The 144,179-nt window shown below is 39.8% G+C and overlaps 3 protein-coding genes and 1 long non-coding RNA gene across 10 annotated transcripts; all 4 read left to right on the top strand.

The window, feature by feature from the left end:
- The first annotated feature begins 32,640 nt into the window (after positions 1-32,640).
- aktip (akt interacting protein) lies at positions 32,641-39,127 on the top strand. 3 transcript variants are annotated; one of them, XM_085427438.1, is made up of 10 exons: positions 32,641-32,814; positions 33,454-33,575; positions 34,933-35,144; positions 35,331-35,395; positions 35,504-35,604; positions 35,805-35,893; positions 36,988-37,086; positions 37,321-37,428; positions 37,560-37,620; positions 37,734-39,127. In XM_085427438.1, exons 2-10 carry the CDS (start codon positions 33,528-33,530, stop codon positions 37,839-37,841), a joined length of 891 nt encoding a protein of 296 aa, XP_085283564.1. In that variant the 5' UTR covers positions 32,641-32,814; positions 33,454-33,527; the 3' UTR covers positions 37,842-39,127. The 3 variants fall into 3 exon arrangements, with proteins under 3 accessions (XP_085283564.1, XP_085283644.1, XP_085283476.1); XM_085427518.1 differs by having other exon boundaries at positions 32,641-32,915; positions 33,450-33,575; XM_085427350.1 differs by having other exon boundaries at positions 32,642-32,814; positions 33,450-33,575.
- Positions 39,128-39,635: 508 nt separating this feature from the next.
- chd9 (chromodomain helicase DNA binding protein 9) lies at positions 39,636-115,442 on the top strand. Of its 5 annotated transcripts, none has more exons than XM_085427132.1 (39): positions 39,636-39,786; positions 42,603-44,250; positions 68,698-69,110; positions 79,863-79,968; positions 85,511-85,657; positions 86,865-86,933; positions 87,139-87,194; positions 87,863-87,980; positions 88,333-88,419; positions 88,659-88,796; positions 89,738-89,859; positions 92,072-92,315; positions 94,105-94,281; positions 94,392-94,535; positions 95,906-96,161; positions 96,427-96,637; positions 97,651-97,846; positions 98,171-98,353; positions 99,293-99,478; positions 99,682-99,792; positions 99,924-100,123; positions 100,435-100,634; positions 100,732-100,891; positions 103,439-103,528; positions 104,553-104,656; positions 104,969-105,086; positions 105,224-105,281; positions 105,513-105,561; positions 105,712-105,961; positions 106,363-106,568; positions 106,991-107,863; positions 108,016-108,185; positions 108,324-108,503; positions 109,485-109,659; positions 110,240-110,388; positions 110,605-110,835; positions 111,034-111,183; positions 111,324-111,428; positions 111,795-115,442. In XM_085427132.1, exons 2-39 carry the CDS (start codon positions 42,712-42,714, stop codon positions 112,794-112,796), a joined length of 8,973 nt encoding a protein of 2,990 aa, XP_085283258.1. In that variant the 5' UTR covers positions 39,636-39,786; positions 42,603-42,711; the 3' UTR covers positions 112,797-115,442. The 5 variants fall into 5 exon arrangements, with proteins under 5 accessions (XP_085283258.1, XP_085283210.1, XP_085283249.1 ...); XM_085427084.1 differs by having other exon boundaries at positions 108,324-108,554; XM_085427123.1 differs by lacking the exon at positions 39,636-39,786 and adding an exon at positions 40,352-40,564 and having other exon boundaries at positions 108,324-108,554.
- Positions 115,443-116,414: 972 nt separating this feature from the next.
- LOC146678275 (retinoblastoma-like protein 2) lies at positions 116,415-125,673 on the top strand. The gene is made up of 16 exons (XM_085426974.1): positions 116,415-116,564; positions 117,154-117,322; positions 118,525-118,732; positions 119,366-119,493; positions 119,959-120,065; positions 120,237-120,340; positions 120,527-120,664; positions 120,762-120,926; positions 121,066-121,123; positions 121,224-121,333; positions 121,413-121,589; positions 122,175-122,246; positions 122,559-122,619; positions 123,107-123,267; positions 123,380-123,544; positions 123,717-125,673. The coding sequence occupies exons 4-16, from the start codon at positions 119,420-119,422 to the stop codon at positions 123,915-123,917; spliced, it is 1,593 nt and encodes a 530-aa protein (XP_085283100.1). The 5' UTR covers positions 116,415-116,564; positions 117,154-117,322; positions 118,525-118,732; positions 119,366-119,419; the 3' UTR covers positions 123,918-125,673.
- Positions 125,674-127,214: 1,541 nt separating this feature from the next.
- Positions 127,215-127,918, top strand: LOC146678274 (uncharacterized). Its single transcript, XR_014912239.1, has 3 exons — positions 127,215-127,511; positions 127,602-127,639; positions 127,792-127,918. It is a non-coding gene; the product is annotated as an uncharacterized LOC146678274 (long non-coding RNA).
- The last annotated feature ends 16,261 nt before the right edge of the window (positions 127,919-144,179 follow it).

Genomic DNA, 144,179 nt, shown 5'->3' with positions numbered 1-144,179 from the left:
TCCTTAGGATATATGAGGATATATTTTTGCTGTGTTTAAGTGCAGATGTCAAAAATGTTTAAAATGCTAGCATCCAGTCTTCACACTGTTATCAGGTATCTATTCCTCCTAGTAGAAACACTGCAATGTAAACTACTCTCACATTACTACAACATAAGACAAAGCACAATATGCTTAATTTAGAGCTACATACACAGTCATGTCTGGAGTTTTGATCTCCTCCACACCTGCTTCACGCCCTGGAGGACGGGGCTGTGGCCCCCCCACACCCTCTAGCAGATTATTACATGAAGGAACCTTTTAAAAAAACAAAAAACAAGCGCGTCCATGCTCACAGGTGTACACACGGGTGATCACACCCACAAACTACACCCTTTTTGGCTCCTACCTCAAAGCACACTGTGTTCTGTTGATCTTATGTGCTGCACAATAATGTTTAACATTTAGTATTTACTGTCATATTCCCATATATCATTGTGATGTTGTTTATTCTATTACTCTTGTTCTCTTCTGCTTGTTTTCTTTTTTCTTTCTCAGCAGGTGAACCAGGTGATCGATATATGCATTTTTTCTCTTTTTTTTTCTGCCCGTTCTGTTGGTTTATGTTTTTTGCCCTTCTCCCCCGTCCTTCTTCTCAGCTGTTTCTCTTTCCCTCTTTCTTTCTCCCCTTCTTTCCCCCAGTCAAGTCTGTCCCGTATTCAGTAAGTGAAAATAAAATAAACAATAAAAGGTGAATCAAATGGACCATTACGGCAAAGCTGGGATGGTCAGTTTGGTAAAGTAAATCCGTTGGGCATCTTTCTTTGCCTTTAGACAACAATTCTGATGGCAAAAGAGCCAAACGGGACAGGCCAAAAAAAAAAAAAAAAAAAAAGAGCTACATACACAGTTGATAATATTCTTTCGGGCTAGTTTCATTTAGGGGATAGAAAAGTACAAATAAATCCCCATTTCACTTGATGTAAAAGGACAAAGAAGGATTTCCCAGTGGAAATTAATGTGGCTTAGAGCATTAAAGGGACATCTGGTGATTTTTTTTTCTCCAAATCAGTCCTGGCAACAAAAAAGTAAACTGAGATTGCCTGCATCTGCAGAAGTCAATAAGATCACATAAAAACTGTTTGCTGGATGAGGACAGAAAATATGAGCTTATTTTCAAGTTGTCCTCCATACGTGTTAGACACAATTAAAAAAAAAAGTCTGCAAGCCAAGTGCTAATCAATATCCTTTCCCTTTCTTTTTAATCAGACGGTGATATTTTTAATTTGTTTGTTTGTTTGTTGCTCAGATACGAGGCTGTATCTAGAATATTTATTTGGCCCCGAGGTTCCTCTCGCTTTGGTTTAAGTAAGCATTTTGCATCGTTAGCAGTCCCTGTGGAATTCTCTAATGACAGTCCCAATTTGGAGTTTTAATTCAGTGCTAAACAGAAAACACTCTTCTCTGCAGCTGGCTGGTATGAAAAACTGCCTCTATCACAGGCCAAAGCCATTGTTTTACAAGTGGAAACCCCAACGACAATTATGCCTTACTGGTTATGGTTTGGCCGAGGGAGATGGCAGAAGCTCTCGCTTCAGTGGTACTCCCAAAATGTGGCTTTCCACAGTTAAGGCGAAACAAACAAACAAAAACAAACAGACAAAGAGCCTGAAAATTACACTGACATGAGGGGATAACACCAGCGAAGACACAATGACATAAGTGAGAGTTTCCAGAGCTGTCACTCCAGTAAATTCTAGAGACTGAATAACGCACATAAATGGAGGATTAGTGGTCAACCTTGAAAACACATGTGCTGAAAGCAAAGCTGGTGGAGCAGAGAAGGAAGTTTGGCACGTGCAGCAGCTGTGTGGTTGTAGGCACTGCAGGGCTCTTTGATCTTCTGTACTCAGGTGTGACAGGGCCTTGGCAAACAGTGAGCCTGTTGCAGGCTGAGGCTGAGGCTGGACGGGCCCATATGGTCTCAGTGAGAGCGTGAGAAAGGGCACCTGCCGTGAAGCAAAGAACAACTCAACAAAGTGAAACTTTCTGAGGCAGTACTGGTGCTCAGGATGTGTTAGCTAGGATTTAAAAATAATGTTTAGCGTTTTATTGAAGTGTCTCGGTTCTCCAGATGGATGGATTTGATTAAAACTAGACAGCACAAAGACAGCTTTAAAGCAATTTTAGGGAACTGTATGAGATTAAGGACACATCTGACATGATCCATACTATTCTGGTATTGTGAGTTCCACCCATGTCTTGTTAGAGTTGAGTGCATTCAAAATAATCCTTTTTCACCGTCTGCTGGCAATGCTGTGTTCATCTTTTATAAACTGGTACCACTATAAAGGATGATTACCTCAGCATTAATGGCCCCAAGGCTGATTGCATCTCATATTGCAACTGTCATTGTGTTGACCCTTTCATCAGCAGTGATCAGCTAAGCTCCAAAGGAGCCTAATAGGCTGGGGTATATAAAACACAGTGCCATCATCAACTCAGCAAATTCACAGTTCGTCTGGTAACCCGTCTTAAGGTCTTTCAATAAATCAGTCCAAGCAAGGATTTATGAAAACGACTGAGTGAACCCAGAGGTCACAGGCGGTTTAATTTGATACTTGGCAGTAAATCCTCTAATTGTTTTCCAATGCGCCTTTACAGTTGTACAATAATACCACAAGAATACTAGCTTGCATATCTGGATACATAAAAGGAAACAAAATATCATTTTTATGTGCTGTCTGCTGGACACACCTATGTTTAATAACATTTTGCATTTGATTTTGCCCTATAAAACCTTGTCTGCAAAATAGGAAATTAGCCTGTTACCCTAATGCTTAATGAGTTGCATGTTTTTTAGGAATCCAAGTGAACCATTACTGCCATTTTGTCATGATTTGGCGGGCTGCGTTTTAGTCCTGGGCTCTATTATTTCTTATGGGCTAATTAAGACATTAGCTGTTATAGAAATTCCTGCACACTCGTTGTGGAATCAAACTGTCGTCTTTTGACTTGTTCCAACTCCCCCGGTGCCTGGGCAGAGCTCAGGCCTGAGGGGTTTTTTTTTTCTTTTTGTTGTTTTTTTCTTTCCCCTCTGCAGCTGTGATTTCTGGAGCAGACACATGAGTTAGCAACCACTGTGACCTTTCTGACCCCATCATCGTCCATCCAACACGATAACCTGACGATTCAGACAGATTAAATGTTGAATTCTTTCAGTATATCCTGAGCAGCAAGGCCATCTCCTTCTGCTTCTAGTTTTCACTGCTCCCTGACTGGAGTTTGTTAACTCTGTCATTTGCAGGGAGACTTTACAAAGGTCACTGTCTGTGTATTTTTCATTAACAACTCAGCGGTGCTCACTCCTCAGCTGGATAATGAGAACCATCGCCTCTGCAGATCTGGAGAAACATTTTTGGTGTCAGCAAATGTCGCAGCTTGATGGCATATAAATGTAATTTATCAGCATGTTTATGTTGCTGGTTTAGTAGGACATTTTTATGCCCCACTAGAGCAGGGATGCTGTGTCAGTGCATAATGACAATGTCACTTGCAATAACAGACAGATTTGGTATTTGTGGCGTCATCTCATAAAGAAGCTCTGCACAGTTTGTGAACTGTGACAACTTTATGATTGTCTTTTTACTCTCTTTAGGATAACTTTTTGATATGAGTACACTACACTATTACACGAGCAAGACATGAGAACAGACTTATCTTTGAACAAGATTTTTATCCAGATTCGTTCCTTAACTATTTGTATTGTAATATTTTATTTAAAAGCAATGCATTCAAGTCCTAATCGAGACAGTACGTCTAAAGGTACTGGACCAATGGAAAGGGGGTCAAATGCCATTGACTATTTCATGTGCAGCTCACATTTGGTTCATGCACATAATGATGCTGTGGTCTTCAAACGTGCTTCTCCAGCGCTCACATCATCCCCTCACATGTCTTTGTGGGAATGGACACTTTTATGGCAGCACTAAAAGAAACTGGCTGAACGTCTATGTTTGATCCTTCCAGGGAGTAGAAAAAAGGGTAATACTTTAATCAGTTGAGTACCTTTTGTTTTTGTGCGTGGGCTTAACAGCACTGTAACACAAAGTAATTGTCAGACTAATTTTGGCTTTTAACCCAGCCCCTTGCAGTTTCAGAATTTTCCAATGTGTTGTCTTCATCGCATTTTGAAGACATGTCCCAAGTGTTGTGGGCCAAACTGTGCTGTCAATGATAATTAAACAGACTGACAGCTACAAAGAGGGAAGAGGCTCCTCGGTATCTTGTAAACAAGTTGCAAAATGGAAAAGAATGGTACAAACCTCAGTTTGGCCCGTGATGCTGCCACAGTATTGGTTATAACTGATCAAAGGCTTTGCGCTATTGGATAATGGCCATGCTAGCAGTACAGCCAGTGGCAAGTCACCATGGAGAAGCTTGATAACAGAGCTCATTTGAATTTAGCCTTCTTGCAACAGAGGTTTTGCATGCCAACTTATCCACGAAATGTGCATTCTACATTGGTGATGTCATTTACACTATATCAGAACCAGACCAATCTGATTATCATCACTCTATCAAATCGATCTTACTTTTTTTTTTTTTAATGTAAGGCAGAGACAGATATAAACAAATAAAACAAAAAAGTAGAAAAGAATCATCAAAAAAAAAGAGAAAGAAAAACCATGAACTCTTTAAACATACTGTGCAATGGCAGGCAGTAAAATCATAAATCCTTTCTTGGATTTGAGACTCAACAAGCCTTTCTTCATTTACTCGCTGTTGCCAGATTTGATTAATAGGTCAGCCATTTTTTAATGGATCACTTCTCTTATGTGCACAATCACACTCTCTGCCGCTCTGAAATGAGAAAAAGAAACACAATTCCTTTTTGTTTTCAGTCTTGTAAACCACAACATTTGTACGTTGTCCAGTAATGACAGTGTCAGATACAACGAGCCCCAGAGGGCCTTCTGGGCTTGACTTCTGAAGGCCACAAGCTGACAGATACATGTAGGAGAACAAGGCAGAGAGGAAGCCTCATCATGACTTTCTGCAACCACCACCCCTGCCCCTCATCGCCAAGACTTCTTCAGTGACCGGGACAGCAGAACCTCAAGTGGATGACATATTCTTATGGCAGATGCTCACAGAAGAACAATGTTTTTGTACAAGGGTGTAACTGCTATTTTTTATCACCAGCAACTCCACAGTGACTGCAGTCTATTAATCTGTAAATCTTTTGCAGAGAGTTCAAACTGATGAAGTATGGTGAAATGTGTAATCATGTGTCAGCTGTTTGAATTGGATTTAAGAACTAATGTTCTCCCTTTAATGGCCATTTTAGTCATGCTACCAATACTTCAGAACAGCCCCTTACATATACATATCAAGGTCACTCCAAATTTGTATTATAAAGACATGTTTGATTTACCCCAGTTCAGAGTGTAACTCTTGAATGCAGTATCTTTGTCAGTCACTGTTCTTTTTGTTGAATTTATTAGTCTAAAATATATACAGTGCACAAAGTTTTTTGGCACTTTCATTTTTTTTTTTTTTTAAATTTCCTTATCCATTGATTCCAGATTATATTAGAACCACGGCAGACCGAATGACGTTTCCAACATCTTTATTCTTTTATTTACCGGTTCCTGTCACGTTACACGCACAGCTGCAGCTTTCCAGCTGGCAGCTGAACACTTCTACAACAACAACAAGAGCTCAGGAGCTAGCTCACACTATAAGCTGGCAAGGCGTCATTGCGGATGCTGCTCAGGTGCGCCTCCCCTGCAGCGGCACCATAGACCACGCCCCACCACACAGATATACAGTCACACAAGTAGAGTTACAAAGAAGCAGCTTGAGCAACAAGATAAAAAAGTATTATAGCAGATGGTATGGCCTCCAAAGAGCCCTGACAACATCATACTCTTAAGCTTGATTTAGGCCTGGTGCTAAATCTCTGCAGAGCTTATGGCATAGCCTATGCCAGGTGTAGACAACTCCAGGCCTCAAGTGCCAGCATCCTGCAGCTTTTAGATCTCACCCTGGGTTACACACCTGAATCAAATGATTACTTTATTACCAGGCCTCTGGAGAACTTCAAGAAATGCAGAGGAGGTCATTTAGCCATTTAAATCAGCTGTGATTGATCAAGGACAAATCTGAAACCTGCAGGACACCGGCACTCGAGATATGGAGTCGCCTATCCCTGGCCTATGCCATTGTCTACACCAGGGGTCCCCAATCCCAGTCCACGAGGGCCAGTGTCCCTGCAGGTTTTAGATCTCACCCTGAATTAACACACCTGAATCCCATGATTAGTTCATTACCAGGCCTCTGGAGAACTTCAAGACATATTGAGAAGGTAATTTATCCATTTAAATCAGCTGTGGTGGATCAAGGACACATCTAAATCCTGCAAGGACACCGGCCCTCGTGGACTGGGATTGGGGACCCCTGGTCTACACTCATACTCGTGCCCTGGTGTGTCTGCATTACTCTGTCAACATGCCACTTGTTGACAGCGGAGTTTGTTTGTCACTTTGTTCGTTTAAAGAGGAGCAGCCAGAGAACCAGCAACCTTGGTGTTCCTCCTGAGCTACAGCCACCATGGGCTTTATGCCACTGAGCATTCAAGTTAAAGGTAGTTATTTGTCAGTTGCAGCTCGCCCTTGTTCAAATTCAAAGTTGTTGGTATTGCAAAACAGTAATAATTCATTTCCATTATTCAATATGTTTAAAAAAAGATACCTGTGAAATTATTGTTGCTTTACTAAGAAAGACATTTGCATGGAGTTGATCCTATGTTGAGCCTATACGCAGTGTTGCAGACCATCATCTAAATGTTGTAGCTGTTTACTGTTACCAGGGAAAATTAAAAAAAAAAAATGTAGAACAGCTGATCTTTACGCTACTTGCTTGTACAGCTGTTAAAACTGAGTGTTTGTAACAATGAAAACCTTTGTCACCGTTGATGATTTTGCACACTGCTCCCTTTCTCGATCAGCCCCACTTCTCACCCAGTTGGCATTTGGTCTATGCATACCATCGTGGAATGCACATTAGCACGTCTGCTAAAAATGAATCCCACTACACAGCTAAAGGGCTAATCAAATAGACACAAACGCACAGTAATTGAATTTGACTATCTGAGCACTGTAATTTAAGCATCTATGTGGATATGTTTCTTGAAATAAATGAATGCATTTAGTATCTTGTGGAGGAAAAACTGACAAAGTTTCCTCTGAGACTCTGACAAAATACACCAATCCACTCTGGCCCAGTGCGGATTATACCTGTGTCAAAATGCCTGACACATCTTCACAAGTCCTTCACAAGTGCAAGTTCTGCATAAGATTGAGATTTCAAAGAGTTACACCACGAGCTGTGATAGTACACACAACTGCCTGTGTAAGTGATGAATCTTTACAAAGAGGCCTTCAGCATCCCAGGAGATGTCCTCATCTTTTCTGAGAAGGAGAGGTAACACAGAGGACAAACCAAACCAGACACTGGAACTATCTTTTCTAATGTATATTTATAGCACTTCACTTGGATTTAAAAAGTTTAAAAACGTATCTAAGAATGCCAAATATCTTTGATCCCCCCTCTCAGTATAATGCAAACAGATAATTATGTTTACTTTTTTCTGGCTATTGATATATACATGGTTTACCTTATGAATATAACAGACAGTATCAAAGATAAGTGTGTTCCTACAAGGATGCTTTGTGGCTGCTCTCTAGTCTGCAATTTGTCAGTGTGATATTTTTATTCGCTTTCATATCTCCACTGGCACTAATGGCTTGTGGTCTGACAAATAAGAAAAACATCTTAAGAAACCTTCAATATGGCTCTATTAGTAATGCTTTATTTTTCTTTTGATTTGATTTTTTTTATAGTTTTTCCTTTAATGTCATCTGCATTTGTGGGTGGTTTACAGGTGAGTTCACATAAAGGTTAGTCAAACCTTTTCTATTGGACAAGCCAGCGGTGGTGAGGTTTAACCAGCCAGCAGTGATGCTGCCGCTCATGTCTCTCCCCCTGTTTGAAGATAACATCAACTTGAGCTTATTTCAGATACATTCTGAGTCATAATACATTTTCCGCAGACATTAATAAATGATGAAAAAAAGAAAGCAAAGAGTTTAAAGTAAGCGCAGCCATTAAAATATAATAGGGGAAAGTATAGAGTCGGCTTACCTCTGACTGCTGATCAGTCATGCTCCTTCTCTTAAGTTTGATCCCCTCTTCGCTCCATGCTAGTCAATCATCAGGAACAATAAACCAAGTTGCTGCAGGCGTGACAGTGCGGAGAGCGGAGAGGAGCACGGTGGCTACTCGTCAGACTAATTAACCATACAGACAGGGCCCGGCGCCATAACCCAAGACAATTCCAATCTGAAGGGCTGTAATTGAACTGACAAGTTAATTACAGGCTGATATTATCATGCGTTCCTTGTAACACCCCTCTACAACCCCCTCCCCTTTTCCTCCTTTCCTCTTGTCTCATTCTCTTTCCCGTTCTCTCAAAACTACCCTACCTCCCATCCTCAGATGTGTTAATTAACAACAGTAGCCCAACAGGTTTCGAGCTTACACACATGCCCCCCTGTACTCCTGACCTTTTCACCTGTGCTGGATCTATAATTAAACAGAAATAAGTCCACTTTGTCTCATTTTCATTTACAACATTTATGAGCTGCACTTTGTAGACGGAAAACTCCCACCAGCCCCGGCAGCAGCACCACAGCCACAAGCCCCTCGGCTCAGCCTTCTCCACCCGATCCCACCCTGCACCTCTGTGCACCTCTGTAATTAGCGTTAGCATCTTCTTTAAACAAGCTACATAAAGTTTAGTGGCAGGATTAAATCAGATCATTACCATAATATGGCTGTGCAATTTGCCCCTATCTCTCTGCTTTTCCGCCACATCAAAGCCCTGCGGAGCACTGGTGTAATTGGGCCATGCCGCCTTGTCAAGATGATTCAGCCTGATGGCTGCTCCTCTCACTGAAAAACCTCCTGGGCATGATAATTAATGGAGAAGAAAGTCAAGTCAACATGAAGAGAAGAAGAAGGAGGAGGAGGAGAGAAAAGGAACTTAAAAAAAACTTTGGACAGCTCCACATGAATATTTCACACCTCTGACTTATTCAAAATTAACATTATCAATTTGATGCATAATGGATATTAACTTTGTCAACGCTGTTTCCTTTTAACATGGCTGTGTTTTTCATGATGTCTCCCAATCTGATACCTTATGTTGTGACCTTACGAGTGGTTCCAGTGATGTAAGCGGAATGAAATCAAAGTTTGTTTGGCTCGTTGTATCCATCTTAGATCAGTGTTGTCATTCCTGATTAGGTGTCGACGTGAGGACAGCTGCCATTCATTGAGTTCACGTTGATTTTGAAGCTGATTTCCCTTTGGAGTTAAGATAACAAACTGTGTCTTGTGTATCTATTATAATTTTCTTTTCAAATCGTCTCGTGAGACCAGTGCCAATGGAATTACGACAGCCTCGGCGTGTTACACAAAATCAGTTTTCTTTGATAATTTACATCATGATGTCACCTTGTGGGAAGAATACATATTATAGGCCTGCTGTGCCTTTGTTGACACTCTTTGCCAACACACTTTGGTAATGAATAAGGCAAAGCTTCAAACACAGACAGGTGCTGGGCGTCTAGTAACTCTCACTGAATATCCGGAGTAGAGAGTCAGCCTGGGTCACTGTTGATTTGTTGCAAATTAGCACCATATGTTTTATCTCCGAGTTTACATATGAATGACTCAAAACACAGAAAGGGAGGCTGAGAGTGGGCGAGGGGATGAATATCGATGATTCCTCTGTATGCTGGGTTTGGGGAAGATGTGAGGGGGAGCAGAATGGTGCCTGCCATTCAAATGTCCGTCATCTGTTCAGCCAGTAAGGAAGGACAGACAATGCCAGTGACAGTTGGTGACAGAGACAGCTGGTTGTCTCACTCGCCCCTGCCTGTGATCCACTGCGAGGTGACACCTCGCCCAAAAAAAGAGAAGGAAAGTGGGAAAAAAAAGAAAATCTCAGACTAATCAAAACAGCAGGCCAGACACCCTGCCTGCACCAACAGGAGACCAATGCCACAATGACGCCCGGCTGGCACATCAGACAATACTTTCTCTGTCACAGTGCCCCGCAACTCCGTCTTCCTCCTTCCATCTGCCCTTCTTCAAGTCTTCACCCACCAGCATCAGGGGCACTGGGGGTTGTCAGCTAAAGCCAAGTAACCTTTCTGCTCTTTCATTTCTTCCACCCCAAATTTGAATATGAAAAGGGACTCACTCCTACCCAGTCAAAGACCATCACTTTAATGACATTTGGCAGTCATTTGATTTATTAGGTTTTAGAGGGAGGGGAGAAGAAATCCACTAAATATTTCATATGCCATGCTAATCCTTGTAATATTGCCAGCTGAAGCCATGTACCTGCACCGCTAAGACGTGAGGCACATGGATTTCTCACAGTCAGATGGCTGGAAATGCCTGTGAGTCTCCTGAATAATAAAATAGCTGTATTGAAATATTTAGACTTTGATTCCCATTAAAGGAATCTTTAAAACATGAGATTTACATTTCAGGAAGAAAAGAATAGTGATAGTAGAGACAGCAATCACAACACACTTGCGCAGAAAAACCTTCAGCCAGTCTGAATAACAGCGTCTCCCTCTGTACTCCCTCTGAAAAGTAAATTTTGAGAGAAACAGACGGTATAGGTTCAAACAAAGAGCACACTGCCACGGCAGAACAAATGGCTCACAAGGAGCCGTTCGCGTGATAGCATGTGTTGTGTTTCTATGGTTGATGTCGGGTGAAAAGCACAAGTGACGAGAGATAGGGCCTACACATATATAAAACATTCTGTGACAAAAGTAGCTTCAGAACTGGGAATGAAAGGAAATGAGGTGTCAGCAGTTTCATCCCACTCGCAACACTTCTCTCATCTCAGCCCTGTTTGACATTTCCACAGCTGCTCCGAGCAGTAAGCGTCGTACTGAGGATACCAATGCTCTCTTTGTTCGCAGCGCGCTTTGTCCATTTGACTGCGTTCCAGATAGACCGAGAGAAGAGACAAAGAGTGACAGAGACATAAACGGAAGCATGTGGTTGACTATCTGCATCCCCAGACCTTGAGGCCTACGGTTGGCTGACAGTATGCAGGCCTGATGTGGAGGCGCATAGGCAAATGTGCCACATGGTGCCTGGTTCCCTCCAATCTCAGGACACTTCTGGTTAAATTTGTCTCTTCCCACAAGTCCTTGGCAGCCGTGACTACCTCTTTCATATTTGACATTGACCTTGTGGTGACATCACCCCCTCCAGGCACTGTGGCATCACTGAGAGATATGATGAAAGCATCTAACCATGGCCACCATGACTACACACAAAACAGACACCACTTTGAACCCTCCGTCTCCTTTTGTTTTCAGCGCAGTTTAAGAGCAGGGGTGGTCAGAGGCCAGCGTAGCTTGTCGTAATGTGCGGCTCACATGTGGCCAGAGCCTGAGTAATGCTGCTTCTTTGGTCGGACCATGTCGAGGGATGTGCCGCAAATATCTACAGACTGAAATAACAACAACTGTACGACAGTAAACGCTACAGAGCTCACGTTTCATTTTTAACCAACCAAAACCAGCATGCTTTTCTATTCTGTTCCACATAACTGCACTGCTGTAGGCTATTTGCAATATGCAATACCCAAAGGCTTTGGAGAAGGTAAGATGAGAATTCACTCTGTTGACTAGAGAAGAAACTGTGATCTTTATGTTCCCAGCAGATTCCCTTACTTTGGGAATATGTGTCAAAGTGGCATGTGTCACATAATAGTATTGTTTGTAAGTGTGACATCTGTGCTCATCTGCATTGCCTTTAAGATAAGCAAATGTGCATGACAAGGTATGTAAAATGTATTTTATCTATATAGCTTTTCACTTATGAGTGGATAGCTTCTCTCAGCTTTGTGGTGCACATCATGAGGGCCCCTAGGAAGCTTAAGGAAGATGAAAACCCAGAGGAGACACTACACCATACTTGCTGTGAGCGGGATCGTGGGTAATGAAGCAGATGCGAATGAGGCTGTGTATCTTTTGCGTGTCAGTTTGTGCCATACGCGTACGTTTCCTTTATGAGTGCGTGTGCATGGGTGCTCAAGCTGGTGCTGCTAGTTAAATGCGCTAATCATGGCTACCGAGTGTGTAATTGGACATAACAGGCATCACTCGGGCAGAGTGGGCGGGATGAGGCAGCGTGGCTCCTTGAAGGCCCAGCTAGCTAATTTGCACACAGTGATATTCCCACGTTGACAACTGGAGGCAAATAAATGAGCTGGGGAACAGCAGCCAGACAATATGCCACTACGCACCCGCTGCTTGATTTGCCACCAGGGCTTCAGCACCCAGGTAGCACAATTACTGCCCATTCTCTCTCCTTAAATTGTGAAGCGGAAGAGAAGTGACACCCATAAGGCGTGCATCACTGTAATCGAATCTAAATGAAGACTGTGCATAACCAGAGCTCCCACCTGAGACAGTGGGAGAGATGTGACCGTGCCAGCCTGTCAACACCGTGTCAACACACCCGTTCACAGCCCCGTCTGCATGCATAATCACACCAATCATTACAATGTCAGTGACGATAATGTAAATATAAAGAGTGGAGGCAGGAAAGATGAGGAAACGGAGAATAGCAGGGAACGACAAGGAAAGGCTCGATTTAAAGAGCTGAAGTAGTGATGGTAAGTGTGAACAATGTAGCAACAGAGAGGGAAAATGTTCAGTTTAATTTTGATCATTTACACTCTGGTTACTTTGCATCAGCAGGTAGGATGAGCTCACACATCACCTGTGCCAGAGTGTTTCAGGCTGGGTGATACTTTTAGAGGTAAATATGTCATCATTGCATGATGTCACGTTCATAGAAATACTATTTATGTTTTCTTGAGTGTGCTTTCTCTGGGAGTGTTTTGGGAGTGGCCATTAGGATCGACACCACTGAGAGTTCAAAATATCATGCTTAATGAATGACAGTACCTTTAGCTAATGTTAGCATAACAGTGCCAGGCAATGTTCAATAATTGACAGAAAAGTCCCTTAATAAGTCAAATTTTACTTTATATTGACATGCAATGTGACAACCTAAAGATGACTTGTAATTAGCCTTTTTTTTTAAACACCACCGAATTGCATGTAACTATCCAAAAATAATGAGCTATATGCATAGAATATGTCTGGTTCCTGGTTTGACAAGCTTAGATTGTGACATGTGTAGCACAGGTCATTGCACATGGTTGTATCTGATAGCTGGTTAGCAATGTAGCTTGTTACCACCAAAAGGCTGCACAAAAATTGAAGACTGCTGTCACAAAGCCAGTTACTCCTATTAAATCTATACAAAAGAGCCGTCACAATAGAATCTGGGATATTGTTGCTGTTGGTTCTCTACAGTGCCAGTGTGTACAATCTAGTTTTATGTTGCAGAACCATTCAATAAGGCATTCGTACAGATAGTATGTTTAAAGAACATGGTGCATAAGAAAGAAAAGAGTACGTGATCTTACACAGTTAATATATTTTGTTACAGGTTTCACCCAACTGACCAAAGTTCCAAGACCTGACTAATTCAGACCTGATTAATTAATCAGTTGTCAAGGATTTTCTTTCTAATGATAAAAAATGACAATAGGTTAGGTGGGGCATAGTTTGGACAGAATAACTGGAAGTCCTTCTGTTTCTATGAGTGTGTATGTGTGAATACGAACTTGCTCACAACTGCAGAAGTTTAAATCATTGCTGGTGTCAGAAGGGACACGCTCCATGCCACCCACCATCATTATCAGCACTTCCTGGTGCCAAAGGGGAAGCATTAAATCTTCTCCACCAGCCCGGCGATTGAGACTGTCACCGTCATTAACCTGAGGTGGCGTCAGTGCAGGCCTCTCAGCCTGTTAGCCACGATCCCCATTGACATCCACACGCCGCTAACCTGCCAGCAACAGAGACGTGTGTCTGTGTAATACTGGAGCCTGCAACCAGCCTGTTTCTGTCACTGCCACCTCTCTCTCAAAAAAAAAAAGAAAAAAGAAAAAACTTTTCTCAGTTCATAAGTCAAAACCAATATAAGCATGACCCTTTCAGAGTCACTGATGCAGCTCTCAGTGAAGAATGGGAATAAGAAAGTTACAAGTCTTATCTCTTTTATTTTGGTTTCACTAAATGGCTTTAAAATTATTGTTAGGGTGCTTTGACCTTACCTTGCCTGGCAGCTAGATTCTTGCAAGATTTATGGTATTATTATCAGAAGGTGATCGATCTTGACAGGCTCAAACTGTCCTTGTAGCCAAGCCATAACTGGTTTAGACCAATCAGCAGACTACTGACTGCAAATGTGAGGCATTAAAAAGGCTTCATCCAATCACCTGCCAAAGTTCTTTTTAAAAGGCCTGTAAGTGCCTGAAGTTTTATTTCATTGGTAGGAAACAGTTTGTCAAATATGCTAATTAGCTACACTTACTGACTACAGAGACTAAGTCCTACCAGGTGGCAACCTCAAGGGCTGATTAGGCTAACGTAGAAATGCCTAAAAAGTTGCAGTCCCTCCAAAGGAGACTGGCTCCAAAATTCCCAGTGTTACCCAGAATTCCACACGCTGTTACAAAGGATTTTTAAGCAGCTAACTAAGAAATAATAAAGTTGGAAAAGCGATTTAGCAGGTCACTTAACACTAATTAGCAGCCATCTCTGCCTGCCTGATGCGCTTTTCTAGCCGAGCTTGCCAGTGCTAGCCAATAACTACACATTCTTGTCTTAAAATGGTGCCAAAAAACAAAATTCGCACAAAGAATTAAAAGTATATTAGTCTAAACAGGATTTGGTTTCTTAATAAAAACATAGCATGATGTAAAAAAAAAAAACTCAATCTGACTTTGATGTTTTAGAAAAATCTGCTTGGTTTTCTCCTCAATGTTGCCTCTGCATCTCAGCAGTAAGGTGCTAAATTTGATTTCCTATGTTTTCCTTCTATAAACCCATCATTCCCATTTTTTAGTCATCATCCTGGCCTGAGCAGTATCCTCAGTGAGCAATTTCCTTCTCTGTCTTGAACACCAGTGTGACAAAAAAAACGAAAAAGCAATCGACAGCGGGGCTGTGGTCAAAGTGAGGATGGCGACACCCTGTTTAACAACGACAGTGTACTTTGTGCTGTAAGCATAACACATGATTTACAGTACAGTGGATTTTATTTTAAGGGATCCAACTGCCATCTTGGGTAATGATGAAGTGGCAGTGCGGGGATATAGGATGTCGGCCAGTCTCCGGAGGCTTTGACCAGACATGTTTTCGTCTTTCTTTAGCTCACAATTAGAAGCAATAGTCTCCCACTCACACGATGGCTCCCTCTCCTCAGCAGAGATATATTTATCTGAGGATAATTGGCCATTAAATCCTCACTTGACAACTGTGAAAATGCCACCCCAAGAGTAATCTGCCTGCCAGAAAATGACAACGGTTGGCAGAGCTGTCGACTGCTGAGAGCCACATCAGGAATGAATGGATCTATTCCGTGCACTCACAGCCATACACGTGAACACGTACACATCGAACAGAGCGGATGTCCTAAACAAATTCTGTCCTGTTCCTGGTCTTTTTTTTCCTTCTTTTTTTTGAGATAGGGAACCCCTCATTATGATCCTTATTAAAAAGCAGGTCTCAGCATTACGGATGAAACAGCATCATCTTTAAACCCTTTCTGTCAGTAAAGAGAACTGCACTTTAAGCTTTATTTATTTTTATTAACTTTGCAAGCGCTCCGCTTTGATCACTTTATCAGGGTACTCTATTTTCAATTACAGATGTCGCACTTCTTTGAAAGTCCTTATGTAAAATTGGATTCTTCTTAGTCTAACGTCTGTCTCGCTTGAGCTGATCCTTATCACGCTGTTCAAAGTATCCAAGCTTACCAGCTTTTTGAGGCTGTCGAAAGCCTGGCCAAGGCAAATGAAAAGACAAGCATTGTGCAATAAATTTCTGTCCTTTTCATCCAAGTGCCTTGGCTGTCTCTCAAACTGCTAACACGAATCAGACTGAGCAGCAGATACAGTAAGTGTAATTATTCTCAAAGGACAGAGAGAAGAAGATTTCTCTGATTGCGTTTCAAACGCAGCCTGTATTTTGCCCCTGGGTGACCATTTTGCTGTATATTTATGAGTTTTCTTTCTCTCAGCGATCAAATCCATGTAGGCCTCTTCCTATGTGAAACATTTCCATTTTGAGGTTTAAATGTTATTGGGGTTACATAACAGGAGTCCTTGATGAGTGCTTGGAAAAGGTGATAACAAAAATAGCTTAATGTGAGTGAGGTTAAAAGGTTATCGAAGTTTATGGTGTTGTTGACATGTTGGATACAATATTTGTGTGTTTTATTGTCTGGCAAGAAACTGCCAACTGTGACAGAGTGGTAGCCACAGGAATGTGCGCATTATCTTTCACAGAGGAGGTCAAAGGGGTCTCTGCTAAACATGTGGGGGAAATGAAAGTTGGATGAAAGTAAGTGTATTTGGGAAACTGGGAAATTATGGATAAAAGCTCTATAGAACTGCCATACACTTATGGGATTCTGTATGTGTTCATTGCATGTAAATGATTTCTCACTAGATGAGAGTGCCATCTATCTTCTCTGGTCCCAGTATGGGCCAGAGTGCAATTCAAACATTCATAGGACAGCACTTGTGCCTGCAGACTTTTGCACAAAAGTAGCTGAGAGAAGGGGGAAGACATTGCCTTGGGTGAGGGTAGTCTGTCTTTTCCGTGTTATCTGTGTTGCGGACTCAGGGGTTACTCAAATCACAGCATCCTGTCAGGGCATGTTTTAGGAAACACCCATCCCTGATTCCCGTCCAGGAAGCTGAGAGCTTTCTCTAATAGTACTCAGATGGTACTGGATAACAGGCAGGGAATGAAAAAGTTATTTTATTAATAACATAGCAAAAAGGCAGGAAAAGGGTAGATTCCTCTCTAAAAGCTCCAGACTGTGTTGTTTATTAATTCAGAACAGTGTTTCAGTTTCACTATTCATGTTATCAAAAATTCCAACATTGTGTTGAGTGCAATCTCATGTTAGAGTGATAATGGGACGGAAAGTACAGGAGAGGTGAATAGAAGGTGCGTAGCATAAACTATTCACCAGAGAGCACGAGACAGGTGGAAAGCGAATGAGAGAAAGCAGTGTTCCTGCATTTCCATACCTCTATCCACTAGTGACAACACCCAAAACAGATGCACTCTACATTTTAACAGTTTGTCGAAGAAGCTTTTGTTTGCTTCATTGTATTTTTCTCTTTTGGCTTGTTTTTTTTTTTTTTTTTTTACACCCTTCCTTTCACATCAGTTCTTTACTCTGGAGGCTTCCTCACTGCTCACAAACAACAACTGTCTCCCACTCGGCTCTGTTTGATGACCTACATTACATTCTCTTTGCATGAAGGTACAGCGGGCTTACATGTTCTGTGTGCATAAACTGCGGTGTAAATGACTTGAACAAAAGGGTGGAGCGGCCGTATGGGGATGGAAATGAAAGCACGTAGCACTGTAGAGGACACACTGCATCAAGAGAGTTTGGTGTAGTCTAAACACCACCACGGAAGATTTGTGCCACTGATCATGGCTTGTGTTGGTGCAACGTGTGTGTCAACATGTTTCATATTCATGTGTGTGAAGGAAAAGCTTGGGACATGTGCACTCGTCATCCTTTACAAGTTTGTCCCCTCGCACGTGAAACCTAGCCAGCACTCCTTTGGGGCCAGCTAGCAGCCAAATGGTTTGACAAGCTGCATGTCAAAAACAATCCGTAGCTGTAAAGTACAGCTTCTACCTTTGGGGTCGGGTGTGGGAACTTCCAATCATTGCACATCTGTAGATATTATTCACAGAAAATCATCCCAAATATGTTTCATATGGCTGGATGGTGCACACATTGTACATCGTTTGATCATAAAACAAGACCACATAGTGGCGAAATCATATACTTACTTCTATTGTACGTATAGTTGTTGTGCTAAACAATCCAGTGTGCCTCCCTGACCAAAACCACATATGTTCAGCATGAATGAAAAGTCAACTCCATGATGTTCATCCAACAGCAAGTCCTTTGATGACTGCTTTTTAGGCACGGGCAATTTCCCCATCTAAAACGCACGTCTCTCGTCTCCCCTCGCACAACGAGAGTGCACCCATGGCACTGTTGCAACTTGTGTAATGTGTCATGCGGACGTCTGTTCGCTTAGAAGTAAAAGCTCACTTCTGAAAGATCCGTCACACAAATTAAGCCCCTTCAGTTCCCCCTTCTCCAAAAACTAAAAGTTTTGGTGTTATCCCTAAGAGCAGCACTAAAGCAAAAAGCCAGTTAAGCCCCATTAGGAGCCTGTGTGCTGTGACGATCTCATTGGAAGTGCTGGATGAAAATTGCCCGGATTAATGTGTTAATCCATCTCTTTAAAATGCTAATGTCCATTTTATGCCCATTAAATCTCAGTGTGCGTTTTCTTTGATGCATGCAATTTCTATCAATTAAACACAGAGAAGTGAAACAGGCAGGAGGGAGATTAGTTCTCTTGCTCCAAGCATGAATTTCTCCTTTTGGTTTCATATTTATCTTGAATGGGAAGTGGGGGAGTGTTTGGAATGGGTTTGAGAAATACAGAAGCAGCAATGTGGTGATATGACGAATTCTGGAAGCCCTGCGTTTCACAGAGCTTATGACAAAACCCAAACATCCACTAGCAAGAATGTGTAAATATATTACTAGCGAGCGAGTTTTAATTTAAGAAATGAAACTTGTTTGATGTCATTTTCACATCTATAATTCATCATGTCTGCAATTCATATTATGTTTCTACAATTTTGAATTAAATGTGTAAAATTCTTCTTACAGCGCTATGATATCTTTGCTATTTTCCTCATGTCCTTTTGCTGTACTTGTTTTAGTATATTACACTAAGCCTTACTCCAATATGTTAACAAACGTTTAAGCATATACCTTTACCCCAACGACATCCCTGGACACTGGAATACTGTTTAATTAATATATTTTATATATCATTATGTTAACAAGGACAACATGGTGGGGCAATGGTTAGCACCGTTGGATACATGCAGATTATGAAGAGTTTTCTTTCTCTCCGTGTTAGCACTTTGATAGATTTGACCTGTCTACTCCACCTTTTACTGGATGGATGGATGGATGGAATGATTTATGGATGGATCATAAGCAATGTAAAAAGGTATTTCTTACAAAGAAACTGCGTTATTGTTTTGGTCCAAAACTTTCATTTCATGCCCTCACATAAGAAACAGGAAAGTCATATTGTCAACAATAGCCAAATACAATTAGCAACAAGCTAATTTGTCTTGTAAGAGCCAGACATTGGTTTGCTGATCTTGAATTCATCAAATAGCAACACATATGTCAACACATATTACGTGTATTCAAGATACATAGTCAAATAAATGTTAATGTTGCCCCATGAATTAACTGTGAAGTTGGCCATTTAAGTTGCTAATTTATATATATCAAAATTACGTTTTTCTTGAGGAGACAAAAGAAGCAAATACCATAAGCACAACCCATGAGTCATCCTAGATGAGTAGAAGAGAGAGCAAAAGGGAAAGCACTGACCTGAAAAGTGTAGATAAATGGCCACTAGAGGTAAAATCAAAGTCTTTACAAAACATAATGAATAAATGCACTAGTGAAAGCACAAAATATGCCACAAGAAAATATTCTATCCTGTTCAGTTCATTCAGACAGCAAAATGAGGAGGTTCACCGTTGAGAAGCTGTAGTTCCCTGAGTGCCTGGCTCACAATAACATACACACATTAGAGAGTTAGTGATGTGATTCAGAGCTACAATATCTTCCAGTAACAATGACAAATCCATTTTAAGATTAGTCAGTATGAAGCTTCAGAAATCCAAGGATATTGATTATGTACCACATTCACAAATTACTGAGCTGAATCGTGTGCCTGTAAGGGCCTGCGGATAGAATAAGCAGTTTGGATAGAAATGAACTGTGTGGTGAATCCGTGGAATTTCTCATCCCACAAATGTCGGGATGACTCGCGGATGCCCTCGCAGTTGTGCAAAGCCTTTTACGACCAGGAGTGACATATCTTGTCCAATCACAGAGGCCTCTGCGGCTGACCATAAAATGCTTCCAGATTTGTCACACACAGACGCACAGACGCACACACACAGACTCATTGTTCAAAGTTAAAATGCTTCCAGTAAACTCGCATTCATCATGTGAGCACTATTTTTGAGGTAGAACGCAAGGAATGATTTATAGAGGCATTTCGGCTTCTCTCGCGCTCACCCTCCATCATGAGCAAAATATGCTGCCATAAAAGTAAAATACACCCTGTGCTACATGGTGAAAATGTACTAAGTCATATTTTATTTACTCGGGCATTGTGTGACAAGTTGCTGTTTGCCAATGGAAGGGCCAGTGGCTTTTTGGGAGGTCCAGGAAGCTATAAATATAGATCGTTTAGATGTGGAGGTTGATGGAGTCCAATGAGAAGCCTGAAGATAAAACCAGAAGCTTTAATTGGCCTTGTTTACAAGAACTCCAAAGTCATGAAGCAACTAAGTGCTAACATCTCTTATTTAGGTATGGGACACCCCATAGCTGACCCACCCATCTCCTCCTCTGCTATTCTTTAATACATGTTAACTGTTAAAACAACTGGCTCTGGCACCAGAGAACCGCCACCCTCCCTTCACCTCTCCACCTCTCTGCTGGGAGCATATGTTGCTATTCTGTGGGATGGTTAATTTATTAAAATCAACCTAATTTTCTGTGATATAGTAAATCTCTGCCTGGGTAATCACTAGCCCCATTTCATTGAGGGAATTAAGTGCCCACTACTTGGTGCGATCAGAGGCCTGGAAAATGAGGCCTAGACTGGTATTAGAGAGTGTTCACAGCCTGCTAATGGTCAGGGGATGAAATAGATTACCACAACATTTATTACAGTTCAGTGACACTGTGAGCAGCCAAACATAAGCACACGGTCAGCATTACAGATCCTCATTTAAACAATTGCAGCTTCTAAAGATGGCCATTTGGTGATATGAAGGACTTTGTGCTGTGAGCTAAGGAAATGTTTATAGTGTTGTATTGCTGCTATATAAGAATGAAGGAAGTAATTCAACAAAGAGTGATAAAAATGAAAAGGGCTGTTGATGAGGTAATACTACCTCTCATATGTGATGAGGTGGTATAAGGAGTAGCACTAAAGTTCTCTTCTACAAAACAAGATGATTATTGAGTGTGCATCATTGTTAACAAGCCAGCAAGCAAGACAAAATACAACATATGATCAATCTGAAAATCATCTTCACTCTGATTAGTTAACAATTAATGACAATGTCCTCTAAAAACAGGGAAACAAGACTCAATACTCAATCTCAATACTCAACAACCTAGCAAGACAGCACTTAAGTGAAAAGGTTATCAGTTATTACTGTGAAAAGTTACAAAGTGATACATTAAAACCCAACGCTAATTAAGTTGGAAGCAGGAGGCATTAACTCTTTGTATCTCAGCAACATAACCAGAGTTTTAGTTCTACTTTGTGCATGAAATAAGATCAGGTGATTATTGCATAAAGATACCTTTTGTAAAGCTTTTCCCCAACACTTACTAGAGCTTTATTTCCCCCATTCTTACATTTTTAAGAGGCAGGATAACCAGACACAAGGAGGTGAAAGACACCAGCATATCCTAAATCACAGGCGGGACTATATAGTTTAATAAGTGTGGACGTAAAGATGACTCTATAACTTTTGGATTCTTTCAGTTTTAACATCTGATAGAGGATGACAGTAATCTAATCCAGGGTCTCGATCAGCAGCCTAAACACTGAAATCCAGTTAGAAGGAAAGTCTCTCAAGCGCATCGTGGTACTAAACTGAACACTCGTCCTCCAACTTGGGTAAAATGAGCTACATGTAAAAAGACAGAAGAAAATGCACTTTTTCGTGTGTAATGTTGAACACACTTATTCAAAAAACTTTTCACAGTCCAGCTGAAAGCGGATAAGTCTAAGTATAGCTCTCTTCACTTCAAGCCAAACCTCACAGACCATTTTTGCATAGAAACAGACAAAGCCTGATCATTGTCATGTTGTTCTGCTTGTTTTGGGGTTGAGGCAAAATTAGTTGCAACTGAGTTTGAGGTCCCGAGACGACATGCTCCCACGACGTTTGGGCCACCATTTGTCATTATACAATTTGTCGGTACCGTTTTCAGCAAACAGGAAGTTGCTTAAAACTAGCAGAGAACCTGGCAAGGACTTGTCTTCTCTGACAGTCTCATAGAAAAGAACTGATGGGATTGGACACGTTCAAGATGGTGTGGTTATATCTGAAGGCTCAGACCATTTCCTTAGTTTTTCGGAGGAAGGAGCCAGTATATTTGGACAGCCCTCTAGCCACTCTAGCGCGTGAGAGCTCAATCCCACAAAAAACATTGTCATTCTTGTACTCTTTTTGCCTCTGGTTTTTATCCTGAAACACAAGCACCCATGTGTTCCAATAACTGAAGCAGCATTTCGGTTTGCACTCCCAGATTTCCATTACTTCCCCTCCCTGTCTTCCAGTGGTTCCAGCTGGTGTTGTTGGACTGCATATTGCAGCATGATCCTTGGGGAAGGCATTGTTATGGAAGTTGGGTCTAGTACACTAGAATCTATTCTAACTCCATTCAACAGCCTCCCTGTCTTAACACCACAGCTGTCAGCAATGTCACTACATGATGAGCTGTAACACCACCGAATCTAGCAACGCTTTGTCACCCTGATACACTTAAGCATTGGTTACAGAGCTCCAGCTCGGCAAAGACATGCTGTCAAGTAAGGAAAGACCATTATCTGCAATAGACACAAAAGTACAGGGAATCCCTGCAGACACAGAGATGATTAAGGGCTAAGTGTCATTCTTCCTGTCTTGGTGTATTTTTCTAAAGAGCTCTATCTCTTACTGTCCTTTTTACCGTACACCTCAGACTTATAGCCCTATCTCTCATGCTTGCTCTGGAAGGACACACACCATGACAGCCGTGTTGTGGAATTATCCCGAGGTACAAGCCTTGGTCATACACCACAAAACAACAGAAAAAGGACAATATATGAAAGTAAATCAAAGAGAATTTATAAGTATATATATATATATATATATATATATATATATATATATATATATATATATATATATATATATATATATATATATATATATATATATATATACATATATATATATATATACATATATATATATATATGTATATGTAAGTGGGACACTATTAGTGATGAGCACAGTAACAGATAGTGTAGCTAAGTGTCATTTGCCGTGATGGGAAAGTATTTCAGGAATGCATGCACAAGACTCTTGGTTCTGGAGGTCAAAATAGTGATGCTATGCCTCATTGGTGTCTGATTTCCCAATAATGACACTCCCAGTGTCCGAATGAAATTTCTGATTTCGAAGTGAGATTCTCGCTGGGGTCAGGCACGCTCAATGCTGATACCCTCGGGGCATTTTGGAGCATTTTTTAAAAAGCTGTCTAATTATTTTTTTTTAGTCACACTGCATTATTTATTCAAAGAAAAACTGTTATCTGCAAACATTAATTCCTTTTTTGAGGAAACTTCAGTGGTGGCAAAAGTTATTTATTTATTCGTTCATTATTCTGTTGTGTGTGCCTTACTAAAATGTGTGAAAATTTGAAAACGGAGGTATTTTGTGAACTTATTAAATTTAGTAATTCTACTAAAAAATCTAATAATTACAGAGTATTTTGTTTGTATATATGGAGTGCTTTCACTTTTATGCTGCAAATACATTTGTTATGGTTTTCTTCCTTTTGTATGTATTTTTTATCTTTGGCACTTTACATTTATGAGTTAAAAACTATGAGTTACAGGCGCCAGCAACTACTTCACAGAGCCAGTTCAACTCATTCCCCTTGTGTTTCCAGTCCTTGTGTTAATCTTAATTAAATGGCTGCTGCAGTCATCTTATATTTTCTTACAGACATGAGTCATAATTTTTTTTGCAGAAAAGCAAAGCTTATTTCCCCAAAATGTTAAAACCTCCCTTAAAATGAGAGCTATCATTTCTGTAGCAGTTTACCCTTTATGACATCTCACTTGAATGAGAGCTGTCCAGTAACACGCCAGCTTCACCACCCTCTAGGCTACTATCAGTCTGCCCGAAGAGTGTCATTAGTATTCACAAAGACAGACAGACAATCAGGCTCCAGTTTTATCACTCAGCATTTGTAAGAATCAGATCTGAGACACAGCGGTATCAATAAAAGATCTAATTTCCAGCCTTACTCCAACAACTGTGCCTCTTTCAACCTACGCTGTGGGTATCAATTGTGCATTCAATAATGAAAAGCAATTATGCAGCTAAACAAAGCTGTGGTGGTAATAGGCTGTTGTTTTATTTTTATCCACAAAATTAAAATAGATTCTGCGGCTGTGTGTGGCTTTCTTTTTCAAGAATGGGTCATGCTCAGGACAAGATACTCCTGACACCAGTCTGCCTACAGCATGATTATGATGGAGGTTTCGATCCAGATGAATTAGACAGCAAGTCAGTACGAATGCAGAGACAGTGGCAGACAATCTGGCTGAAACTAGGAAGAAACAGAAGTCGGCTGCTTAGACTATGTCTCAATTAATTATTCAAGAGCCAGATTCTCTATCCAATGACCCCGGTAAAGAAGCACAAATTATTTAGCAAGCTGCCACATCAGTGCTTGGTGTGAGGACACAAAGCATGGGCTCTCACTAAGATAGCCTATCATAGGAGGTATGTGAACCTTTGTTCAGGCAGCTTGCTGCATGACACACGGCCTCATGGGTATTGATGGCTGTATCAGGGTACAGGGCCACAGTTTCTCTCTCTGTCACCCATCCACCCTGTCCACATCCGCCAGGTCTGATAAGAAGGGTAAATGTATGCCCTTGTAATCAACAGTGACAAAACAATATCAGATATCAGTCCTGTTTGAGGAAAATGTGACACAGACCCAACAGAAATAGTACAAAGGAGAAATGTGGTGCATTTAAAAAACCAAAAAAGACAAACGAAAACTTCTACGGGAGCAAACATATCTAAAATTAAGGTCTACTGTGTATACATGACTTTGGTTGACTATTTCTGGTTTTAGTTAACCATTTGAGTCTTAATATATTGCAAATGTTTCATGCACTGGATATGTGTAGTGGAGCATGTCGATGTATTTATGCTACACTGACACCAAGACAAAGTCTTGAACTTGGTGACATACAGTAAAATGAGACAGCCACGTCTGACACAGTGATTGTCACCCTGTTATTTCTGTTGCTCTTAAAAAAAAGCTATATACTTTCCACAGCCACTCAAAATGTGTTATAATTTCAGACCATGCCAAAGAGAGAGGAAGAGAATGAGGGAGAGGCTGGGTTAGGCGAAGGCGTCAGAGTGTTTGCACACACATGTGCAGGTGTATGTGTTTGCAGTGTATGTGATGTGATAGAGAGTTAGCCTTGATCTTGTTAGTGGTGATTGGGGTCTCTGTGAGACCTCACACACTGGGCTGTGGGTGTAATTGGCCCTGGCAGGCCGGCCTGTAACCATGTGGAGACTTAGGGAAGAGGAATAGGGAGGAGAGCAAGGGCCTTTGTTTGTGGCAGCCGCCACATGTCTGCCTGTGTGGCAGTGCCGTGCTCCCGGGTGTGGAGGCTTGGCTTTGGGGAGATGATTGTTATAGCACTGGCGTTGGCTTTAGAAATGCCTTTTTAATGGGAATGCATTTCACAGGCAAGAGCAGTGAGGTCTGGGAAACCAACAGCGGGGTACACTAGTTCAGCATGTGCTCGCGTCAGGATCTAGTCCATCAGTGGAAACAGCCTGCCATCTGCTGCTGAACACAAGTATGACAGGAGGCTTCTTGAACGCCTCTCCAGACTCTTCAGCTTTTAGATATTTGCCTTTCTGAGGTAATAAAAATGACATTTTTGCACACAAAAAAGCTTTTAAAAAATTAAACGATAGCTTGTGAAATTGATTTAGACGCACATGCACCTTATACTGTCCATATGCACAGATCAATACTCTTTTAAAGTAAACATGTGTATTTACCTATTCAGCCCATCTAACTCTTTTCCATTGTTTTAAAGTTATTGTCTGTTTCCCTACTAATTCTGCTTGTAAACAAGTATGATGCATATGTCGTCCGTTGTGTAGCTGTCATTGTAGAGTACCTTAATTAAAGATCCATTCAATACTAGACCATTTCCACTTACCTCAAGCACTTTCAACACTTTTGCTTAATGAACAAATGAATTATGCAGTAACATAAGCTAAGCCAACAAAAGGTATTTGCTGCCTAATGTGTTTGCCTAAATAGCAGTGAAGAGCAGGCCTACCTTTTAAGTGGATAAGGTACCACTGTTTGGCTTGGGGTAAGTGTCTCGTTTAATTTAATTCAATAATCCTGATAAATGAAATAAATCCCTTTTGGGACATCCATTCCTTGAGTAGTGAGATAATATAAAATGAGGTTCACAGAGAAAAAATGAGGACATTATGGTTGATTGAGCTTTTACAAAAAGCAGAAATATTAATACAGAGATATTCTTTATGTTTATAATTTTGCAATAATGAATGAAGCCATCCATGTGGAAAACAATCAGAGCTCAAAGTGGATGACAGTGATTGTGAGGCTTAGTGAAAGAATGCATTAGCATTTTCACACACTCCCAATGCAAATTGTTTCACTTAAACTTTTTAAATACCATTTTGTGTTCCGACTTAATTTTAATAAGTTTGCAGATAAGGAAGCATAAGCATGGACTTGAAAGGCAGATCGTGAGTCTCTGCAACACATTTATTCACCATTTGATTCATGAGAGGAAACGGGAAAATTGAAAAGAATGAAAGAACGCGATCTTCTCTGAGAAATAATCAATTTTGTGCCGAACTGAGATTATTTAAATATAATAAGAAATATCCATATCAAACATTCATTTGAATTCGGTATAGATGCTCGTATAATTATATGCAATATTCCACACAAATTAAAACTTCCTGGAGGCTGGTGCTCCTTATATTGAAAATGTTTTACTTATTTATAGTTTTGTTTGGGCTCATATTTAATTAATACATATATTTTGTACTTTACATATTTCTTATAATAAATGACAGCAATAATAAGGTTTTTTAGCATAAAGCCAAACACATTATTGTCTTAAACATTTACTTACTTTAATAGAAATTAGGAATTTATATTTATTTGTGTTTACCTATATCTATAAATAACAGCATGCAGTCAAAGAAGACAGAACTCGTTTAAGAAATAACCTTTTGTAAGATTTTTAGCGAGGTATTCATTTTGGTAAGTTTGTGCTGTAATCTTAGAAAACCTGTCAATGATCTCACTCTCAAAAATGGGCGTACTGCACCTGCTCATTACCGCAGTGAACTGTTTTTGCTCACCCCAAGTTCCCCCCAACACACACACACATACAAAATCCTATCACTTGTTTCCGGCAACTGCGGCCTCTTGTAAGTCAAATTGATTGAGTTATCCTTGAACATCTGTTGTTCAGCCAAGCCTCAAAGGTAATCCCACTAATGGCCCTCTAAGCTATCCACATAAACACACACATAAATAAAAATGTTTTCTAAGAGATTTGGTCATTGACTCGCTGCTAATCAATTCTGCAGCTGCATCTGTTGATGAAGTTTTGGAAGTAGCCTACAGAGCAAGATATATGTAGCGATCAATGCCTGGCACTAGGCTGACAAAAGTGACAGTCACAGCTCCGCTGGGAGTCAACATTTACACACAGATGGGCCGGCCTTGTCGGATGTCTTGGCAAAACGCTGCGGGATATATGCACATGCACACATACGCAGCACTAAAACACTGACCAACAGAATGTTGCCCATAAATGACAGAAGAGGGAAAAATTATGGGCTCATTTGAAGCGCAGTCTTTAAAGTGAAGAACTGACATTTTATAATTTGAGCTACCAGGCTCTGGCACAGACTGATATGACTGCTCTTGGAAGAAAGACAGTTTTTCAACATTTTAGAGAAAAAAGGGAAAAAGGCTTTTGTACTTGCTGGCCATGTCCTTTTTTTATACATTTTGTCACTGGCTTAAAAGAATCCTCTTTAACCATAAGATGCTCACACAATTTAACAAGGGTAAAAATAATGATAACCAAAACTTAGGAGACTTAATGCTACACAAGATCACGTGTAACACACCATCCTGCAAAATTTGTCCAAACTTCTTCCATCCAGTTAGGTCAAGGTAGCCTGTAGTTCTACTTTTAAACAAAGACAAAAACTGAAGAACAGAAAACATGTTCATATACAATGGCTGCTGGCTTCTCAACATGTTACTCATGGGTTGTGGGGAGGGGGGTCTCAGAAAATTTCCAATACCTGTGCTTACAGCTAAAGAAATATCTGCATATGACAGACCAACTTGGCTTTTTTTTTTATCTCTCCTGCTGCCAAGCAATATTCATAAATTTAATTTCCAATCTGTTCTCCTTTTATTAGTTGTGTGTTATTAAATGAGATTGCTTCATCTTAATATAATATATTTCCAAGGCCTGTGAATGTGGCTAGGAGCTGATATTCAAATTCAATAACATGGCCTGTACTTAGAGCATGGCACTAATAAATGCCAATGTATGATGCATATGAAGACAGGCTCAGCGAGGAAGTGGTAGCGGGTGATAATAATCTTGTGAATGTCCTTCACAGGAGAGACATGCTTGTCTTCCACCCCTGTGCTCCACTGCTCATATACCTGTAGGAGCTCAGATGACCTACATATGGAGGATGAGTGTGCTGCAGAGAGGAAAGGTGGCTGTTAATATTTCCCTGTGTTTTATTAACTAGACAGACAAATCCGCAGTGTGTATACACTAGCTGTCAAACTTCACTCCAGAGAGAGAACAATGTAAATCAGAACTGTGCATCTGACTTTTAACCTTGCCACTGGACACTGAAGAAACAGGCCTGTTAGTTCAATCCGAAGACATCAACAGTGTTGTTTTGGAGAGAGAGATAAACACATGGTACAGTAGTGGTACAGTTCGCAGCAGATTGGATTGGTCACAGGGTTTCACATATTGGCTTCTGTATGGTTAAAACTTGACGTCTCTCCATTTTCTTTCCTATTCTATCACTGGAACCTAACAACTGCTCTTGCAAAGGTTGCAGCTTAGGAAGCTTAGCCACAGCAGTGAGTGACCTTTACTTTTATTATGAATATTTCTATTTCATCATTATTATAGAATGAAATCTATGCATATGATCAGCACAATGGATTTCTTTTTCATTAGTTGTGTAAAATGCCAGTCAGTGAATAGAGGGGCAGCCAGGGCTGCCAGCCAGACTAGAACCCCCCCCCCCCGCACATACTGGAGGGATCTGACAATTGGAATTAATATGCGTGGAGCTTTCCCTCCCCGTATGTTGGCTGAGGTCTTCCAGGCAACTTTATCAGGGGTAACATTATCAAGAGCTTTGCCGAGAGCTTCTTCATCATGCTCACATCCGAGCCTGCCCAACACTTGTCACTGTCAATCACAAGGTGATAATACACAGATGATTCTCTCATTTGGTTTAATAAAATCTCCAGGCTTATTTCAACTGCAGTCATTACAGCAAATAATTGCTGCATTGAGGTTTTAGCCAGGCCATAGCCTCAGGGATAAGGAAAGACTATTGCTATATGAAGGATTTGGTTGATGTTGTCTTTTTTTTTCTTTTTTTAACCTTTACTCCCCAGTCGTTCATATTTCTAAAATGAATATTACATTTGAATCTAGATTTGGCTTTCTTTATTCAAACTAACATTGTTATTACATATTATCTGGATGTGGAGTCATCTGTTTTCACTTTTTTTTATCTATGTGCTGTCAAGTCAGGTTTCACCAGGGACTGCCAATTGTAATTTTTAACTGTCATTTAAACTAAATTGTAGATCTGAATCAGCGGGCCTAAAATTCTCTAAAGATATGGACTGACAGAAGGGAACATATTTCATCTTAAATTTAAATTCTGGCTCCATCTAAAAGTGCACAGCTGGAAAATTCTGCTGAAACCACTATATACTATATAAATCTTTTAGACAGGAACAATCAGACAGAGAAATATCCCATTACATCACTGATCTACTTGGCAAATGTATATAAAGGGATCTGATGCCAATATGATGCTTCCTATTCAAATGCACACTCCAGATTTGCTGTATATCTCCTGGCAAACTTAGAATCTGTTTAAGCGCCTGCTCAAATAGATCTTAAGGAAAAAAAGTGAATGCTGCTGAGGGTATGCTATTTGACTCTGGCCATTTCAGCTAAACAAAAAATTTCAATATAAAAGCAAATCCAGCTCCAACAGGTCACATATTTAATTAGGTAATCCAATCTCCTCGTTTTAATTACATTCATTAGTATATTTGTTTGACCAAACAAGGTCACAATAATTGATTAGATAAAGAATCAATGGCAAAGACAAAAAACTCATTACAGGAGCAGTGGTGTGGATATTTGCACCCTTGTTGGGGTCACACAGTTTATCCCAATGTCAAAGAAGGCAAAGCAGGCATAAACTTATTTGTTTTGAGGTGGTCTTTGATTTGTACATGCCAAAGTAGTGATTGTGACCTTGCCTTGTTGGCTGCCCCATAAAAAAGCAGTACACTAATTACTTTTGACAGTGACGTGTACTTGGGACAATATACAATCAGATAACAATAACAGAGTCAATAATTTGTATTTACTCTGAAACTTGGACAATGTCATTTCTTCCAATTAGTGCAATCACCCATGCATTAAATTAGTTTTTTCCCCCCTCTCACCCAGAAAAATAATTAGCGGTAATTATTAAGAAATCAATCAATCAAGAGAGTAAACTGTCAATGAAGCATGGTCAAAAGTTTAAAAAATGTGTGACACATGGCTTGGATCCATCTTGCCTCCAGGGGAATTTGTTATGCAGTACACCGAAAGGTTAAAGTAATGCAACAGCGCAGTGTGTATTTTGATGTTTATTTAAAATGCTAGATCCATGGATCCACTAATATTTATTTAATCTAAAAGTTAGCTTATTCAAAGTGAAAAATATGTTAAAACTTTAAATATCATACACAAAAAACAAATAGGTAGGGAGAAAATAGTCATTAGGCTATTAGGCGCACACACAAACATGTTTTTTAAAAGAGCTGAAACTCTATCAGAGGTTCATTTAACCTCTTTAATATGGAAAATTATATATAAAGTAAAAATCTTGGGGATTTGTTCTTAAAAATTTAAAATGGGAGTTGGAACATATACTCTTAAATAATAAAAGAAAAATAATCATACATAGTTTATTGCAGGACAAATTCATATTAAAAAAAAGGTAAATCATTTCAAAATTCTGCAACATGTAACCCCTGAATAATCACTGCTTTACTGTTTCCACTGTATATGATTCAAAAAGTGTTTAACGTCTAATAACCTGATTCCATCAGCATCTACTTTTTCTCACATAACAATAATATTAACAGTATATGAACAGACTTACAGTAAAAAGGTAAAATGTGGGCGGAATATGTAAAACATAACACTGAAGAAAAAGATAAATTGAAACATGGGGTGATAGAGGTTGACATTAGTCAGTAATTGTATATGTATTAGATAATGTTAGGCTATTTGCTGCTTCTTATTTTTCAACTGAATGAGAAAACTCATTGATGTCAGTTGAAAATATAACAGAGTTTGGCTTCCAATTGGTCCATTTTACCTTATTTATATGACACTTACCAAAAATGACGAGAAGACGGGTTGGAAAACAAATGTTTTCATCCACCGAGTTATTCACAAAATAAATTACAATGTCTCTCTATCATAAAAGTGCCTGTTTTACATGCTTTTTTTCCTAAATAAAACATATCTATCTATCTATCTATCTATCTATCTATCTATCTATCTATCTATCTATCTATCTATCTATCTATCTATCTATCTATCTATCTATCTATCTATCTATCTATCTATCTATCTATATATATGAATGATTATTATTTTATTTTTTTACTTAGAGTACAGAAATTATCACATAAATTATCATCCACATTACAGACAATGACTTTTAAGGTGTATTATTCGCAAATGTTTAAATTAAACTTTAAACATTAAACATCAAACATTTTCTTCACATTGCAGTATTTGTCTTTTTTGAATTCAAGTCACCATAAATAGAAGACTGTAATATTTGTGCTGGTGGAACTGCTCTCTTCTGGGGTTTTTCGGATGTCATTATTCTCTAGATTTTTTATTTTTTTAGATTTATTTATTTGTGGATTTATTTATTATTATTATTATTTCAAACATCCAAGTCCCCATTGAATTCGAGGCCTGTGTGTTAAAGGGCACGCTGTCTATCACGTGACGAAGTCACCAGCAAATCACCTGCTAAGATTTGTTTCCTTATGAACCAATAAGGACGCGTTGTACAGCAGCAAAACGCCCTTCATTTGTTAGATTGATCTCCGGTTTCTCTGTTTGTCAAATTATTTAGCTAACCTACGTTAGCCAGCTAGCTGGAATGGTAACCAAAGGCATGGTGAGCAGCTGTGCACTTTCCTTCGAAAATTAAGGTGGAACACGCCTTAACATTTATTAATATTTAAAGGGGCGTTTATACAGTTCAAGCAAATACGGTGAGTTTAATTAATAAGCTCTCTTAAGTGCAAGATCCACAGTTAAAGACTGGTTTTGTTAGCAACGTCAAATGTAACCTTAAACCTGAAGCTGACGTTAGGTAAGTCAAGTAAAACAAATGAGACTGTGTAAATCTGGTAAAATTAACTCGTCGTATGCTTTGACCGCTTATGTTGCCAAAATTCCAGCTGTCAAGTAGAAATATGTTACGTTCAGCTGCAACACCCTGGTCCATAACATTTGCTAACGTAGCACTGTAATCTCAGATTGTGGTGAATGACACTATCGCTCATGCTTGTACTAGAAATAACGAGACTTTAACAATACATTTGGTTAAAATCAGAACATTAGTTTAAAATTTGTTACGGCTCCGACAAACAACGTTAGACACACAAGCTTTAAAACTTCTTCAATGAAACAGCTAGGTTAGCACGAAGCTAAGCTAGCCGAAACAACCCGTCCTAGTGTTAACTTTGTGGTGGCAAGTAGCTATGCTAGCTAAATTTGCATGGGATGCTTGATTAGTATTATTGTTGTTATTGTTATTATTATTATTATTTTTTTTTTCGAGATGCGTGTTTAGGTTGTGTGTGTTTGACTTCAACTATAGCATTTATTTCCTGTTTCCACCAAGGCAGCGAATGGCCCGGAGACTACTTGTCGTGGGACCTTCATAAAAAGAGGGACATCAGTCTGAACCTCTGAACGAGTGATGAACTTAAACCCCTTCTGGAGCATGTCTACCAATACAAGTCGTAAGGTAAACGTTGTGGAGGTTTTTTGTTTGTTTGTTTTAAGCTGTAAACATACTGTAAACATTGCCATTCCCATTCGGTATTTTTTGTGGAAAAAATGGCAAACTTGATATTGATACAACACTTTAGTGTCCAGAAGCTTGCCCTTAGGTGCCTTTCAGATATGTACAAGCCTGTGGAAACCTCTCTCTAAAATGTGCTGCACATGATAGTCATGAGCTTTGCAAAGGAGATTTTTGATGACTTAACAGTGCAGTAAGTTTTGTTTGTTTTAACTAAAATCTTCACATATAAAATGTTTTGACTGCCTATTAAACCTGGAGTATAGTAGAGCTTACTATGGGTTACAAAGGTTGTATTTCTGCTGATTGCACTTCCTAAGATTAAAATAAATAAATAAAACCTGTACTTGTCTGCCAAAACTTGATTTCGATAGTCCTAATAATTTAACATTTGAGGGGACAAACATCAAACTGAGAAAATGTATAGCTTTGTCTTTTCTCAGCCTTGATTCCCGCACCTGTTCCCACTTGGATTCATATTGTTAAGCTTGTTAACAAATCTTGGTAAACTGGAAAACTTTCATACTCGACCTAAGGGTGTGGTTTTTCCACTCATTTTGGGGGAAATATGCTTATATTGTGTGAAGTTTAACTATAACCATATGATTTAAAACTACATTATAACAAAGTCTCCACTCTTTCTGTGTTGTGGTGTTTGGTGAAGTTTGCTACTGCTTGACTAAATTTCCACCAGCACCCACAGTGGTGGGGAGGGGATTTAGGAGGGACGAAAACGGTGTGAGTGACCTTGTTTGTCTCATTGAAGGTACATTTTAACACATTCTACAGTCAAGGGTTGTTTTTTTGTTGTTGTCATTGTTGTTGTTGGGTTTTTTTTTGTTTGTTTTTTTTAAAGTGATTTTTTTTAAGTGCAATATTTATTGCAAGCATTTCTTGCACTGTTTCTTATGGCTTCCTGATGTATCCTGCCATTCAAAACAGCATTCTTCTGTTTTGTGTTCAGAGTGCACTGTGACACTTTACCGCAACTCCTCCTATCATCCTTGCGTCATCAGTAAGATGGCGTTACAGCTAGGCATGAAAACGCTTGCTCTTGTCTAGACATGGCTCCCTGACGAGCTACAAACCAGATGGGCAGTGTAACTTGAGAGGTCACTCACAGCACATGGTCACTACCCTGTGCCATCGGATTACTCCTTAGGTCTACCGTTTGAGCATTTATATACACTATCTAAATTTGACTGAGGGGGTTCCTTCTGATTTTTTTTCCCCTCCCACATAGCATGGGCTTTAATGTTTGATGTGTTAAGATCCCTGTCATGTTTTCAATCCTGAACAGCCGAGATCTGACAACGAGGAACAAAGCGGGCATGGGGAGCAGAGGGCCAGTCCAGCCCGGATGCCCTTCGGCAGAAAGCAGCTTCCGCCGATTCCTAAGAATGCAGCCCCTATTACCAAGCCTTCCCCAATGGGTACCCCAATCCAGTCTGCCAATGGCACGCATGCCTCTTATGGCCCTTTTTACTTGGAGTACTCTCTGCTGGCTGAGTTGTACGTATTGGTCCAGTATCAGAATTTAAATTTCAGTTTGTTGTTAATTTCTTGGCATGCTCCAATATGCTGGTAGCCCTTGTTTTTAAAATACCCACTGTATACATTTTGTATTAAACTAGTTTCACAGTATCATTTAAATTGTTTTTATTTGGTTTCCCTTCTGATTTTTCTTGTGACCTGCAGCACATTAGTGATAAAGCAGAAGCTCCCTGGAATTTATGTCCAGCCATCCTACAAGTCTGCACTAAGTAAGGATTCCACTTTTAAAAGTTCATGCAATTAATCACTTTTTATATATCAGGGGAAAGACAAAAAAAGTGATAAGTGATTCTAAAATGGCATCTCTCACTGTCTAGTGTGGTTTGGTGTCATATTCATCAGACATGGCTTGTACCAGGATGGTGTCTTCAAGTTCACTGTGTATATTCCAGACAATTATCCAGATGGGGAGTGTCCTGTAAGTATTAAAAAAATGTTCTTGTTTGATATTTTGCCCCTTACCAAAAAGTGAGATTGCATGATTTAGCTAAAAAGAGTAAACATTGGAAAATGCAAGATGTATGTCATTATAAATAAGAAGTAGCAGCATAAATGATGTATACATAAACTGTCATAAAATATGGTTTAAGAAAAAATGGTGCAAACAATTTGTTTCAGAAATTAGTATTTGACATACCAGTCTTCCATCCACTTGTTGACCCTGTGTCTGGAGAGCTTGATGTCAGAAGAGCTTTTACCAAATGGAGGTAGGTTTATCATTTTTCTGCTTATGTACTTTGCTTTGTTACTTTTCTCGAATTATATTTTGAAGTGGAAGGAATTGGGGGGGAGGTTGGAAAAACTTGAGCAACTAAATGAATCACCAAGCTCAGTGTGGGCTGCTGCTGTAGGCTTCAAGGTTCAACAGAGGTGCTCTTTTGCATACCTTGGTTGTAACAAATGCTTATTTGAGTAACTGTTACTTTTCTATCACCTGGAAGGAAACTGGCCGCCGCTGGCTTCTGGTGCCTACAAGGCATTTTCAGCAGAGAACTGCCACTTGCTGATGTTTTCTATTTTTAGACTGTGTTTTAAACCCAGTAGATCAGCATTTTCTTAAACAAACAGACTAGTTTGTCTGGTGCCCACACCCATGCTACCACCCAGTCATTCAAAGTCATTTAAATCACTTTTCTTTCCCATTCTTATGTTTGGTTTGAAATTCAGCACGTCACCAGGTTTACATGCCTGACTGATTTACTGTCATGCGATTGCCTGAGATATTTGCTGTAACATACAGTTGAACAGGTGTAAAATATGAGAGAGAGAGAGATATGCACCAGGAAACGTGATTCTGAAAAGTAACACAAATCCAAAAACTGTATGCCATGACTAGCTGTGCTTCTCGACGTTATCAAAAACTGAACTACGCACAAGGCAGTAAAAACAAGTTTATTATGCTATTCAGCAAGGACTGACAGTGGCATGGACTGTAGTACAAGTTTTGCATTTAAAGGCATCTTGGCACTCCTCCATGATGCAGATGTAGCTAACAGCTCTGTTTGTTAACAGAGGAAAACCCATCTGTTCCTGAAGCAGAGTTAACTTACAAATTACCTGCTTGCTAGCAAGTTTTCTTCAACAAACTTAGTATTTCTCTCTGCTGCACTGGAATCATCTTAGTGACACCAACTAATTCATAAAGTAATATTATATGTGCTTTATGCTGCAATATAAAGCACCTTGGGGCGACAGTAATTTTTTATTTTATTTTTTATTTTTTTGGCTCTCTATATACGATATGTAACTGAATTAAAATAAATCAAACATTTACTGACTTCATCCACCTGTGTGTGTGTAGACGGAATCACAACCACATCTGGCAAGTCCTGATGTATGCACGTACAGTTTTTTACAAGATTAACACCACAGACCCACTCAACCCAGAGGCTGCTGTACTGTGAGTTTAACATTCTTGGTTTTTGCCTTTTTTTTTTTCCCTTAATGGAACTTGTTGTGTGTGTATATTTTATTTTTCCTCTGAAAATGTTAAAAAAAAAAATCTTGTTAGTCATTTATAGAAAAACATAATTAAAATCTCGACTAAGAAACTGGTCTTTTAGCACTCGGTGCAAAGTGATGTTTCTAGCTAAATAAGTTTGACACTTGCTTTTTTTTTTTTTTTTTTCCCCAGCTACGAGAAGGATGTGCAGTTGTTCAAAAGCAAAGTGGTAGATAGTGTGAAACTATGCAACAGTCATCTTTTTGATCAGCCAAAGATCGATGATCCCTACGCAATAAGGTTGGTCAACTGTCCATTTCACATTCTAGTGCTGACCACAATAAGGAAAAAAGTGTGTGTGTTTGTTAAAACTCTAAAGAGGGAAAAAATTATCTTGTGTTCGGTTCTCCACTTTGATCCATTGGTTTCAGTTTTTCCCCATGGAACCCAGCTGTACATGAAGAAGCAAAAGACAGAATGTTCACATACAAGGTAAGTTTTGCTAAATTAAAACTTTGCACTTTCGAAGCAGGAGAGAGTTTAATCTGCATATTTTATCTGGTGATTCTTATTATGCAGCTTTTAATTTGTTGTTGTTGCCCTAGAGACGACCTGAGGATCACCACAAGGCATCTCAGGCATCGGGTTTGTCTTGGGTAAAGCCTGGCTCGACACAGCCCTTCAGCAAAGAAGACAATCCTCCCCAGAGCTGAATCTGCAATGTCAAGATAGTGGCCACTAGAGGGAGTCAGAAGCATCAGATTCCATGCCACAGGCTTGCATCAGCCATCTGTGTGAAAGTAGAACCTTGGTAGTTGGCAACTTTATATTAGCTCTTCACATTTATTGCTTGGCTTTAAAAGCTTTTTTTTAGGCCTCAAAGAGTTTTAGAAAAAGGAAACCAAGTTTGTATCATATTTAAATCAACAATGACAAATGGATGCGTCAACATCCTTTAGGGTAAGATGCAATCAAAGTACATTCTCATTTTCGTTTTCTTATCCATTCACATATTTAGTTACGTTATGACATACAGCTGCAAAAGGCTGTGGATGATGTGAGTGAAATTATTTTCATTCTTATTGTAAGTACAGTGGATTGCATATCAATACCACTTGTTCAATTTGGCTCAGGACTGTTTATTTGTAAGACTCGGAATGTTTAATCACAGCTGTGTTGGTGGGGAAAAAAACCCCCTGTCACATCCTCCTCTATTACCAAGTTAGGTTGACATTTGCTTTATATTTGTGTTTTATTGGACAATGAGTTATTTTTTTATTTCCACTGTGTAAACGGTTGTCTTACTTTGCAGCAGAGTTGGCAAATATGGTTTTAAATAAGATTCTAAGTAAGTAAGCTTATGTATTTTGCCAGATTTGAAATAATTTTGAATGTTTTATATATATATCATTGGTTATTAAAGGTTTGATGTGTAAATAATGGATTCTATGCTGAGGTTTAAGAGACATCTGCATTGGTGCTCTGTAAGAGAATGTCTTTTTTTTTTTTCTTTTTTTTTTTTGTAGATAATTGTAAATTACTCCCAAATAAATGACGTTACTCTAGAATTACAGAAGTCTGGAAGACAAACGCCTTTATTTTGATAAAGTTTAGTTATTTAGGACACTCTGAACAGCAAAATAGGATGGTAATAAACTGGGGTGCTTCATATTCTTTAGTTACAGGCCAGTGTCAGTTCAAACTTGAAGTCTTCAAGCAGAGGAATTTGGCTTGATTGCTGTATTTGGAAATACTGTAGGAAAATAGATTTAAAATCAGTATAAATTCAATAAAGAAATGAGCACAGCAGGTATGTTGGCCAAAGTTGTTTGAGCTGCTGTAAGAGGGAAAGTTGTAACAATAATTGTAATTTACATGATGCCATTTGGGCTCTTCAGAAGTTCAGATGTGTTGATGCGTGAACCATTTGTTCTTGACTGCTTAGGTTTGAAATTGAAACGGTATTCTTTGAAATCAATAAAAGGATTTTTAAAAGCTATGTATGTTTATGTATTTTTTTTCAAGTGTTTGTTTTGAACTAATGAAAACCTGATTACAAGAAACGTATTTCAAACATAATTACTCAATACAGTTACTGATACAAAGTGGCGATTTCTGTTATACTAGAAATGATTCTATCAAAGAAAACTACGTTCAAATTTGAAGTTACTTATTTTAGCGAAGTATTTCCCTCTGGCAACAGATGGCGTTATGTACCCACAGCTGAAAGCATCTCCGGCTCCTGTCACGTTCGCACTGAGGACAGACTAGGGTACATGTGCGAATATAAAACCTCTCCGGATTGGCTCCGGTTTAGACGCGGCCATCTTATGCACTCTGTCAACACAGCAACTTTACAAACGATGACATGATTTAATCAGCAACGCCCTGGCGCCACCGTCCTCAAAGTAGTCACAGTTGGTGAACCGGTTTTTAATTTAACATGGAAATTAGTGATTTTGGCAAATTGTCAGCGGTCCAATCACAGAGAGGGTTACTAATATGCAAATGCCGCGTTATCACAGTCACGTCAGCAGCAGCAGCAGAGCCGCTGTGCCGTGGTCGCCAGCAGGAGTACAACTAACAACACAGTAACAACTTCGCTAATACCACTCTGTCTTCATTGGCGTCTGGAGCTGCGCTTTGTGGTTCTTTCAGGTAAGAAACTGCGCTAATTACGTTGACTTTTCTGAGACGCGTTTGGACTTGTGGGCTTCTGTTTCATACAGTCAAGTAGCTGTCAAATTTCGGACAGTGAGTCAATGAGGGTCGCCTCAGCTGTCTGATGACACACCGCCTAGCTGGCTGTGTATCTTCCCTGTAGAAGCAAGGGTGTTCAGGAGCCAAAAACTTGTTTGTTTTCTTTGAATTCGCATCGAAAGCAGCAAATATCATCGTACTTTTTCAGAGTTTGACGCCTACATGTAAATGCGCGTGTCTCCAAAGTACTCCTTGGTGGGTTCTTCTTGGTCATGGTGGTCCTGAACTGACAGCGACCAGCCGGGCTCAAAGCAGCATGGCACTTGAATGTGGACGCCGATGTACTTAACAGTGCCAATACTTCGACAGGTTATTTGAAATGAAAACGAAAGTCAGGCGAGGATAAAGTAGTTGGCTGTTATCACGGTCACAATCATTGACGACCTCTCCATCCATCTCCGGCCCCCTCCCCCTCCCTATCTTCTTCTGTGAGCAGCGTCACGACACCTTTTGAATCCTTAGGTTATACGGTTCGAGTGCACGTGCGCACCTCGACAAACAGTTTTATATCTAAAACTCAAATGTTCCACGTGCGTTCATTTTCTTTCCGCTCGCCGAGCAGTTGCGCTTAAAGTAGCGCAACACATTGCCGCCTCGTCGGCTTATCAACCACCGCGCTCGCAGAGGCTGTAGCCATTTCTGAGGGAAGATGAAGAGGATGATATTAACTCAAGAGGTGAGCTCGGTGTCTTGCTTAAACATGGTCGCTTAAGGGCTTTGAAAACACCACAGAGGTATAGCCATGTCGCCAACTGAGACACTTTACCAATAACAACCTTGGAAGTTTCCTAAAAGTGGACTGAAAAGCGTTCGTATACGCGCTTAGCTTTTGCTTCAACTTTCAGTTAAATTGATATTGTTTCAATTTTGTTAGTTTTACACGGACATCTCCCCAAATTTCAGGAGCAGTTTATAAACACAGTTCATGTTGATATTAGGCATGAGTTGCACGTGCCTGGATGGTGCTCACAACGTCACAATTATGAAGGAAACAGCTGGAAAGCATCAGAGGGGAGAGGGGACTGGTCTATGCCTCGGAGCCAGATGGGTGGCGTTTGAAGGTTAGCAGTTGCTTGGTTTAGCTATAGGGAACCTGCATATAGATAGGGATCTACAGAAACTTAAAACTGACAAGTAATTACATGGCAGTCACATGATTTCCCAATAAACATAATGATCACTAGAGAAAGCACTGGAGAGAGTCTTGAGCTTGAAGAACAGCCCAATGTGAAAACAGGAATTGCTTCATGCCTGTGTGAATTGACTTTTGCAGGGACCTGGTGGTTAGTGGGGAGAGTGGTAATGTGCATGACAATGAGTCTTAAAAGGAAATGTAGTGATAGTACAGTAAAGTAGATTTCCTTTCTCTGTATGTTTAATTTAAGATTTAAATATTGCTTTCAAAATGCAAAGCAGTGGCATGAGGTGGTGAGAATGTTATGAATTGTTTGTTAATATATGAGATTACACATTTCTCAGGTTTGATGTTAGTAACGTTATAAAGTCACTATAAAACTCGTAATGTAGCAAGTGGAACTGTTTAACTCTGAGAGTTCATGTAGACATTTCTGTTGCTATGGGCCAAGCAGGCCACCTATGCTGGTTCACCTTAAGGTGAACTTAACTTGCATACAGAGAAGTTGGCTGTTAGAATCACTTAGTCAAAAGGATTTTTTAGGTGGGCTTTTCTTATAGCCATCACAAAACTGCAGCAGCAGCTGGATAACTGCCAGTTAAACAAGAAAAATCAAACTTATGACTTTATCTTTTTTAGGAATCATTTTTTAGTTTATTAGCTTGTGCACATTGCTCTGTTGTTGTTGTTTTTTGCATAATATTATCCATATTAGGCTGGTGTCTCTGATAACAAATCACACAGTCAGTAGTTGAGAGCACCATAATTTTTTTTATGCTGGTAGAATGTTATGGTAAACCATTTACTAGCATGGCTATTATTTTAAATATATGCTGTGATAAAGAAAAAGATGCCAGACAAAAATATGGGACAAATGTCTGTGTTCATTTGTGTGCCTGTGTGCATGTTAAGTCAGCATAATAACTGACCTCGGTAGGCTTCTGTCATCTTCCGCTGGTCTGTGGTTGCAGAACACGCACATGCGCATGCTTAAAGGGCCTCCTTTGCCTCTGTCCTTAGCTGTTGAAATTCTATCAGCTGTCTGCACCTCCCACACATTCTGCAGTAGCAGGGCAGGCAGCTTCATTGGTTGTGAAGGTAGGGGGTTGAGGCGCATTTGTGCGTATGTGTGTATTTGAAAAGGGTGGGGGTACAGGAAGAGGCACCTGCTGGTGGCTGGCGGTTGGTTTGCACCAGCTGCTTTGCTGCACACATGAAAGGCAATGCTGACAGATAACTGACAGTACCAAGTTTCTCCAGAACCATGACATAGCCTTCACTTGGATAAGTGCTTTTATATGTCAGATTGATAGAGTCATGCAGTTTTACTGCTCTCAAAGAATGCATCATTGATGATGAAGTGGATGACAAAGTTCAATATGGTGGACAAAAATATACTTGATAAACTGTTGTGTCATCTTTTAACTGGAAATTATTTGTGCATGTGTTTAAAGGTTGATTATGCTAATAAGTTTTTTTTTTTTACCAAATGAAATCTGATGTAGGCCATAGATTACCAGCTGAAACTTTATCATCTGATATAAGTATTATAATTTATATTTTTTTCTCTTCATTTTAGGGCATGAAAACTATATAGTCGGCATGCTGTAGCTCTAAAGAGAGGCATTTGGGGACCAGTTTGGATCCATTGGTGTTCCAGAGGTTCCAGTCATCCTCCAGCCTCCACCATGGACTTCTTTAATGACCCTAGCCTCTTTGGTGGAGGTTTGGAAGGGCTGGATGACGATGGCTTCGCTTCAGCACCATCACTCGTGGATGAGCTAAATCTTACTGCTGACTTTGAACCGCTCCAAGTGGAGCCTCTTGGCCCTGGGAAGCATCAAGACATGATGCCACCAGCTTCTACCCAACAAGCTATGCCTAGTTACAGCCAGTCAATGGGTCATTACATTGACATTAAGGCCAATGTGGCTCAGGCATTTTCTGGTTCTCAGGGCATAAGTGAAGGCATGATTACAGAGCAACATGGCTCATACCATAATGCTCCCATGAGTCAAGTTCCTCAATCCAATGGGCTCTTCTGTAACAGTGGCAGTCCGATGTGGGGTAACCAAGACCAGAATGGGAACATGTACCAGGCCTTACCTCAACAGCAGCTTTGTCATCAACAGCAACAACTACAAAGCCAGCAACTTCATGGCAGACATCAAACACAGCACCATCCCTGTTATCAGCAAGAGGAGCAGCAGCACAGAATGCGACAGCAGCAGCTGCAACAACAGCAAAGTCATCAGCAACAGCTGTTAAACCAGCACCAACAAATTAACACACAGACTGTGTCCCTGCAGCAGCAGCATCACAATTTCCCGTTTCACCAGGGAGGCCAGTCCAGCAGGCAACAGCAAATTCACCACACTCAGCAGCAGGTTCAGCGCCAACTAACTGTGAGAGAGCAGCAGTTCCACTCAAGAGCTCTTCCAAGTAAGCATTATTTGGAAAGTCAGAATGCTTCTATGACTGCAACTTGCTTGCAAACACAGCCACAGCAAGGTAACTACCAGTTGGTCAGGGAATGTCAAGCTTTCCCTGGAACAGGACTGGAAGAATCTAACCTGTCCTTTCCCATGCACTCATCATCTATGGTTCATTCCCTGCCCATATGCTCTGTCAGTTCTGCCAGAGCTTATCAACCAACTCAGTACCCTACTTATCCTGGGGAGCCAGAATTACCCAGTCTCAATGAGCAATCTTTGTCCTCAGCCTCGGTGTCTAGGCCCAGCAACACCACTGCACCACTCACTTCTACAATACCCGAACTTACAGGGACACCATGCCAGTTTTCATCCACTGCACATTTGAGTCAGCAGCACACTAGGACCCCAATTAGCCAGGCAGAGGAATGTCCTTTCCGTGCTATACGTTGCTCCAGAGAAACCCAGGGAAACTGCAAGTCATCTGAGCTGTTTGGTGAATCTATGCGACCCTACCCCAACATCACCACCCACCTGCCTTCTGAGCAGCCTCAGAGTTGTAGGGTTATCAACACTAATGGATACCAAGCTTTGGGAGACAGCCTTTTACCATCAGCAGCTCATGATGAAGACTTGGATGGCCTGGAGCCTCCTGACCTCCTGCCTGACCTACTGCCCCAGCTTGAGCATGTTTTTAAGCAAGAGGACAAATCTAACTGTGGCTGGACTGATACTACTCAGGAGATTGGAATTGAGTACAGGAAACCATCACCCATTGAGTACAGTGAAGATAAGGTAACACATTTCATCCTTTTTGTTCCTAAAGCATTTGTTTAAAGGCACTGCACTGATCTTTATATATAACCATACACCTCATACTTAACACCCATTTCTAAGTTATAGTCAGTGACAAGAATGAAAATGAATAAGCTGAATGAAATGAAACAGTGATGTGTTGAATTTCACAATTTTAAATATTTTTTTTCTTTAATAATGGAGAAATATTTTCTTCTTTCCATATTATGGCACAGAATTCGGCCACTCATATAATGCTTAGCTATCTCAGGTAGAACATGTGCTTGCCTAGTAGAAAACCTGCAATCAGCAGTGGAAAGGGGAAGGTGTATCTTGGGCAGTCTGAAAGCTATCTGAAAATGATAATGGTCAGTCCAACCTGGCCTGTCTGTCTGGGCAGTGCACTGACAGCAGCTCAGGCCTGATTAGGCTAAGAGTGGCAGGAGAGTCTTCAGGACTTAGCTGTAAGCATACTTAGGGCTATATCAAGATGTGGGTCAGGGCAAGCCTGAAGCACTTGCACACTGCCTCGCTGGAGTGTGGGGGAGGTTGCACGCTGTTGTGGTAGCTGCCACAGTTTCTGTGTGTGTCTGTGCGTGAGTGCGTGTGCACGTGTGAGAGAGTGAGCGGTAGGAAAAGAGCACGGTGAAGGAGAGTGGTTAGCACTTCAGAGCGGGGGAGGGGGTTTGAGAGATGGAGAGGGCAGCAGCTCATGGAAAAAGGAGAGCTTAGGAAAGAAAGGGAGGGAAAGAGACAGAGAGGAAGAGCATGACAGAGAGAAGAGAAGCAGAGGGGGAGGTTGGGTGAATGCATTAGCTGGCTGTAACAGGCTTCAGGCGGTTCCTGGACCTCAGATGGCTTGTAACTTAGCAGCATCCATGCACTACCATCGCCCATGAGTGACACATGACCACCAGCTAAAGTCACAGACCTTTCATCATGCTCTGCACACTTTATGTGCATATGTAGATAGAAACATATTTTTGTGTTTTCTTTTGAGAACATTTGTGTTAGATTTCAGAATTTTTGTTACTAAAACAATGAAAATTATTTTTTTAAGGCACGCTTTATATATAGGCACTTTTTTAAAACCATAAAAGCACTTGTGTTTCCTATGGCCCTCTACTGACAAAACATCTCATAACCACTAACCGTACAGAAGTGTTGTTTGGCAATATTGTACCAACCTCACCTTTGTCTGTATCTGCACTTACCCTAGTGTAGTAAACACTTATATTACTACAATTTTATAGTATGTGTTTGAGTGACTCATTTAAATCTCTGTAAACAGGGACCTCTTACTAGCAGCAGGTCCATTATGTCTCCCCAATTTTAAAAGCAAATATATGCCCCAGAGCCAAAACAAAACTTGTGTTTTGAGTAGCTCATCTATACCCCAGCATTCAGCAGGTGATAACAAAACTGGTGCTGCGCCTAAACCAGAGCTCATCCACACAGGCCATTTGCTCATCTGCAAAGGTCCTTGATTGAAATGGGGCCATGAACCACAGCCATATGAACAAGCCTCTCCCTGTCTGTGTCAACATCCAGCCCTGTGTTGATGCTTACAGGCTGACTGTGCTATTCATGTGCACTGATGTGTGAAGAGCCTGCTGATAGTGTGTTTGCTGAACAGGCAAGGCATCAGGGGATAGCGGCCCACTCTTCACTCCCCCACAGTGAATGTGGCTAATTAGGATTTCCAATGTTTGTAATGGTCAGCTACAGATGTAATGACTCGCCAGGGTTAAGATTTAAGACTTATCACAGGTTTCAATATTCTGTACTTTTACATAATTAAATATTTAGAAAATGTCAAAGTTCGGTTGAAATAAATTTAAAAATAAACAACAGACCTTCTTGCAATGGAACCAAATCAAATATCATGTCTGTCAGCATACTGACATTAAATCAGTGAGATAGCTTTGGTTATCCTCTTTCGCTTAGTGGAAGGGCAGCCCATGATCCCAGCTGTCATAGGGCAAGAGGCTGGGTACACCCTACCTGGTAGCAATTTCTGCATTATTACATAAGCAAAGGTTGAACCACACCCATTTTGGTTTTTGCTACATACCTGTTACGTTTCTGGACTTGGTTTTGAACGACTGTAGTGTTGACAAAAATCAGTCCTCAAACATAAACGGTTGCCAGATGTACTCAAGACAACATTGGAATAGTTCCTGCTATTCCAGAAGCAATAGTACCACATTTTGTCACAGTGACAGAAAATTATACCACAGCAGTATTTCAGCTACTACTAGATATGTGTAGAACTCTTGCTTTATTTCCATGAATCAATTTGTCAACATGTATTCCATGCTAGTGGGCTGATTCTCATGATTCGCATTTCTTTGGTCATTTGGTAATTGTTTAGTTTGTTCCTTAAACATGGGTAAACTAAAAAGTACCTTTCTTCTGGTCATTTCATCTCTACACTAAGTTGCAAATTTGAGTAAATAATCAATTAGATCATACTACATTATTATTTATTTTTTTAGGCGTGGGAAAATTCTGAGGGTTCATCTCTAATTCTCAGCATCTTGATCCAGTAGTAAAAGCAATAATGAAACTAGAGCTAGTGATGACTGGGGATTTTACAGTACTAGAAATTTAGTAGTTGGTACCAATACCAATAGAACTAAAAGATTCACAATGCCAAATTCAGTTGTACTTAAACACAAAGTCCTTTGTTTGCTTGGGGGTGGCTGGAGCCTATCTCAGCTACCATAGGGCGAGAGGCAGAGTACACCCTGGTCAGGTTGTACACAGAGAAACAGAGAACCATTCACACTCATAGTCAGACCTATCTGCAATTAACTTAACCCAACTAATTGCATGTCTTTGGACTGTGAGAGGAACCCTGAGAGAACCCACACAAGCACAGGGGAGAACATGCAAACTGTGTGGTCCTTTACGCTGTGAGGCAGCAGTGCTAACCACTAGGGGTGGGTTTTGATAATCGATTTATCGATTAAAATAGATTCTGGCTTGGATAACGTGATATCGATTCATTAAAATCGTGAATCGATTTTGTAATATAAATTTATTTTGCCCGAAAAGCCAGAATTTCAGGTTAAACCTCATAAAATTTCAACAACCACCAAACAGCTAAAACAGTAAATGAGAGCAGGTACACGGATTCTGCACAAAGATGTAAACACAAAGCGTAGATCCGCCGACGGATCAGAAGCAGTGAGATGTCGCCTTTCTCACCCGACGGCACGGACACGGTCGGGGCTGAAAGCCAACAGTTCACTGATTCTGATGTTTCAGCGGGTCCACGCTTTGTGCTTATGCCCTTTTTGCGCTGATTCTGAAGCTTTATCTCTCTCCAAACAATATTGACCAAACCAGCAACAAAAGACGATCCAAACTACACTTCACATAAACATTGTCTTGAATTCGCTCAGACTTTTGCTGTTTTGCTTTCACTACGATAAAACGCTTAGTCGTGTCTCTAATAAAACCTCTGTAACTTCAGAGGTAATGTTCATATGTTGATTAATGGTTTTCTTTCGTTTTTGATCGACTGCAGAATAATTTTATAAAATCCCAGGCCAGGAAAATCACCTTGGTGTTTTTCTGTGTTTTATCCTCAGTTACTTTGACACAAAGGCATCTGCTGTGATGCTTACACCTTTGATAAAGTCTTGCGAGTGTCAGCTTCCTTTTTATAGATACAAAAATATGTAAATGTACTGATCTGAATTATGATATTTCTGAACGTCTGAGGCAAAATTTCCCAGATTCAAATCGAATCGAATTGGATCGAATCGTGGATCGAATCGATTCGGGACCTTGTGAACCGGAATCGAATCGATTCTAGAAATCAGTGACGATACCCAGCCCTACTAACCACCACCTTACTGTGCTGTTCTGGCCTACTACTGTTAGTTATATTATGTTAGCATAGGCATTTAATTTTAGCCATTGAAAAATATTTTAGTATCTGGAGTAAAGCTGGTTTCAGAATATCAGTCTCAGCTGTCTTAAACAAAATAGTAACAAGCATTTCAGGATAAAATTAGAGAGGTAATACTGTGGATGTCGTTACCGTGAATTGAAACTTTGAAGAAATCTGGAGGCTTGTCTTCACTAAATTGGAAGTATTTCGTCCCTTTGTTCAAAAACTGAAAGAGCATCGTTTGGATATTGGCTTTTGTGAATCAATTAAATCAATGTCTTGGTCCACCAACTCAACCCACCCTACTCTAAACACAAAGTGCTTCTATAGCTGAATCTTCCCTTGTCATCAGTGATTCAGAACAGAGCTATTGTGACCACTACACTACTCACTATTTTTCATATGTTGTGCCATTTCTAGTTTTGCCTTTGCTTCTTTCTTCTTCAATAGGTAAGGCTAGACTAGAATACTTGTAGCCATGTGCCTCCCCCTGCAGTTCTGGAAGAGTAGCCACCTCAGTCAGTACACTGCTTACAATGCCAAAAAAAAAACAAGTACCATCACGTTTTCAGGATTTTGATATTAAATTGTGTTGTAAGGATCGGTCTTCTGACATCCCTAGTGCTGTCAGGAAATTGTATTGAGTAATACAAAGAGAAGACTGCAATGAATACTCATTTTATATTCATCCACCATGCAGTCACACTGGCCACTGAAATTTGAATTGATTTGATAAAGGCATGTTTGAAATAATGACATTTATCCAGTGTCATAGGTTGTTGAATGTTTGGTGTCTATGTTGGCAGTGTACCCAGTAAAGCAAAATGAAAGTCTGCTAAATACACACACATATCACTTTGTTTATTTTTTGCAAGTCATATTGACTTAGGCTTTTTTGCAGGAAAGACTTAAGGGTATGGTAATCCTTTAGAGCTACAAATTGAAAATTAATTGTTGGTTATATAGGTGGTGCAATGGTGCGTGTCATCTCACAGCAAGAAGGTCCTGGGTTTGAATTCACTGTGGCCTTTCCAACCCCGAGGACATGCTCTTGTTTTTGCTTTTTTTTCTTCTAACTTTATTTATCACTGTACAAAGAAACAGGGCAGCTGTGTCCTCAGAATTTTGAGATTCTAGTTGTGAAGGACAGATGATTTTAAAATCTCAACATTGATATCTCCTTAGATATATAAGTTATATGATTATCTTCACCCCCCCCCCCCCTTTTTTTCTTCTTTTAAGAATATCAATATGTTGTCTAGCCCTGTTTTTAAATCAGCTATCGACTAAACTAGTTAGCAAGCTCAGCTAGAGCTTTTTAGCTTTACTTGAAAATGCTTCATTGTGTGTGTTGGTCAGCCAAGGCTTATACTACAAAACAAGTTCAGCCTACCCAGGATATCTTTCCATTATCTGGCCTTAAGAAGGTGGTTATCAACTTGAAAAGTCAACCTAAGGTTTCCAAATGTAACTACAAACACGTTCACATGAAAGGTGTAGAGTTGGCAGCATATGACCAGTCCCAAACAAGGACAGCTCTACATTATAAGTGTATATTAGCAGAGCGGCCAATTTTATAAAGGAAGATATGATGATTCTGTGATATTAGAAAAATATTAAGAAGGTAAATATATGTAATACAGGCTGCAAGCAGCATATTTGATGCAGACATAGGAGTAAATATGTGTAATAGGAAATGTTTGTATTAAAAGCACTATGTGAATATGTGAACCTTGTGTGCTTTAGTTAGTAAAACTAAAAAGTAACTAGTAATTGAAAAAAAGTATTTCTTTCTGATTTTAAATCAGAAAGAAAACTGGATAAAACATTGAGACTTGGGCATCCACTTCTGAGAAGATTGACAAATTCCTTAAATACGAAATTTCTATGTTTCTGTAGTGGTTAATTCACCAGTATGTGTGCAAGCTCTTTTAACAAAATGCTATTTATCAAAATTAAATGTTTTAATACATATTGTTGCTATCCACTATTTTAAAATGGACTGTTTTATATAAAAGCAGGAAAAAGTGAAGCACAGTATTATTTTTTTATTAAGATGCCAAATTACTGTTATTCACTTGCATACCCAAAAAGAAGAAATTGTTTTAGTGGTTGAATGTTGTACTTGACTAATTTCAGACGTCTCAGAGCAGTCCAGTGTGCTGGCTTAAATTTGGGTGGAAAAAACGAAAATTCATTTATTTGAAACTTCTGTTCCTAGTGTACTCAAACTGAAAGATATTTGCCAAACAGATATTTGCCAAACAAAAGGCTGAATACTGAATGTATTGCCTTTTGGTGTTGAGGACCCATTTCCATTCAAAACCAAAATATTTCTGGGCACTCAGCTCACTGACAGTCCATAAGGCCGATATGACATTACATTGCATATTTTGGTCTTACACATTTGATTGGGACTGGGATTTTGATGCTGCAAGTTTATAAAAAAAGAAATAAGACAACTACTTTTGCCATTAAGCCTCTCTTTCTTATGGAGTCATGTTTTTACCATGTGATGTTATTTCAGCTTCAGTTCATTTTATTCTGTTGTGGCAAATATAAGGCCCTATTTGTCATTGTTTTGGCACCTGGATGTGTGGAGTGCTAGCTTTGTTGTGTTAATGAATGGCTTTGTCATTTTTTCTTTGGCATGCTACTACACTCTACTGTTTGTAATTTTCATAACACTAGAGGCTACGGCTTTCATGCTGAATAGAAAAGAGAAGTGAGACTGATGAACACTGATTGCCCGGGTGGCTGTAGTCATTTGGGGGGCCCCCCAGCAGTGATACTGAGCAGGTACATCCCCGCTGGCTTTCTATATCGCTGGTGTATTGCTGCTTTCCCCTCTCTGCCCAGCCTTTTCCTCTGAGTTGTATTTCCAGTCATCAACTTTGAATATGCATGCTTGTAAAAAGGATTGCTGTTTCTGTGACAGGCTAGCTTGAGTACTTCCTGACCTCTCTGGGGTTTATGTAACTTCTAGCCACCCAAACTGGGCAAGCAATGCCATAATCAGTACTGAAACATGACACCATGCGTCACCCCGTTTGTCACCCCACAACCGACATGTGCCACACACACACACTTGTACTTGGAGAAACCTGTGCCCACATGGTGATAGCCTGTCTTATTCACACACTTTCCACTTTGTCTAATAACCTGCTCCAGTGTGACACGCAGAGCTTTGTATGTGTGCATTTCTTCTTCTGTCTGTCTTTCACTTTCTGTCTTGGTTGCTCACTCTACGAAGCATTCTGTCTGCTTCATCCGCTCTGATTGTCTTGTCTGTTTGGAGGCCTGCCAGATGAGGGCGGGGGATAACTGAGGGTCAGAGGTAGACAGGAAGTCAGGCGGCCTTTGCTGTGAGCGGAAGGGGAGGGTTCAGTGGGAGGAGGGGCTGAGAACTGAGAGGGAGGAGGGAGTTGTACTTGGATTGAGTGTGTCAGGAGCATGTGGGAACGCTGCCAGCCTCAACTGCACAGTAGGTCTGAATTTAAAGTATGCCCTTTTATGCTGCTTTTCTTTCCTTTCTACTCTCTTTTGCCTCCTTCTCCAGGGATTAAATGGCTTTGAATATTTTTGGGGGTGATGGGTGGGTGAGTGTTTGCCCAGCGGTCAAAATGTGAAGGGTTTTTTTTGTGTGTGTATGTGACTGGAATGTCTTTTTGGTTGTGACGCAACCTTCTTGAACTCACGCTAACCTTTGACTGGCAGAAAGGGCGGTTGGACTACCACAGTGTCTCTTGAGTATGAAAAGATTCAGTTCAAGGGGGACATCTTAAAAATCACTTGTAAATTATTTCAGTATAGGGTGCAACAGATGAAATAAGAAAAGACGCAGAGGAGTAATGACCCCTTTGTCCTTGTGTTTACACCTATACAATGAGTGAGAAAATTGAGAGGATAAAAGCAAACCCTTAATATGACTAAAAACTTAAGGAAAGTTATCTAAAGTGAATAAGACTGGAATAAGTGCATAAGTCTGTCATTCTGTTCCAGTCTGTGGTTTTTGCACCACAGCTTGACTTTGACACACTAAATGTCAATTGTATTGTCCCGAGAGACGGCAGTTGGCTTAGTGATTTGTAACTTCAGCAAACAGGTTTGTGTCAGTAGGAAGTCATTAAATAGTTGCCATGGACGTTGTAAGTGGAGACTTTTATTGTGTGTTATGCTTGTGTGTGTGTTTTTTGTTTTTCATTTTTTTAACAACATTTGACTTACTCAGTTGACTGTTTACCTTAGCAGAAGAGGGTTGACTGTTGAAACCGGTATGTCATAATCAATCATTGCTCCCCGTTTTGTGAGTCAGGCTACAGTGTTGTCAGACAGGCTTTGCAAAGGTTAAAAAAATGACAAGAGTATTTTAGTCACCTTAATTTTGGGCCTTTAATGTGAAAATCTGACTTTTATTTGTGTCTTTTTGGGTATATTTTTTTTATATTGATCATGCTGTAGCAAACCTACAAAATGTAATCCACATGGAGCCAGGGTTTTTCTTGCATATGACAAAAAATGTTGGTCACCATCAAAGAGGTGCTGGCCTTCCAAAGGAAAACAAAACAAAAAACAGCCATTAAAATTTCATTTCATCAAGCTTCAATTTAATTTTTGTTTTTTAAATATCCAGAAACAACAGGAAAATGCACAGAGATCTGTTAAGTAAGTTACCCCACACTTAACCATATTAGCCATGTGCCAGTCAAGTATTTGAACCAAATACTGATCTGATACTGATTTTAAAAAGTGGATCGCATATTGGTGACAATGACACAATCCATCAGTTCAATCATAGCTGTTCTCTTTTGTTCAGCAAAACTAGCAAACACCAGCCGTTTGGAGGTGTTTCACACCGGCTATATCAACAGCTGCTATTTGTACGTTTGCAGATGTTTTTTTGTTTTTTTTGGGGGGGGGGGTTATCTTTTTTTTACCTAAACTGTGGTCAAAGCAAATGTTTTAGTAAATGACATCCTGTAGCGCTGTTTTCTGCCCATCTCCTAGCCCTGGACCTGTACAGGTCCTGGATGGAGGGAACATCAGCACCAATGATCCTCTCTGCAGACATGATTGTCCTTTCCAGTCTGGCCCTGTCCTGCTTTGTGGCTGAGCTGAACCAGACAGTGATTGACATGCATAGGACAGATTGGATGATGATAGTGTAGAACATGACCAGCAGCTTCAGTGGCAAGTTGAACTTCCTGAGTAGCTGCAGGAAGTACAACATCTGCTGGGCCTTCTTTCAGACAGAGTTTATATGTGAGGACCACTTCAGATTGCGGGGATCCACTTCCTGTCTGTATGCTGACACATCATATTTCTGGATCAGACCAATGACAGTGGTGTCCTTGATAAACTATAGGAGTTTCACATATGGTTCTCCTGAGGTGCACTCATTTGTCTAGAGAGAGAAGAGCAGCGGAGAGAACACATCTCTGGATGAGGCTGGTGCTAATGGTCTGGTGATCCACTGACAGGTGGAAGCTAGGTGAACTTCCAGTGCAATGTCCTTCTGGTGGCTTAACACAAGTCTTTCAAAGGACTTCACAGCCACAGATGTTAGCACGACAGGCCTGTAGTCATTTAATCCTCTGGTGGACTTTTTTGGCACAAGGATTTTTTTCTTGGGCCTGTTTTAACAAATGCAAACAGTTATGTGGACAATGCTATATCGCTATATAAAGTGCGGATGCAACTGAGTTAATCATACTTAGCTGCTTCATCAACACCCCAAGGCCCATTTTAAGTTACCACAAGGTCCAGTCATTCTTTGTTGTACTGTGAAAGCCACTGAAAATAATGGGTTTGAGAGAGCAGCACCTGCTGTTTGTGTGATGCATAACTATGTAGAGTTGGGACCGAGCAGAGCTGTAGTCTTGCATGCTCTATGCAGTTTCTCTCTTCCTGTTAGCCCCCAAAACCCCATTCCCTTAGACACAAAGAAAACAAAAAACCCCAACAATTGTTTGACCCCCTTAAAGCAATCACTTTGGAGAGAATGGGAAGGGAAAAACTCCCTTTTAACAGCAAGAAACCTCCGGCAGAACTTAGGCAGGGGCGACCATATGCTGCGGCTGGTTGGGATGAGGGGAGGAAGACAAGACGAGACACACTGTGAAAGAGAGCCAGAGATTAATAATAACTAATGATTAAATACAGAGTGGTGTATAAATACATAGTGAGTGAAAAAGAAACAATGCATCAGTTGGAGTCCCCAGTAGCCTAGACCTACTGCAGCGTAACTAAGGGAGGATCGAGAGTAATTTGATCCAGCCCTAACTTTTATCAAAAAGGAACGTTTTAAGCCTAATTTTAAAAGTAGAGTAGGTGTCTCTCTCTCCTGAATCCAACCTGGGAACTGGTTCAACAGAAGAGGGGTCTGGAAGCTGAAGCTGTACCTCCCACTTTACTTTTAAGTACATTAGGAAAGTAAGTCTGCAGTCTTAGAGTGAGGTAAGGGGGTTATTCTGTACTGTAGTGTCTATAGCCCAGTTTGATCACACCAGTAAAATTAATACATATATCGTATGTTAAAAAATACATTTACATTTTTGTAAAGTACATTCTGAAAACATTAAACTCAACCATAGCCAAGATTATTTTTTTAAATAAAGCTGAAATCAGAAGCATAATTGAAGACTTGCTTTAACTTGCTCCCTTTAAAAACTGCTAAATTATTTTTTTGTCATTTAAATGTGGAATATTTGTAGAAGAAATGCAAATAGCATAAAATAACTTCAGAGTTTTTCACACACCATAAATCTGCATTACAATTTTGAGATCATAGTGGAAAAGAATAAAAACGTAAAAATAAAATATAGTACAAATACTGTTGATATGATTCATACAACTTGTTTCGTTGCCATTGAATAAGAGCATGGATGGTACCAGTATATTTGGTCAAGTAATTTACCTAACTATAGTTTTAATATATTTATACTTCATTTTAGTATTTCTGACTCAGTTATAAATATTTTGGACTCTTTTGTATTTTATTTTGTGATTAAAAAAAAAAAAAAAATAAAAAAAAAAAAATAGTCTTAAAATTACAAATTTTATCAAAAATAACTATCGTTTCATGTACTTTGTTCAATAATGCATCAGGAAAACAAACCTGAAGAGCCTTAGTTTATATTTTGTGGCCAAACATTTCATAATGTTGTTCTTTACTGATGAAAATTTGACAATCTGTTTGAAACTGAATAACTATGAAATTAAGTGTGTTTTAAACCCTGCATTTCTGTGTTTATTTTGGGGTTCAGCTGTAACAGTATCAGCAGGGAAGCTGCTTCTTCTCTGGCCATAACTCGTCCCTGCCGCTAGACATTTGTGGCTGACAGCTGTCTGTCTTTGACTTAAGGTGATTTCATACTAGTACAAAAGATGGACAAATTTGTCAATTTAAGTAAAGCCAGGAATATAGTCCCCACAAGGGACTAGTGAAATGTGTGACTAGTTGACTAACTGATGAAATGTTGGCACCAGAAATGCTAGTTGGTTAAACTAATCATATATTGTTGATTTCACTTCAGTTAGCTTTAAGTTTAATAAGAAAAGATCATTAGGGTGGATTGAACACGAGTCATGATTGAATTAAGCTATTTGGCAACTAGAGTTTAATGGCCCATCACAGCTGTACAGATTCCTAGTGATGACTTAGGCAAGACCCCCTGGAGTCTAGATGCTGGTGGTGGTGATGAAGACGGAGGCTTGGATGAAGTTCTTGGTAATGTGAGAGAGGCAGAGATGAGGAGCTGGTGGTTTACACGAAGGTAACCTGTAAATTTGTATATTTCATTGTAGGGCTGCACGATTTTGCATGAGGGAGGGAGGGGCTAATAATCGGCTCAGTCATTTTTAATGATCGTTGAAAGCCCAGATCGTAATCGTGATTAAAATTCGATTAATTGAGCAGCCCTACTTTCTCGTCATCCCTGATGTGCTCTCCGTTGTTTTTTCCCTGCTAATTTTAGCATCACACGGCACAGCTTCTGTATCACGTGGTATAAGGCTCCGCCCTTGTCATTTGTTGAGCAAGAAGAGTGAGCGCTTGTTTTCATGCAGAGTACGTCCCGGATCAAAATGCGGTACAATCGTCGTCGTCGTCTTTTTTTTTTTTTTTTTTTTTTTTAAATCGTTGTCATTTGGAAATGAGATCGCACATAAGTATGAATCGAGATCGCGATTTTCTAACGATTAATCGTGCAGCCCTATTTCATTGTATATCTTACTGTAAACCTACTGTCATTTAATGGTCGGGCATTGCACAGCTATAAGCATTTCACCTCATGTCATACTGTGTGTGTGTGTGTGTGTGTGTGTGTGTGTGTGTGTGTGTGTGTGTGTGTGTGTGTGTGTGAGACACAAATAAAATTTGAATTTGAGGGAGAATGCCTGATGAGCACTGAGTGAAAGTGCACAAAGTGGAGGCCGATTGGCTTGAAGATGGTGGGCCGAAAGATGATTGGTCCAGACCAGTGATGTCAGCAGTGAGCTTGATAACTTGGGAAAGTGGAAGTAATGAAATGCACTGTCTAGCCTCCAAACATTCGGGTAGTACACAGATGTGTGATTACACATCTTCCTTATTGAACTTACACATAAGGTTCATTTCAAAGATGTAACACACCCACCTACCACTAGTAAGGGGTAAAGTAAGGCAGATGACTGCAGTAGTTTGACCAAAAAAATGAGTAAATTGGCACGTAGCAACTCGACAGGAGCAGTGTGTAACCACATTTGTTTGGATACAGTTTCCACTCCTTTTTGATTGTTCTCAATTTGAGTGTATTTTTTCTTTCATGTTTAATTGACTAGTAAATTAGTCAACAGGGAACCCCTGATGAGGTGTGAATTACGTTATGCCTCAGTTGGCTTGGGGGTGACGACCCGATCTTGTTAGACCTCACCATGCTCTTTTACCTTCTTTACCTTTAGCTCAGATTGCATATTAGTTTGGAAAAAAAAAACAACAACTCAGTTTTATGTTGCAGCTTATGAGACATGTCATAAAAATGATCTATAATTTGGATTTAACTGTTAAAATGTCATTATCTTAATATAAAGTTAAGATGCAACTAAGGTAATTCTTTTCCTTTTTTTTTTTCCATTTTTGCGGGGAAAACGCTTCTGCTCTGCACTCTCGCTCTCTTCGTTTCATAGATATCTGCCATGCGCACAGGAGAAGGTAGAAATCAAAGCTGGGGGGGGAAAAAAAAGTCCTCACTTCATCAAATCTTGAAGGCTGTAGGTTAACTACACACCTGCACTGTGCTTCTTGTGCATGAATGTATGTGGTTGCCTCTATGTGTGTTCCTCCTTACGCAGGCACTGGCCCTGCTCTGCCTTTGCACTGCTTCAATAATGAAGGAGCTGTAAAGGTCTGGCAGTAAGCCCTTTGCTGAGTTCTCTTCCACCTCATCCCTCCCATCCTTCTCTCTCTCTCTCTCTCTCTCTCTCTCTCTCTCTCTCTCTCTCTCTCTCTCTCTCTCTCTCTCTCTCTCTCTCTCTCTCTCTCTGTTGCATCCTAAGGGACCTCCTCTCGGCTCCACTCTTCAGTTTGCACCGATGTTCCCATTAATGAATGGCATCATCCGGCTTGCTTGTTTTGCACAGTTCAGTTCCACTTCACTGCCTGGTGTCTGACCTGCTGTGCCATCTCTGATTCAGAGAGCACCACATCATTACTCAGAACAACCACAGCACACACTAACTCAAAAAACCTCTAGAAGGGCACTTTCAAAGCACATCCTCCACCAAGGCAAATGTCCCATTTCACAATTTTTAAGAGAGCAATTCAGATTGGTCCCCATATTAAATTGTTTCTGCCTTAGTGGAGTCTTCCAGCATGAACAAAGTCCCATGAAATTTGACTTTAGAATGAGCACATAGCCCTGAGAATGGACCATGGACTCCATAACCATTTACCATTTCCCTTGGGATGAATAAAGTATGATCAATCAATCAATCAATATAAAGTACAGACACACTGATCCCTTTAACATGCATTCTTTCTCATGACCAGGTAACTCATCTGGATGTCCATTTGTAGAAGTAGGAGTTTACAAATGAAAATGGAAACCACCCTACTGCTCAGTTGATCTATGATTGTTATGTTTATTACTTTATCATTTCAGTTGATAGTGAAAAAGTACAGTAACGCAGGGTATCCTTTAGAGTGGGCCTACATTGTGATTGACAGGTCTCCACTGAATGAATATGGTAGGGTTGGGCAATCTTCTGAATTGGTCTTGTTGCCCTCCTGTGAGATTGCCAGTAAGTGAAACCACTTGTGCAGGGACAAGTCATGCAAAGGTGGCACTGTCCAATCTCCATGTTTGTGTACTGTGTGGCTCAAACACAGAGCAAAGCTATCCAACTAGCTCGACTGCTAGCAAAATAAAGAGACACAATTGGATTTATTTTCTAATTCCAGCCTGACATGTAAGGCTATACCAGCAGGAGACATTTGTGCATATATGGTGTTGAATGATCATAACGAGCCTACCGTAATTAGTGGGCGTACATTTGTGGATATCACCTACAAAGTTAAAACTCTTAAGTCATTGAATTTGCTGCTGCTTCTTTTTTTTCTTTATGCTTAAAGTTCTAACTTGTTCCGTTCATTCTGTTGCTATGAGTATTAAATAGCTTGTCTGTCTCTCCTCCCTTCTTCAAAAGGCACCACACTATGGAGTCTTTCATTTGCAAACAGGCCCCTACAGTGAGGTAGGGGGGAAATAACTGAGTATCTCTGCAAACAGACTTTTACATTAAGCTTTAATTTAAATCAAGATAACAGACAAAGAGGTCCTCCTGCATTCTCTAGTTTTGTTCCAATGATGAATCAATGCCATGGTTACAGATGTTTTTAAAGAGTGCAGAGCTCAGGATTTATCAGAGTTGAAGGGGAAAACAGTGTTGATTGGCCAGCTGTGGTGATCAGTGATGGAGTTACCACCAATAAGAGTTATGAGTTTACCTTGAAAAATGTCATCCCTTGTTAGTAGGGTTTTTTTTTCCACATTAAAGTGAAGTAAAGAGGCTTATGTGGATTGGAGGCAAGGGAGGCAATGCTAGTTATCTTGGGCAGCATAAGAATTTACTTGCATTTGAGACTAACAGTAGACCCTCTACAGAAATATATTTGGGAGAATGCATGTGAATCAAAAATATTACAATACAAGTAGCTCAAATAGCTTTTTGATTCGACATAAAAACAAATTTTTGTAGGGAATAGATGAGTTTCCAAACTCTCCCTACACTTAAACTGTGATGTATAAATAGGGGGTAGCAAGACTGAGAAAGTTCATATAAATTATGATGCACCGTCCGTCAATTTCTTAGTCAGTTACACTTCTTGCTTGAAAAGTCCAGTTTCAAAGCAACAAGATGGCAATAGTCAAAACTGACCCTTCATGACAGGACTTCACTAACTGGTGTTGTCACATTGACTTTGTGTTTTATATTCTGTCTAGGATAGGGTCCTCTCCTCTGTTTGAAAGTGATATACAAATAGATAGCACTTCCACAAAGATAAGACCGAGTGTGTGGGGGTGTTTATGTGCGATAAGACATACACAGATTTGTTTTGAATGTCAAGAATAAAGTATACTAATTATATTAACCAGTACTCAGAAGTGAGGCTCCTTAGTTGCACTGCTGGTATGTAAAGTGTGTTTGTCAGCTACTAATTGTGAGAGTTGTCCCTCTCTGGATGGATGGTCTCTTGCTTTCATTTTGACTCCTACTCATTCGTGCATGCAAGCAGTGCTAGTCCTTGAAATATCATCTTAAATCTCACTGAGTGTCTGCCCTCTGAGCTGACACTTAAAGATGCAAGAGGGGCAAATGTCCTACTTAGAATTGCTCTCTCTCTCTTCTCAGTCATTGGCCCTGGTTGTCAAAGAGCCCAGACTAGACCATACTATGTATTCTGACCAAGTCCCAAACCCACGTCATGGCTGTTAATTTTTTTAAAAATGTTCACTCACTGGGAAAATTAGCATCATAAGCAAAGCAAACACAAAACAGAGGCCTGAGTTTATTTTCCTCAGTATGTTAATTAACAAAATATGATTTTAAATCTAGTCATCAGCATAATGAAAGACGTTATTGCTATTCACATGGCTTTAGTTTAATTAGTAACTTTAGAAACACTGCTGCGGGGCAGACAGTGCTTCCGTTTTATTTGGTTAAGTGGGTAGTAAGTCAAAGAGAGAAACAGTTTCAAATATTTACCCATTTGTGATAGTACTTCAGGAGTTAAAAACAATACTGTTTAATGTAAAATCAATTTCCTCTTTTTTTTCTCTTTTGCTTTATTAGTGGAATTTAGACAAAGGCCTGACATTTACTCTGGACTCATACTTGGATGTGAATCACATAAGGTGGCTGTAGACATCTTTTCTCTATACCTCACATTCCTGCTTTGTCTCCTCACAGTCACCCCCTAGTGTTTAAAACTGACATAGCTAGATGATTACGTCCAGCATACTATACCTATATCCCATCTGCGCCCAAAAGGCTTTTTGTTGGAATTAAGAATGTCTTTCAGCGCTAAACTTGTTTAAATAAAGGAAGAAGTCAAATAGTGCATTGCACAAACACAAGGATATATGGTCTTTCTTTATGAAAGCCTGTTGGATCTGTTGTTGTGCTTCTAAGGAGTGTAGCATGATTACATTTATAAAGCCTGTCCTTCAATTTGCTGGACCTATTAGTTAGTTAACTGTATCCAGTACATTTAGTGTTGTATTTGTACTGAAATAACCCTGATGTAAAGATCATGCAGTCTGTTGGAGAATGTTTGTTTGTTAAAGGATGGAGGAAAGAAAACGTCCTTTTTGGCTTTGAGATCCTGGTTTACTTGCACGTTATCTATAATTATCTTCACAGATGCATACATGTGCACACACAATGCATAGTGTGCTGACAGTGTTGTTTCTCCTTAGGCTAGTACAGTTTTCATGCTCATTCACTTCTTTTGGGTGTGTTGGGTTTATTGAATGGTTAACCCAGTGGATGCAGCATTATAATTATCTGTATAATGTTTTGAACTAATAGTAAGATGAAAGTGGCCTGAACAACTCCCATGTGACCAATTGTTATTTCTAGCTGCAGCATCACCTTTTTAAAAACACCTACATTACAAGCATTTTGATGGTTTAACACATTTCACACTTGCAGAAGACAGAGAAACGCTATGTCTAATTTAAAGTTTATTAAAAATATTCAAAGCTGGCTTCTTCCTGGTTTAAATGTTTAGGGAGTGACTCAGAATATAAGAACAACTGGCACATAGTTCAGGCAGCGACTTAAGTGAGGTCTCTCAATTTCCCTCTTAAATTTCACCATATGAAAAAGAAAAATACATTTTGATCTTAAGTATATTAAACCCAGCTTAGAAAGTCCTTGTGAAAAATAGCAGTTCTGGTGTTTGTTTGTTTTGTTTTTTCTTTTGGAGAAAGCCAAAACCTCTTTCATTGGTATCAATGTTTTGTTTTTGTTTGTTTTTTAAGTTTAAATATTTGCAAAACAATTTCTGTTATTCTAAACTAGAACACCTGTTTGGAAGGTGAATGAATAACCTGCCCATCTTCTTTCAAAACATACAACCTGGCTGAAATTAAACAGTCATGGTCATCCAGAATTTTTCCAGACTGAGGTGGAGGTAAGAACACAAATAACAGGTTCAGCTCAAGCAGTCATCAAGTGGTCTTTACTCTGTGAGCTCCCTAGTTAAAAGGTCCATGTCATGTTTCATTGTGCACATGGGATTGTAGTGCATTGGCAGTGTGTTAGATGTCTATGGGCAGCTACAAACTGCCCATCTACCTGTAGAAATCATTAGATAGGGGCAGTATCAGAAGTATGTGGTAAAACCGGTCTGTGGGCTACTCTTGCTTGTGCTATTGTTGGTCCATCAGCCAGCCACGGAGAAAAGCGAAGTTATAAACATACAACGAGCTGAAATGAAACAGTGTTTTAAAGCAACAAAATGAATCCACTGCAACTAGGTTTCTACTTTCATACTTTTATTTCTTTAACTTTGGAGTTTTATTGGGGGGTGCTTTTTCCATTCCGGTTAAATGCCACTATCACTCCCTTACTTGTTCTGTTAAATGCAATGCATGTCATCCATATCCAGCAATGAGCAGTTGGGATTTTGGAGGACTGCACAAGTGTACGTTTGCAAGTGTACGTGGACAAATCACAGGACCATACGTTTAGCACAAGAAGGCAGGTAACTATTTGGTGAATTCACTACAGGTGATTTTATGTGTTCATTCACTTGCAACTTAAGTGGACTATCTACTTCTGTGCTACAAAATGAAATGAAAATAGTAGATAGATATAATAGAATATTGTGAATTGATTCTCATTAAATTTTGAAGGCTGGCTTTGTTTTCCAAGAAATGCATAAATCATTATATTGTTGAGGCCTGTTTAAACTTTCTTTCTTTTTTTGGCTAAAAAGAAAAATGGTTAAACAGGACACCATCCATTTTCATCATAGCATGTCTAATTCAGAATCATGGCAAGGATAGATTGGATCTAGCATTGGTCACTGAAGACAAAACAAAATCACACAGTTAAGTCTCCGCTACAGAATAGCTGTCCTTGATTTTGTGTGTATTTTATTTTTAGCTTGAGAACATGGCAGTAAACTTATTCACCAGTGAAAACCTCATTATATGAAAGAAGTAGTGTTTTATCAATCACCTTTTCAAATTTAATTCTTAAATAACATTTAAAAATGTGAAGTGTGTGCATTGTCTATTCCAGTGCAGCCTTTTTTTCATCCCGCACAGTGTTGTCACTGACACTTGGTGTCATTGCATTTGAGCTGGATAAGGAATTAATTTTTGGGATATGAGAGTAACAGCTGGCTTTTGGCTCTAGAGCCTCGTGGGTGCTAGCCATCTTGTCATTTACAGCCAGTGCATTGCTAGCTCTGAGCTCTCCATTTTCTTAATGGTGAGTTGGTGGAGACTCTCATGGTGGTTCAGGCAAGAAATGAGAGCAGTAGCGCACTAATACAGACCCTTTGATGAGGAAGTAATGGAGTGTTCAGCGACAGACACCTGTGCCTCTGCAGCCACGCTGCTTCTCTATGCGCACACACATTTTTTTTTTCCACCCGCTTCCTTTTACCAGCTCTGCTACTCCCCTCCCCTTCTCTACTTCCCTCCCCTCTTCCTTTCCCCTCCCTCATCTGTCCTAAAACGAAGCCACTCCCCTTGTACAGAGCTGCCAGGCTTGTTTGCATATTAACTGTCTAGTTGCCAAGGAGCTGTGGCTTCATGCCATGTGACCGTTGAAGCATGTGTACGTTGTTGACTGCTATACTTTTTTTTTTCCCCTTCATTTTTTAAAATCTAGTCCGGGTAGAAAAAACATTTACCATGGAGCAAAAATGTTTCATTAAAAGCAACATAGTTACTGAATCTGGTTTTAAATGAGGCATTATTCCGACTCTCTGGAGGCTTGTACCAGGTTATTTTATTCTTCAAATACTTGATGTTTTTTTTCCTGAAGATAAACCATTGTGGGATGTACAAAATTGCATACTTGTGTAAACCTGTGGCAGTTAAAGTAATGAATGACAAAGTTTCTTTATTTTTTCACTGTTGCAGTTTAATGAGGACTGTGAGGAGACTGTATTTTTAGTTATGTTTATGTTTGTCTAGGGTGGATTGAATATATGCAATATGTGACTGTGAACTCATTACAATGTGAGTGTGAGTGTGTGTGTTGTCGAGTCATCCTTGGGGAGTGTAGCCTGGTGGACATTATCTGACAATAGATTTGTTTCGCTTGGAGATAATGCTGTTGCTCTGCTCGCAGCAAGCATGTGGTCTGCTTTAAAGTCCAAACTCCAAGGCCTGACTTGGCAGGTTGATACAAGGCACGCTGCTGCAAACACTTAGAAAGGAATATTGCTGTGCACACATGGCTGTGATCTCTGTAGAAAAGACAATATAGAGCTTTAAGAGCAAACCAGAGGGAGATGGTGTGAGAATTTCTAAAGCCACTGCTATAACAACACCCCCATTTACACACATACAGATTTTGAATAAGGCTGTTAGAATATGTGTACAACATGGAGTGTAAAGCCATATTGTATTGTAACCTCAACACACTACCCCACACATTTCACACCATAAACTCACAACCCATGTGAGGAGGATCGGCATTTAATAATATAATAAGTTATATATAAAGTAACACTATATGGGATGTGTTCCTGCCTGGAAGTCTGACTCCTTGCTTCCTAGGATAATGTCTTACTCTGTGTTTTATTTACTAATGTCTTCACAACCGCCATGCAGCTTGTGTCACCCTGACCGGTCAGATGGCATGTGTTTCAAAAGCTGTTCGTGTTTTGAATTGTGGTAATTATTCATCCCATGAATGCAACCATTTAGTCCTTTAGTTTCTTGGTGTCTTAGATTTGGCCATTAGAATAACTTCTTTTTTAGAAACGGCATGAAAAGTGTGTCCTTCCTTGAATTGAACTGGACAGACAACAAACTGTGTTGTGTGCAGCTGCATTTGAAATTGACTTTGTGTTGTGTGGGAAGGATATTGGTTTACCTTGTTTTGCACAGTAAACACAGACTAAAAACAGCTGATGGCGTCCGTCAGTAGCTCAGGCCTAACCCAGTCGTTGGGGGGTATTGTACCTGGCGTCAAGCCAGCCTGTGTCTAAATAATTCCCAATACCATGTGCCAGGCTGTGCACATGGACCCTACATTGTGCTGTCAGGAGTTCCCTGAAAGGCCTTCTAGCTCAAAGAGTTTGTGGTTCACAGGAAGAGCTCCATGTCTTGGACACATCCCAGCTTCCACTCTTGGTCACCCCTCCCCCAAGACTCGTAGCAGGGTGACCTGGCTTTGACCCGGTAAAAGTGTTTGAATTCACCGCTGGAGACAGTGTAGGCTGTGTGTGCCAATTTAATTAGGAAGTTGAAATCTGTTATACTCTGTTTGTATGAGAAATTTATTTTTAGCCTTTGGAAATTTGTTTTTCTGTTTGTTCTTCTGTCTCTCTTGGAATCTGCTGTTCTATTTATAAATCAACATATCACTATCAGTAACCAATATGAGGAAGTGAAAAGCTACGATGTTGACAATCTGTGGCGTGGGAGAAATCCAGTACTTTGGGGGTTAAGTTGTGAAAGTTAATGTAATAACTGCTAGCACCATCTGCTGGCCTACTTCCTTACAAAGAGAGAGAGAGAGAGTGAGTAAGAGAGAGAGAGAGAGGGAGAGAAAAACGAGTCTGGGTTTTAACGACATCTCTAATATTCATGCTGATGCATTTTGCTGCTTTGTGCTTTCATTTTCCGTCGCTCTGCCTGCCAGAGTCTCGAGCTCGCCACACACGCCCGAGCCAAGGAGAGGGGAGGGCAGCGAGGGAGAACAAGGAAAAAGATAAGTGGGGGAGAAAAGAGGAAAAAACAATCAGCCAAACAAGCGAGCAAGATAACACAAAAAAGGCTTTTGTGTGTAATAAAAGGAGTAACCTACCTTATCCCAGCTGGTGAAGAAGACGAGGAGAGGCACAAAAAGAGAAACGACTAAGCGGGAAGAGCAAGAAAGAACAAGAAACAAGAGGGTGAAGGCTCAGAGAGGCACTGAGTGCACTCACGAAAGGCAGGCAAAAAGAGGAATCAATGAGAGGGGAGGAGAGAGGAAGGCAACTCTGACACACACACACACACAGAGTGAGTGAGGGAGACTTGGGTGAAGCCGGACGACAGTAAAGCAGCACACAGCAGCAGAATGAGAGCTTCCTGGACTGCCACGCACCTCCTCTACCACCAACAGCGCTGCTCCCCCATCACCCTGTGAAGAGACAGGCGAGGGTGAGAGAGAAAGAGCGAGTGGGAGAGAGAGAGGAGAGAGAGTGAGCTCCCATGCGCTCCTCTTGAGCCCTGCCTGCTGGGGGAGGAGGAGACGAACAGATCCGGCGCTCTTGCACTGCCCGAGGAGAAGAGCTGACCGGGAAGGAGGAGGGGAGGCAAACGAGGAGTGAGGGAGGGGAGGGGGGGACACACGGCTCAAGGAAGAGTGAGAGACAAACGAAAAGGAGAGAGTGAGTGTGTTTGTAACAGAAAGTGTGAGTGAGCAACGGAGAGAGAAGAAACCCAGCGAAAGGGCAAGGCTTTTGTTAGCCGGTTGGAGAGGGGGAGGAAAGAGGAAGGGAAAAAAAACACCATGTCTACAGTGAAGAGGCCAAGAGGAAGGGTAAGTGAGCTGTGCTGAGAGCTGGGAGGGAGGAGGGACAAGGGGGAGGAGGAGGGGCCGGCAGGAACTGAACAACCTCCTCTGCTACTGGCTCATGCTGCACTGCCGCCATCTTGAACTCATTGCTGCTTTTTTCCCCTTTCCCTCTATATTCATTTGCTTTGCTGTGCTGGACCTTAGCATGGTTTACTGGATGTACAGTATTTTCCCCATCCCCACTGTCCAATCATACATCACTTTTCATTCTCAGTTGAATTCTGCTGCCCTGTTCTGTAGTTTATGTACAGTGTATGGTGTGTGTGTGTGTGTGTGTGTGTGCGCGCGTGTGCGCGCGTGTGTTTGTGCCCTCTATGAGTTGAGCCTGTCAGTCACCAGAGACCTCACTACATGTGGAAATGAGAGGGTGGGAGCGAGGGAAAGGTGTCCGGCCCAAATGGAGCTTACTCTACCTTTTCATTAGCTGTAATAGTCCCTGCCGTTTTCATGGGACTGCGTGCTGCTAGAGAGATTGAAATCACTGCAGTGCTGGCAGGCTGTAATTTCAGTTATTTATAGATGTATTACACAGCTGCAGTGCTCTCACTTTTGGTGCATTTTATCTTTTCTCTCTCTCTCCCTTGCGCTGCCTTTCTGATAGAAACCTGTTTTCATATTTAGTCTTCCTCTTTCCTACCTCTTTCATGTGCGTTCATGTTCTTCCGCTCTTAAACATTACTTTCTACTCCTCCCTCTGTCTCTCTCTCTCTCTCTCTCTCTCTCTCTCTCTCTCTATTTTCTTTCTTTTCACCAATAACTTAAATGAGAACATTCCAGCATGATCTGGTAAATTTCCTCCTAATAGCCTCAGCGGCGTGGCACACGTGAAAATCATAATGCAGCTTTTGTGTGTATGTGTGTATTTTTTTCTCCCCACTTCTTCCAAATGAATTGCTAGTTATTCAGTTCCCTCCCCCACTTTGTCAGTGAGGTTCAAGCTAATTCTCTTTATTTAGCTAGCAGTGTGGAAAAAAAGCAACCAGCCGCGCCTGGGCCATGTAGGCATACGCAACACATTTTTAGATTAGGTCATCCATTTATGGGTTCCCTCTCTGCTGGGCTTAAAGCCCACCACAGGGTGCTTGTGTAGTCATAACCGCAGTCACGCCATCTATTATGCACATATTATCATGTATCAGGCAGGCTAGATTATTTATGTCTGCGAGGCTCACTGTGACCTGCTACATTGAACCAGTGTTTAACCCTCCGTTTGAAAAGCTTACTTGAGCCAAAAGAATTTCAGTTGACTTTTGATGTCACATGGTTTCAGAGTTCAGACAGAGGGTCGTCTGCCCTTGATCTAAATGAATTCTTGGAGGAAACATTGGCCTTTCATCAAGCTCAGTGTCTACTAGTAGAGTAGAGTTAAAGTGAGCATCATGCAGAGCATGGCAGGTCCACCCCCCACCCCCAGCTTTTGAGATGGGGACAGCAACAAGCTCTGCTGCCGGAGTGCTTCACACAGCCTTGAGAAGGTTCTGTTTTTCTGAATGAGTGATATTTTCATTTGTCACACGAATGCACCCTAGTATGTTGCGAATTCATAGAAGGCTGGATTTTAACATTTAGTTTCTTCCTTGTTTTAGACCTTGTTTCATATTTATTACATTCAGCTGCTTACTGTACAGTAAAATGGCATCGCACTGTGCTTCCACGATATTCTATGAAGGAAACAATATTTCGATTGTGTTAGCTGAGCTGTGTGACTATAGTGGATCCACATGCTGAATGCAGCTATAAATACAAGCAGTGGTATTAATGGCTTGTTTTGTTTTGTTTTTTTAATAAATGCTTATGGTGTTACAAAACAGGAAGATGTTTTGAACAATATCTTTTTTTCCTTTTTTTTTTTTTTTTTTTTTTTAAATTGTTTTTTACCAAACCTAGTGACAACACACCTATATAAGTAGAAATGCATAACCTGTAAATGGCTGCAGGCTGTATCAGTACATCCACATTGTACCTCATTGGCTTTGTAATCTGTTATATGCATTATGTAAATTAAGGCTGATGTTGTTGTTTTTTGTTTTTTTTCCTGTTTTGCATTTTTTATTTATTTTTTGTGAGTCAGTGTTTTGAAGCTAGTATTTGGACATTTGTTTTGTTATTAAGCTTTTTCTTTTTAAAGATCTTTGCATCACTAGATTTTTCTAAGGTGCAGCTTTTTGTTTCGAAGGCTCGATGACATCACACACCTTTTACAGTACCATGCTCACTATGTTTCTGTTTATTTTTCTCTTTGACCATAGCCTCGAAAGAACGCTAATGGTCCCGGAAGCCAGATACGGGTCCTCAGTCCCCCAATGAAGAGCAGCTCATCCTCGTCATCATCCTCTTCATCTTCCTCTTCATCTTCATCCAGCTCCTCATCAGAGAAAAGGGTTCCACGGAGGACGCATCATCAGATGGATTCAACTCCACAGGACAAGCAGGAGAAGGCAAATAGGATAATATCAGAGGCTATTGCAAAGGCTCGGCAAAGAGGGGAGAAAAACATCCCAAGGGTTATGAGCCCAGAGAGCTTCCCCAGCTCTTCTTCGCAGTACAAAGCCCACCGTGATCATGAGCACAAAGGAAATGGGAAGGCACGGTCCAAGGAGAAGGCCTGCAGGAAAGCTTGTATTGTACCCTCCTCCAAGCCCAAGCAGAAGGCCAAGATCGGGTATGTAGTCACAACCATTAATGCTCAGCTATAAACTGCTGCAGTGCGCTGTTGCTTTGGCAAAAAATAATCCACTAAGCATCGCTTTGATCTCATGTCTTTTAACTCAACTCATGCTTTAGTAACAGCGGCATTTCATGAGCCCGTATGCGCAAGTAACATGTGCCACTGATTAACTATCTGTCATTATACTTAATATACAAAAGACAAAGAAATCGTAGCTTCAGCGTTTCAGAATTCAAATTAGGATTTTTAAAAAATTGTATAGCAATAATATACACCACTTTAATATGTAAATAGGATAAACAATACATTGAGACAGAGATTCATATAAAATGAAAAGTTACAGGACCAAATCTTACATATTGGAAAGCTTATGTCAGCTATTGTATTTTCTATAGATTATGTAGTGAAAAACATGTTAACATTATTGATCACTATTTTGTCACTACTGGAAAATGGTTAAACACATAGCTTGCGTTCAGTAAAAGTCACGTTTATGTTGAGGCTCTTCACTTCACTTCATCCACATCCACTTTTCTAACAGTTCCCACTGAAGCTTAGGAATTTAAAGGGATGGTTTAGAGTTTGAAACTATTACATATTTATGATGATTGTTCTAAATGTTTGATTTAAGAGCCAGTTTAAAAAGAGCAATTTTCAATAGGGGGAAAAAAATTTTTTTCAAGTTCCCAAGTCACAGATCAGTAAGTTTAAACTTGAATTAATGTTACTATACATGTACTTTGTCTTTTTCTGACTTAAGGTAATTCCTTCTTGCTATTTGCATCAATAAAGCAGCAGCATTTGACTGATTTTAGGTTCTTGTGCATCGGTTGATTTTTATTGGTACATTTCTACATTTATTTTCTGCCTGTGGTTGCCAAGATGGAAGCTCAAAGTTCAACAGACTTTACTGCACGCCATAACAATAAACCAGGCTCAGTCATCAGCATAGACATGGGAGGAGCACACAAAGACTCCATTTACATGCAGGACAGTGCTTCTTAGTATGTTTTTGTGAGTAGTGCTGATGTAAAGATACCTTAATCTGTCTCCCATCCCCCCGTTTTTAACTGCTATAAGCAGTATGTAGCTCTAAGCCACACCCAGCGCAGCCTGTTAAGATATCAGCTGGTGCAGATGTGAATGCAAAGGCAGGGAACTGAAGGAATGGGGGAATGTTTAAATATATCACATTGTACAGCTAGAAAAAAAAAAATCACTATTGGTTTTAAAGCAGCACCCACATTTGAAACCTAGCGTGAGAGTGGCTGGAAATGGTCAAACTGAATATCTGGTTGGCTGCGGCCTTGGTTAATAATTAGATGAGGTATGCTGAGGGAGAAAATCTGTAGCACATAATGAATTTCACATGTCCTGTGTGTGAAAATGACAAAGTTTTGGAAGTGCTAATGTTTGGGAGAACAGTGAGATGATGGAGGCATCAGTCATTGTGATACAGTCTGCCTACACTTTCAGGTTTAGTTGGAGGTAGGTGTCTGTTGGTGTTCACATTAAGTCATGTCTCAGCTCCATGATGAGCTCCATGAGGTTTGTGGATGTGATTGAATTTTTGAACAAGCTCAGGTGTGATCTTAAAATGAAAGCGTTGTTTGAACTTGTTATTTATCTTTGACTTTTAAGATCAGGAAGCTTCACTCATATTGGTTAGAGAGTGCACACCCAGATCTTTTACTCTTCTAACCACCTTGCATCCGTTGAGACAGTTCTTAAAACCATCAGTATGTAATCAAGTGCAGTCTAAGACTTGATGGCTTTAAAGGACAGCTAACCGTGTGTTTGCAGTCTGTCATTTAAATGTGTCACAGATAACAGTCATTGTTGTTATAAGCTAATGAGCTAAGTAACCCAAGCAACCATACCTGGGGTACATGTTGTTTTAAAAAACAAAAAAACAGTCAGACCAAAATACAGTCAGTGATATAGACCACATTTTATAGCACCCATTTCTTCATGTATTCCAGCCATTTTGAAAAATGAAGTGTATTCAGGTCAGATGATGGACCGGTCATCTGACTAGAATGACCATACTGAGAAATTTATAAAGTGCACGACATTTCAAATTAGTTTGACTGCTTTGCTTTATATTTTGCTAAACATTACATGACATTACTATGCCTTAATTAATCATATTTTGGGATTTAAGCTATTTAAGCTATTAAAATTGCTCTTAAATATGTTAAGCTGTTAAAATGCAAAAGACTTTGGTGCGAACACGGCAGTGACGTATAGCTGTCTGTATATGACAAGAGGTTTGTAGGAGTGTGTGAATGTTTCCTCTGAGGTGTGAAGATTCATAGCTAAGAAAATCTTGAGGCTAATGGAGCTTTTACTTTGCTAATTAGCAAATAAAGAACAGACAAATTGGAGCGGATCTTTTTCAAGAGCTCCACTTAATGATGCTGCTTGAAGACTCAAAAACCAAAATAACTGTGACTCTTGATGGCCATGTTGATATAAACAAAGACACTTACAGGAATAGAATGTGCATTCACCTAAATCCAGCAAGTCCAGTTTAACTGAGACAGGCAGGTGTAGACCTTGAATCACGAAGTCAAAACATGATCCGCCACAGTCTCACAGCACTCTAATCATAAACATAAAAACTAAAACCCATTGTCCTGAGCACTGGATGGCCTGATTTTGTCATAAATACCATTTTCAACACCCACTTTTTTTTTCTAAACAGTAATGAAGTAAATGTATTATTGCAAATGCAAAGGGAGTGACTACTTGTTGATGAAAGACAGAAAGGAGAAAACTTTCCAGGCTAACAAAACAAACATACCAGCTATAAAAGACTGAAGTGACTGGCACTGTTGTAACAGTTACAGTGTTTATTTTCATTTTTGCATTGTACATTTTGACTATGGACTTGTAGAACTACTTCACAGGGCCTATCCATTAGGGCTGAACGATTATGGAAAATAATCTAATTGCGATTTTTTGCCCCAATATTGCGATTGCGATGCGATATGCGATTATTTTTTAAGGTCTTTGTCTTCTGTATTATTAAACAAAGACAAGCAATACATCATATAGTATGGCCAATACTATATTACATTAATTTTAAACTGTTCTTTCCTGGAAGACAGACCTCTGTTATGATGACATGAGGTGATGCATGAATTGATGACTGACATTTTTATTTAACTTCTTCAATCACAACAGTATATTTGAACATACACAATAGTTTATTTTTAGCTTACAAAGATCTGAGCATAAAGTGCTGACAAGGAACCCTGGTGTAAACATTAAAATGAAAGTCAGTGCAATGTGCAGATTGCAGAAATATACATAAAAAAAATCAGTGGCTTTACCACACTCAGTTTTTCGACATCTGTGAACTACTAGACAGTCATTCAATTAAAAAATAATATTAAATAAATAAAACTAATAAATAAAAAATACACACATCTTACTGATCTCTGCAGTCAGTAACATTACACATAAAGTGCAAACATAATAGCAATTGTATAAACACACACACAAACACGCCTTTAAAATTTAAAGGCGTGAAATTGGACGGTCTAGCCTTCTGATTAGCTAATCAGAAGGCTAGTTCTGATTAGCGTCACCGCTGTCTCGGTGGAGTTTAATAAACTCGGCCGTCTGCTTCTTGCTATCTAAAATATAACCAGACACTGGCGTAAATTCTCGACTGTCTCATACTTCTGTTTAATAAGTTTTCTGTTTGACGTTTAGTCAGCTGTGTGAAAACCAAGGAGGAACCCACCCGGGGGATTAATAAAGTTTCATTTTATCTAATCTAATAACTTTAATCTCAGCCAAACCGATTTACTCACGAACAAACAAAACACTGAAAAAAGCCCAACAATAACATTTTTAGGTTGTCTAAGTGACTTATATATTACGTTTAACCCGAGCAGCGAAACTCCGCGGTGATCTGAAAATGATGTGCCGGGAGTTGTGCCGTTCTCGGCCGCATCAGTAACCCTCGAGCTCCCGGCTAGCTGTCGAGCTGGTGGGTAGCAGACGCCTCTGAAAACGTCGAAGCACTCTTGCAAATATGGGATATCTTGATAAACCGAGCAGATATTTGATGTTTACACAGCTACTTTCTCGCCTGAAAATATGTTAAAAGTTTATTTTGTGACCCTGAAAGATTAGTATGAGTAATTTTAAAACTCAGTAGCGGCTGCCATTGCTGGAAACTGGAGTTTGGCTGGGCCGCGCTATGAATTCTGGGATATGGTAGTAATTTGGACAGCCTTCGGCGCGTCGCTGTGACGTAATCGGTCTACAAATGCGGCCTCAGGAGGATGCAGCCCATGAATTTGGACATGTCCAGAGTATAATCGCAGCCTTTGCGGTTAGAAAATTGCACTTGATCATGTCGCGATATTATCGCAAATGCGATATATCGTTCAGCCCTACTATCCATAATAGTGTTCTTGCATTAAGGCTATGAATGGCTGTATTTCTGACTGTGCCTTGGCCTCTTGCCCAGGTTGACTCTTGGTCTGGCAATAAAAGCCCAATTCTACACACATTTGCATACATTCAAGAGTACACAATTAATTATAGATATGTTGTATAATGCATAGTCTGTTTACTAGTTCTTTCTTTTTTTGTGAAGAAGATTCAGTTTCTATTTTTGCTCCACACAGATGCAGTTGGAATATGTTTATATATGTACAGGGAGGGGTAGATCTGTTGCACTTGTGATGAAGACTGCGGTGATTGAGACTATAACACGAAGCGTCTTTTCTGTATTCATAGTGGAGAGAGTCCTGTTTATATGCATGCACCACCAAGGATCTCCACATAAAATATTAATGTATACCGACTGCAGAGGTACTAACCTTCCGCTAAAGTCATTAATTCAGGCTCTGCTCTGTTGAGGGTGTGTGCTTGGCTGTGTTCTGAAAGCTGGAGGTTGTGTGTATTTGGTGCTGTTTGAGTATGTGCTCACTCTTCCATCGCATCGTCTGACTGTTCTTTAAGCAGGGAATTGGATCCCACGATAAGACCATTACCCTAATTGTCGGTATACTTAAGGCTCTGTTTCTCTGAGACCACTATACTGTCATCACTACCTATGTTTCTCGGAGAATCAATTCTGTTTAATGCCTAATAAGTGTCCTCTGGATTACTTGGATAGTTTGCTCACCAGATGCTTGGAAAGCAAATTGGGGGGTCATACAATCATATGGAAAATCTGCCTGTCTGATGAGAATAAATAAATTAATGCAGCCGATTAAAATATGGGTGCAACAGCCGCTGTGACAGGTGGACATGACAGATATCCAAGAAAAATCAAACCGGAGAACAAATGTTACATATTTGTTATCTTTGTCTTGGCTAATATGCTTCAGTATCAAATGACTCTTCTTATCTGGGGATTTTTAATGAAACTATAGCCCAACAAGAATTTCCCAACACTAAAGTCCTAACTGATGTCCTACTTTGGGAAAACAAGATGTGGTACATTAAAATCAGCTATTGGGGAATTCTAGAGACTAATTTTCAACTTGGTTTATAACCGTCTTAATAATTAAATTGACTTTAATCACTATGACTGCTGAATATTTATCAAAGCTTAAACATAGACCATTAGATCCCACAGCATTTAGGCAAATCAGACACATCATCATGGAAGCTCTTATGCTTTGCTGCTATAAGGTGCGATAACCCTGGGGAATCATTTCAACTGTTAGTACTACAGGTGTTTATGTTGAATCTTCAGATTCACTCGTTTGTGGCGTTTTTTTGTTTTTGTTTTAATCAAAAGGGCGTTACTTAAGCACGTATTTGTGCCTCAAAGATATATCATACCATAATATCATACATAAAATTGCTTGTGGTATGCTTTGGAAATGACAGACCGTAATAGTAAAACAGATTAGTGAGTTAACCCATCATTGTAAAATAGTTCATTTTTAATTATAAAAGCTTTACTTGCTTTCAGCGTGACATGATGGACTGACCCTAAAAGATGTTGTGGACAGGATGCCTTTTTCAGGGTCACCATAGGACCTGCATATCCTGTTTTTAATATTGTGTAAATACACCTAATCTTAATAAACAGGACTAGGGCACTGATAGATTTTTCTTTTCGCTTTTCAGCCAGAATTTTATAAATTTAAATATTAACCAACATTATCTACTCTAAGGAGAGGAGGTGGTTATTTTACTGGATAGGCTTGACCGATCACGGCTCTCTGTAGGCTGGAATGTGCTTTTCTGTGCAGCCTACCTGCTGAAAAATACCCTCAAATAATTATCAGATGAAAGCAGTGTGCTGCTCTTTTTGTTCCACCCTCCCCCTCCTCTTTACATTTTTTTTCCTAATATAAATTTGGTTCAATCAGCATGCTCAAAGCTGTGCATCCAATGCTTCCTGTGAGCAGGCATGTTATAAATATGCTGATACTACAAAGCAGCAGGGTAGTAGGAAAATATCAAACAAAATGGTGCTTGTGAGATCAATTACATGATAGAAAATGGAGGTTTAAGTCTAGTGTATGTGCTGCAGCGTATAGCTGTTCATATTTCAATGCTTGCCTGCTAGCTGTCTAATCTCTTCTCCCTCACTTTTTTCATTAGGGAAAGCTAAAGCTGTTTTTTTTTTTTATTGTTTTCCTAGTTAATCCCTTGCAGGGTGCATTTTTGTGCGTGTTCACATGTGCAGGCATGTGATATATAAACATTCTGGGGGTCTGTGCATGTCTTAATGCAAACTCAGATGTTCTTATGTGTGTGTGTGTGTGTGTGTGTGTGTGTGTGTGTGTGTGTGTGTGTGTGTGTGTGTGTGTGTGTGTGTGTCTGTGTGGAAGAGAGAGAGGCTACTACCCATTTTTAATTTAAAAAAAAATATGTTTGCTGTATAAAGCAGAAATCCCATGAGGCCATGTGCTCTGCGCTGATATAGTATTTGTGTTTTAGAGGGTGCTTGATAGAGCTGCTGCTGCTGCTACTGTTTCCAGTTGTTTGCTATGTGGTACTGAGATTATAGCCTTCCATTCATAAGAAGGGGGATTTCCTGAGAACGACCTGCACTGCTGTGTCAATAAGCCCCTCAGGATAAGAAACGCACACAAACACGCAGCATACTTAACGGCATTTTTGAGTATAATTCGTTCACTCAAAATCATAATTTTCTGAGGTAGGCTATCTAATAGGTGAATACTGTTCCTCCGACATGCTGAAATGCCTCATTGCAGTTTTGGCTGGCAAAGCACCATCAGATCTTGATTCTATTAAAATCAAACCCTCACTCATGCACTCTCACTGGCGGCATGCCAAGTAGGACAGGACAACACTGGGGGACAAGGGATGGGGTTATTTGGCACAATGGGGGAAAAGCAGCCAAGAAAGCCGAGCAACTAGATTATTACTCTCAGGAAAAAGCTTGTGATAGCCTATCATCAGTGATACAGAGTAATGTCAGATCAGGGACAACTGTAGTCAAATTAAAGATGTAGGATTATGTCTTGAACATGGCCTTGTAAAATTTGGAATCTTTATCAGGAACAAACATTTCCACCCAGCAACTCTGGGCGGAAATGCACCATAAAGTACAAATATAGGAAACAAAAATGAGTAGAAGTGGTGTCCTCTGCAACCATAGTGGTTATCACATGTCAAGAAACATGACATGGTTGCCAAAGTTATGAAGTCACCTTCTGATATCAGTTAGTTTTAATGGACAAACTATTCATCGAATAATGTTTCGGAGGGTTGGTCTGAAGGTCATTTGTTTTGCTCAAGATTGGGAAACATCAGTGAGAACAAATTTAATAATTTGAAATGGTTTTGACCCGATTGATAAAATTCAACATGAGAAATTGCATCAATATAGAGTTGACTGTTGGTATTATAAGATAATTATTTGTTTAACACATGCCACAGAGACTTTGTTGCAGACAGTTTCTTCTTGTGTTCACTTTCTCATAAATTTGGCATTTTCCTTCAATATAAAAAAAAACAAAACTCTTTTTACAGCTGTCTCTTTGCCTGGTCAGGCTGTTAGGCATTTTGAATACTTAGGAGAATGAATAGAATTTTTGTAATTCAGTGGTTTTCATGCTGATCTTTTAAAGTTCTTTGCATCAGGGAGAACTAACTACTACCCAGAAGAGTCTGCTTTTGTACCACTTTTTGTCAGTAAGGGGTTGACTTCAAAGTCTGAGTTTATTCCCTGTCATTTGAGTTACCATATTTCAGCTTGTGGGAAGGCTATCCAGTCAAAGGGAGAATGTGCATTAGTATTGATGTTAGTAAATCTTTGGGTGGTCCTGTGTATCAGCCACATAAGCGGTGGAACAGGATGTTACCATCACTAAGATGTGGGTTTTGTTTTTTTGTGTGTGCAAGTGTAGAATCTATTTTTCATTACTATGGCATCTATGTAAATCACGTGACTCTCGTAAATGCCATGCACACATGCAGCAGATGTCGATACAAATGTATCACACCGGCATCCGTATTTTCTGTCTTCACTTTCTGGCTCAATTGATGTTTCTACAGTCCTCAAGTATCTTGCTTCACAGTTCAAGTTTTCCCATATGGGGGTCAGAGAGATGCTTTAGCCCTGTTATGTGCTGTTAGTTGCCGAGCTGCTAAATGGTGATGTGACACTGCTATTCAGCAAGACCCATATCACAGCCAGCTTTTATTTAGTCAACGATAAACATTGTGTTCAGTCCCATTTAGCTACTTTATTATCATTATTATCAGTATTGTTTTTGTGTTGTTTCATTTTGGTTTTTGTCTTCTTTTCTTGGCGTCAGAGCTGGAAACTTTCTTTTTTCTTCCACTGTGTCACTCTGACTTGGCATATATCTTAGCCATTCGTAGCGTTAGTAACCATGTACTGGTGTTGTTTTCACAGGAAGTGATGTCATGAGGAAGATTTAATACCCACATAGCCAAATACACTCCCAGGGGCATGTTGCATGGCAACCATAAAGTGTCATTGTCAAGAGGATTTGTGAGATGTAATATCATCCAGAGAGGGGTGGAGGGGCAGGGACAGGGACAGGGATGCCAACTGAGGGGACAGCTCTTCAGTGTTGCTGGAAGTCTGTTATTTTCTACCTTACACAGTCAGATATTATAATGGGTATGTGGATGAGTGTTTGTATCACCTGAAATGTATCTAGTCTATCAGACCACTAATTCTATGTTGCTTCAAGTATTTTTCCATGTAGATAAGCTTCAGATGATTAATTTTTTGACATTAAAAGTGAAATGTGTGAAAAAGTGTCAAAAATATGTTTTCGAGGAATTTTATTTTGTTTGTTTTTACTTTATTTTAACTATGAAAAAAATTGGGTTATAATGATATTTATGCACACTTACAAATATATACGAAGATAAGACTTTTAAAGAAGTCTTAAATCGGAATGAAATGATAAATCGGAAACAACAAAATTAGTGGCTTTACATATTGAAGTTGCTATCTTGACAGTTTGTTTCTTTGCTGTCCTAGTTGCACATATTTTTCCTCTCACACTCTTAACATGTTTGAAAGCTTATAGGGAAGAAGATATATATTTCCTATCAATATCACACCAAGCCAAAGATTTACCACTTGCGGCTAGCAAGAGATTATGCATGTGGAGAAGTGTCTGCATATGTGGTTAGAGAATATATGGAGAAAGGTCACAGAAATGATATGTGACTGAAAGAGAGGAGATTAGAATATGAAATGCTGGCAAAAAATTAAAAGCTTGCATATAGTCATTCTGCAGTTTAGTGATATTTGCTGAGATGCTGAAGATATCTGGAGCTCTGGTACTATAAATGTATATTAGACCAAGGTAAGAGTTTCATCACCCACAAACTAGGAATGGTATTTTAAAGAGGAAAAAAATATTTACCAAATTAGGATCGAATGACGTTGGTGTGAATCTTCCATTTAAGGAGGAGCTTTAGTAAAGCACCGAATTCCTCTCTGTATAAACTGAGGCAGCGTCCATTGTGAGCATGTTAATACGTGCAGCCATTCTCTACAATCGTTCCACTGCTGTTATATGTATGTTGGAGTTTGACATTAAACTGCATTTATTCCTTTTGGAGTACAGTGCAGCAAATGCTTTTCTTTTTCAATGTATATGTTTGCAAGGGGCCCAATAGTTTTGGTTGTCTTTCCACCCTTCTCTTAGAAGTCATTAATGATAGCCTTTTTGTTAGAAGTAGTTCCTTATCCACCCACTTAAAAGCTGTTAAAATGTCTCACTTTAGATTTAGTTCAAAATAACCCTGTTTCTTCTGAAATAAATGTCAGTTCTTTTGAGGTGTTTTTGCTTTCTGTGATGAGCTCTTAAAAATGCATTCACTTTGCATTAATATACTCCCTAAAGTTTATGCAAGTGCAGAATTGTCAAAAACAATGAACAAGCCAAATTGCCCATGTAGAATATTTATACTTGATAAACAGCTTGTATAATGTTTAGCAGGACTTCATACACTTGAACACGTTTATTGGGTAGATATTTTTTTTATCATTTCATATTTAAGAACTCTAGACATGGACACATTTGTGAGATAAACAAGATTTTTAACAATGTTTTGAAAATAAATGTAGATTAATTTTACAGTGTCGAATCAAGCACGAAAAGGCAGAAAACACTAATCAGAAGCCTCTGGATTGTACCATTAGGGCATTTGTCCAGCTAAAATATGCCTAAAGCAGAGTAAAAATTGTATATTTGGTACATGTTTTTTATTGTTTTCATGGGGTCTTTTTCTCTCTCTTAGGAAAATTGTCATCAAGATTGGAAAGAAGAAAAGGCGAAAGCCCGAGTCTTCAGAGGAGTCGGATGATGACCCTCCCCCTCAACACACTTTGAAGGATGATGACTCTGTGAGTTCCAGTATAAAGTATACACAAACTTATGCAGACATACATGCACAGTACAAGCCAACAAGGAACAGGGGCTCTAATGAGACTGGGAGAAATTAGTGCATTTCATTGCCGTTTATCAAACCAAACTATGAACCTTACATATGAGACAACACTAGAATTTTAAGTTGGAACTTGGCTATATTTGACTGTGTTATTTCCCCACTTTATTCAGATTTTGTGCAGGTGTTATTGAGAGCAGACGAGAAATACGAGACTCTTTTTCTGTTAGCTTTCTGATAAAACTTAAGTGGTGTCCTCGGCCTGGCTGTTCACACTGCTGCTGAGCATTGTAGAAGACTTAACAGCTTTAGTCTGATTCTGGAAGGCTCCACTCTCTGGTTCATATGGAGGTCATACAGTGGGTGGCTATCTCAAGTGCACATTCTCATCTGTGTTGATGATTGAGAAAACTGACAGCAGAGGTTTTTATCTAGGTCAGAGCATCAATGATAGAATGGCAAATTGAACTAGGTGTCACCTGAGTTTACCCTTTAGCATTTAAAACACACTTCTGGTCTGTGTGGAGCTTTTCTCACTAGTAGGTTCTGACAGATATCCAAAAGGTTATGAGTGACATGAATGAATGACTGGGGACGACACCCCACTAACTACAGTGTGTTGTATGATATAATTACGCCCGCTAAGTGGCACCCCAGGACTTAATTAAAATAGTCGGTGGATGACTCATTTATGATGATCTTGTGGAAGAGGTTGAAGTAGCTTGGCCGCCGGCTGGAACAGGAGCATGATCTCCTCAGGGGCTCGCTCCTATTGTTGTGGCATGCGGCAGGTTTGAGTCTCCAGCTTCTGGTCAGTTTGGGTTTGTGAATGTGAGGGTATATCTCCACGGGAATACTGTGCTGCACACCTAATTAACTGTGGCTCAGTGGCATTTATTCCTAATTAACTACATATTATCATTAGGAGGGGCTCGTGTATTGATGCAGGATGCAGCTGCCCACGCATATGATAATTATAAAGGCTTGACAGGAAGGAATAGAAAGAAGCCGGATTTTAGAGCACTTTTTTTTCTGATTTTAAGGATATTTTTCTGGACTTTGACTTGGTTTTAGTAACGTAAGGCCAGTAATAGGTTATGTTGGGCAATGGCCTGCACAATGGAAAACTCTATATTATCATTTTGAACAGGGAAATGTATAAATGTTAAGTGCTTTTGCTAGGGCTGTTCGATATAATGATGTATATCGGATGACGATATAAAAACATCTATTGTTTCATTTTATGCTTCGTGGTGTCGCAAAATAAACTATTTATGGCAATATTTTTTCATCGTTTTGATGGTCACTGTAGTGACTATATTAATTTCTTAAAATTCTCTCTTTCTCTTTTATTTAATATAACCACACTACGGATGGACAAGCGCCTGTTTTTATGTGCTGTCATTGGCAACAACGACGGTAAAATCATCGCGTGTCCGCTTGTTTATTTTCCAGGTAAACCTTTCACAATAAAGCTCAAGATCCTGTTGAGACTTTTCAAAATAAACTGAATCACATGAAAAAGTATGCAGAGTATTTATGGATGAGAAGCAAAAAAGAGCCTTCGGGTGCTAAAAAATAAACCTTAGACTCAAACATTAGAACAGGCTTTCCCCCGCAGCACGCTGTGTAATAAATACTCACAAAGAAAACGGCGGCCGTTACAACCTATGTCTAAAAATGTATAGTTTCATGCATCAGTTAAAACACTCGACTCCAGGTGCACGACACCCAGCTGGAAAAACTTCAGCTACCCGAGATTCACAGAGTTTACAGAAAATGTTAAATTTTTGTGATTTGTGTCGTTATCAGGACGATAGATGTTTTATATCGGGATATGAGATTCTGGTCATATCGCACAGCCCTAGCTTTTGCCATTTGTGTTTTCAACCAGCAAGAAGAAGGATAACATCTGTGATCATAGAATATTAAAGAAAATATATTTGACAGTAGACCTGATTGTTAGCCTAATGCTTTTCTAATCTTATTCTAAATTCTAATAATAAAATGTTGGAAGTACTGGCAGGGATTTATATGAGTAAAAGCATGCTCATTAGTCACAACTTTAAAATAGTTTGTAGATTTTGTTGCTGTCTGTTTAAATCACACTAAGCGTAAATGCATGTGTAATTTGCCTTAACTAAGCAGTGGGACACTCTAGGGCTGTACGATATGACCAAAATATCATATCCCGATATAAGAAATCTATCGTCCTGATAACGATATATAAATCACAAAAATTTAACATTTTCTGTGAATCTCGGGCAGCTCGTCTTGCAGGAAGTGTTTCCAGCTGCGCGTCATGTAGCTGGAGTCGAGTGTTTTAACCGATGCATGAAACTATACATTTTTACACATAAGTTGTAAAGGCCGCCGTTTTCTTTGTATTTATTACACGGCGTTCTAACGTTTGAGTCTAAGGTTTATTTTTTTAGCACCTGGCGGCTCTTTTTTAAATTTTCATCCGTAAATAATCTGCTCTTTCACGTGATTCAGTTTATTTTGAAAAGTCTCAACAGGATCTTGAGCTTTATTGTGAAAGGTTTATGTGGAACATAAACAAGCGGACACGCGATGCTGTTACCGTTGTTGTTGCTAACCACAATGCATAAAAACAGGCACTTGTCCGTCCATAGTGTGGTTATATAAAATATAAGAGAAAGAGAGAACTTTAAGTAATTAATATAGCCACTACAGTGACCATCAAAACGATGAAAAAATATTGCCGTTGTTGTGCCAAAAAGTGATTGTCTGCCAAAAACTGATTTCCGGTATTTGCCAAAAAGCGATTGCTCATATTTAAAGTGCTATAAGTAACTTGTTGGGCTATAATATGTTAAACATATGTCAAATGCATCCCTTATGGATGACATAAAGTCATCTTGAGCCACAAACAACATTCGTGTAGCAAGATACAAGCCGCAATCAGTTTTTGGCAGCGACTTTTATATAACCTTTATTTATGCAGTAAAAAAAATCTCATTAACATTAAAAATGTATTTTGTAAGAGTAAGTTGCCCAACAGGACAGCAGAAATGGCAGCAAATATTACAATAGTTCTGTAAAAATATTTTAAGTGGGGATAAAGGACCGGATTGGTTATAATGTAAGTACAAGTTGTAAAGATACTTAAAAAACAGATAATTTTTTAATTCTTTATGTAACCCCTTTGTATCCCCTGTTCACCGAAGTCTATTTCAGAATCAGAATCAGAATCAGAATACTTTATTGATCCCTGGGGGAAATTATTTTTTGTTACAGTGCTCCATTTTAAACCAACATTAAGACAAGACAGACAATACGCTAACTAAGAATAGTACAATATATACATATATATACATACATACATACATACATACATACATACATACATACATACATAAGTCACTTATAAATAAATATTTGGAAAAGAAACATGTGTAGTTGTAGCAGCAAACAGTGTGTTAAGTGGATGCGTTGTACAGGGAGATGGCCACAGGCAGGAATGATTTCCTGTGTCGTTCAGTGGTGCTTTTCGGTAATCTCAGTCTCTCACTGAACGAGCTCCTGTGACTGACCAACATGTCATGGAGTGGGTGGGAGGTGTTATCCAACATTGTCTTTATCTTGGACAGCATCCGCCTCTCCGACACCACCTTGAGGGAGTCCAGCTCCATCCCCACAACATTGCTGGCCTTACGGATCAGTTTATTAAGTCTGTTAGCATCTGCGACCCTCAGCCTGCTCCCCCAGCATGCAACAGCATAGAGGATCGCACTGGCCACCACAGACTCGTAGAAAATCCTCAGCATTTTCTGGCAGATGTTGAAGGACCTCAGTCGCCTCAAAAAATAGAGACGACTCTGGCCCTTCCTGTAAAGTGCTGTGGTGTTTTTAGCCCAGTCCAGTTTATTGTCAATGTGTACTCCAAGGTATTTATAGTCCTCCACAATGTCAACACTGACCCCCTGGATTGAAACAGGGGTCAAGTGTTTCCTGGTCTTCCTGAAGTCCACGATCAGTTCCTTGGTCTTTGCCACGTTGAGCTGCAGATGATTCTGCTCACACCACGTGACAAAGGAGTCGACCACAGCCCGGTACTCTGTCTCATCATCCCTGCTGATGCATCCAACCACCGCAGAGTCATCAGAAAACTTCTGAAGATGGCAGGTCTCTGTGCAGTGGCTGAAGTCTGTGGTGTAGAGGGTGAAGAGGAAGGGGGAGAGAACAGTCCCCTGTGGTGCCCCTGTGTTGCTAATCACCTTGTCAGACACACACTGTGGGAGACGTACATATTGTGGTCTTCCTGTCAGGTAATCAACAATCCAGGACACCAGAGAAGCATCCACCTGCATCGCTGCTAACTTATCACCCAGGAGGGTCGGCCTGATGGTGTTGAAAGCACTGGAAAAGTCAAAAAACATGACCCTCACAGTGCTCGCCGGCTGGTCCAGATGGGTGTAGACACGATTGAGCAGGTAGATGATGGCGTCCTCTGTTCCGAGACGAGGCTGATAAGCGAACTGAAGGGGATCCAGATGTGGTCTTACTATGGGTCGCAGCTGGTCCAGGATGAGCCTTTCCAGGGTCTTCATGATGTGGGAGGTCAGTGCCACGGGCCTGTAATCCTGGGGGCCACTGGGACGAGGCGTCTTTGGTACAGGGACGAGGCATGATGTCTTCCACATCACCGGGACCCTCTGCAGACTCAGACTCAGCATAAACAGTTTATGAAAGACTCCACACAGCTGGGGGGCACAGGCCTTGAGGACAAGGGGACTCACTCCGTCTGGTCCAGCAGACTTGCCTGAGTGAAGTCTCCTCATTTGCATCTCAACCTGGTATTGAGTGAAGGTGATGGGTGGGGGAGGGGTGTCAGGAATCTCACAGGAGGCAACATGTGAAGAGAGAGGCTGGCACAGTGGTGTGGCTCTGGATTCCAGGCTGACTGGAATCTTTACGAACATACGTAAAGATATTACACATAAAAAATACACAGAAACACTGGAAATCACTTTTTGGCACAACACCGTAAACAGTTTATTTTGCGACACCACGAAACAAACGATAACGTAAAATGAAACGATAGACGTTTTTATATCGTCATCCGATATATATACATCGAACAGCCCTAGGACACTCTGAGCCTTGATAATACGTCAATCATGAACCTGATCATATAGCGTTTTTTTTCTTTGTGTTTTCTTTAGCTAAGTTTATTACCTTGCTCTGGCGACCTATGTGATGTAGTTACATTGTTGCTTTGGTTTGTAACAGGCACACTAGTTAAGAATGAAATGAGTCCATGCTCAAGATTCTGTTAGAAAACATCTGCTCAGTCTTGATCAAATCTTCAGTCTTAGAGCCATATGGGAAATTTTCATGTGAAGCAGTCATTAATTACCAATTTTATTTTGCAGTTTCAAAATTGATTAATGAAGTATTTGAGATTACTTTGTTTTGTCTTTTGTGTAAATGTGCTTCTTACTCCTTTTTTTGGCTTATATCTTATAATTTTTTAGAAGAGGCGGTCTAATCGACAGGTGAAGAGGAAGAAGTATGCTGAAGAGCTGGAGACCAGGTTGTCAGATGAAGAAGTCAAGGTTATTGTCAAAGCCAAGAAAACCAATACTGCAGCATCCAAGGAACCCGCTCTTCAGCTATTTGTAGTAAGTAATTCTGCATATAACTCTGTGGGAAACACGTTTAATTTCAGTTGTTTCAGTTATAACATAAATGGGAAAATACAGCTTCAGTGTATTAACTGGAATCAGTGGATGTTGCATTTGTGAAAAAGATACAGTACACCCTATGATTGACTAGCTGGTAGAACCATCTTTAGCAGCAATAACTTGAAGTAACTTATTTTCTGCATGGTTTTATCAGGTTTGTGGGAATTTGTTTATGCACAGCTATCTTAAGGTCCCGCCACAGTATTTGAATTGGGTTAAAGTCCGTACTGAGCAACTGCAACAACTTGGTTCTTTTCCAGTTACTCTATTGTAAAGTTGCTGGTGTGTTTGGGATCATGGTCCAATGACCCATTTTAGACCAAGATTTTAACTGTTGGGCAGATGGTCTAACATTTGGCTCTAGAATACTTTGGTATACAGGGGAGTTTGTGGTCGACTTGGTGACTGCATGGTGCTCATGTCCTGTGGCCTTAAAACAAGCCCAAATAATTGTCCCTCCAACTTGCTCTTAACAGTTGGTATGAGGTGTTTGTGCTGATATGCTGTTTGATTTTTGTCAACCATGGTGCTTTGGTCTATGACCAAACCTCTCCACTTTGGTCTTGTCTCTCTTTTTCACATGTATTAAGAGTTTTGACTTGAAAAGAAATAGAATTGTTTGTGGAAATAATGCACATAAACATTGTTGGGAAGATCTTATTTTTGTACCATAAAAGAACACAAACACACTCAGTAAAAAAACAAAACGAAACAAAAAACAATAGGACTGCTTGCTCTGCTGAATAGCCTGTTCTTTTCAACAACACACTGTGACGTACAAACCAGGACCCCTGCAGTAAGGCTTTTAAAAAGAAGAAGGATAATATTCACTGTCCTTTTTTTATGATTTAGATGCAACAGCACAGAAGTTAGAAAGGGCCACAGAAACATTTTAATGCTTAAAAATAAAATTAGTTGTCCTCTAATTTCTGTTGTCTAAAACTGTTTTTTTTTCAGTTCTGGGATATTTTTATGTAATGCAGAATCACAAATTTGACAAAGTAATTTATGATGTGTAAAGCGTAAGAGAGCATCTGGTGTTTGTTTTTGTTATCATATTATGAAGACATTTATGCAACTTAATGCTCTGGGGTGACTGTTATGAATTTATCAGTTGACATTAACCATATCATGTTCTCTCTAGGAGAATCCCAGTGAAGAGGATGCTGCTGTTGTTGACAAAATCATGTCTTCTCGTATTGCTAAGAAGGAGGTAAATATTTAATTTGTTGTTTTGCCTTATTTTTTAACCATTGTACAGTTGTGATAAAAGCTTCTCTTGCAAATTTTTAGCTTAATAGATTTTTGGGACTATGTATTGAGTTGTATTGTTGTATTATGTTTTTTTTCCCCCTTATTATAGCACTAAATGAAAGCATTGCTTCTCATTGTTATGTTTTTGCATTCTTTTTCTTTAGGTCTCTCCAGGAGTGGTCATTGAGGTGGAAGAGTTTTTTGTAAAATACAAAAACTAGTAAGTTATTCATATGTAGTTTCTGGGTGGTTAGTGGCAAATATGTTTTTGTCTATAGATATATCTATAGAGACAGAGGCAACATGAAAGCTAGAGGATGTAATTAAGAACTTTTGACATTTCAAATGTCAGTACATCACAGGCATGCATGGGACAACTTTTAGTATTGTCGTGTCCTCAATGTTATGATGACTGTTTTTTCTGTTAATAAAGAAGAATACAAATTCTAGCGTATTCACACACCAAATTATCAGTTTTAATGTTTTGGAAATTAAGATTTAAGTGTCATACTCAGCTTCCCAGAATTTTTTTTTGTGTGTGGCAGATAATCTGTCATCAGCCAGATCACATCCATCATTTCACAGCCAAATGATAACGAGGATGGAAATATGAATGTGAAAACACTTTAATATTTCTAAACAAATATGACTGAGAACAGCATGCCAGTGGATACTGTGACCACATCTGCAATCTGTGATCACACCTGCTGGCCTCAGCAATTCCCCCAGATGCTGTTTAGGTGATTGCAAGAGTCCCTTACCTTACTGATCTTGTGTGTGTGTGTGTGTGTGTGTGTGTGTGTGTGTGTGTGTGTGTGTGTGTGTGTGTGTGTGTGTGTGTGTGTGTGTGTGTGTGTGTGTGTGTGTGTGTGTGTGTGTGTGTGTCAGCTCCTACCTACACTGTGAGTGGGCCACAGAACAGCAGCTGGAGAAGGACAAGAGGATTCAGCAGAAGATCAAACGCTTCAAGATGAAACAGGCACAGAGGGCACTCTTCTTTGCAGATGTAAGGATGTGCGACTGGTTTGTGTCTGGGGACGTACTGTACTACCCGTGTCGACACAAATATTTGGTTATTATTTATTTATTTTTATTTATTTTTTTTGGGGGGGGGGGGGTCTTTTTGTCGAGGACATTTCTATAAGTGGGTGTGCGTGTCTCCACAATTTGGTGTGTCTTTTAGGATGCAACTGCACGTTCAGTACACATCTGCGTGCATATATTTGAGTCTCTTTACTCACTCATTTGATACAATATAATGTTTATCTCAGTTTCCAGATGGTGAGTGGGCACTTTGGTTTATTCCCTTTATTTAATCTTTTTCATTTCCTTTTGTGTTTTCCTTCTGTCTCGCTCAGATGGAAGAGGAGCCATTTAACCCTGACTATGTAGAAGTAGATAGAGTGCTGGAGGTGTCATATTGCGAGGACAAAGATACAAGAGAGGTAAGCGAATCCTTTTTCATTTCATCACATACGTGAGTTCTGTATTTGTGTAAGTTCCTGAACGGTTTTCTTGGTTTTGTTCCTTTCAAAAGATTCTCCACTCTAGCAATGTCTTTGTATCTCAGAAATGCCCAAGGCCATCCTAATGGGCTTCCTTGCAGCCTTTGTTAATATTGTAAAAGCAAAGCTTGGCCTCACTCTAGTCTTTTTCAGTGCTAATCCTCCTCTGCTTGTTACAGGAAGTGGTGTACTACCTGGTGAAGTGGTGCTCTCTGCCTTATGAAGACAGCACCTGGGAGCTGAAGGACGATGTAGATCAGAGCAAGATTGAGGAGTTTGAGCAGCTGCAGGCAGCCAAGCCAGACTCACGCAGGGTGGTAAGTTGTGCCTGCCAGCCTTCTTCAGTTATCGCTGTATTTCCATGTTTCTTTATCACTCTTGCGCGTGTGCGTGTACACACATATTACAGTGATCTAAATAAGACAACACTCACACAGGGGTATGAGCGAGCTTGAAAGACAAACCCCTGCTGTCAGTCACTTCAACATCAGTGAATGATGTTTTTATTGGAAAGGTAAAACTAGGAAAACATTTTCTATTGAAGATTCACAAGACGTACTGAACAGACGGAAGTCAAAATTAGGAGAAACAAAATAGACGAATCTTCAAAGAGAACAATGTTTTTTTGTTTTTGTTTTTTATCATACTCTATAGTTCCCCTTTATTGAGAAACAAACTGTTGTATTTATAACTAGACTACACAGAGATCAGTCGTGTAACTTGTACTATGAAGACTGACAGTTTTTGTTTCAGGTTATCTTTCGTCTTTTATTTCCCTGTCCACTACAATAGTTCACACTTTGCATACCTGTGGTTGTAACAATAGGTCAGTTTTTACACCTCTACACCTGTGTGTATATCTTTTTGCGTGCAATGTTACCATATAGGTTTGCAGATGCAGAAAGGTTGGCGTGCTGGAGATTTTGTTTTTATATTGCATGTATGTCACACTGCTGGATTTCCTTATTTTTTATATATTCTAAACCAATGTCATTCTCCAGTTTGCTTGAATAACCAACATTTTGCTTATGAACACTAATGCTAGCTCCACATCCAATTTACTATTGTATAAGTTACAGATCCTTTAGCCTATCTCGGCTATAGTACACCCTGGATGGGGTGCCAGTCAATTGTACGGTCATAATGCTAACATTATGTATAAGAAATTGTGTCATGCATTTGTAATATTTACGTTCTATGGAAAAGTGTTCATCAAAAATGTAAAGTTAACTTCCAATCTGCCATATATGTCACTTAGGAGCGTCCTCCTGCCAATCTGTGGAAGAAGAGGGAACAATCGAGGCAATACAGGAATGGCAACAGCCTCAGGGACTACCAGCTAGAAGGAGTCAACTGGCTTCTTTTCAACTGGTACAACAGGTTAGTTTTAAGCACTGTGAGTATGCATACCTGTAAAAAATCTGCAGCTATTGTGAAAAACCCAAATAGCTTTTAACTGGTATCACAGTACAGAAATTATGCCATCATGTAGTTTTTGTAGTTGTCAGCTGGATATCCATGATGTTAATCTCCCACTCAGCCACACCCCAGAGATGCTCTATTGGGTTGCAATATCACAGCCCAATAGAAAACCTGGAGAGCATTTCATTCCATTGAAGTCATTGCCGTGTTAAAGAAACCTGTTTGATAAGATTTGACATGATTTAACAAGATCCAAGCCAACATGAGCGAAATATGCTCTCTTTTCCAAGTCCCTGTTAATATTCTTGCTGTAGCATTTTGGATCAGCTGAAGGCTTTTCAAGGAGTTTTAGGAGGGCCTACTAATACTGAATTACAATAGTCCAGTCTAGAAGTAATAAATGCATGAACTAGTTTTTCAGCATCACTCTGAAACAGGGTATTTCCAATTTTAGAGAGAGTGCACAAATATAATAAAGTACTCCTACGTATTGTTTGTTATGCACATTAAATGGTCAAAAATGGCTCCAAGATTCTTCACAGTGTTACTGGAGGCCAAGGTAATGACATCCAGAGTAAGCATTTGGTTAGATAACACGTTTCTAAGATTTTTGGGGCGAGTACAATAACCTCAGTTTTATCTGAATTTAGAAGCAGAAAATTTGAAAATCATCCAGGTCTTTAAGTCTTTAAGGCATTCCTGCAGTTTAACTAATTGGTGTGTGCTATCTTGCTTAATGGATAATGTTGGGTATTACCTGCAAAGCAATAAAAATGTATGCTATGATACATGATATTGCCTAAGGGAAGCATATATAATGTAAAAGGAATTGACCCTAGCACGTGACTCTGTGGAACTCCATAATTAACCTATGGTGTTTGAAGAGGACTCTCCATTTACATGAACAAATTGGAGTCTATTTCATAGATATGATTCAAACCAAAAGCAGTCAACTGTATGACGCGTTGCACAGAGCCCCCCACACACGCTTCTTTTTAATTTAAGTGAGATCAAATTTAATTATGGAACCATTGTTTTATAAAAATAAAGGCATATAATTTCATACACATCACAAATTGCAGTGGTTATGTAATGTGCCCTAATTTCATAAAGGTAATAATATTTTGTTTTTTATACTTCAGAGATGTGCTTATCCAATTCTGTGGTCTCTTTTGGGGATATAATATGTAGTGTTGCTAATCTGTTTAGCGTTGTACAAAGAGGTTTGTTTGTTGTTTTCTTTGCTCTATTTGTATCAGTGCAAATTGGATTAATAACAGAAACGTCCATCAGTTCAGGATACTGTAGTATATTTTATTTATTTTACATACATTTTGTGTTTCAAGAAGAGGTCTTTTGGGTGTATTGGCATTGCAGATAATAAATAATGAATGATTTATCTTGCTTTGAATCCTGCGTGTGTGGGACCATCTTGTGTTTTTCTGTATTCACATTATTTGTTTAGGCCTGTGAGGGTAGTCAAATTTCCTGTCAAGGTGCATACTGTTGCGACATTTGCTTTTCTTCGCCTACAATCTCAAAAGATGTGCTGCACAGTACATCTGCTGAACACAGTGTCAGTGCGCTTGCATTAACCCTGGGAATTGGTTTTGTTATGTGTGAGCATGCAGGAGTTTGTGTATGCCTACGCAGAGAGATTCATCAAAAGTAGAGAGCTGCTTAAGAGGCCAGTGGGAATATCTGCACGTTGCAATTAGCATCAAGACATAATACCCCCACCCACTGGACAGCTGAATAAATGGTTAGCTGGAGTACACCACGCAGCAGAGGCAGTTGCATTTACCATTGTGTGCTGTATGATATCTTGGGACTATTATTACTGCTGATTATCTTGTTTTCACTGTTTTTTGTTTGTTTTTTTTTTGTTTGTTTTTTATTGTCACCGGAGTTCTGCATTTTCCTTTCATTTTCTTGCTCTTCCTCTTTTCACCTATTCCCCTGGCCATCTGTACACATTTTGTATATTGTTAGAAGAGAAGAATTTCTCATAATATACACCACGCTGTGTTTGTGATAAAATTGCATACAGTACTTAGATTCAAAACATTTGCACCCCCCCACACACCTACTTTACTTTTTGTACAAAGCAAGGAATTTATTTTCTCCTGCTTTCTTTTTGTCCTAAATCCACTGTGTTTTCTTTTCTAAGACGGAACTGCATCCTGGCAGATGAGATGGGCCTAGGGAAAACAATACAGTCCATCACTTTCCTAGAAGAAATCCATCGCGTTGGAATCCAAGCGCCCTTTCTCATAATTGCCCCACTCTCCACCATCACCAACTGGGAGCGGGAGTTCCGTACCTGGACCCACCTCAATGTCATCGTTTACCATGGAAGCATGGTCAGCAGGCAGATGCTCCAGCAGTATGAGATGTATTTCAGGGATGCACAGGTAAATGAATATATCAAGTGCAGAAAATAATACATTTTAAAATGAGTACAGCAGATTCAACACAAGAATTCACAATTATTGCTCTTGAGTACAGTAGTTCTTATTTTACAAGTACCAGTGTTATTCTGTCACACAATCAAGAGAATAATATAGAAAGGAGCCCTTTAAGAAGCTGAAATGTGCTATGTATTACTTGCATCCTTTCATATAGTTTTGGCCAATGTGTAGTAGGTACCGTAATATGATTGTATATCACCACGCTGGCTGTTTTTGGCTATGAGAAGACTTAAGGACCTATAAAGGAATCAGCTCTGGATGCACAGGGGTACTCCCAGCTTGTTTCTCTTACCAACCACATAGAGAAATGTAAGGATTTGGAGGTCTTTTAGTTCATTTTAATATATATACCTAATTTTTCCTTTTTAAAAACAGGCAAGCAGAACTCAATTCTGCTGTGCTTACCTTTTAAGAGTGAAAGGCTGTGATTCACTTAGATTAAAGTAATCACAGTGCTTTTTAAAAAACAGCAGCACTGTGTCAGTAACATGAAATCCTATGAGTAGTGTAATGATATGTTTCAAAGCAGGAGGCCTTCTTATAACAATAGGAGTCGGATATTGAAAAGCCAGGAAAACCGTGATTGTGTGTGCAACACAAACGCCAGATACCCTTTACAGTCCTATAGCTAGTGCAGCAACCTCATTTAACACCATGTTTTTCAAGGAAAACTCATCTGCTGTAAGACAGGAACAAACAACAGTTCAAGCACAGTGGATTTCTGTGCTTGGTGCAAGTTGTTTGTAAGGTTTGTGTCAAGGCTGTGTTCAGAATCGCTTGAAAAGGTATCACTTTGTAGCTGTATTGATTTTTGTCAGCCTGTATAAAATATAAATCTATAAACAGCTTGGGTTTGCTCAGAGAGAGATAGCGTTTCAACAAATATCTGGTTTATAATACTAAGATATGCATATAGCAAGAATCCAAATAGGGCCCGTGCCTGACAATATGTAGGCTGCTAGGTAGTTAGTGAGCCTTGAACAGAAGCTTTATGTGGTTGGCAGGCCATGTGATGTGTCACAGCAGGCAGTTAGGACCTTTTAGTATTCTGACGAACCGTAGGAGGAATCTAAGGCGAGAGGAGAACAGAGTGGAGCCGCCACCAGCCTGTCTCCCAGGCAGCCTGTGATGTCATAGCAGCCCCCACGGGGAGATCTCTGTCATCGCTGCTCAGACATATCAGAGTGGCTGACTCCTCAACAGCAGCCTGTTGGCTGGCTGGCTGGCTGGCTGTGGGAGGGGGTTACTGGATAACTGAGTATCCCTTGAGGACTGTTGTCAAGGCAATGGATACAAATGGAGGGGCGGGGGAAAGCAACGCTTCCCCAGACAAACAAACAAATAAACAAATAATAAATACTCACTGGCAGGTGCTTGTGTACTGGATATGCTGTAGATAGCCTCCTAACCATAATGTATGTTTTTTGATGTTTGAGAAGTCTAAATAAAGGAAACCCTGTGTTTGCTGTCAACAGCTAAAAAGGTTGCAAATATGTAGGTTTCTAATGTCAACACAGAAAAGGACAAGCTTTGTCAGAAGAACTATGTACCTTTCATGTGCATCTGTTTATAGCACTTTTTCCAGTACATTTTTTTTCAGATTCAGTGCTTGTGTAAATAGAAAACAACATTGTTTTAATCACATAACACATTGAGCATACTTCAGCTAATAAAATACGATATTTTAACTAAACGGATGAAATATGTACACTTCTCCCCTTTTTGTCTTCAGGGTCGTATCATACGTGGTGCCTACAGGTTTCAGGCTGTTATTACCACATTTGAGATGATTCTTGGAGGCTGTCCCGAACTCAATGCCATAGAGTGGCGCTGCGTTATTATTGATGAGGCCCATCGTCTCAAGAACAAGAACTGCAAGCTGCTAGAGGGATTCAAGCTCATGAACCTGGTAGATAAATCATGAGCTTAGAGAAAATTATTACACATTGTCCGAATTTTATTCAGAAATACCAATTGAAGCAATTTTCACTTTACATTTAAACTCTTGTCCTCTTCAAGGAACACAAGGTCCTGCTGACAGGTACTCCTCTCCAGAATACAGTGGAAGAGCTCTTCAGCCTGCTTCACTTTCTGGAGCCGGCACGCTTCCCTTCTGAAAACACCTTCATGCAGGAGTTTGGAGACCTTAAGACTGAAGAGCAGGTGAGCTTAGATATGTGCACATTCTGTCTCAAGAGTTTTATTCTCCATGACAAAAATACACCTTAGAGAAAAACTGCATCAATGTGTGTTGTGTTGTTGTGCTTTTATGGCTCCACACAGCACCTTAATATTTGCAGAATCTAAAAGAGATCTTTCTTTTCAGTGTTGGTTTCAGTATTTTTTTTATGAATGGGCAGCCAAATTTCAAACACACTGCTCATCAGTGAAGATACTGTTGAACTGGAGCCTATTCTAACTAGGGCACAGTCATAAAACGCACACATCCAACACATGATGAATAATAACAATTGATAACAGGTATTGCACTGCTCAGTGCTGGACTATGTGACAGTTTCGCATTTCCTGCTACATACTGCTGTTTGGCATTTCATTTTTAGTCAGTGTTACCAAAGAGGTGTTCAATGGAAGGCTGCTGAAAACATCTCAATGTCAGGAGTGTGGAAGTGTGGAGCAGCCAGTGTTCAACACATGGAACTAAATTTAGAAATGTGTAATTCTTTTCATAGTAAAAGCTGCTGGTGCTGTTAGGAGACTTATTTTCTCCACACAGCATAACTGATATTAAATGAAGTCCTGCACAGGGTGTGTAATAAAAAAAGCACTTTGTAAAGCTGGCCCAGTCCTTGGAGTGTAATAGTATCTACACCGTGATGCTGCACTACAGCACAAATTCATGATTTGTGAGATGTAGGTCTTCATAAGATGAAGGAAAAATTACTAGACATACATATGAGATGGCCTAGATTATACCTCTTTGGCAAGCTACAATAATAATGATAATATGTAGAAGGTGACTCTGTAATATAAAATACTGTGCTTGGATCAGCTTTACTCTTCAGCGACTTCTGCTTTAAGAGTGAAATTGTATGTGTTACTATGGTTGCGCTTAACACCAAATGATGCAAATAGTTTCCCCACTGTGGCATTTCTTAACAGTAGCTGGAAATGAAAATAATTTTGCAGTCAACTGCTGAGCTAACACCGAGTTACACTTCTAGCCAGTGATTATTTACATAATGTATGTTATCTACTTTTAGTGGTTCTTTGCATCACCCGCTATACTTGTGAAATACACATTTCCATGTGTAATGATACGTGTCTGTCTATGATATGGAACAGAAATTGAATTTCTTCATTTTTTGCTGCTCTGTAACTTTTAAAATACACTTATTAAATGCAATAAATCTAAATTTGAAAATGGAAATTTGATGACTTGGATAATACTGTTCGTTATAACCCAACACAGCTACAGTTGTATCCTTTTCAAACATACAATTTTTAGACCCCAAACAAGTGCAGCATAGAAGCAGCTGCCAAAGGTGAGTTCAAACTGTCTCTGTGACCCACAGGTGCAAAAGCTTCAGGGTATCCTGAAGCCTATGATGCTGCGTCGTTTGAAAGAAGATGTGGAGAAGAAGTTGGCTCCGAAAGAGGAAACCATCATTGAAGTTGAGCTCACCAACATTCAGAAGAAATACTACCGTGCCATCCTAGAGAAGAATTTTTCTTTCTTGGCTAAAGGAGCTGGCCCGGCAAATATGCCCAACCTGGTCAACACTATGATGGAGCTAAGAAAGTGTTGCAACCACCCCTACCTAATCAAAGGTAGGACAGCGCTGAAAGCTTAAATAAAGAAGTTCTGTAATAACTGCAAACTAACAGCTTTTGTTCTCACCTTCTAGAGCTAACAGCCAAATTTAGCCAATTTACTTTCTTTCTGTAATCTGCTTTTTTATGGTACACAAGTACCATTGTTTCTCATATAATTATGCTCTTAAATATCAGTCATTGAATCGAAATCCGGCTTTAAATAAAATAATTAATTTTGACAATACTTTTTTTTAATGCGCCCATGTCTTTGCTATGACAGGAGCAGAGGAAAAGATCCTAGAAGACTTCAGGGAAGTGCACAGCCCTACTGCCCTAGACTTTCACCTGCAGGCTATGGTGCAGTCTGCTGGGAAGCTCGTCCTCATTGACAAATTGCTGCCTAAAATGAAGGCAGGAGGGCACAAGGTGCTCATCTTCTCCCAAATGGTCCGCTGTCTGGACATCTTGGAAGACTACCTCATTCAGAGAAGGTAACAGGATGTAACTAGACAAACTGTAGTCCTGCAGTTCAAATGTGATATCACCCTTACTCGCTTACCTTTGACCTCGTTCCATCCAGTCTGATAGTAAGGAAGCACCATATCTGTTGTACACAACCAAACAAGGTTTTAGTTGTACACTTAGTAGTAGTTTTAAATGTTCCTTTCTACCTGCATTGTTTAAATTTCTAATTTCCTTTATGTTCAAAGAGATGTCAAATTATCACACCAAACTGCCAGGCACTTTACACGACAGCCTGCTATTTTAATCTTCTCTTTAGCATTTGTAACTTGATAATGTCTCAGTTCCATCACAGGGTTTTAGGTTTAAATTTTAGAGTGCAATACACGGAGCTATTTCAATCAGTATACGTGAATTTTTTTTTTTTCTCTTTCATCAAAGATATAAAGCTAATGTGTACAAACTAAGTTCCAGCTAAAGCCCTTCACTGTCCTGTTCTAGCTCTTCCTTTCTCTTTCTCTTCTTTCTTTCTGCTGGCTGCCCACCAGAAGCTAGAACAAACCTCAAGCTATTGTAAACATGTGAGGTGCTGTGCAACACAGACCTCAGACAGGGTTCAGCAGTAGGTTACAAAAGCCCTCAGGGCTCCATCACATTAGACAAGTGGGAGATTCTGAGGTTTCTCTTGAGTGGAAGTGGATAACCCCAGGAAGAGCAAGGGGTAGGATTGTAGGAGGGGATGATTGTGGACTCGAGGATGAAAGAGCATACTCACCTCTTGTAGAAATAGTTTTATATTTCTCGGGTTAAGAAAAAGGGAATACAAAACAAAACAAGAATACTTGATAGTGTGAAGACCATAAGTACTGTGGTCTTGTTTTGAGTATGGATAAATTAATATGGCTGTCAAAGAATAACGCCCACATTTTGGTGTTTGATTAGATAAGCACTATACCTGGATCCCATGTACAAGAACTCAGAATAAACTATTTAAAAAGGTATTGTACAAACATTCATCATATTTATTTCATTTATGTTGCAGGTATCTGTACGAGCGTATTGATGGACGGGTTCGTGGAAATCTGCGACAGGCTGCCATCGACCGCTTCAGTAAGCCTGACTCAGATCGCTTTGTTTTCCTTCTGTGTACAAGAGCTGGTGGGCTGGGAATCAACCTCACAGCAGCAGACACCTGCATCATCTTCGACTCTGACTGGAACCCACAAAACGACCTGCAGGTAGGACTCAGCAGTGGGTTCAGCGAAATGCTGTAGACTTTGTTTTATTGCTGTTTCGAGAAAGTGGCATACTAACAGTTATCTGAGATCTGCTCGTGCAATTAATAGGCAGCAAAACTAGCCACCATGGGAAGTGCATTACACTGTGTCTAGTAAAAAGTACATGTTGTGAATGCTCAGTCATTCCACAAACAACTTACATGTTATTTGTTGAATCTCATTTTAATGAGTCATTTAAGAAGAGCAGTCTGTCAAACCAATGTGTAGATATTAAAACAAATTATATGCTCGGTGCAGTTTCCTCAGTTTTTGTATACTTTACAGGCCCAGGCTCGCTGCCATCGCATCGGTCAGAACAAGGCAGTGAAGGTGTACCGTTTGATCACCAGGAACTCATATGAGCGAGAAATGTTTGATCGCGCCAGCCTCAAGTTGGGTTTGGATAAAGCAGTGTTGCAGAGCATGAGTGGCCGAGATAACAGCCTGGGAGGAGGCACTGGGGGAGGGGTAAGTTTGAGAATTGTCCATACGGTCTGGAATAGAAATGAGTAGTTAAATCTTGAAATCTTGTAAATTAGAAACCATCTTGCAGAATTACACGAGCCCCAGCGCCAATGACTAATGCCTCATATGGGGAGATGCAAATAAATTATAATAACATGTTTTTTGTTTTTTGATCGAAGTGTTCTGTTTATTGTTAACGAACAGTACACCGTCCACTCTCTTCTCCAGCTTTGCCATCTTAAACTCTGAAAAGCTGGATATGAAACAAGTTAATGATCTCCTGAAAATTATTACATTTATAAAAGACAAGAGATCAATGCTGCATTTCTTTCAGCTGCCATTCCAGTAACATAAAAGTTTTGACATACATACCCGGGATACTGAATTACATTAGGAGGACACTGTAGCAAATGTGAAATGACACTAAGCCAATTTTTTCTTGTCAAGCCAACAAAAAACTAAAAACTAAAACGTGAAGGTCACTCTTAAAATTTCCACTTGAAGTGTAACCGATCCTGTTAGTCTAATCTGTTTGTGAGGGAGTGTGTCAACACTGTGAGGTGTCTTAGGTGGATGCTTAGCTGCAGTTTGTGTCCCCTGGGAGTTATATGAACAGTAAGGAGGATGTATTAGCAGTTTTCTACATCTGGTTTGACTGAACATATCTGCATACTAAACAAATGCCGGGGTTGGATATATAGCTGCTAATTTTGTGATTTTAATAATTCGGCACGCTTTTTGTCGCTCTGTGTGCCTGCATTTAGTGTGCTATTTCTGTCAACTGGAGATTTGATCAACTCATGCATTATGTAGTGCCATTCCTCCTGTGGTTCCATTTCACACCTGAAGTCTATTTTGTAGACTTCAGGTCTATTATCATGTAATTATAACAGTGTTATAGTTTCATGACTTTAATGTGATTTTTTTTTCTTTACCTTACAGGCTGTGCAGCAGCAGCTGTCCAAAAAGGCGATTGAAGATCTGTTGCGACGTGGGGCCTACGGGGCAATCATGGATGAGGAGGATGAAGGGGCCAAATTCTGTGAGGAGGACATTGACCAGATCCTGCAGCGCAGGACAAAGACCATTACCATTGAGTCTGAGGGACGAGGATCCACTTTTGCCAAGGTAAAAAACAAGAAATCTGATAAATAGAACTCGTTAAGTACAAATGATTTAACATCAGCTTTATCGCCTTTTGTGTACATGAGTGTGGAGATTGCATATCGCTGGCTATTTAAAATTCTCAACCTGTGCCCATTCCTGACTCAGGGATACGGGGAAAAACAAATATGATTATAACTTAATGTGATTCTGATGTCTGCTTTCAGGCCAGTTTTGTAGCATCTGGAAACCGTACAGACATCTCCCTGGATGACCCTAATTTCTGGGACAAGTGGGCCAAAAAGGCTGACATTGATATGGATATGGTCAATGGCAGAGTGAGTACCAGACTAAAATGGATACAATATCCACAGAAATGGATAATTGGAATGTGACATACACAGGACATCTATTCCCTTTTAACTGCATAAAAGACATAAAGTCCATGAAATTTTTTCCCCCTCTACAGAACAGCCTGGTCATTGACACTCCTCGTGTCAGAAAGCAGACAAGGCCCTTTAGTGCCACCAAGGATGAGCTAGCAGAGCTTTCAGAGGGCGAGAGTGACGGCGATGAGACCAAACCTAAGCTCAGACGAAACTACGATCGCCTGAACAGCTATGGCCGCACAGAGTGCTTCAGAGTAGAGAAGAACTTGCTTGTCTATGGGTAAGATACATTTAATAAGTTTAACCTAATACTAACTATTAAATAACATAGCTGGTATTCGGAAGGACTTACCTGAATTTTTGTCAACAAAGAGGCTCCTGAAAAATTTGTAATAGATTGAATTAAACATCCTATTATCTCCACTTGAATTTGTCCATATACATACAAACAAACAAGACCATCAGGATTATAAATTACAGCAATATGCATTTTTGCTTTAACACTAAAAAACATTATCCAAACTGTATATAGAGTCTGCTTCCATACTCAAATGAGTATTCCTAAGTGTGGCATTCCCATTCTGTTTCCAGATGGGGTCGTTGGAAGGATATCCTCAACCATGGCCGTTTTAAGAAGCAGTTGACTGAGTGGGATGTGGAGTCCATCTGCAGGGCCTTGTTGGCCTACTGCCTGGTCCATTATCGTGGAGATGACAAAATCAAAAGCTTCATGTGGGACCTCATAGCCCCTACCGAGGATGGACGCACAAAGGAGTTGCAGAATCACTTAGGTGAGTCTCAGCAATTCAAGCCGACATTTACTGACTTTATTACAATCAGTAAGTAGTAAGAATTAATTTGAACCACAACACTTTTTTATTTTGCTAGGCTTGTCTGCCCCAGTTCCTCGGGGGAGAAAGGGTAAAAAGATGAAAACCCAGTCTAGTTCTTTTGACATCCACAAGGCTGAGTGGCTCAGGAAGCACAACCCTGAGCATATGCTTCAGGACGATGGCTATAAGAAGCACCTGAAACACCACTGCAACAAGTAAGTATTCACTTATGGCACTTTTCATCCAATTTGAGTTTCATCAATTAAGACAAATAATGTTCCAAATGACCACAATATAGAGGTTCTATATTGCTATTTCAAAAGCATTATAAGATAAAAGAGAGTATGCATTTAACTGGCTTATAGTGGAGATGGGGACTAATTGTCTATTGCTGTGTTGTTTAGTCTCCCGTGCATGAGAAAGAGGTGTGTGAGTGCTGATGTAAAACTTTAAGCTATTATAGAAACTGGCAGGTGGTGATTATTCTCTTTTAACAAAGATGATCTCAAGTTATTTTTCGTGTAATGAAGCCTAAGTGTATGAAAATACAGTTTGCACGTGGCTCAAATTTTAACCGCGGCATCTTCAAGCAACAATAATTAGGAAGCACTAAAACATGTATTGGAGCTGACAGTTCGCTGATTGATTAACAGACTTGACGTTGACACTAGCTGATAAGAATCTTCATGAGGCTTCAGCCCATCTAATGGCTGTCATAGATCTCTCTTATTTACAGAGGGGGGAATAGCGCTGTAAAACGCAGAGCTTGTGTCCATTGGGCTTTGGATGCAGAGCACTGAAGCTTCCATAGAAAGTTCTCCATTGTTTCCTTTTCCAGTATTGCTGAATCCAGGGATTGTCTGATATGTGACACACCGGGCAATTGGGGACATGCAGCTAGCAGGGTTTGCTGACTTGTGCGTTTTCCCTCTGAGGACCTGGAATGTGACTGGTGGGGTGGGGGTGTGCACTGGCTTCTTAACAGACCCACAAATGTAGGACACAGCTCTTGCACAGCAATGGTTGCTATAGGAAGAAGGGGTAAATTACTGTAGACTGTTTGCTAAAAGACTTGAAAAGTTTAAAGCATCAACAGGTTATGAAACTGTGAACATCTTGGACCTTACTGAATAAAATGCAGTAGATTTTTTTCCCCTTTTTACTGCATGCTGAATAATATAATTATGAAAATATACTTATACTATGCAGGTTTAAGAAGGCATTTTATGGTCATTGCGTGTTTTGGATGAGAATATTATCTATGATGAAGAATCTCTCTGTTACGCTGATGGTGTTTTCTATGTACAGCCCATTGGAGATTTTTTGCATGCCACTCATGTCAGACATACTTGGGTTATTTGTTTTTGAAAGACTGTGTTTGACTGTGCTGAGATCCTCTGCAGCCTCTCTGAGTGAACCACATCTCTCACACACAAACACAAATGCAACTAACAGAGGCTTGGAAAAGGGGTGCTGACAGGCAGAGGAAGCAGCAGCTGCTCCTGGGCGGGTCCAGTCACACAGGAATATGGAGGGTGGAGGACGGAGGGAGGAGGACGTTCAGCTCTAATTTACCAGAGCCACAAGTCCAGGCCGGTCAACACAGACATCCATCACTCCTACAGATGGACAGACTCTGGAGCCCTCCGGTTGTTCATGGTCGTGTCAGTAAATGAAAGAAGGATTTTGGGCTCATTTATAACAATATTTAGCCTAGTTATACCAGAAGAAAGATGGAATGCCTGACATGATGTATTTGTGAGCAGCAGCCCACAGTTTTTTCAGTGCTCTTGATAGAAAAGCTGTGCTGAAAAGAAGCCTTGGCAGGAGAAGCAATGGATCCATATGATGATGTATGAATATAGTGGTATAAGTGATGAGAAAAAGTGGTCACAAATACAAGGAAGCAGACTAGCCTGCCAACAATGGTACTAACAGAGATGTGACCTAAAAAAATCATTTTAGGATTTTTCAAAATTCATTCATTTATTTATTTATTTTTGTCCTTGAAACCTGAGAGCCAAAATTGGCCAACAGGCATCATGATGTGTTCTTACAGAATGACTAGACCGTAGGTCTTCGTCACCAAGAAAATCTCAAGGCTTGCTAGACACTACAGCTCTGGTACACCAGCACATCGGTTCCCAGCACTTCACTGTCTGCGCTCAAAGCCTGCTGCCTGTAATGTGTGATCATGCATCACAGAGCTAATGTCTCCCCTGTGAGTCAGCCTCCTCTCTACCTTGTCAGCCTCGACTTCCCAGCCTTCATCTACTGCCAGTACAACCACATGACAACTGGAGAGAGACGCTTGTCTGTTCATTCAGTCCTCAGAGCCGAGCTGTGGATGTGCTCATGACTCCCTTGTGACGTCTATACAATAATGTCACTCTAAGTGATACAATAATTCATAGTTAATTGATCAGGGTTGGCACATATGCCGGTCTCTTCAGAAGAGTTGGGTAGAGTCTCCTGCTCCGTCAAAGGCCAGTACAGTGGAGTATTTATAGCTGTACTTTGCTCTTAGTACACTTAAAGATGAGAGATTATAGGCATAAATTGATGAATGTGACTAAATGTATAAGTGAAAATGAAATGAGTATACAATACAGTCTGTAGTCTGACCACACAGTTAATTGCATTCTGCCCAACAAATTGGTGAGTCTGTGTGCGTATGTCTGTGTATTGTGTATTACTTCTGCTTGCTCAGCAGGGCTGAGTGGTCAGGGCTTTGTTCTGACCAGTGGGTTTTCTCTGTGCAGGGTGCTGCTCAGGGTCAGAATGCTCTACTACCTGAAACAAGAGGTGATAGGAAGCCAGGCCCAGAAGGTGCTAGATGGCGTGGACTCCAGGTGAGCTTGACTTTTACCTAGTCTGATGTCAACTTGGGTTGTTTGCACTGAGTTTGCACTGAGAATTAAAACCGTTTATCACTAAGATGAGTTTTTCCTGAAACTCTTATTGCTTGGGTCTCCATTAGAATTTATTTTTGGCAAAGACTATACTATACTCTTCTTAGGACATAACTCATCTGTTTATACTTAGCAGTAGACAGCTTTTAAACCTTTATGCAGCATTTTTATAATTGTACACTACTCGCAATCTCACTGTACAGAAAAGACCAATGCTTCCTCTGCCTTAATACAACAGTAAATGCCTTGATAGAGATGTTAAATGACAACTCTGGTTAAAGGGTTAAAGGCGTTGCCACAGGCTTCTCTCCTGGAGTGGTGTCATTAGCCTATGGTATCAACCTGTTGAGGGAACAAATGATCAGCCAAATTCATTAGAAGGTTGCAGAGCTCCACCTGCTGGTGAAAGACGGGACTTATTTATTTTCTGCTCAAGAACAAGATGGTTCAACTACAGTGCTTTTGCATCTTTGACGTGGCCAGATTCAACACTAAATTCACTATAGCAACCTTATTTGTATTTAAGGTATAATGCCACATTGTGATCTTTTCAAAAACATGCCAACTGCCATGAACATGAAATGACTATTTACATTTTACAAATAGCTTTGTATGGATTAACAATAAAAGAAGTTTGTATTGAAGCAAATAGATGTATAAGGGTTTTGTTTTTTGTTTTTTTTAAGTTGTTTAATCAAAAAATATATATATATATTTTTATGCTAAATTGTTTATTTCAAACAGTACATTTGTATTTCTGAGCAGAAAATCATTATATCAAATAAAGCTCTTAACGACCAAAAAAAAAAAAAAAGTTGTTTAATCAAATCCAGCTGCTTTTTAAAAATGCATCAAGAAGTATCTTTTGAAAAACGGTCACAACTATCAGCAAGTATATTGAAATGTATAAACATCACTCCCCATAATACCCGTCTAAAGCTGTGCGTCTTCTTGTCCTCTACAGTGAAGTAAAGATCTGGGTTCCAGAGCCTGACAATTCAGAGCTTCCAGCACTGTGGTGGGATGCAATCTCTGACAAGTGTCTTCTGCTGGGTGTCTTTAAGCATGGTAACACAGTTTTTCTACTAATGTGACTTGCTTGTTTGTTTGTTTGTTTTAAAACTTCAGTACAAAAAATGTAATTCTGGATTTTAAGTTCCAACTAAAAGTTAGCTTTTAAGTTAAGCTTTTTCCGTGATGATAGTGGTGAGTTTGGTGAAAAGGAAAAGTCAGCATTTGTTATTTAAAGTACCATCAGTGGAAACCTGCTAAAATATTTTTCGTTGGTGGGAAATGAACCAGCTTGTCTACTTCATATCTGTTTCCATGCATTATCCTTAACTAATTTTGGTGTTTACTTATCCTCCTGTGCTTTCCCAGGTTATGAGAAGTACAACACTATTCGTGGAGACCCTACCCTGTGTTTCCTAGAGCGTGTGGGAAAACCAGATGAGAAGGCCATCGCTGCTGAACAGAGAAACAATGATTTCATGGATGGGTGAGTACACGACACCCACCTGAACTGTTAAAATACTTTGTCTTTTACTTTAATTTGATTAGGCTGGTCCAGATATCTTTTAATCTGTCATCTGCAAAAAAACCCCAACAAGACACAAACTTTCTCTATGTGGATAGGGATGTGGATGATCCAGAATACAAGCCTGCTCCAGCACTGTTAAAGGACGACATGGAGGTAAGGTCACAAGACTCAAAGGTGAATGTTGCTATTTGATATTTATTCCCCAAAATGTTATTCTGTTCATGTGGATGTAGCGTTTTTCTGTTCAGCTGAACAGAATCAACTTTTTAGGATTTCCTTACCTGGATGATTGAGCATGCATCAAGATATTTGATACTTAATTTGACTTGTTGGGGTTGTCAGTTCTCCAGTAATCTTCTTTAAACATATATTCTTCTCATTCAGGACGACGCCTCTTCTCCTGGAGACTTGGTTATCACTGACAGTGCTGGAGGTAAGTATTAGATGCTTGTAATTCACAGCAAATTATCATGATTACAAGCACAGGCCTCCCACGGGCAGGAGAAATCTAGAGATTTCAAGTGGTAAATTCAATAAAAATATTAGAAATAATGCCACTCTTTTTGCTGTTTATTTAATTCAGATCCTGTTCCAGTGACAGAAAGTGAAAGTGCCTACTGGCCCTCCCCCTCAGTGCTGACAGCCAGGCTGAGACGTCTGATAACAGCTTCTCAGCGTTACACCAAGAGCCGCCAGATCCTACACATCCACCAGACTCAGTCTCAGTCCTCCCAGCAGACTATGGTGCTGTCTGCTCCACTTTGCCCGCTACCCCCCACTCTCAACGACACCCTCAACCCCAAGATGGCTGCCAAGATTGAACGGCAACAAAGGTTAGAACACAGATTATATCAGTGATGGCTAAAAAAGAAGCAATTCAATATTCATATGCTCTCGTAAAAGCAGAATATTATGTGTCGGGGTTGGGCAGTGTGGGAACCCATTACCCAATCTGCTGACATAGCCTCCCAGAGCAACAGGCAATTTTCTAGGATTTCAAATGGGCCAATGGATATTCATTTTCAGTTTTAAAAATAGTAAATACAAATCAAGATTGTTAACGATAGCCATCAGTCTTCTGATGCACTTTTTCAAATTCTATTCTTAGTATCGCAGTTTCAAACATGACTGGTCAATAGTATGCCAACCAGACATCAGAAATCTTTTTTTTTTTTTTTAAGAGAGAGCGTATGTTTAACTAATAGAATTTAAATTTATTTTCCACTTTCAACAGATGGACCAGACGAGAAGAGGCTGACTTTTATCGCGTTGTCTCTACTTTTGGTGTCGTTTTTGACCCAAACCTCGGGCGGTTTGATTGGACCAAGTTCAGGGCTATGGCTCGGCTGCACAAGAAGACTGATGAGAGCCTGCAGAAATACCTTTGTGCTTTTACTGCCATGTGCCGACGTGTGTGTCGCCTGCCACCTAAAGAGGGAGGTCAGATGCTCATTTTCTTATTTGCAGACATGTATGCAGATCACAATGTCATATATTATGGTCCAGTCACACCTATATCTGAAGGGAAGATCCTTCAGATTATTTTCAACAGTTAGTGTCTCTAAGCCATTTGATCTCATCAAGAAAATCCATTTAGTTGGATAACTTAACGTGAAAACAGTGCTTCATGTAGTATGTGGCTCACTCAATCCTGACTCCAAGGTTCTGTTTTGGAGGATGGTCTGTAACACCTTAGTAAACAAGCTGGCTCAGCAGTTCTGAGGTAGACGACTGACTGATAAGGTTAATCATTTGTGGAAAGATAAACACTGTGACATTGAAGCTCCAGACAAAAACAAGTCTGAGAGTTTCCTGTTGAGAATTTTTTTTTTTCTCAAACCTGCTTGTTCATTTTGTTCCAGACTCTGCAGTGGACCCTTCTCTAAACATCCAGCCCATTACAGAAGAGCGAGCATCTCGTACCCTGTACAGAATAGAGCTGCTTCGGCAGGTGAGGGAACAAGTCCTTCGACATCAATTATTGTACGAGCGTCTGCCACTGTGTCAGATGAGCTCTGACTTACCTGTTTGGTGGGAGGCTGGTAGTCATGACCGTGACCTGCTAATTGGTGCTGCAAAGCATGGTGTAAGTCGCACTGATTACCACATTCTGAGAGACCCTGAACTCAGCTTCATGGCTGCCCAACGCAACTACAGTCAAACAAAAGCTGCACAGCAGCAATCACGTACATCCACACCGCTCTTACACCCTCAGTACCAAGCTACCACTTCAGTGTTGACAGGCTCTCCACTGCCTCCACCCACTCAAAGAGACGCAGACCTATGTGGGGTCACGCCCAAAGTGGAACCAATTTCAGAGGGTGAGGAGAGCAAGGAAAGACAGGGAGCAAGTTGGACCCCGACTCAAGCACCAGCTACTCCCACAGGTCTGGAAGAGAAGCCTGTTTCAGTAACCAGGGACAATGAAAGGCAGATGGTGGCAGCACGAACGAAACCCCTCACACCCAACTCCTCAGAGAGGAAACCGAAGAAGACCAAGAGGGGCCGCAAGGACGCCAGGCATGGCACAGAGTCCGACTCAGATGGCTCCTCCTCAAGTTCGACGTCACGCTCTTCTTCCTCTTCATCGTCATCCTCATCTTCCTCATCACATTCAGGGTCCAGCTCCTCCTCTTCTTCTTCATCTTGCTCTTCTGGCTCTTCATCATCATCATCCTCCTCCTCATCTTCTTCTGATGACAGTGAAAGTGAGGGAGAGGAAGGAAAAAAGAAGGGTGAGTACTTTCTTATGCAAGTTCCAGAAAACTTAAAGCAAGTAATGTTTTGTTAGGAGTGCTGACAGTGAGCTTTTCTAGGTTCAAATAAATGCATTTTCTCTGTTTCATTCTTTGTGGATCTCAAATGTCTTTTTGCCGATTTTTCTCAGTCCCCACTGTTACAAGTGTAAAGGGATTTGATGAGGACAGTGTGGCATCTCTCAGCGCTACGCAGGATGAAACACAAGACACCCATGTAGCTGAGAATGGCATCTCCAACAACTCTTCACACCCTTTCCAGGGTGGAGGGTACATGCTGGCTGCATCATACTGGCCAAAGGTGATTAACTATGCATATGTGCGGTTTGCATAATTTGCTGATGATGTAATGCTGAAAACACATTAATATGTCCACTTACAGTGTGGTCAGGTGCTGTGGGGAAATCGCACTAAAATTCTGTGGCTCTTGCTTTTTAAGGATCGCGTGATTATTAACCGCCTGGACAGCATTTGCCAGGCAGTGCTTAAAGGCAAATGGCCGGGAACACGTCGGGTCTATGAGCCTGGAGGCGCTGTGGCCTCCTTCTACACCACCAAGCTGCTGGACAATGCCAACAGCATGTGCGAGGACCCCTCTGCTTCACCACAGGGGTCAAAGGTGACCAAGCATGTTGCAGAAAACAAGGAGTTCTCAGTAAAACTCAACGATGTATGTTGATTTCTCCCTTCCTCCCCTCCTCCCTCCGCTTCGCCCTAATCCTAGGACCCTACCACTTCCTGCTGCCATGACCGGTGTTAGTTGCCGTGTTCAGCATGTTTCTCTGGTTTTCTTCCTGCTTTCCTTTGGGTATGATTAGTGGTTTTGACTGCCTGGCAGGAGGAGAGATTAATTTAATAGCAGCCTTCCTCTCTTTTCCCACACACTCAATTTGAATTGGGCTCTTGGGCTGTGATTACATGAGCACAAATCAGTCAGTCATGAGAATATAATAAGGTTCAGTCTGAAGCCTCTCTAGACTGAAGGGGGTCTTGCTAATAATCAGATTGAAATGGAGACCTCTGCTGTGGGTGTTCTCTGATATGCTCCTAAGCAATGTGGCCATTAACATGGCAGGCTTCAGATTTGCTTGTATTCATCTTTCCTTTTATGCTGTTTTTTGATGGGGATCATTTTCCAAATTTATGGTTTTTACCATCACAGATCATTAAACACCAGAAGCTTGTTACCTTCAATATTAAGATATTATATGCTGACAGCAGCTATTGCTTTGGCATGGCTTTCAACTCCAGTCTGAAAAAGCTTTACCCACTGCTTTGCTAAGCACTACCCACTGTGTGTCCATGTGTCCCAGTATTACTAACCAGAAAATATCTGAACAAGATTTGTTTTTATTTTGTGAGAAACTTTTTACAAGATGAATTAACAAAGATCTCAAGTAAGCATTTCCATTAAGAGAGAGCAATGAGAACAGCAGTCCTAGTCATCCTTAAATCACAAGACAAAAAGAATGTAATCATTCAGGAAAGTCTCAGACAGACTCAACAAATAAAGTCTAAAGCTTTTCTTTGTTTATAAATCTGTACATTTCCCCGACAGTCATTTTCCTAGACTTGTCTTACACTGTTGTCTGTATAACAGGAGGGAGGTCTGAAGTTGACCTTCCAGAAACAGGGTCTACCTCTGAAGAGGGCCCTGGAGTCTGAGGAAGGTCCCCAGGCCCAGCAGCAGTACCTGGCTCGGCTTCATGAGCTCCAGAGTGCCTCAGATACAGGACTTGCTGACATCACCAAACCTCAGTCCAGCTTCCAGACGGGTATGTTTCTTTAAAAATAATCTTCCTCAACAGATTTGGCGTATGAATACGCAAATCTCTAGGCAACAGGAAAGACTTTAGGCAGCAGAAGTTCTCTGTTTGTAGTCCAAGTAGTGTTGACCATTCATATTTGAGTAGGCTTTAGTTGTGTGCAGTTAAACAGTTGGTGTTATCCAAAAAGGGAATACATTGCACTATAGAAATGTATTGCCTGATGATGTGTGCTGTCTAAAATATATCTGAATGTAAATAGAGCAAAGATCTGAGCATCTGTTCGTGCACAGTGTGCTGAAATGGACAATGCTGTTTTTCTTTAGCACCACAAGATGGTAGCAAAGGATCAGAGAAAAACAGTCTGGACTGTTGCATTGGCTTTGTGTACTCAATACAGACATTTTCTTTATTAAATATCTTAATTCTGTAAGAAAATCATCTGGTCTGTTCATAATATTCTTAAATGTAAGAAAAAGTCAAAGTCCTGACACCAAAATATGAATGTGGCTCCAATTTAAGAAAAGATTTAGAGTTAGCCCTTTTTCTGACACAGTAGTTCACTGCTAACAGGCTGTTTCTCCTCCAGTTCCTACAGGTCTTACTGGTCAGATGAGGCCAAATGGAGTAATAGATGGCCAGCCAGTGGTTAAAAGGAGGAGAGGGAGGAGGAAGAACGTTGAGGGAATGGACCTGCTCTTCATGAACAAGAGTAGAGTCCCAACAGTTCCCGATCAGGTAAGCAGTTGTTCTGTTAGCTGAGCATACTTCTTAGTAAGTATGTTATGCTAGAAATCAGAAAACAATCACAAATGGCAGTTTCCTGATTTTTTTTATTTTATTTTTGGAACCAATTATATTTGTTAAAAGTGCTCTTCTGATTTTTTTTTTTTTTTTTTTAATGGCTGTTCTGCAAAGTATACAGTATATAATGACATGCTCATATGCTTTCAGGTACCTCCAGGGTGGGGGGGTATTGGCCAGGTGGGCATGACTCCAGGCCCTGCATCAAGCTACAGTCAGAACCCCAGTCAGGTCCCTGCAGACACTGAGAGCAGGGTCCCGGTTATCAACCTGAAAGATGGCACCCGGCTGGCTGGGGATGATGCCCCCAGGAGGAAAGAACTGGAGCAGTGGCTAAAAGAAAACCCTGGCTTTGTGGCAGACACAGGAGCTTTTATCTGTGTAAGTGTTCCAAGGGCTTCAAATTCTTCTTGTCTGTTGAAAAGAGACAATTCCTGATTAACTAAAATAATAGATATTTAGAAACATTATTTTATTTAGTACATATTTAATTAAAAAAACAGAGGAACCAGTATGAGCAGAAAACTTCTTGTAGTTAGACATTCTATGTAACTAACTGTCGTTACATTTCATGTTTAGGGGGTAAATAAGATGCAAATGCAGTTCCACTTCCAGGATGGCCGGCCAAAGCAGAAAAGGCACCGCTGTAGAAATCCCAACAAGATTGATGTGAACAGCTTGACGGGAGAAGAAAGGGTCCAGATCATCAACAGGAGAAACGCACGCAAGGTGTGTTGGTGGTGTTTAAGTCATAACCAGCCATACAAATACAAAGATGGCTTTTAATTTGTTAATAATCATTTTGACAGTGTGTACATTATAACAGTGATGTGCACTTGGGTTTATGTTGTCTGTATTCTTTCTTGAAGATTGGTGGAGCCTTTGCTCCTCCGCTGAAGGACCTATGCCGATTCCTTCAGGAAAACCCAGAGTATGGAGTCCCGCCTGAATGGGCCGATGTTGTTAAACAGTCGGTAAGTTACAGAGTAACACTTCCCTCACATATTATAAAATTTATACCTTATAAAATTTAAACAGGCGTAAGTTCTACTGTCATGAAGGTTTTAACCTGTTTCTGATCATTTTAGAGACGGCAGTTTGGTGCCATCGAAATGGTTTTTAAATTCACCCCATTCATGTTATTGAGTGCAGATAGTAGTAAAACTGGCCTGACTAACCTTAATGCATATGTTCAAATATGTGCTGTTCTTCTTCTCTTAGGACAACATTAGTTTTATCTCAATGAGCCTAATTAAGTAACAGTGAACTGTTGTCACTGTCACTACCTGACTATTTGCTTGTATTGGGGAACCCTACCAACATCGTTCCATCTTTTCCAGGGTTACCTCCCAGAGAGCATGTTTGACAGGATCCTGACTGGACCCATTGTTCCAGAGGAGGTAAGTCGGCGTGGACGGCGACCTAAGAATCCTTTGGCCAAGGCAGCGGCAGCTGCAGCTGCAGCGGCAGGAGCACCACCTAACCCGGCAGCCTCGGCACTAGGTTTGAACCCACTGCTGGCAAACGGCCTCCTCTCTGGAATGGACCTCACGAGTCTGCAGGCCTTCCAGCAAAACCTCCAGAATTTACAGTCCCTGCAGCTCACTGCAGGCCTGATGGGGCTGCCGTCTGATGCTAGTAACCTGGCTGCAAGTAACTTGGCTGCCATGTTTCCCATGATGCTGTCTGGTATGGCTGGACTGCCAAACCTCCTCAGTATGGGCAGCTTGCTTGGGAAGCCTGCTCAGGAAGCTGCAGGAGGCTCTGAAGAGAAAACAAAGGGAATAACCAGCGGTGGGACAGGAGAGCCAACTGCCTCTAAAGCCCCCTCTCACACCTCAGACACCAAAGGAGAAAGGACAGAGGGCTCAAACACGACTCCTTCCTCCACTTCCAGCTCTGCTTCCTCTTCCTCCGCCACACAAAGTGCTTCAGCTGCCTCTGCAGCCTCCAGTCAGCCACTGTCTCTTAACCCCTTGTTACTCTCCAGTATGCTTTACCCAGGGACGCTTCTCACTCCAGGCCTTAACCTTCCTGTGTCCACCACACAGCCACAGAGCTCAAACAGTGACCCCACCCTTCCAACTGCTCCTCCTCTACCTTCAGTTTCCCAGTCATCACATCAGGAGACAGAGCAGCCAGAGGGAGACAAGGATGGAGAGGAGGAAGACGAGCTTTTGGAAGACGCTTTGGATGAGGGGGAGGAGGAGGAAGAGGATGAATCCATAGAACAAAAGGATAACAGTGGTCCTGAAGGTTCAGGGAAAGCAGAGTCTTCTTCATCAGAGTCTGGGAGCTCTTCCTCATCCTCGGACGATTCAGACTCAAGTGATGAGGACTGATCCTACAAATATATAAATATAAATTTATTTATGTATTGCCTAGAAATGTATACATATATTCACATATATATATGGATTTTCCAGCACTTCTGTTGTGATTTCTTTACATGTAAATACAAGAACTAACTACAATGTTCTGTAATAAAGACTACAAAAACCTTTAAAAAAGAAATAAAAAAATAGGAAAAACTGACCTAAAGAAACTGAAATAAAATGTCAATGTTTGTTCACAAGGTACAGTCTTGTTTTGAGACATTTTGCATGTCAGACTTTAGTAGATTTCTGAACTCTGAACTTGTACCATGCAATTATTGCAACAAAAAAGGCATTATTGTAATTATGTCAGGATTAATTTTATTAAAAGAAGTAAAACTACATCAACACGCTCTTTGAGCTGTACTATTAATATATTTTGATTGTCAGGGGTGTGGGGAATGACACTTGACAAACACTTTGGGTTCTCTTGTAAATAGTACTTTTACAGGTTCGTTGACACTTATGCTTTGCAGATCATACATTGGATATGTCAGCAATAACTTGGGCAGCTAATGAATGTCACTGAAGCTGTAGATTCTCTGTCTGCCATGTTCCACCCGAGTGCACAACTCTCACAAACCTGTCAAATACCTTCATATCATCTTGAAGAGGTTATTTATCACTTCTCCTTGTCCAGGTAGGAAATGATTCCTTCCTTAGTAAGGACTTGGAAAAATGGTAAAATTATTATTTTTCCAGACGTACACAAGCTTAAATCTGTCTTTCAAAAAAAAAGAAGTTAAACATAATTCATTTCTCTACTGTCTGACTTTACATTTTAATATTCACCATCACCTTACAAACATGCCACAGCATGTTCAAGGCGCACTTTAGCCACCAACAGTAGGCATTCACATTCACCTGCACATCTCTTAATTATAACTAAAAGCTCCTTGAGCTGCGGTAACAGAGAAAAACCTTCTACTGTGTGCCAAAAAACTGCCCTTTGACCCTTGGCGGTCTTGACAGAGTTGTTTGGTCTTTGTAGTGTTGATGGATATTATTTCTACAACCCCGATGTATTTGACTGAATCTTACCTCAACTTTGCTAAATGGATTGGCTTCACTGTGCAAATGTACATGTGCATGGGTGTGTGTGTGATCTGTCAATGTACACAATGTTCTCATCTCTGCTGGAATGTGTGTCAGAGGCCTTTTTTGATTTTATTTTAAATGAAACCTTCCTCTGTGTTTTGCTTCCTGAGCTGCTCCTCTCGCCGCATCCATAACTCACCAGGCTGTATGTTAGGTGGTGGTGTGGGGGCTGACAGGCTATGAGACGTAAAAAACCGCATTGCTGTTGTTTTTTTGGTTTTTTTGTCGTTTTGTTTTTTTAATACCGTCAAAAATTTCTCTTTGGAAATTTGGAGGATTCAAGTGCTTGATGATACGCATTGCATGGCAACCTGTGTTCCTACAAAGCCCATGGGGCACAAGCACAAGTTAGTTCAGTTCCTGGCTAAGATTGTAGTATCACTGTCATTGTCTAAGTATTAAATTTTACGCAGTGCCACACGGGTTAGCTTCAGGAAGGGCTCAATAATAGCTTTTGTTGCTGGGAGTTTTCAGCGCTGTCTTGATTTATTTCACTTCACCCTCAACTCTGTTTTCTGACGAACAGAGCTTCAGATAGATGTAGAAGTGCCCTTATCCTGTACCTCACTCTCTTTCATTCACCGCTCACATCTACGCTCACTATCCATGCTTGTGTGTTTTGCTCAGCATCCGTGCACATGTCCATTTTAAACCTGTAACCAGGATATACACACAAACACTGGAGTTCACTCGAACCGAAGTACCTTTTTGTAAGTCTCTCTCAGCACAACCGTGCTTGCTCTAGGACTGCTGTTACACAGTGGACTGTTAGATACACAAATTATTTCCGAGGTGAGGTTTCTGTTTGGGCTGAGGGTGACAGCCCGCTGAAAAACCTGTTTAGTTCTTAAGTGTAGCTGTAGCATTTTTCTCCGTGGGTTCAGACATGAACAAAGACTGAAGACATGCCTGATTTCTAATGTTGCTTTAATGTGGTTTTCTTGTATGCCTGTTATATATAGACCTCGTCATGGGTTTGCTTGCAATGCAATTGCATTTTTTCTTTTTTAATTATTATTACTAACAGTACGGTATTTTTCTATGTCTGAGCAATGAACTTAAACATGCCACTGTCATTTTGTATATCTGCACCTCTACGCTCTTTAAACTTGTAGTGCCCTTATGCAAACACCCAGCCACTGCTACATCTGCTGTAGGTGACTGACTGATGACTTTTGCTACTTTTTGTTGCCCCGCAGCGATGGATTGATGACTGTGTTAATCCTCGTTAAGAGATAAATGTAGACACAAGATGGGACTTCTCGCTTTCATTGCTTTCCTTCCTTTTTTTCCTTCTTTTTGTAGAGGTTATATTGTATACAGACCTTGAAAGCACTGCTTGCTGCTAAAGAGGCTGTGCTGAATCTGCATTAAACACAGACACAAGAAAACAATGACCAATATGCAAGAGGAACGACAAAACACACTACTGCTGTACAGGGAGGTTTTCATACATGTAATCACTGAGATGACAAAACTACCATCATGGGGTTTGTATTTTTATTTCAAGCTTGATAGTATCCTAAATGTCACCCTGGTCAGTTTGTGTCTTTTTCTTTCTTTTCTTTTTTTTTTCTTTCTTTCTCATTGGACAGTTGATATATTTGCAAGTTGTGGTCTGTGTAGTCAAAATAATTCTTAATGTAGTGCAGGAAAACACGTCTTAAAAGTCATTTGTAATTTATTGGATTACTTTCTATGAAGTTCTATAGAGGAAATTGAGGTTTAATTATTTTTATTAAACATATTCTTCTGACTATCAATTAAGTGTGCCTTTTACTTTGTCCCAGGGACTTTTTGAAGAATTCAGTTATATCAAGGAGTTGACCGCTTTGTCTTGAATCCTTTAAAAAAATTGTACAGGTATATATCAAATTTTTGTTCAGCATCACAACACATGCAAAAATACGTGTGTGTGTGTGTGTGTGTATTTGTGTAGCCTCAACATTAGTTTAGTTACACACATACTGCAGCAGGGCACTAGCTCACAGTAACACACAATGATGAAGCAGTGAGCACCCAAACTGTTAGGCCGTAGAGCAAAGACACAACAGGTAAGTATGTGTGACTGAAATAATGCAGTAGGAAAAACATAGTTTTGTTGTTAATATTCTAGATGAGGCTTGATAATTTATTTCACTCCCAAGTATTTTCTTAAAAAAACAATTACATATTTCCTTGTGATTTTTTTTTTTAAAATATTCAATTTACTGCTTATTTAATGGATCCATTTGCACATAAACACTGCATAAACGTTAGTAGACACAGAACTCTAGTGCCCATATTGTTCCAGCAATGTTGGAAATGAACAAGGCTACATACCAAACTCTTGCAGCAGAGGGCCTTTCTTCACTGCAAGTCCTTCTTTTCTCCTCAGGGTGGTGCTCAGTGACCTGTTTAACTGCTTCTACTGCTGTTTGGCACTTATCTTAGCAACCAGACCAGATGACAAGTTGAGGCTTGTCTAATGTGAGAGGCCAATGGGCTGAACTTCCTCACCCTGCAGAGCAGCAGGTTGGCTGCACTGAATCATGCTGCATTGCTCTGCTGCTACTAGACAAACACACAGGAGAGATTTTTAAGAGCAGAAGTCTGTCAGTTTGACCTAACACCATCCCAGAAGAGCCACTGACACTGGTGAGTGACTTTGATCCTGGTTTATGAGTTTTGTTTTCTTGAGCTACGTTGAAAGTTCCACAGAGATAATAAACTGCACTGGAAGTCAGCTGACTATTTGGAGTAAAATGCAACAGTTACACGATCTGCTTCAGTGTTCCTAAAAGCTGCAGAATAAAAGAATCCTCTGCACACATTAACCATCTATATAGCTATTTTTCAGCAGGCTTTAATGCACTGAATAACAAAGTCTGATTATAAACCAAGATAAAGGCAATGTTTAGTTTAATTCTCTTTAAGGGACTAGCACATGTTAGAAAGTGAAAGTAGGCCTATTTTCACTTAGCATGAGTTGCATGTGAGTTGACTTGAGTGGAGTCCAGTCCAGAGGAAACAGGAAATGGGTGTGATTTAGATATTGTGCCAGCTTTTAGCAAAATTAAAACAGCAAACAAACATGCAGAAAACACATCTGTGGTGTTTTTAAATCGACACCGTGCTTTCAGGATCTTCCTGCTAAAGATAACAAGATAGGGTGTGATTCATATTTATGAGAAGCTGCATGCATATTGATGCTTCCAACTTCCTGTTTGTCTCTTCTGAGATGCAGCAGCTGGAAGTCCGTCAGAATGAGACACAACTTGATGTTTTAAGATGCCATTGGACTGATATCAGCATTTGGACTAAAATTTGGAGTGCACGATGAGAGTTTTTCTTGCCATTTTACCTCACCACATGGAATACGCATCAGACAGCTGCTGCTTCAACCAACACGAACAGTAAGTTGTGAGCAAATCTGGAACACAGAGAATCAAAAGGCATCCATTAAGCTGCAATGATCACAAAAGTATATAGAAATGTCCTTATGTTGGAGATTAAGCAAAAGGTCAGAATTAAACTAATTCTGGTTCTGATTTTGTCTTGTTAGTGGGGGGAAAAGTATAGCCACATGAAAGGAAATATTAGGAAATCACAATAGTAATGTTGAGTGTGACGTGCTCTACTCTGAAAACCTTATGGCACATTTTTGAGCAAAACTGCTTCTTATCCACCTACAGTGTCATCCGCAGTCATTGTAGACTGACTCAGCACAGGCAGTAATAAACAGCACATGTGAGAATGGTTAGAGGAACAGAGTCTCGTTCAGGCTGGTGGTAGCACACAAAGAGACTGTAAAAAGAAGAGGGGACTTTACCGCGAGGGGACGGAGTATTCAATTCTCAGCAGATCGAACCATGCTTTGAAACACACTTTTTAGAGATTAACAGTCAACATTATCCACCATTATTATTCACGTGACCCAAGGATGGTTCAGTATTTAACTTATTATTTCCTCATGAGTCTTCTCTGGCATCTAAAATATTCTTGTTGTTACACGACTTGCCAAATTGACAGTTGCCCTGCACAGGGAAACTGAGTTTGAGATGTTTTTCTTAGGTTTTCAGTATGTGAGGTGCACAGGAACAAAAGTGACTATTCACAGCTGCCTCAGAGCAGGAAGTACACATGAGTCACTAAAGGCAAATGAACAGAGTGGGAAAGTGGTGCTGTCAACAAGACCACCAGGCCATCTAATGCATCCATAACAAGAAAGGCAGCAGCAAATATAAAACTCCAGGTGTAAGACCATAGTTTGACGTTTCTGTAAATAAGCTGGCTTTTGGGCACCCTTCCCAGTAAAATCCATCACCAGTCAGTATTAACTATATATTCTCCATTTGTCCATTAACAGGCTTAAAAGTGTGGTTTTATTTTTTTTTTTTTTTTTGAGACACAATTGTTGCAGTCCATTAACAAACAGCTAGCTTTATAGCAGTGTAGCTGTAAGTGGACTGGTACTTATTTAGTACCGTTTACTAATTTGAACATTCAAAACACTTTCTACTAAAAGTCTAATTCATCCAGTCACACAAAATCATGCAGTGCTTTTATGTGTTCCTACGTACTTTTATCTAACATTCTCACAAACTCACTCCAACAGATGAAAGTTGGGATTCAGTATCTTTCACAAGGATACTTCGACACATGACCAGGAGGAGCCGGTGTTCTGGGAATCCGTCCTACCTGGCAAACCATCCTACCTGTTGTTTCTGCGCATGCGCACAACACCGGACATCCCTCCCTGGAATTCCAATTAGTAGCGGACCCACTCTACCACCTGAGCCACAGCCCCGTTCAGTTGCTTTTAGGTTAGTCGTTGTCAAAAGGTTGCGTGTATTTTTCTAGTTATTTGCCTACAGTGAGGGGTTTTTAACCTATGCAAACATGATCCTCTAAAATAGTAAGTAGCTCAACTGGATGTAAGGTGATTGCTGATTGGTGGACAAGCCAACTGGAAAAGAATGGGGGTGAAAGTGGAACAGTAAAAGTGCCAAAATTCATCAAAGCTCAAAAATACAGAATTGAAGCAGACAAGGGTCTGCAGTGGACGCTTTTGAATATTTCTAACACTTGGTTTTCCTTCAGTACTTTGTATGTTGTAACATCGTCACTTGCACAGACCAACAACAGCGCAAGCAAGAGTCGCACACACATTGATTGTACCACAAATGTTGGACACTGCCTCCCTGTGGCAAAACACACTCACTGCAGCTCGCTATGGTCTGCCAGCACACCGTCCAATAGAGAACCACGTTGAGCCATTTAGAATGAAAATGATTAGTTGACACTGATGATGATGCAGTTATCTGGTGCGTGATAAGCAGCTGCTTAGTCTGCCTATGCCTCAGGTCCTCGTACAAGTTAATATTTTCAATTATGATTCATGCAAAGTTACCTCTAGTTTGTAAACAAAATGTGTATTTTTTTCACTCCATGTTTAGGTGTCCATTTGATTCCTGCTCTGACTCTCATCCTGTGTGAGTGAGGAGGTCACCATGGCAACTGTGCCACAGGGGATTGTGGGAAAGCCAAGGTTTGGCCCTAGTGACTGTCTGATCGCAATGTTGAGGTTAGCCCTGCAGTTACAAAGCATTACTGACTCACACAGTGTTTATCTGTGTAGGCTGTGTGTATGTCAACCTGATACTGATACTCGCAGCACTAATAGCTGCAATAAAGCACAACGCGCCTCAGATCTTTCATCAGTCTGCCTCACACACTGTACAAATGTGGCTAGATCAATTTAACAGCTACATAGTGTAGTTAACATCTGGTGTTTTGCTAAAAGGCACTGAGGGTGTGGTCAAGATCAATAATGTGTAAGCACACAGAGCTGATAAAGTTTCTGTACTGGGAATTCTTTAATATAGTTTCTACTGTTGTAAGCAAGAGCTTTAAAAAACACACGTGTGGCATTTCATTTACAGTTTAGAACTTACACCTCCACTTTATGCCAATGGCAGAATATTGTTGAATTACATTTTCCATTTCCTTTTGTGCTGCTCAAATTTCTGTGACGATGCCTTGGATTCAGGGCTTGCTCCAGAGATTCGACTGAGGCGATTGAAACAAGACTGAAATGCATGCTGCAAATGTTTCTACAGCATTACAGGGATGACGGGGGAAATGAGAAGACCAAAGGTACAGTGATGATTTTACAGTGGAATGTGGCCTTCAGCGTGTATCTGGTTGATAGCCGAAATTCTTATGATTAGAGAGCAGGCTGTCTTTTGATAGCAGGTGTGAAATTCTGGAATAAAGCCCGTGTTGTTGATACGTGCCAAAAAATAATCTATCTAATATTGTTCACAGAGTTGGCAGCAAAGTGCTGCTACGAGGCAGGGGTTTGGTATCACAGAATCTTGGAGAGCCTGATCAGTCAAGAGAGGAAAAGGCTGGGCTTCAGTGACATCTCAGTAAGTGCACGCCATCTGGTGGCCAAAGATGGAACTGAGCTTTGACCATATTAACTGAGCAGTCACAGATAAATGTCTCACAGCACCTGTGATCTCATAACTTATGTATTTTATTTATTTTGAGTCATCTTTGAAGTAAAGCAGCTGGTGCTTGTAATGCATGTAAAACAGGTGTGTTTGATGCAGGGCATCTTGGAGCATGATCTTTTCCAGCGCTGTCTGGTGGCCTGTTGCTTGGAGATCGCTGTAACCTCAAACAGCTTACCATGTGACTTCCCGCTGCTCCTTCAGATCCTCAAACTGGAACCATACCACTTTTGGAAGGTACTTTGTTTTTGCCATATACTGTACACTTAGTGATACAGTAACATTTAGTCTGTGATTTGAATGCTCCCTCTTTTGTTTTTCTTTGTTCTCACAGGTGATTGAGCCTGTTTGGCGGGTTGGGTCAGGCTTGCCTCACTATGTGGTCACACACCTCATCCAAGTGGAAGAAAAGGTTTTGGAGAACTTGGCTTGGATCAGCGACTCACCACTGTGGGATGAAATCACACCCAACGAGGGCCATATGCCCACCTGCCAGCAGGTTTGGAATAACACAAATACTCTTTGCCTGACATCATAAATGATCAATATTTGGAAATTTTATAACATATCCAAAGCAATTAAATTTTTCTTTGAGCAGTTCGGGTTTTAATGAGAGTTTTGCCTTGTGTCAAATGTAGGTAATGCATCCAAATAGGCTTGAAGGTCCAATGCAAACGGATCCAGGTGTGCCGAGAGGTATTAACACAGTGCACTAAAGACTCATTTTAAATAAAACCATTCCCTGCAAACTGTTTACACTATTACTATAGATTGAGTGGTAAACTATTTTTGCCAGTAGATGTCAGTTTGGGGATGAACCACTCAGCCAGGACAGAGCAGCAGTGTTCCCCATCAGCTATAAACAGACAAGAGAGATGCAGCTCCCTCCATCTGTTTGCTCGGAAGGTCAGTTCTATATCATGCGTACAGTTGCCATTGTTGTTATATGGCATGTTTAGTGTGGTCATGTCTGTCTTTATCTCAGGTTTACAGCTTGATGGCCAAGCGTCTGAGGGAGCTGTGTTCCACGCTGGAAATATCTGATGAGCTGCGATTAAAGATCTGGACCTGCTTTGAGTATTCCTTGGTCCACTGCTCTTGTCTAATGGAAGACCGTCACCTGGACCAACTGCTCATGTGTGCTATCTACATCATAGCAAAGGTGGGTTTTAAAAGATACTATTAAAACCCACCAGAATCTGCTAAAATAATGTAAGACAATGCAACTGGAAAATGCAAGTGGTTGTCTCAGAGAAGATGAATAATAAACTTTAAACAATTCTTAGGGAGTGAGGAATACATTTAAATGTTCAGGGTGGGCTAAGATATACCAGCATTTTGCAGATGATGACTAATGCAGTACCAGCAAGATGTAGGTAGGGAGAACAGCAAACAGAGAGACGGTGCAGTAAATCAAAGCCACAGTAAATCATAATGGCCAGACTTCTTAGACCTCTGATGTTGGACACCTGCCCCAAATTGAGTCCACCCTGACCACGGAGAAGTAAAACCTTCAGGGAGGTTTACAGATTTACAGTTTTATGGAAAAGAACTACTTGGTGTTTAAATAAAATTAAAGACTGTTGTGAGGGCACTTGACAGCTGAAAAAGTTTTTATCGCTTTTCACTGACATGAAATTAAAGGAAAACTGTATTTGTAATCCTAAAAAGAATCCATGTTGGTAATGCATGGACTTCATTGGAAAACACATACTCAGCAGTTAAGTGGTGGCATTTGCCTTTACAGATTACCAAGATGGAGATACCCTTCAAACAGATAATGAAATGCTACAAGTCACAGCCACGTGCCAACAAAAGTGTAAGTTTCTTTTATTTTGGTTTTTATTTTTTGCTGTCTTTAGTATACAGCTGTGAATTAACAAAATATAGCGATACAGGTTGAAACGTGTATCAGCTGGGCCCACTTATTCCAAGATTCCATCAGTTTTAGCGACATTCTGTTTTGTGTTTATCATCAAATGTTTTAATGTTAACAGGTACATTTTTTAAATAACTGTGACAATATCATTATACCTGCTTTACATGAGCATTTCAGTCTTGCAAGGAGGTTAGCAGGTTGACAGTAACAACTCAAAGCACTTGTTTCAGCATTTACCGTTTCTATCTGCAGGTCTGCAAAAACGTGCTGATTTCAGAAAGGATGGAGGAAAATTCTACCATTAAAAAAATCAGTAAGAAAGCTTTTAAATAAAAAAGTCATATATTTTAAATATTATGGAACACCTGTTTTAAAAAACACACTTACAAAATAGCCTTGTAATTACAGTAATGTACATAATGCGTCCCAATAAGTATTGAAAATGGGACTACACATTGCCCTCACTGCCATCGTAGCTTTATATGTGTAATGCATGCTCACATGCTTGCAATCCACTGTGGGCAAAGAAATGCGCATGTATTGTTAGCTGGCTATGTGGCTCGGAAACAGTGGCACTGGTGGTGGTAGAGTTAAAGAAAACGAATGCAGCATGTGTTGTGTTAGATCCAAATAAAGTACTATACAGAGGTAGAACTCATAGCAATGCCTCATTGCACAAGAAAAATGACACCCATCAAGTTACCAAATGATTCACTTACAACATTTTACCTGCATTATATCCATTATCCCAGAGTAATTCCACAGTGATAAGTAACTTTTTATTATATTGTTGATTATAGATACCGGAAAGCACAGCAGCACTATCCTAACCCCCAACACACCATCAACACATTATCCAAGACCTGGGCAGGAGGAACGGGGCAATCTCATCCATTTTTACAACCAGGTCTACACGACAAAGATGCAGCATTTTGCCAAACAGTTTGCTCAAACCTCATTAGTAAGTGAACATTTTTTTCTTTTTTCTGAGCTGACGTCACAAAACTAAGAACTCAGTAAAAATGGGAAATGTTTATTTTCCATGTAATGCTTACACTTCATTTCTTGTCCAGCGAGACACCCCTCCTTTGTCTCCATACCCTCGACAGTGGAAAGCATCTCCTCGCTGTTATCAGCTGTCCAACAGCCCGTCCATCTCCATTTCACCATACAACACAGAAACCCCTTCCCCTCACAGAACTGGGCTCTGCTACTACTTCAACTCAAGTCCTCCAGAGGTGTGTGGATATAGTGTTTTTGTTTTCACATGATTGTCTTAAAAAATTTTGTGTGTTGGGGTACAATCTAGGCTGAATACATTTTACATTCCTATTTTGGAAATGATTTAGTGAATAAAAATGTTTGACTTTGCTCGCACACAGTAGAATATTATTTTCCTTTTGTTCACAGCTTCTGCGTGAGATCAACAACATGATCAAAACGGGCAGGTCACCAAACATGCGATGCTACGCGGTATCACTGGATAGAGATGAGGAAGGAGATGGATCCTCAGCCAAGAGGCTTCGTTTGGATGGGCAGTCAGCCTGGCAGAGACGACTGAGAAATGTGTTCAATGATCGCATTACAAGAATGAACCAGGACCAGGTCTAGCTTATTCCAGCTAACAGGCCTAACCTCCACTCCGATGGAAGTAAAGCACACATTTACTTCTTGACAAATTCTCTGTCAGCTCAAAGGACTAAATTTCCGTTGCTTGGCTCTTTTGTTTGGAACCATTTTTTTTCTGATACCATAAGTCATGTGTGAAGGTCTGTGAATAAGCCACTTTATCCCCAGCACAGTAATAGAAGACTGGTCATCCTGGGTTGCTGCCTGATGGAAGTGTCCTTCATGATATTGTATGAATTTAAAGAAAGACAAGGCTGCAAAGTGCCCAGTGAGTTTTTCTTAGATAAAAAAAAGGACTGAGACAGGACTTTAGCAACTAAAAGGCAGATTAGTTAGTGTTTGTCTGCATCCACAGGAATTAATATTTACAGTAATATGAAAACATAAATGTATCCACAAATGCATCCAATAGACATTTGGGCAAAAAGTTTTTTTTCTGCACAAATTTAACAATTCTGTTAAAAAAAGTGTAACTTAGGCCTCTGAAGCTAATATAACAAAACAAAATTTTGATTTAGTCATTTTTGCATAATTAGAACATTTATATAATTATAGTTCGTTATCTTAATGACTTAAATCTCACATAATAATAATAACATGGTACCTTTACATGTATGCAAAATGTTTTATTTATTTTAAATGTTTCAATGAACATTTTAAACTCAATTTTTGGTGGATTTTCCAGCATGCTCATCACTGTCCTGTTGAAAGATTTCAACTCAAGGTTATCTTAAAGCATATTTTAAATTTCATTCTCACTTCATAGTTGTATGACTGCAAATTGCCAGGTCCCAGAGGCAGCAAAGCATTCCCATAACCATAATATATCCACACACGTACTGTTATCATGGCTATGTTAGATGTGCCTTAGTAGCCTTGGTCTTTGCCTTTATGTTAACTATAAAAATACAGCTTTGCTGTTTTGGGCATTCCTGTTATGCAGGTCAAGTTTTTGCACTGTTTACAACACAAAGAGTTCACCGCAGATCCTCTGATGAAAGCTTGGGGTCTTTGGAGACTTGCATGATTTGCTGAGACAACCCATTATGGACAATTTGGCAGCTATTTATTTTTTTAAATTTAGCTAAATTTAGCTACAAGATTTTTTTTAGATGATTTGCAGAATTATTGATTTAAATTAACTGGGGAACACCAAACCCTGGATGTCTGAGGTTAAAATAAGACTTATTACTCTCTAAGAAGAGTCTAATAACTGACACCATATTTGAAGGCCCTGTGTGATTAATTTGAGGATGTACTCATTTGTTCTCACTAGACTGATCTGTTTTTTATGTTTGACTTACTTTTGGAATTTTGAGTGTACATACTAACATTAACTCCAGTCTATGACTTGCATGAATACTGAAGTTTGAAGTGATTTGATTCTGACTGCATATTGGTGATACTAGGGGTTTGATGCATACCACTCTAAATTAATTTAAAGTTGTTTTTACATTCAACTTATCGCAAAACTATTGAGGATAAACTAAAGTAAGACTTTTGCAAAAATAATAAATGAAAAGTGCTGTTACAGTAGCAGAAACTTGCACTGGTCAACATAAATGTAGAAGCTAAAACAAATTCAGTCTCAATAAATCTTTAAAAATCCAGTCAGCAGTTTTAGCCACCGTTTATTACAGACTGAGTATCACAGCTGATTCAACAGGACATCAATCAAAAACTGCATGGTGATTTTATTAAAGCTCTTTTCCAAACAGAAAAGTGTTTTGCTTTTGAGATTTATTGCGCAGAATGATACATGTGTCAGTTGACAGAAGTTGGCTTTATTATCATCTGCTGATGCAACAAAGTTTCTTTAAATCTGAGTTTAACAATAAGTAGGTATTACCGAGCTTTTGAAGACACGTGACCACTAACCACAAGATTTTAACTTGATGACAATTAATAATGTGGGATCAAGTGAACCCCTCAGCAAACAACCCATCATGAAGGGGGGAAATGAGCAGTCCTCAGTTGATTGCAAATGGTTGGAGGTTAGTGGCAGTCGCTGGGAAAATGATTGCTAATATCCCAGTCATGCAGGCCTACAGATTAGTCAGTGACATCCTGTCAACTACCTGTTGCTAGGAAAAATGTCTATTTCCCAACCAGTTCAGTGCAGCGCCTTCTTTGCAACCAATTTCACCCAGTGAGGACCAGAAACCTCCAAGAAACACTGCCAACCAGTGCAACATCATGTAAAAAACTAGGGTTTGGCAATGGAACAGATGCCTTTCTATTTCTATAGAATTTTTCAAATTTCAGTTCAGCCGCAGTTCTGTTTGTGGAGATTTTTATTTTGCTAATTTAATCTGCGTCCTTGAAAAATTTAATTGGTAACTAATTTGTGCTATTCCTGAATAGCACCACAATATACTGCCTCTTTCCTTTTTGTTATGTTGTGTTACATCGAGAGTTAACGTGCGATTTCAAAGGTGGGGTAACCCTCAGCTGTAGCACTTCAGCGACGGAATAACTTAGAAATACGTAACGTAAGAATTCCTGTGGTTAGCTCCAGTAGAGTTTACTGTGTCCAGAATAGGACCAGTTGCTTACTGGTCTTTGTGGATTTAGGCAGTTAAATATAGAAAGATATGAGCAAACCCCTAGACACAATAAAGCTAGTATATAAGGTCAAATTTAGTGAATGAATCTAAACAGCATCATCCCCTTAAATTTAATTTAATGTCGGCCACCCTTGACATTCTTAACTTCCCAGTGACCGTGCACACCACAGCCTGCTCTGCACCATCCAGCATATCACAATACTGTAAACTTTACAACAATGCAAATTAACCACTTTAACCTGTAAATTAAACCAATTTTCAAAGAGTTTGAAAGACACTTCACAAAAAGATAATTCAGAAACATGTCATGTATAGATCCAATATCTAAAAAAAAAAGATTTTTTTTAAATTCTAACTTTTCTGATCACAAGTTGTTGACTTTTACACCTGTTTCTTTCTGCTCTATAAAGTTTGATGTAAATTGGATTTTGTGAAATGACAATGGCTAAAACTCCTCCAAGGGAATCAAAACACAAATTTTTCCACTGTGGAAAAGTCAGTAACCATAGCTACTCTGTGATTGACACACAGCCCACTTCAGTGTTTATCAGTAACCATGTTTTGCTTCAGAGTTAATTCTCAACCACTGTCGCTTAGGGATGTATTTGCAAAAAGGCAATGTGATACAACAGACAAAGGACTGTAAAATAAACCAACAAAGTTAACACAACAGGAAGTCATATAGTTGCCATGGAGAACAAATGCACCTGAGCCCACAACACACAAGTTTTAAGGTGACGACCAGGATTTTGACACTTCATACTCCTGTGGACAACCATCAGCTGAACGACACGCTGCACACTCTCAAATTTTGAAAAATCATGGGCTGCAACACAAGTAGGGGGGCCACAGTGGTTGACCCTTCTGAAAAGCCAGAGGACAGGCCGAAAACTGCCACTTCCACCAAGCAGGCGCCTGCAGAGGAAACGAATGGAACAAAAGAAAAAGATGAAAAAACGAAGAGTTCCAGCTGAGCGCCACCTTTACACCGAACCTAACTCTTCTTCTTGTAAGAACATTTTTTCTTTAAATGTTATTCATAATCTGCCTTTAAGATTTTTAGTTATTACCTGACTATGTCCTTTCATTCTCCTTTTAGTTCTATCAATGAACAAGGATACAGCACCTCTCTGTAAAGTAAGCAATCTATGACCATTGCATAGGGGTCACTTTGATACAATTACCTCTGTAACTTGACCGCCGTGTCTTTCTGAAGCAGTTTGACGTGACAAATGGGCTGCATGGTGACTGAGAAGCGTTCTGTGGTGTCTGTGTTGGTGTGTGCACAGATTGGCCTGTCCGAGGGTGAAGGAGGACCTGTAAGCAGGATGAGGCGACGCTGCACTACTGTCCATCAACGTCTGTCATCTGGGCCAGGCACACATAATCAAATACGCACACTTCTCTAGAAATCCGACTCCTATTGTCAAAGTCTAGAAACTATTTTGTGATAAATATATCGTTTGGAGTATTACATTGCGTTGTCTTGAACCTCTGTTGCCTTTATGTTCTTTTTTAGGCGTCGTTTCCTGCGGCGTACCTTGCTTTGTTTTTTCACAATCATTTATTTTCATTCTCTTCTCCTCTTTACTTGCACTCACACACCTCTGGTCAGAGCTGATAGTTACAACACTCTCTTTTAAATGCTTCCAATACTGCTGTAGGCTAAAGCAGCAACTCTTTAAGACAGTCAACTTATGTGCTAGCTCTGTGTACCTTGCAGCTCTCAGCTAGATGGGATGCTCTGCATATGAGAGGGCTGCTACCGGTGTTCATTTGGACAGTCTTTATACAACAAATAACAAACTGCTGCCAAGAGCTGGATTGAGAAGACCTTCCAGAACTTTATGTTCCTTGCCACCAGGGGGCATAGAGACAGGGGAAACAGTTCCCTTTGCCGCCACCAGGGAGCAGGAGCGATCTTCCCCCGCTGCTGTGAGACGTCTGAGGCTGGTTCCATTTGCTGAAGACATTTAATCTGAAATATAGGTTGTAAGTTTATTACCAGTGAATGGAGCTGGAATGGAATAGCCATTTTACAAAGCCATATCAAAAATACCCATCTCAGAGGCAGTGGGAAATTACATGAAAATATTACCATTATACAAATGGAAAGTGTGATTGAATAATGCGCCGGAGAAGATAAATGAAAAGCACTTTGTTGGAAAACGTGGTACTAAATAGGTTTTTAATTTCAGTAGTGGGATAAAAGAAGCGCATTTTTACCCCATTTCACTGCCAATTGATTAGTGGCTCCACACCTGCAGATAAAGAGGGGGCCTTATCGTCTCATTATCAGTTAATTAATATGCATGCACACATGCCAATTATCTTTCCTCTGCCATTTAGCAGAAATGAGACATTGATGTTTTAATGGTGCCGGAATGGATAACTCCTCTGTTGCTTTAAAGACAAGGCAGGCACATTGATTGACATAGCTGGGAAATGTTAAGAGAGACAATTGAATTAAGAGCAACCTGAAACGCTTGATTATTATATTAATACTTCTCAACAGCCATTTGCTGTTGCTTTCCAGGGGCTGTGAGATCAAGCAGAGTTTTTGATTAACTCTCTTGTGAAAGATACAAAGAGGGCAAAGCTTATGGTGCAGTCTATGTATATATATCTACCAATGAGAATCCATTATGGAAATATTTTATTTGAAGGACATGCAGAATAGCAAGCCATTACATTTTTCCACTATGCCATGACTGTAAAAAAGCTCAAGGCCACACCAAGTGAAGCAAACCCAAGATGAAAGTTATATTAATCATTACTCGGTTTAGTATACTATGTGCACTGAATTTATGTTCATGAGTCACAGGCCAGTGTTATGTGCTGGAGAAATAGGCAATATTATGGAAGGAAGCACTATTGACATTTTTCATTTCTGCATAAATGCTTGTGGTTGCACACTGTGCCCAAGGCTGTTAGCTTTTTTTAATCAGTGCTCTTTAAGCTCAATGCCACAATGCTAGGATGTTGGAGGTATTGCGATCAGAAAAAATAGAGCTAGAGAGACTGCAAAGTCTTTCAGTTAAATCCAAATCTAGGATCTGTGATTTTTACACACATAAAAAAATCACAGAGGACAAACTCATGCCACTGGAGGCAGCTGCTCACACAACTGTGCCAAACGAGAGGGCGAAAAAATGAGAAGGGCAAGTTACAAAAAGTATTTGGTTTGTAAGCGCCTTACTCAGTAATAGACCATTTATATGATATGTATAATACCCTGCCACAAATATTCACAAGTAGTGGTGTTATTTTCAGCCAGCCTCTCTTTAAAGATGTGTTCTTCACAGGGTATCTTTTGTGAATATATGATCAGAGGCACGACAGCCCTGGTCTTTAATCTTACACTGGCCTTGAAGAATGTCACTGATTCCAACCAGCCTGCACCCTCCTCCTCCTCCTCCTCCACCCTCACAACTGCAGGCTACAGAGACCATCCTATTCACAGTGTGGTGCAAGAACATGTTTCTGGTTGTTTAGAGGGCTATGGCTTTCTTTATTTTGTGTTTTCAAAAAAAAGAGAAAAAAACATTGTTAAGAACTTGTCACTACCCTCTGATCCCAGAGGCCTTTGGAGTGCTGGTTCGTAAACAGCTGATTGTATAAAAATAGCTAAGACTTTCTCAATGAGCAACCCACTTTGACTTCATATCAGAAATATAACACGTTTTTGGTTTAATCTATATTTGAAGACGTAATATAGACCCCCAACACTGGTACATTTGGCATACACAAAAAAACCAAAACAATAATTTTTCTCTAAGTATAATAAAGCTAGAAGTCTCCGGGTCTGACATCTATCTGTTCGTGTGTCCCAAATTGCTCCGCTTGATAATGCCCACAGAAACAAGTGTGAAGAGAAAAAGCTGCAACCATGAATTGTAAAAGTTTGGGAACTAAAACTAAAGTTGGGAAAACGCTCAGAAATAATGCCAACATAGTTTTTGAATCAATCAACTGCATTTCAAGGCATTAAACGTGGCGGTAGATGAATTTATACATTTAGGATGTCAGAGTGCCTCATTATGTGATACCAGACGTAAACAAGGATGTTTAAATCAGGAATCTTAAAGAAGTGCTTTTGTTGTTTGTTTTTGTTTTTTACTGTGCTTGAATCTTTGGTTCAACACATCTAAACGAGGTAGTGCATATTATCATATCAAAGCACAAGTCCTCTCAGGTTCTTTAGCCAATATATCACTGTGTTGGTTATATCAAACTATGACATCTCTTACAGATGAGGCAAATATTACTATTACACTTCCACTTAAATACAAAAAACCAAAAACTATTTTCTCTCAAATATGTTTAAACTAGTAAAGGTGACTCATAAACTATTCTCCAAACCTCTTATAAAGGAGAAAAATTGAACACTGGAGTCCAATTTTGGGGAAGATGGCTTCCTAACTCATTTGATGTTTGCTGGTGATAGTTCAATATTCACAGACACGGACACCTCTTTTGGAATCACTATGAACTCATGCATACTCATACAGGCTAAAGTCCAATTCACTTCTATTCTATTCAGTTTTATTTATGCAGTGTCAAATCACAACAACCATCATCTCAAGGCTCAGGTTCACAAATTTAAGTACTTGGGATCACGGGCCGATACCCGTGATCCCAAGCTCCCGTGGTGCAAAAGACCAGCCTAACAGAAGTTGCAAAAGTCGGCGTTAAAGACAACGTGAGAAACCACATTAAGGAAGATATCAAGGAAGCTTGCACCATAGCTACCGATTGCAGGTATTAGAAGCAGATCATAAATGAGGTCCTGAGTCCATCGGCTCTAAAGGACAAAAGAAGAAGAGTTGTTGAGAAACATGTTATTTTATAGAGAAATAATGTGGTTTTAAACCCAAATGTTTGGTAGCAAACCCCCATTCTATCGGTTTTCAAACCTTTTGTGGCAAATGCACACCAAGGATGCAAGTAAATATTTCAAGGTACATAAATGCACACAAAATCGCATGTATGTCATCTGACACTCATGAGTTGGTGGTGCTTGTTTAAAGGATGCAAAAGTGGGCTGTCAAACATGCCATTGTCTCACAACACAAACATTATCACACCTGCAAATTTTAATTCCTGTAACAGCTCCATTTGGATATGGACTTGCTTCCATCACCTTATATTTTTAAAAACATTTTTGTTGTTTTTTAATGGGGAAATGAGTATATTTGAAGAGCTGACACATTAAATTAACAGTTCATTTACAACATTTTCTGCAGTTGTTTTTTTTTTTTTTAAATACTAAGATATGGTTGTCTCAAATTCCATGGCACCCTTCTGCTCAGCGAAGAGCACACTATTTAGAAACAAAGTGGAACTAAATTGGAATTCCACAACAAACAGCTTCAGAAAAGTCCAACATTTTCTTCTCATCCATTTTTGTTTTCTTTTCGCTGCAGGTTTTGGGTCCTGCAAGAGCAACTAGACTTTGAATTTGGGCTCTCCTTCTGTCTTCTTTCATTAAATCTACTTTATGTGACAAATGATGCAAAACCTGGTAAAGTATTATGTCATGATCTTGGAGGTCAGTCTTCATCCATTTTGCTAATTTTCTTTCACAGGAATTAAGAGGAGCCAGGTGCTGTTACTCAAATGCACGTAATTAACTGATCATCAGTAAGTGTGACCACCTCTATATCAGACGTTTTGGCAGTTTGTAGGTCTGGAGCAGTCAGGGGGGTTTTAACACAATGCCAAGGAGGACGGACATCAGTAATGATCTTTAAAAAGCAACTGTTGCTCCCCACCAATCTGGGAAGTGTTGTAAGGCCATTTCCAAACAATTTAAAGTTCATTATTTTACTGTGCGAAAGATTATTCACGAGCGGAAACCATTCGGCACAGCCAATCTTCCCAGGAGTGGACTTCCCAGTGAATTTAACCCAAGGTTGCAATGGTCAAAGAAACTACAAAAACCTAGCATGCTAGTATGTTAAATATCACTGTTAATGATAGTATAATTAGAAAAAGACTGAACAAGTATGGCCTGTTTAGAATGGTTGCCAGGAGAAAAAAATAAAATGATTGCATCTGAACAAAACTTAAGACCTTTAAAACAACAGCCTTTGGACAGACGAGACCAAAGTGGAAATATTTGGTGAAATCCAAACATACCATATCAACACAAAGCCTTCATACCAACTCTCAAGCACAGTGGTGGAGAGGGTAATGATTTGAGCTTATTTTGCTGCAATGACTGCAAGGACCTGGGCACCTTGCAGTCATTGAGTCGACCATGAACTCTTCTGTACACCAGAGCACTGTAGAGTCAAATGTCAGGCCATCTGTCCAACGGCTAAAGATTGGTCAACTTTGGGTCATGCAACAGGACAGAGATTCCAAGCACAGTAGCAAATCGACAACAGAATGACTAAATGCTGTATTTGACCTCAACAGAGCTGTGCCTAAATAAATCCCTGCAAACCTCAATTGAATTCACCCACAACAGTGTAAGAAATTGATAAATTTATACAGAAAGCATTAACTTCAAGTTAACGCTGTTAAAGGTCATTCTACAAGCCATTGAATCATTGTGTGCACTGTTTGCAGTTCTGTGAAATGTCTATTTGGGAACTATTTTTCTCCTATTCCTGCTGCTCTATGCTCTTCTTTTCTTGTCAATGGAAACTGTGCATAATACCACCAAACAGTATCCATGGTACTAAACTTTAGAATGCACATATCATTTAGCACTTCCAAATGCTGTCGATAATATTGTCCAGATCTTATTAGAAGCTGTTTATGGTAAGAATTCAGCTATTTCTGTGGATTTGACAGCAAATCAGAGTCGTGTTGGTATTCCCCAGGGTACTTTCAGTTTGGAAATATGAGCATCTAAATATCCTAAAAAATGTGTAGAAAGAAATTTCAAGGTCCAAGATTTTTATATATTATTTACATGATTATAAATATACTTTGTACATAAACTATATTCGATATTTTGTGACACTTAATAATTGTAATTCTACAGTTTTTTTATGTAGTGCGTTGCATTCTGTTGAAACTTGACAGTAAACAGTAACATATTAAAAAAATATTTTTTCTTATTTCTTCCTCTGCCTTCATAAATATAAATGATTGATAAAATATATATCTAAAATTTCCTTAAACTGTGGAAAACATAACCCGAGGAAAGCATCTCACAACATATGCACTCAATGTTTCCAAAATAAATCACTAAAAGTCAACGGTGAACAAATACAGGGACTGAAATATCTTACCATTAAGCTTTTTGTCAAATGTCATAGCAATGAAAAGTCTGTAGGACACTGCAAATAGATTATGAATGACTGGGAAACCCTATAAAGTCTTGAAGGCAAATAAGATTTAGCTGAAGATAAAGGTCAAGGTGCTGGGGGAAAGATATAGGGAGGCATGTGAACAAGGATGACTTGATTATCCTGGAAAGGAGCACAAAGAGACATGTCCTTTTGCAACAGGGTTAGAAAGTAAATACCAGCTTCTAATAACAGAAGCAAAAGTACCAGCTATAATTCTGGAAATTTATATAAGCAAAAAGAGAATGTTTATATAATACATAATCTTTTGAAATAATGTCTAATGTACTTCTTGATTCTTCTGGGGATTAAGAAGAGAACCAAAGGCTCTTAAGAAATATTTTAGAGTGTTTCCCTAAGAACTTTATTTTGAGTATATTCTATTTCAGTGTTTGACCATCAATTCATTTTCAAATTTTAAATACATTTTGAATCATCAGTCTATATTTTAATTCTGATGGGATCTGATGGGAAGGAAGTGGCCGGGGGACAGGACAAGTCATTAATGTAACTCACTGTAGTAGAATACAATAGCTTAGCGGCAGCTGAAAGGCTTCTGTATGGTTGTGTGCGAGTATGGCTCTGTGGACGCATGCATGGTCTGTTCACGTAGCATAACTCCTTTCAAAGAAAATGGTGAAAAATAGGAAATTGTACTCTAAATGTCATTCATTCAGCTCTGATGTCAGGGTGACCTTCAGCAGAATCAGCTCTTCCTATTGTGACTGTGGACAAGTGAGCTCTCTGAAATATCAAATTTGATAAGAAAAAGTGTGTAAAAGCAAACGCGTGTCACTATATAGGCTTTGTGAGTTGTCTAAACAGATTTTAATACCACTGGTGATTATTCTGTACATGTTATTGCTTTGTGTTGTTCATGAAGGTAAATATTAACCGCATACTATATTGATTCTGTTTCATTTTTATGGGTTGGATATTTTAGCTTAAACAGAAAGAGTTTGTAATCAAAGTACCAAAAAGTAAACTGCAAGGATGGTAGCGGGGCCTGCAGAAGCTCAGATAACAAGGCCAGTTTACTTTAACTGCCTTTCTAACTGCCTTTCCTTTCTTAACAAACCAAGGTCATGCTGACGATGCTGTTAGCCACCCTCAATCACTGAGAAAAAAAAAAGACAAGACAAAAAAAATTCATTGATTTGTAATTGTACTCATCCAGGAACCCAAAAGGATCTAGAGTATGATGACTCATCAGAGGTGTGAATGCCTGCCCATGAGTAATGTCATGGTATTTTGGTGTTTTTAATGTGTTTCTCACTCAGACTGGATTGATTGTACAGCATACATCTACAATGACTTCAATGAAACAAGAATTGGGTGCAAGTTTGAATTTATTTTGAATTTTCTCTAATCGACACAGAATCAAAAGTTTAGATTTAGGCTCAAATAAACACATATACTCACTAAATCTTTTATTAACTGGTGCCAAAGGCTCTGCAACATCTTTTAGCTTGACGAGGCCAAAATCATTTACCTACAACTGGTAGTTCCCCTTAGTTAGTATAAGACAAATTGGTCTGAAGACCACCCGCAGGGAAAGTGGGGAACCTTTTTTAAAATACATATATGCTTGTATATTTCAGCCTACATCAATCATTTTGATCCTGTGTGAATTAGAGAAAATTCAAAATAAATTCAAACTTGTGCACCCAATTCTTGTTTTTTAAAGTCACTAAAGATGTATGCTGGATACTCATTCCACATTTTAACAAAATTACTTTAAAAAAAAATCACGATTTGGATCAAAAATATAAAAGTTCCGATTAATAGTATCAAATGTATTAAAATTGAAAACAATGAGTGGCTACATGTAAAAGGTTGGGAGTGAGACCATGAGCCGCTGCATAAAGGGACACCAAAGGACATCTTGTTTGTATCTCTGAATCCAGCAGCTTTAATAGCAGTATTTGATGGGCTGGTTAAGACAATTTAAATCATACTACATTTTCCATTAGCATATGCTTTTACATACAAGATAGTTATTTACAGAGCTGAAGGAAGTTGACCACAAATATCTGTGAAAAAAACCAAACAGATATCACAGCCAATATATTCATCCAACACTCCATCCGCTATTGAGTCTTTAACTACAGACCCCCACTCACAGGCTCTCAAGTTCATTATCATCTGACATGTCTGTGGAGTATACATGACTTCTAACAGAATGGGCCTCGTTCTAACGTTGCAACTGACTTCCAAGCACCACAAAAGGGGAGAAAAGGAATGGGGATACTTGAGAAATCCTACATATTTAATGTATGCCATATATCAAAAGGATAATAAAGCAAATACAACTGAATGTTTGTATTTGTCTGTTTGGCTTGTGTTTTTGGCTTGTCACACTTATGTGTGTTCAACATTTAACATCACTGGAAACAAATCCATTAGGACAAGAAAGGCTTATTATCTCAATAATTTTCCCCGACAGTTTGCTGGAGCCTTTGTGTTCACCATGACAACAGGCCTAATACCCTGAACATTACTAAACCATCTGTAGAAGGGCTGCTTCATGCACATCAAATAACAGTAATAGTCTGCTAATGGCATTATTGCCCGCTGTGTCATCATGCCACAGTCCTGCATGCCTCAAGGGAAAAGAGAAAAATCTGTTCCATTGTTCCAAAGCTGAAAGTCTCATGCTAAAAATATTAAGATTATTCTCTTATTTGTTTTGCTCGCTGTGTTTCTACATTTGTTTGTTTGAATTTTATCATTGCGAGGACAGCCAAATAAAAAAGAAAAAAAAAGAAAAAGGTTATTTTGAATGGATGCCATTTAGTCAGCATGTTTGTTTGTCTTCAGATCGTTAATAACAAGCTATCCCCTCTCCGTGATTGGGTCATGAGGAATGCAACCTCATCTGTGGGAAAAATAATTAGGACAAACGTCCAGAGCATAATAACCCCTTCTCTCTTCCTCAGAAACAAAACTACACAAAGATGGTCATGATAGACCAAAGTGCTGGTTAAATAATCCTATTGCAGTGCTAAATAAAACTTACTTGCTTGTAAAAAGACGCTGCAATCAAATAAGACAAGTGAAAAGAATGGCAGGTTTCAGACTGCGGCTGATTACAAGTTTCACATAATAAAAAGCTGCAAGCAAACAAACATGGTATTAGTGTCTAAATGTAAATACTAGCAGCAAAGATTCTCATAAAATACAAATCTAGGGTCAATAAGAGGGAGCGCATTTATATTTCATTATGTGGAAAAGAAAAAGAATACTTTGAATTTACAATGAGCTTCTAGGTAGCTACCTCCATTATTGCACTGCAGATATTCTTCCTAGAGTATAATCAGATATGTGGCTGCTGTTGTTTTTCAAACATCGTCATTATGTCACATAATTACTGCCTGCATTGTGTCTCCTACAGGCAGATTTAAGTTATTGTTCATATGTAAATAAATTAGATTGCTGAACAATTTGCATTGCGTGTAAACACAGGTAAAGGTTTCTGTTGAAACAAATAATACACACACACACACACACGCATACACACACTGGCAAGTTTGATGGTGCCTGCTTTCAACTTGCGTTTCGATGTTACGATGAGATGTACATCTCTGCCTTTTTTGCATACAAGCCAAATGCATCCTAATGGTCATTTGGAAGCAACGTTAGTCTTTTAATTAGCTGGAAAGCCTTTAGCAAAACTACTCTCATCCTTTACCATCGTTTCCATCTCAACATGAGAGTGGGGAAGCTCGGGAGGTTGTAGTTAATAGTGTAATTGCCAAGGTCCTCAAAGCTATCCTCTGTAAGTCGTGCACTGATAGGCTACGTGCTCGAAATGTGCGCGTATGAGTCTGTGTATTTAAGTGGTCTGTTTGCAAGTGCGTCTGTTATTGTATGTTGTAGATAACATGATCATTGCTCCCAATATAGAACTACAATGTAACACAAACAAGAAACTGCCAGGTTTAGGGTAGTGACTGATGATGTGTAATTATTTTAATGATCAGTTTAATGATTTAATCAGGCGTTTGTAGAGTTGGCAAGCAGTCGTGTGTGAGAAAATGTTTGTTACTGAGTTCTCTTCATTTCTGGATGTCCATTAATTGTTCACCCCAGTGACTGCTAAACTTTTGTATATATGAATCCATATATCTGTGTGTGCAGAAAGCTCTAATATGTGTGTGTGTGTGTGTGTGGGTGTTTGTATGTAGCATCTGTTCATTGTTTGCTGTGTGATGCAGTGTGTGTTGGCACTCAGGTGCAGCTGCTCTTGTCTCCTGTTGCTGTGATCTCTGAGCTGAGAGGCATTATTAGCAGCCTGCAGCTCTTGTAGCCTTTTCCACCCTAATTACACACCCATCATTAAAATGCTAATTCATGCTGTTAAAGGGGCAATTAAAAGGGTAATTAAGAAGGCTTTGTTCCACCAGTCTACCTGCATGAACAGCCTGACCATTGCTGGTTCTCTTTTGATCTTTACCATTTCCATAATGCTTGAGGCCTAATCCTCTTATCCAGGTTCAACTGGGTGTCATTGGCTACTAGTGGAGGCAACTTTAAAGGCTAAATAGTTACAATGGACTCACTCAAAAAAATAGAAAGAAATTAATAGAGTTACTATAATTAAAATGGGCTGTATGAGGATCTTATACTAAATCTGTGTTGGAAAGTAAATACACTGATTTTACACATTTTATTAACGCCATCAATTAAGCTTAGGGAGATCGAACTGGTCAGGTGCTGAATTCCATACTGCAGAAGTGGGATGTTGGAGCTGGGAGTGATGTCACTTGTGAGTTGAGTTGTGTTTTTGTCATAAAGTGGAAAAAACAAAGAAAAACAGCATTTGTTTTGCTCCTTAGGAGGTAGAGCCATTCACGCATCACTACCAATGCAGCTCAGTGCTTGTTTTCTTGCACTTTATAACACTGCTGCAACACATTCATATACAGAGTCTGGCCAGTGGAGCAAATCACAAATACATAAAAGTAGCAGTGCAGTTTTACTAATCTTTGTGCATGCTGGCGCCCTCCTGGACTGTTAAATCAGGGTTTGAAAATTCTCTGAACTCTTGACTTCAAATGGAACATGCAGAGATACTGTAGAGTGCATCAAGCTACAGGCTACAGCATCTTTTGATTTTGTTCTAAGCATCCAATGTTTATCCTTTCTTTCCAATTACATTTTGCTTTCACTTTCATTTTATTATTATTTTTATTCTCATGCAGTATGAATAAACATTTTACTAAACAGAGCAACAGTAACAAATATACATGAAAAACTGCATGTGTAAGATTTCTTCTGCAGCATGGTAATGACCAAAAACATACTGTGAGTCATTTTGTACTAGACAGTTTAGCCACAAGAAGAACATGGAGTTCTCCGATAATGTGGTCATGATCTATTATCTGTTATCAACATTATCAAATCAGACTAAGTTTAGATAAAGAGGCACAAGTATCTGAAACAGCCTCAATCAACAGAACAGTTCCCCTTTACTATATTTATGAGAACCAGCCCACAGTCTGGAGAACCATATTTAACACAACATTATTTATGGGAGGTTGTAGTCATTTCTATAGAAAGGAAATCTCTTAATATCAGTGAATTTCTAACTGTAGCCCCTCCAATAATCAAAGAACTCACAAATTTGCGTCCACCAAAACTGTTTTACCATGTCAGCTTTTTGACTTCTATTTCTTTTCTGTAAAGCAGATGTTAGGTGTTTACAACAATCTACCTGCCAGCTACTTTAAAAAACCGCACGCGTGAGACTTTTGTCCCTTGTTTACCGCTTTATACTGAATCAATCCTGATTAAAAACAATTCACGCCATCATTTTTAAAAGCATCCCCAATTTACATTTATGGGCAAAAACATTTGCACACCAGTGTGTGTGCAGTATTCAAGTGCATTTGCTAACTAGTAGATTTTTAGTTCCTAGTTTGAAAAAGCAACAAATCATTTCTGGAAAATGGACTTAACAATAAAGCTCTAATGACTCATCCAGGAAATCAGCCCTACCATCTGTACCATCCTGAGCCAAAAATATCTTATTCAGACTGAAACACATATTTTGAACAGGCTGTCTCTTTGTTAGGACAGAGTCAATCTCACTGTGGCACACAATGATGTAAATAATTACTGATGTTTTGCACATAATAAAATCAGATAATGTTAGCTTTTGTACCTGTTTATATGTGGTGTTCCTAAATTTTTTCATGCAGGACACAATGGGACCTGACGAATAAGTATCGCAGTGTTTATCTTTTATAAAGCAACTCACTGCAGATATAGCTAGTGTTAATGAAAGTAAGCGCAGATGGAACCCTCTAAAAATGAGAAATGATGGATTCGCTCCAGCTTGCCGATGCTGCAGGCCCTGTTTGGTTTCAGGGCCGGTGAAGTGTCAGTGGTTTAATTTTATAGTGCGTAGTTTTCCCTGATTTCCCCCTGGAACGGAGCACTGCTGGAGAATGCGGAACATCTGCCTCCACTCAGAAAGAGATACATATAAAAACCATCATTCCTATCAGAGCTAGTTGCAAGGAAGAGAGAGCCAAGCGCACATTAGAATAGCTGCTTTTTCCCCTCCTGTCTCGTGTTGGCTCCTGGGGACTGGCAGTCAGAAACCTATTAAATTATCCTGTGTTGTTACAGCATTTGTAGCATTTTAAATTTGAGCCCAAAGGCGATGCTGGCTTAAGGTACTCTATTGAACACTATGAACAAAATCTGTAAACTCTATATGCTAAGGTTATTATCTAATTTGAGATAACATAGATAAGCAGTACTATTATCAGACATCAGTGTTACACAGCATATCAAGTGGTGTCAATAATTGCTAAGGTCATCCAAACTCTTTGGAATACAGTTTGGTTCATTCATTTATTTTAGATAGCAGGTTATCCTCTTACATCCATTAAAGTAGTTCTAATCATCAGGAATAAACTCTAATAAATATGTCCAAGCTGAATTGTTTCGTGCCTTATGTTTGTTCCAAATGAAATTCACAAATACAAAACAGTTGCACTATTAAAAGACAACATCGCACAGGCGGCTTTTATAATCACGCAGAGTCTGACGAAATGCAATTTTTTAAAAGCACAATTCAAAATAAAATAACCATTTCCTTTTTTGTATTGCATAAACAACTTTAATCGTGTCTTTTTTGTGGTTCAGCTTTATTGCATCATGACTGTACTTCTTGATAGCTCTGTCTGCTTCTCTATTCACTATTTATCAAGTGCGTGGTTTTCATTGAGGGTATGTAGTTCTACTCCCGAGTAGAATTGAAGTCATTTAGTCTGTCATGACTACTTTCATTTTTGGCAAATCAGACAGTGGAGCCTGCAAGTCATTAGATGAGAATGAAGCAATAGACTGTGAAATGTAATGTATACAGAGGGGGGGAAAGCAAACAATGACCTTCACCAGGAAAATTGAATGAAAATGAAGGTTAGAATAGCTGTGAGGAACATCTTCTCTGGAGTAGTAAACACTTATCTATGCACAGGGAATGAGCACCAAAATATCAAGTATGTGCTTTGATTTTTTTTTAAAACTTGTGTATAAGGCTTACTATTTGTGAGAAAATAAACTTGTATCAGTTTGTTTTTATTCACCCAATGAATAATGTTTGCAGATAGAAATGTTTTTTCTTTTTTTCTTTTTTTCTGTGCTTGACACACACAACAGCAGCAGAGGTTTATAAAAGAGTCTGCTTTTGCCATTCTCCAATTTTCAGAGTTGGAGGTGTTCCTTCTGCAATGCTTTGCACTTTAACTTTTGTACTTTTACAGTACAAGGAAACACCACAGAGCGCCTTTAAATATTAGCCAAGCAAATAAAACTAAGGGCATATGCAGCAGCAGTTATCAAATGAATGACAGATTAGAGGAAATGCCCAAGTTCTTATTGCCTCACTTGTACTCAAATTATTATAGTGCATTCTAGCAATAGTAACCATATGCATGTGCATATAACTGGGTGGTGTCAGTCTACGTAGCTAACGTGTCAACTGATGAAACTACGAAGATTTGTCCGTGTTTTCACAGTTATGTTTTTATTGTCAGTACAGAGTTATTTTACAGAGTTATTTAGATTTTTGCTTCTGTAGGTCAACAGGGTTGAAATAACCTATTATGAAAGCAGAAAACATTTCTTGAACCAAGGTGTTTATTTTTTTCAAGAACACAGCTGCTTCTGGGAAATGCTTACATAAATACAACTGTCTCATTCGGCCTTATCTTCTGGTTGCCTGTCAGTTTATGTTTGAGTATCCTTTTTATATATATATATATATATATATATATATATATATATATATATATATATATTAGGGGTGCAACGATATTCGTATCGATATTGAACCGTTCGATACAGTGCTTTCGGTTCGGTACGCATATGTATCGAACAATACAACATTTGTAATTTATTTTATCAATTTTCCTTCTGACGATGCTGTCTGTGTTGAGCGCTCAGTGAATCTGTGTTCGACTACTCCGCCTAGGCTGCACTGTCGAGCGCAGATCCACTGAGCGCTCAACACAGACAGCATAGTCAGAAGGAAGAGCGCAGGGCACCTCCCCCACCCTCATTCAGATCTGGCATTTGGAATTATTTTGGTTTTCATGTGAAGTATGACCCTGAAGGTAAGCGAGTCATGGACTAAAGTAAAACAGTATGTTGGATGTGCCATGCAATGCTCAATTACATTGGTGTGAACTAGTGTGCTAGCGCAGTTAGCTCGTTAACGTGTTGGCCGTCTAGCCCCATGCACGGAGCAATCGGCGGTAGCTCGTTAACGGAGATTTGCCGTGTTGTGGCGTTAAGGTCATTTCAACGAGATTAACCTGAAAGCACTAGTGGGAACACAACGAATATGACTGCACATTTACGCCGACATCATCCTAGTGCAAAGACAAGTGGAAGCAGACAAAAAAAAGCAAGCATGCTACTAACTTTAGCCGAGTCATTTAGACAGCTGTTAGCACATGATTCTCCTTATGCTGCTGAGAATATAGCCCAGAAGAAGCGGATAGTATAGCTTTTATTTTGGAAAGAGCCATTTCTCTGTAATAAACTCTCTTTTCCAAAGATGAGTGATTCCTCAATCAGATACAGGGCTCGCAATATCGCTAGCCCGACGTCCCGGAGCTAGCGATTTTTTTCAGTCGGGCTACCAAAATCTATCTCTTCCCTGCCCGTCGGGCTATTGTAGGAAGGAAAAATATATGTCAATGCTTTTGCATTCTTTCAGAAATGTAGCTGGGTAATTATGTCATTGGCATCGGTGAGCCACTGTCAATATGTGACATATTGAAGTCGCGTTTGAATTTGCGCTTGTTTTTTTGCTTTCACTTTGCAATCGTGCGAACTGTGTATAGAGAGCGACAGCACTGATCTGTGAGTGATGATAATTTGTGCACCAATTCCTCTGACATCGTCTTATTAATCGTTAGCTTACTATGCAAACATGACAAGTGAAATCTCCCGCAGCAAGCTTAAACATGTGAGAGGTTTATATTTGACTACGATGACCTGGATGACTGAGAACCTTCACAGACAGATATATATTTTAGTTCTGCTGAGCCAAATAAGACAGGTCAGGGTGAAGAAGTGACAGCCAAAGAAAAGCTTACCACAAAACGGAGAAGTTATGACAAATCAGACTATAAGGCAAAAAGAAAGTGCAGCTTTATGGTTTCATGGACAAAAGAATTTCTGTGGCTGCAATATGACGAGCTAAATAACCAGGGCTGCACATAAGTGGTCCGCAGGTGCGCATTCGCTGTCAAAATAAAAAACACGCACAAGGGTTAGGGTTAAATTTAAAAACTGTACTTTTGAGTTAAAATATATATTTATAATTTTAATAAATGACAAATTAAAAATGCATGAACATTTTTTTGTATCGAAAAAATATCGAACCGTGACACCAAAGTATCGAACCGAACCGAACCGTGAATTTTGTGTATCGTTGCACCCCTAATATATATATATATATATATATATATATATATATATATATATATATAACCTCCTGCCTTGGTGGTACTTAGTGGAATCGTGGGATATTTGAGACAAGGTTGCTGTACTTGATGGCATGCCTTAGCAGCACCTTCTTTTTTCTGGCTTGTCGTTCTAGACAAATGCAATTTGGACCTAACTGGTCCACACTTGGTAAAAACATAGGCTCTACTGGAGGTCCAGAGATGCATTTACAAATGTCAGATTGGTCATGGTGCATACTGGGAGAGGAAAAGACAAAACAAATAGACAGCTGGTTCCAATTATGGTTTTACTAGGCGCTGATGGGCCAGTAATTACAGGATTAGAGACGTGTAACTGCACACAGCTTTGGGTGCTGCTCTCCAAGTTTGGAGAGGCAGAGA

The sequence above is a fragment of the Rhamphochromis longiceps genome, linkage group LG1, assembly GCF_057381845.1.
Source record: "Rhamphochromis longiceps isolate RC_006_pf linkage group LG1, R_longiceps_female_GT1.1, whole genome shotgun sequence".
NCBI lineage: Eukaryota > Metazoa > Chordata > Actinopteri > Cichliformes > Cichlidae > Rhamphochromis > Rhamphochromis longiceps.
Note: the sequence above shows the minus strand (reverse complement) of the source record. Positions and strands in the feature narration are given on the sequence as shown.

Bases quoted from the DNA above. Each gene is read 5' to 3' on its own strand.
- chd9 (XM_085427084.1), top strand. From the start codon at position 42,712: ATGGACTTCTTTAATGACCCTAGCCTCTTTGGTGGAGGTTTGGAAGGG. The intron at 107,864-108,015 runs GTGAGTACTTTC...GATTTTTCTCAG, and splicing joins AGAGGAAGGAAAAAAGAAGG to TCCCCACTGTTACAAGTGTA. The intron at 110,836-111,033 runs GTAAGTGTTCCA...TTTCATGTTTAG, and splicing joins ACACAGGAGCTTTTATCTGT to GGGGTAAATAAGATGCAAAT.
- LOC146678275 (XM_085426974.1), top strand. From the start codon at position 119,420: ATGGCAACTGTGCCACAGGGGATTGTGGGAAAGCCAAGGTTTGGCCCT. The intron at 120,066-120,236 runs GTACAGTGATGA...TATTGTTCACAG, and splicing joins GGGAAATGAGAAGACCAAAG to AGTTGGCAGCAAAGTGCTGC. The intron at 121,124-121,223 runs GTATTAACACAG...TATTTTTGCCAG, and splicing joins GGATCCAGGTGTGCCGAGAG to TAGATGTCAGTTTGGGGATG.
- aktip (XM_085427438.1), top strand. From the start codon at position 33,528: ATGAACTTAAACCCCTTCTGGAGCATGTCTACCAATACAAGTCGTAAG. The intron at 33,576-34,932 runs GTAAACGTTGTG...AATCCTGAACAG, and splicing joins CTACCAATACAAGTCGTAAG to CCGAGATCTGACAACGAGGA. The intron at 35,145-35,330 runs GTACGTATTGGT...TGTGACCTGCAG, and splicing joins TACTCTCTGCTGGCTGAGTT to CACATTAGTGATAAAGCAGA.